This window comes from Glandiceps talaboti, chromosome 22 (genome assembly GCF_964340395.1).
Source record: "Glandiceps talaboti chromosome 22, keGlaTala1.1, whole genome shotgun sequence".
NCBI classification, from domain to species: Eukaryota; Metazoa; Hemichordata; class Enteropneusta; family Spengelidae; genus Glandiceps; species Glandiceps talaboti.
Window position 1 is genome coordinate 10947899 of NC_135570.1, and position 144179 is coordinate 11092077.

The 144179-nt window shown below is 35.9% G+C and overlaps 3 protein-coding genes across 3 annotated transcripts in view; 2 read left to right on the forward strand and 1 right to left on the reverse strand.

Moving 5' to 3' along the window:
- The first annotated feature begins 50581 nt into the window (after nt 1–50581).
- Nucleotides 50582–73500, forward strand: LOC144452527 (NPC intracellular cholesterol transporter 1-like). The gene is made up of 20 exons (XM_078143629.1): nt 50582–50638; nt 57076–58356; nt 59069–59316; nt 60239–60339; nt 61291–61454; nt 62077–62208; nt 62848–63030; nt 63722–63836; nt 64245–64372; nt 64839–64979; nt 65320–65409; nt 67372–67562; nt 68126–68268; nt 68942–69065; nt 69353–69408; nt 69882–70023; nt 71362–71593; nt 72126–72239; nt 72674–72836; nt 73340–73500. Exons 1-20 carry the CDS (start codon nt 50582–50584, stop codon nt 73498–73500), a joined length of 3966 nt encoding a protein of 1321 aa, XP_077999755.1.
- Nucleotides 73501–78523: 5023 nt separating this feature from the next.
- LOC144452528 (tyrosine-protein phosphatase 10D-like) lies at nt 78524–98760 on the reverse strand. Its single transcript, XM_078143630.1, has 23 exons — nt 98721–98760; nt 96422–96529; nt 95577–95834; nt 94573–94845; nt 93749–94027; nt 93015–93287; nt 91414–91689; nt 91011–91141; nt 90719–90832; nt 89953–90187; nt 89247–89466; nt 87030–87100; nt 85905–85992; nt 84394–84957; nt 83534–83615; nt 82865–82955; nt 82290–82366; nt 81598–81732; nt 80836–80958; nt 80310–80458; nt 79611–79752; nt 78937–79042; nt 78524–78531 (listed from the first exon to the last, which is right to left on the reverse strand). The coding sequence occupies exons 1-23, from the start codon at nt 98758–98760 to the stop codon at nt 78524–78526; spliced, it is 3843 nt and encodes a 1280-aa protein (XP_077999756.1).
- An 18085-nt stretch (nt 98761–116845) lies between these two features.
- The window catches only part of LOC144451991 (nuclear factor NF-kappa-B p105 subunit-like), a 29751-nt gene continuing 2417 nt past the window's right edge, over nt 116846–144179 (forward strand). The window contains exons 1-18 of the mRNA XM_078142953.1: nt 116846–116958; nt 125293–125653; nt 128402–128500; nt 128904–129052; nt 129517–129800; nt 132332–132525; nt 133042–133180; nt 135436–135624; nt 136687–137217; nt 137712–137889; nt 139505–139619; nt 139825–140044; nt 140153–140241; nt 140739–141074; nt 141668–141854; nt 142508–142680; nt 143122–143245; nt 143756–144179. The exon at nt 143756–144179 is cut by the window's right edge and continues 2417 nt beyond it. Coding sequence (XP_077999079.1) covers nt 125456–125653; nt 128402–128500; nt 128904–129052; nt 129517–129800; nt 132332–132525; nt 133042–133180; nt 135436–135624; nt 136687–137217; nt 137712–137889; nt 139505–139619; nt 139825–140044; nt 140153–140241; nt 140739–141074; nt 141668–141854; nt 142508–142680; nt 143122–143245; nt 143756–143937 — 3387 coding nt within the window. The 5' untranslated portion in view covers nt 116846–116958; nt 125293–125455 and the 3' untranslated portion in view covers nt 143938–144179. The remainder of the gene's footprint in view (nt 116959–125292; nt 125654–128401; nt 128501–128903; nt 129053–129516; nt 129801–132331; nt 132526–133041; nt 133181–135435; nt 135625–136686; nt 137218–137711; nt 137890–139504; nt 139620–139824; nt 140045–140152; nt 140242–140738; nt 141075–141667; nt 141855–142507; nt 142681–143121; nt 143246–143755) is intronic.

Consider the following 144179-nt stretch of genomic DNA (forward strand, 5'->3'; position numbering starts at 1 on the left):
ATCTCGTCGCTAATGACTGATTATGTAATACATAATCAGAGTTAATGAAGTAGTGACCTTTCTGCTCTTCCATCACCATCCCTGTTGACATTTCTCAAGAGGATTGCGCAACACTAGCATTCCCAGACCTATAACCTCCTGTTGTCTCTCATTTACTATTCTGCTACTCCATTCATTCTGTTCTGGCATCTAGTACGAGCACATCACTTTGCTCCCACCCACCCACCCTCTCCTTTAAAGTTCATTCTGTCAATTTTACTACGGTTTGATTACAATAAAGAAAAGGGGGTTGTTACTACAGTGCATGTGGGTTCCACAGTGGTACCAAACTGTCCTATCACGTCAGGGTCATAAAGACCTTGCCCCTCGGCGGATAGGCGGTCACGACGCCATGTGGGCTTCTGTACGTGAAACATTTATCAGCAAGTATACAGACACCATTTCTTTCTCATATTAGATTGAAAGTTCTTTGCAGCTAAAATGTTGTTGACATACGCATATCATGTCGGAAGGATGACTCCTGTCACTTGAAAAATCAAAAAGTCGGTACAAGTATTCTTGAATGAACAGGAAATATCTCTGGAAGGCTTGAAAGTAATTCAAGAACTCGTTCCCTCTTCAAGTGCCACTTTTAATATTTCTTTGTCGAGGATTCATCAATTTATCTTCTCTAAGTTTGATAAAGACATTGATGGGATTATTTTGAAATCTTTGTATATTACCTTTCTTTAGCTTGGAGGCAAGATTCCTGCTGCTGCATTATCCCTGGAGTAGCAATGGCTGATAACGAACAGTGTGACGTAGAAGTAGTTTGCCTTCTGAAGACACTGTTACCCTCACTGAGCCTCCTAGCAAGACCTCTAGAGACACTCCTACAACTAGTAAACAATCGTCTGAGGTCAGTCTGAAAATAAAGGCGGGTCAATAGCTTCATTTAAATGTGTTTTTTTGGTGACAAGATGATGATAATTGACTCCAAAAGTCAACGTCACGGTCAAAGTCTTAAAAGGAAACTTGTACCCTATTATATAGGGATAGACACTTGAATGAAGTCTCTATGAATTATTATAGTTTTTGATGAGTTATGTAGCAAATATTGATTTTTAACTCCAAATATGGCTGCCATTTGGTCAAATTTGCATATATTGATAAGCAAAGTGACATGCATGTACCACTTAATATGTAACCTATGTGCCGGGCATGAATGAAAGTGTATATTGCATGTCTGAGAATTGATGTATTACGGATGGATGGATGGATGGATGGATGGATGCATGAACAGATGGAGCCCACTGTCAGTAAGACGCCTTTGGCGGGGGGCTACAAACTATTAATTGATGACTTACCATAAATCCGTCCTTGAGGACAGTGTAGATGATCGGATTGAGGAAACTGTTTGCCATAGCCATAGAATGGCATACTATATAGATAATCATAGTTGTCTGTTGATGTTCTTTGTCCACAACAAGATTGAGATTGACAGCTGTCAGTATGCTGAAGATATGAAGTGGCATCCAACAAATCATAAATGCAAGCACAACTGCGATCAACATTTTGATAACCTGCACAGAAAATGATAAAACACGTATGATAGAAAACTACAGTATCAGACAACAAAGAAATTGCATAATACAGCAGTAGGAAAAAAGTTGTACAGAACAAAATTAAGTCAGAAAGGATACAGTTTTTGCCTGCGTCTGTCTCTTGCAGAGCAGAGGATGATTCACATATATTGTAATACAATTGTTGCTTGTGTCTGACTCTTGCAGAGAGTGTACCATTATGCATGTTTTTATTTTGTCTGTCAAAATTATGACAGGGACGTGCACTGTCTTTCACCCTATGCAACAGATATAGACACAAGTAACTTGAATTGTAATACAATGTATATGAATCTTGCTCTGCAAGAGACAGAGTACAAGAAACAATTGTATTGCAATGTATATAAATCACCCTCTGCAAGAGACAGACACATGTAACAATTGTATTACAATGTATATAAATCACCCTCTGCAAGAGACAGATACATGTAACAATTGTATTACAATGTATATAAATCACACTCTGCAAGAGACAGACACATGTAACAATTGTATTACAATGTATATAAATCACACTCTGCAAGAGACAGACACATGTAACAATTGTATTACAATGTATATAAATCACACTCTGCAAGAGACAGACACATGTAACAATTGTATTACAATGTATATAAATCACACTCTGCAAGAGACAGACACATGTAACAATTGTATTACAATGTATATAAATCACACTCTGCAAGAGACAGACACATGTAACAATTGTATTACAATGTATATAAATCACACTCTGCAAGAGACAGACACATGTAACAATTAATTGTATTACAATGTATATAAATCACACTCTGCAAGAGACAGACACATGTAACAATTGTATTACAATGTATATAAATCACCATCTGCAAGAGACAGACACTAGTAACAATTGTATTATAATGTATATGAATCACCATCTGCTCTGCAAGAGACATACATAAGGAACAATTGTATCCATTCTAACTTTTGTTCCTACTCAGCTTATTCTCTGCTGTTATAAGACAAAACTAAAACTGTTCGTGCATACTTTTTGAGTTCACCTACTATCCACGTCAAACAGTTGAAAAAAGCATTATATTCCCTAATTCATGCTGATCATCACTTCAGGATATAAAGATAGTGTCAGCTTCTCTATTCAAGTAATCTGTCTGATAATCATGGGGCTTGTACGCAGCCTTCAGTTTCAGATGAAATCATTCAATATTATATTATATGGTTTCTGATTAATCTCTAGGAGAATGTCAATCAAACTGTATTCCTAGACGATGACACCACCACATTTCATTCTTATCTCCCGTAAGGGGAGGTTATGTTGTTTTGTCTGTCTAGGTGTTCGTGTGTCTGTGTGTCTGTGGACACGATGGTAAACATCCAACGAATATTAACATTTCATTTAATTTTCTAATAATGGGGTACATCATGTATTATAATACATGTAGCTATAGCTCAGAATTTTGCATTCCATCATTGTGTGAAGGACCAAAAATCTATGGTCTTGCCCTTACGGGAGGTATTCAGTTTAATTCTATCACCTTTACTCGAAAAGCATCGTTTCAGATATTTCATGAAAATATTAAAAGTGTGACTGTCTCAGAAGATAATTTGGAAGAGAAGATAATTCCCCAAAAGATAGGACATAGTGAACTGTATTTTTGTTTTTTCCTCTCCTCCTTTTTTCATTTTTTTTTCTGTATTCTCCTTTTGTAGATTTAAAAATCAAATCTAAGACTATAAAATCTAGTTTATGTACATTCATCATTTGAGCGACGTAATATTCTTTGCTCGGAAAATTTCTGGGAAAAAAATGATTCTCAATGAACAATGGGTATCATTTTGATTTCAGAGGTTTTCCATTGTTTTATGTTCCAAATGTGTCTATCATTGATACTCAGTACTAAATTTGCATAATATATCAATGCAAAGTTGAGTTCGTATGTACAGTTACATTTCGAGTCTGTAAGTGTATTAACAAAGCATTTTACATTTTGACCAGAAGCTAATCGAAAACTTCACATAGAAATGCACTGTGTAATTGTGGTACATAGCAGATTGAATTGTGTGCGATAATTGGCAGCATTGATAGCAATCTGATTAAATTCCAATGAGTAGATAGGCTACGGCTCTTATATTTATCTTTACCTCATCGTAATTGTGTCTTTTACATGCGTCTTTTGTCTTACAGGTGTTATGGCGGTAACACCTGTAAGACAAAAGACGCATGTACTTACTGTTCTGTGACTGTTTTAGTGACTACATGATAAAAGAATTTATTGTATTTTCAACTAAATCTTCCTATGCCTCTTTAATTGTGTAGCGTATGGATAAGAATGTAATAAACGTTACCATACTTTTCTTTCTTTTTAAAGTGGGCACATTCTCGAAGTTTACCTGGATGTTGTTTTATGTCAAAAAGAACTGTGCGAGGCAACCATGTCTTTGAAATTCTATATTGTTTTGCTTACGTCATGCTTTAATTTAGGAATGTAATACACGTAATGGTAAATTACGTTACAAGTGATCCGTCATAAATGGCAACATCACACAGTGACATACAGGTGACCTGGGGTTATCACACCGAGGCAGTTATTTTGTCAGCTAACGAGCATTAGCAGAAAACATCGGAATACAGTCACTGCAATCAGCGAAGGTGAAGAAAATTTTCACAGAAAGGCTACATGAAAATTATCATCAATATTTGTCGAAGCATGTTCCAGTGAAGTGCATTATGGAAACTTACCTCTAGGAATTATTTCAAATATCAATCGTTTAAAAATTCATACGATGTACATAACATTGGAAGAGAAAAAATATGTGAAACCTACAACACAGCAATTACATCATGTCATCACTTATTTTAACGCGTGATAAATGTAACGTAAATTACCAGAGTACCTACAGATTTGTTTATTTTGTTTCCTTCGTATTAAGAAGCATGCTATTGATATTTTTTTTTAGACAAAACAATGTAAACTATAAGAACAGTGATGGGAAAGAAACATTGAAAACCTTTATGATCATTACAAGTGCATATATATTTAAAGAATATATGGGAAACAAGTATTGATGGTAACGTAAATTACATTCACTATTCAAAGCAAATGTCCTTTTCCATTATATTATTAGTATTTGTCTGTCAAAACTTGTCTGGAATGCAAGAGTTGATTATACAATAAATAACTCAAAGTATCATGATAAAAATAATGTCTCACGCTGAGTATTTTAATTAAACTAACGAGTATTTCCTCCAGAAACATAAAAAGTAACGTAGATTACAAAATATCAATCGCAAGTTAAGTTTGTGAATCAGCTGCACTATTTTATTTTCAAATGGCAAAAGCTGACATATAACTAGAAGTTAACCAGCCCTCCGAATCAGTTGATCCTGTGGCTCAACCTAATACTGCTGGAAGCTCGTCACATTCACAGAATGTAAAACCACACAGTGCAACTATTGAAAAAGACCACGATATTGGGGACTTGGTGGCAGCTGTATATGATGGTCACTGGTACATTGGGGAGGTAAAAGAGATGGACCCTTTTGACAAAGATGTACATACATGTATTATACTCTTCGATTGGCTTGTGAAATCTGCCAAAAGAGCTTTTGAACTCACGACCTACTCCTGGCAAAGTCATGAAAATACTTTCATTGTTAGTGTTTCTCCAATTTTTCTGTTGAACCTTAGCAAGTGCTTGTCTCATTACTGAGGAAACAAATTCCTGTTATTTTGTATGTCTTAAGACAGTAATGATCAGATTCTGCATTTTCTTTCATTCACTTAAAATAAATAGCTGCTTCAATGAATGTTTATTAGTTTAGAATCCAATCCAAATTGATTACGTTTTCTCCTGAAAATGTACTTCAGTCTATTTAAAGCCACAAAAAATAACGTTTTTTGTAAAATATGTTATATGACATTTTCATTTACCTGACAACTTTACTAAATGTCCTACATAGTGATGTTACAAAGTTTTAATGTGTTCCTTATGACGACATACTTTAAATATTTGAAAAGAGACTTGTTTTAATGTACACTGAGACGCATAGCTTGAAATGTTTTCTGCAAAACCAATGTGTAATTTACGTTAAGTCAATTTAAATTGTCGTTTGATTGCATTATAAATGTACACAACAATGAAAAAAAATCGATTCGGATTTTCGTTTGTTTCCATTACGGTGTGAGGCGTTAGTCCAACAAAATCACAGGTACAAAATTACATGTAATTGTATTACACATCAGTGTACGTCAACATGACTTGGATATTGATAGAAACCTGGATATATTGCCAAATAAGGTTGGATATTGATAGAAACCTGGATATATTGCCAAATAAGGTTGGGTATTGATAGAAACCTGGATATATTGCCAAATAAGGTTGGATATTGATAGAAACCTGGATATATTGCTAAATAAGGGTGGATATTGATAGAAACCTGGATATATTGCCAAATAAGGTTGGATATTGATAGAAACCTGGATATATTGCTAAATAAGGGTGGATATTGATAGAAACCTGGATATATTGCCAAATAAGGTTGGATATTGATAGAAACCTGGATATATTGCCAAATAAGGTTGGATATTGATAGAAACCTGGATATATTTCCAAATAAGGTTTCGATGATGATGTTCAACAAGTAATTTACATCGGTACTTATCGGGCCGACAATTAAATTGCACCATACTTTATCTGTTAACGTTCTTTATCGATGCAGAAAAATAGAGATATAAAAAATAAATGAGAAAACAATATTTTTTTTGTAACTTTTAATTTACGTTACCAAGTTGGTGAGCCAGTGTAATCTACGTTACAAACTGAGATGGTCAAATATTTCTTTCCATATGAATATCTACAAATACCTATTATTATGTCAAAAGCTCCTTTATAAACGCTTACAATATACGAAGTATAGCTGTCATCATAGGTGAATATTTCATAGGACATCAGTTGCAAGTATGGTTTTTTTCTGCAATGACTGAATAATATGTATCGGTTTCTTGTTTGAATGTGTGAATGGGTTCGTAAGTTCAAAATAAAACATTTGTGTTGAGAACCAATTGATCTATATTTCATTGGTAAAACTGTTCTGAAATATAACCATGGTAACGTAAATTACATGGCTAGTTAAATTGCATACTAATACTTAAACGGGTTCCATTCATGTGCTGAAATTTGTCACCATAAAGCAGTCCCATCTCCCCGATAGTCTACTTATAACAGAATACTGGTTTGCCGACATCACCAACTGATCCAAAATAGCACCTCTATTTGTACATGATAACTGAGAATGATCGAGTGACTAACGTGATTGTTTTACTATATCAAAGGTTATTGCAACTCATCTTACTTGAAATCTTTCAAATTACCTTTTTGCCACTGGCAGTGAAACATCCCTTTTCAAACAGAATACATGATGGCAAGAAAAACGTGATGTGAAGAGATGAACATTGAATGGATCATCCCCAAATGAAGTCTACACGTATTTAATCACTACTAATCAGACGGATAAAACCTACAGCCAAAGGAAAAACTGTATGTTTCCGGTAAATGTGATCGTGACTGACTTTAGGCAAAGCTCCGGACTGTAATTATTTCTGATACATTAAAAAAAAGACTACATACTGAGAACTGATCTTATCCTTCATGTATGCCTGTGTACCTTTTCAAGTATAACACCTGTATATATTTCACTATCACACAACATCAGTGTTTCCACAGCCCACTCACACAATTGCACAATGTCAGTGTTTCCACAGCCCACTCACACAATTGCACAATGTGAGAAAAATTAGCATTTGACAGGAATTTTTGTCAATATCAAACTTTCGACGGTCTAAATAAATGGAAACAATTATATAATTTTTAATCGACGTCATAAACGATAGCAATTTAGACAAAATAAAGAAGTGTGTTTCTGATAATTCCACCCACCCTAATTTAAGCTGCCGACCCTAAAACATTTAAAACAAAAAGATGAGAAATTCTTTGTCTTCATGCATGTCTGTTTTCTATCCTCAGTGATGTCTGTATAAACTACTACAGAAGTGGTATTCTGACCATCATTTTGTTTGGTTTTGATTTGAAGCAATATTTTTCAAAAATAAAAAACAATTAAAAAACTTAAGATAAAATAAAATAAAGTAAAATCCCGACCTACCTAATCTATTCTCTCAGGCCATGTTATTGCAAGCACACAATGATTTTTTTTGCCTTATCAGTAGTGACAGGAGAATGAAGCTATGATCCGTTAGCGGAGTGTCATTCTAGCTGTCTTGAGTATCAGATAATCCAAGATAGACAGGTATTCGGTAAGATATTTTATGACGAAGATTATTTACTTATTAATACTTTTACCTGTAGGCAGTTTTTTCATAAAGTAGGAGAGTGGCATACAGTCATAACTTAATAATTTTTTGTCTGTTCGAGTTAAAGCTATGTCTCATCTTTGTTAATATTTTTGTGGCCCTTGCCAGAAAGTTGATTTATCAATGACTAATCATCTATCCCCTGACTCTTGATTTGTACATTTTGATACTTTGTACATTTGTTGACAATTTTACAATATTTTGTATGTTAAATTTTTAAAATGATTTTTGGTATTATAAGCCCTGTGTATACTAGTATAAATGAGTCTAGATGTGTGTTGCAAGGAAAAGTCTATTATATACTGCAGTAACCAGTACACCATAAATGAATCTAGATATGTGTTGCAAGGAAAAGTCTATTATATACTGCAGTAACCAGTACACCATAAATGAGTCTAGATGTGTGTTGCAAGGAAAAGTCTATTATATAGTGCAGTAACCAGTACACCATAAATGAATCTAGATGTGTGTTGCAAGGAAAAGTCTATTATATAGTGCAGTAACCAGTACACCATAAATGAATCTAGATGTGTGTTGCAAGGAAATGTCTATTATATACTGCAGTAACCAGTACACCATAAATGAATCTAGATGTGTGTTGCAAGGAAAAGTCTGTAAATACTGCAGTAACCAGTACACTATGAATGATGAGCAAAGTTGCAGTTTATCCTGAGGCATTCAAAGCAGAAATTGTCTCTTACTATTCACATATTTTTCTAATAATATAAATATCATGTCTTATTGCTCTTAAGGTACATTTATTTAGACAATTTACCTTGATCTTTGACTTCAATCTGAGGCCCTCTTTCGAAGCTAGTGCCCCGTTGCTATGGTTACCAGGTACTCTTCTACGCCAGAGTTTGACAGCGATAGAGTGGTACGTAAAGAACAAGACAATCAAGGGAATGATGTATGCCACTAACAATAAGAAGAAATCGTACATCCACATTGATGTCTTGCTAGACCATCTCTCGTCACACTGTATCGTGTTGGCATCGCTATATGTACGTGTAATCCCAAGTTCAACGCCCCCGATTCCACAAGACACAATCCATATCATGATTATGGCGTTACGTGACCGTGACATGGATATTCTTCTTTTCAAAGGGTATAATACGGCGTAGTAACGTTCTATTCCAATGGCCGTAAGTGTAAAGATACTAACCAGTACAGACACCTACAAATAAAATGGCAAAAGAGATATCACTCAATCTACACATTGTATACTGTAACAATTAAAACATTTGAATAAATGTGATTGCCTAGAAAATGTCTCTATATACACCTGTGGATAGATACCTCACATGTTGTTACAAAAATGTCATTCTGGAGAACAAAAGAGATAATTATATTACTAATGTTGCCATTTCAAGTGGAGATAAATTATTCCTTGCACATGGCGATGAAAGGTAAATTATAGATATAATGTTCATTATTTCTCAGCCCATCACGATTGTAGCCATGACGGATATTTGCCATTAGCGGTTCAAGTGCGACTTTCCCGACTTGGTGAGCCAGCAAGTCGGGTGTCATAAAAATTGTTTGCATCTCTAAAGCTGTTTGCAATGTCACTGATAATGGGTCAGTACAACTGATACGACATTAGCTTTGCCTGATGTGTTATAGCTTTGCCTGATGTGTTATGTAATAGTGCATATAACATTTGTAAATATCACATTTGTAAATATTGCCAACTAACATTATTCAGTGATAAGAAAGATAATAAACCCCACTTTCTTAGTTAATTGCTCAATTCTGTAATGTGGATGTGATGTATGATTTACGCCATTACATGAGATACCGAAACTAAATCTTTTTAAAAAAAAACTGCCATTGGATGTTGTAGCACACCTAATGTGTAAATGGTTCAGAAGTACTTGAAGTAGTATCAGATGGAAACAAGTGTGCACTGTTTATACGAGATTCTGATTTATCATCCATTTCAAACTGGGACAATAAATGAATGTGAAATGATATTGATTAATTCTACAATGTAGTTCAGACAGTGGATTTAAACAATCCTGTCGTCTACAAAGTAAACAATGTCATCAAAAAATATGTCCATTGGTGATAAAAAGCACACGATTTATAGAATTACACTGTTTACAGCAGAAATTTGGGGGTTTGATATCAAATGCAATCTGATTAAAATCAGACGTATACATGTACACGTCGTAATTTCTTTTTGGCTGTTACGTTGACTGTTGTTTGTTCTTTTGTGAGCACTCACTACATACGTGTGACACAATACCATAGGTTTTCCTGAGCCACAAGAGAGTGTCGAGTGAATTCACTTAACCAATGAACACATGTAATACGCCGAAACATACAGGTACTACAGTACTTCAGAGCGCTCTGTTCAAAAAGAGCACAAGCTGAGAGCGCAGACAACAATGTTATCATTACTGTTTGGTAGTTCTCTTTCTTTCAATTTCAAACGTAGTCTTGCTGCTAGACGTTCAGGCTTTCTTCCGATACAATAAGCGAACAAAGTTCGCAGTGAGGGCTTGCCCGAACATCCTCGATAGTGATGTTCGGTCGTGTGTCGTAAATTGTATCGGAAGAACATCCGAGGTCTAGCAGATAGACTATTTCAACGTTGGGTGTTGTATTATAAAGACGGATTCTGGTTGGCTACTCATAAGTAGGAGATTAGGTTCGGAGAAAACCGATGGTATTGTGTCAGATGTAACGAGCACTCACAAAAGAACTTACGTCTCAAAATAAATTTCTCTTACCCAGCCATGTGGTGCCCTATGTGATAGAAAATCACAGCGAACTAGCAGCTTTTCATGCCCAGTCATTTCTCCTGTAAAGCTAAAATACCCCACATCACTACATTTCACCATTTAAAGCCCTAAAGTAATGATTAACATTCAATGAAAGTGGCGAAATTTTTTCAAGATTGGCTAAGTCAGTGGGTAAATGTTTTAATTTGCTAGCAGGATCCCTGTGTATGCATACAAATGTCTGATAACCCAAGGCTATCTATAGTGAAATGGTTTATGCTTTATATGGCTGCACGAGCTATTTTTCAAATTGTCGATAGCACCTTTAAATCTTATAGTTCCTACAGTATGAAATTCGAACCAGTATATAATTGCAATGCGTCTAATTGGAACCTCGTTGAAGCTGGAAGAGAAATGTTACTATGGGTTTCTTTCTTACAAAGCCCCATCTTCTAAATCCTGCAGTCAAAAAGAAAGCATGATTTCAAATATATACAAGTACTATCTTCAACATAAACATGTACTGACTAATCTTTACTAGTACTCCAGCTAGTGTATTGAGTTTATACATAGTAGTATTTCCATCTATGTATCATTGAATTTGAAGTAAAATGTAAAGCACACACACACACACACACACACACACACACACACATTCCCTCATACATACATACATACATACATACATACATACATACATACATACATACATACATACATACATACATACATACATGACATACATACATACATACATACATACATACACACACACACATACCTACATACATGCATGCGTGTACATTCATACATAGTATACATACATACACACACACACACACACACACACACACACACACACACACACACACACACACACACACACACACACACACACACATACATACTTGTACTCCGGTGTGGGCGTTAAATGTCGACTGACAGTTGCAAATGAGTCTATTGACCAATCAGGGAAAAGCATGAAGACCGGTGTAATTGCTGAGTAGCAAATTTATCTAATATCTTTGGCGGGAGTGTACACATACATACATACATACATACATACATACATACATACATACATACACACACACACACACACACACATACATACATACATACATACATACATACACATACACACATGCACTTTTTGTAAGAGTGCATGATGTATGAAATATATGATATTTATCAACTGATCTAATTGCAATTTATCATGTCTACTTATCACAATAGTACATCTCAAGAGTTATCAAAGAGCTCACAGAGTGATATTAATGTACTTGAATATCAATCTCACATGCTCATCCATTCATTCAACATCTACATCGACCAGTGCACCTGCTGTCTAACTGATTAACGTTCACCAATTGAAAATGGATAACTGAGACAAGAAACAGGATAACATATGAAGCAACGTAGTTTATTACAAGTAATTTGGGAACATGAAGGTCTAGACCCTCAGGAGTAATTTGGAAACATGAGGGTCTAGTTATGTAATAAAATGCATTACCGGTACTTCATATGTTTCTACAGACAGTAGCTCACACTTCCTTACAGGAGGTAAAAACAACAAAAGGAAGCCTGCTCTGTATGTGGATGACTTCGTTATGAGTTTTATGGAGTTTTTCTATAGTAAAAGGTCATTTCTGTCTCTCATCGTGTGATTAGATGCCATCAAAATGTATCTTTAAATGTCAGGTTACGTTTCTGTCGTAATCTCATCATTATTACAATTTTAACTTGATATAGTTATATTATCATTATGTTTTAGTTGTGGCTTCATTTTATTTTATGATTTCTGTTATTGAAGTTAGAATACGTAATAACCACAATTATGTTTCATTAGCTTTCTTTGTGTTAAAAGATTTTCCATAATCATTTTTCTTTTTGTCAGAATTCTGTGTATATTGTGTCATTATGTAACAATACTCATCTAGACATATTTCAACTTTCAATTTCTTATTTCATTGACTTTGATTTGCAATGTATCATGCAATCCGTTCATTAATTTTATGGTTTCTTGTTGGTTTATTCATTCATTTCTTGCTTTCAAAGTTTCACTAATTTTACCTAGTATCTACTTTCTAAACCACAACCCAGGTCACTTCTTTATAAGCATACACCATCGTAAGGGGAATGAGTAGCCTGCTAGTCAATGAAACATAGGCTTTCAGTTGAACACTATAGCATATGGCATGATGATATTGCCTACAGCCAACTGTTACAACAGTCATTTTATTTTTACCTTCCATAAGAAAGGTTATGATTTAGGGATGAATACGTCTGTCTGTCTGTCTGTCTGTCTGTCTGTCTGTCTGTCTGTCTGTCTGTGTCATCATTTTCTCAAAAACAGCTAGGTTAAGTTAATTCTCATGAAATTTGGTGCACACATATTTCTTTGGGTAATGGCTACAACTGAGTAGGTTTAGTAAACAATCAATGACTATTAATAATTATTAGCATAATTAATGATTTTTGGTTATCGGGTTATATTTTAAGAACTTCAAATTTTATGCAATTTAGTACACACATTTGTGCTACCAAAGCACATCAGTCCTGAAAATATTTTTGATGTAGCTTTCAGTTTTAATTAGTTATTTGCATATTTGCTTTCAGTTTTAATTATTTATTTGCATATTTATGTTTTTAGTAATTAGACCATCTCTTTCCAAACCATGGAAAAATCTTGGTACAGTACGACCTATGCTAATTTCAATATTGACCCAATGATCTCATTGCACGTTGTCCATTCCATACCATGATAAATCAGACCGCATCTGTGGGCAATCATGCCAGTGAATTTGCAAAGATAAATTCATACAATTGCTTCATTATTTCATTTTCAATCAAAATTGAAAACCTTTGTCGTGGAAATGGGTCATAAGTTATGCAATAATCTCTTGCTGAAGATCTTTGTTCTGGCATAGTACTTTCGAAGTTCAAGATTTTTTACCAAAACATACATTTTTATTCCTCATTTGCATATCACCAATGGGATGTCATGAACAATCCTTTGTGCACACACCCAAATCAAGTTCACATGTTCACCAAATGTCAGGTGAATCTGCCAAGTGGTTTTTGAGTGTAAGTTTTTTTGCTTTTTTTACCAAAATCACACTTTTTTGACCCTAAATGCAGACCTGTGATGCAATCATTTTGGTTTGAACAATTTCCCAACTTGACACCAAAAGTAATGTCCCCACCAAATACCAAGGCAATCAGTCTGGTGGTTTTTGGGTTTCAGTCACCCACAGTGACACACACACACGCACGGACAGACAGACAGACAGACAGACAGACAGACAGACAGACAGACAGACAGACAGACAGACAGACAGACAGACATTATCAGTTCAATTGTGTTAAAAATGTGTAAAAAAAACAAAACTTTCTTATTGTACATACAATAATTAACAAACTCTTCAGCTACTTTCTAGCTTACCATAGTAAGCTTGCTATATTAATTATGCATTATGAATTTATTTCTTTGAATGTCATATCGCATTTATGGATTAACACTAACTGCATAAATTATACACATCAACCTATATACAGTTCAATGACATACATGCTGACACTATGATTGTGTGTTTACACATTTTAAAGTAAACATCTGCAGTTCTTGAGAGACTGCTGATCAACATTTGGCTCCACAAACATTACTGAATTATTAATATTACATGCATAATTCATCAAAGTAAGTTTAGAATTTAATGGTACATTGTAACAAGATTCTTTGTGGAATGCCAGCATTGTTTATTTGAATAACATAGCATGTTAATTAAACAATAACAGAAAGGATGTGTGCATCTATCGTAGTGACCCATTGTGATCAATTAGTCTGCTCAGTGAATTGTAAAGAACTAATTTATATCGGAATATGAACTTTAATAATCATGATAGCATAATGACACGATTAGTGTGCTTATAGAGGGTTCCATAACATGGCACTGTATATAACTTGGTGTTTCAGTTAAGTTGGTGTACATCCCAGATGTACCTAAATGTATAATACTGAAATATAGCATTAAGAGCTGAATAACACAGACTTTGACATTTGTTGAATTCAGTGTTCCAGATTGCAGCGTGACAAATAGGTTAGCAATGGCCGTGTTTTTTTTTTCATATTTACAATGCTTATGCGATATGCTAAATATGGCTGATTTTTGCATCACTTACAATTACATATATGCTGCATCTGGCCATTTTGTGTACGTACTTACAATGATTGTACTACATATTTCCATTGGTAGAAAGGGATGAAGGATTCATTTGGAATTTAATTCCCGAGAGTCATGATTGATAATTTTATTAAGGTTATTTGTGGGATTCTTTCCAACAAATCAAAAACAGCTAGCTTTCCCTAAACTCCCAAATGATGCCATCCTAAATGCTATGCACAAGAGCTCTTGCATTACCATAGGATCTCATAGTTAGATGTACAGTAAGTATCCACAATGACAGCTTCTATTAAAAACATGTCCATCAAGTAGTGTTAATCTATCGAACCAATTAAGTAATTATTTTAGTTGTGTATATGTATATTATTGTAAGATTGTAACTGTGTTTGTGTTACTGTAATTATTTTAGTGTGTATATGTATTTTAATCTGCCTTTCATATTTTGGTGAAGCGAAAGGAAAATTTCTGTAAATGGACAATAAAGTTATATTCAATTCCATTCTATTCTAAGGTCATTGAACGCTTCATACATTTTGTCATGATTACTTAACTTGTCAAAAACTTTTGTCTTCAAGTCTCTTAGTTTGCTTTCTGTCGGGTAATCTATAAATTGCTAGTGAAGAAAGAGTTCCTTGAACACTACCAAGTGTGAATACAAACGTGTATGAAGAGGTTTACATTTAATGTGGTACATTAGTAATAAAGGCTTAGATGGTTGAATAGTCTTCAAAATGCCTGCTTATGATATATTGTGTGTCTGTGGGTGGCATGTGTGTGTGTGTGTGTGTGTGTGTGTGTGTGTGTGTGTTTGCGTTTGTGCCTTGACAGATTTGACTGTATTAAACTTTCGTTGTAAATGTCTGTAACCATGTGACGTCTTTCATAATTCCTCTATCTTCTCATGAAAGTTTTATCTAGAGACATCATTCAAGTGTATTCCCACATTGTTAGATATCCCACGCTTGGCTGTTTTTAAACTTTATATCATTCAAAACTATTCAAGGACTGATGACAACACAGCTTGGGGTCTGAGGCAGGTGCCCCTTTTATTTGTACCTACAGGAAAAGAGATGTCAAACAGACCACCATACTGAAATACCCATGGTTGTAAAGACTGGCAAGTCAATGGATTAAACCTAGGAAACAAGTACTCATACTGGTTGACATTACTAGTAGCTGCCATACAGGTACACAAGCAAATAAGCTAACTGCATATCGTATGCCACCAAGGAGTCAACCCAAATAAAACCCTGTCACCAGCAGAACTACTCATTTATGATATGTACCTTAATAAGAGTTTAAACATTGTGAAACTCCTATGCGCTGTGCCATGGATAATTCAAGATACACTCTATCAACCAGTCACCATGCAAGTGTATGAGTTTGCTAGGTGTATGTGCTTCCTTAGGAGGAAAAATAATTGTTTGGTTCCGGTTACCTATTTTTTCACTGCTGACCATAAACTTTGTTTTACATATTTGAGAAAAAAATAATAAAATTGCAAAAATTGTGTGAAGTATAACAAGAAATAGTGGATGCGGAAACTGACATCAACTTTAAAAAAGACAATATAAAACTGTTCCTCCAATCTGTAATGGCTGTACATCTGATGAGAAGAAACCAATAACACAGAGACCATATGGACACTCACACATGAAAAAAAAGATATATATAAATCTACCTACTTCACCTATTCTAAAATTCCATGTAATCGGAACCAGACAATATATTTTTAAAGGCCTGACAGGGTTACTACAATTCGTACCCTCATTACACCATACAAAATAGTGGACTGAATGTCACAATATATGTTACTGAAAAATACCCATCATCTACAAAATTTGATACAGCAGTAGAACTATGTTGAGCAGTAGTATCAATAACATCACAACTATCATTGACATTATCATTTCTTTGAAAGTTGCTGTCGCCACTAATAGTTTGTGAGCATTTGTCAATATATATTACATGTAATGACGTATATGAAACACTCTTGTTACAACTTACAATGACACTGATATACTTTCCCTGAGATTAGTACTGGACACTGATAATATGATTGCATGGCGACCCTAGTTTTTAAATGTTTCTCATTAGGGGTGGACCATTTGATATCCTAGGGGGGGGGGGGGGCTTGGAAGATTTCGGGAAAAAAAAGATGCCAACTGGAGTTGCTTGAAAAAAAAATCCGGATATGAGTGGGTGATGGGAAAAAAAGATGGACCACTGCTGCTAAAAGAAATATCTTGGTAGGGAAATTATGTACAAGTTCGAGTGTACTGTTCAACCTGCTCGTACCTCTCCAACTAGGACACTTGTCAGATCATGACAAACATTTTCAAACACATGTCAGGGACCAGTCAGTTTCGTTGGCCTGTGGTACATTTCTATTGTACACTAGGTATGACCTCCTAAAGTGCTCTAACACATCAGTGACTTTACTGTACATGCAATATCAATGCCCCTATACCAATGTTACAGGCCCACTTTTATGACATGGAAAACATATCTAAAAAGTTCTATTTACTATAGCTTTTCGAAGCTTGGCAATATTACCTCAGAGTCTATCAATAACCTAAAAATTGCCTAAATAGAAACAAAAAACTGCAGATCTGCCAGGGGGGAAACCCCTGGACTCCCTCACCCCAGAGGCCACTCATTCGTTAAACCAACAATAAGATTCACCAAAATTGGTAAAAAAAACTTCAAAAGCTTCTAGGGGGAGACCCCCCTAGGACCCATAAGAGGTACACATGTTTCAGTCTCAAATCAAAGTTCTTTCCCCCACCTCTTACTGTCAAGATGCTATGAAACTTTATTTAAAAAAAATTTCAACCTTATGAAGTTGCTTTTTACATGTTAGAGCTTTCATGTAAAGCTTGCAAATTATTGTCTGAAAATGTCTGTGAATAGCCTGAAAATTGGCTTTAAGAGTAAAAATCCTCCAGAGCTTCTAGGGGAGACCCCCTAGAACACTCCCAACCTCCCCAGTCACACACACACACACACTCACACAAGAGGTGGACATATCCCAGTCTCAAAGCTCTTCTCTCTACAGCTTACTGTCAGATGCTATGAAACTTTATTCACAGGGGTCAGTGACTTTTGGTCGGCCCAATGGAAAAAAACACTGAGGCCATGCGACCTGAGTAGTAGCGTTATATGAAAACGCTGAGATTTACCAGATTTCGGTTGATCTGACTTGAAGAAGTCTGGTTTATACTGCCTTTGTTGTTCCTGTAATTCTTGCTGTAGTTGACGATCAGCTGACATTTTGTCTGCGGACTGAACGGGACTGTTACTAAGGTAACGATGTGGGAGAAACCCTTGGCGTGGCCTCTTCACTGTTCAGCTGATCACTGAATTGGGCAATACCATCCCGTATTTGGCGATACGAAAATTCTTCGTCACTCCGCTGTTCCAGCTGTTCTCTAAGGGCTTGGAATGCGTTGGTAGGTTCTTCAGAATATGACTGGGGTGCGGTGGGGGGGGGGGGGGGTCTGCCAGATCCAGCTACTTTTGGCGCCGGTCTTTCCTCAAGTCGTAGAACTAGAAGCCATGACTGGCAACATCAACTCCAAAAAAATACGGCGTGGTCGACTTAGGTAGATATACTAAATGCTGTACTCGTTAGAGTTTGCGAAAAACCAACCCTTGTGGATTCAAATTTCAGCTGTCGGAGTTCAATTCACCCACTTGAAGTGTTCTGTACATGTATACATGCTGAGTAATAGGTTGAAAGCAGAGTTAAAAGTTTGAAACTGAAAGTGGACTCATTAGCTTGCGTAATTAGACCCTTAGAGAGCACCATTTATGAGGAGTGCTCCGTGCCTCAAAGGCACGCATTTTTTGAGACCATGTCTAATACAAGTAATCCTTTTAAACCCATATCCAGTGTAATGGAACAAATATGAATTATGAATATTTAATAATGCTTACCTATTAGTCAGTTGAAACGTGTCAATGCAACACTGAATACGTTAGAACCATGGCGTGTCGGCTTACTGTTTTTTGTTATAGATTGTTTTTAACATAGGAAGGAGGCTTATCTTTTCATTTTTTAAATTTTTTTTTACATATTTATACCTCGAGTGACTGTTATATTTTATTCCCGTTCACCACAACCTCCTCACCCGCCGCCATCTCAATCCCATCATCAATAAGATCTAACTTTTGATCGATAAATGACAACATTTTACAGTCTTGAACTTGTTGTGTTGAACTTGTTATCCATAATAGTCGATGTCCAATTTATAACAGGATTTTATTGTGGATTATGTAAGTGACTTAATATTTAACATTAGCATGGCCATTTAGTATATAATTGCTTAAGTATTTAGTATATAATTACTTAAGTATAACATTATATATATATATATATATATATATATATATATATATATATATATATATATATATATATATATATATATATATATATATATATGTTGAGGGTAGAAGAAAATCAAGTCGGGTTTTTCGTCTCTACAAGCCTGTTTCGTGAGTAAATCACTCGTCAGGAGATGTTGACGTACATCAACATCTCCTGACGAGTGATTTACTCACGAAACAGGCTTGTAGAGACGAAAAACCCGACTTGATTTTCTTCTACCCTCAACATATACTCCGCTCTGCGTGCAGACGTATCGAGCACTGTGCTACGGATAAATCTTACCACTGACTTCATATATATATATATATATATATATATATATATATATATATATATATATATATATATATATATATATAATTTAACCCAACGGTCTTGTTACGTAATGTGCCAGTCAAACTCTAAGCGAGCGCACATACCTTATCAAACTGATCTAGTCATCTGATGACCGCAGAAGTGAGAAACTGAGGTATATATGCCTTAAGTCCTCCTAATTTTAAGTACATTAATACAATATTTCATTGAGCACTGTTCTCTTCAGCCAGACGCCTTCATTTTTATTATTACATTTATACACACACATATATATATATATATATATATATATATATATATATATATATATATATATATATATATATATATATATATATATATATATATTCATATAAGCATACGTGTCTCACTGGATGAGGGAACAGCGCTAGATGCAATATTACTAGCAGAGCATTATCCAAAGAACAAGGTTGTTATAAGTCGTTACTCGAAGTTGTACGCTTCCTCAGCGATCATCAGGGGACGATCATCAGGCGATGATCGCTGAGGAAGCGTGAAACTCCTAGTAACGACTTATAACGTCCCAAGTCTTTGTATTATATATATATATATATATATATATATATATATATATATATATATATATATATATATATATATATATATATATCAATGTACACATGGGGAATATTGTAGAACCAACGGCTACATGATAAAGATCGATTATGGTGGTTATGTGCACTTATGTGCGACTCAAACCTATGATATTATTCTTATATAAAATGCTGATTATCGCAATTTTCATATAAATTCATAAATTGATTCCCGATAGAAACATTGGCGATGTATTGTAATAAAAACACTTATTTGTAATAAAATAAACATGTGCTGAGCTACAGAAACATCACAAAATAGTCGTAAGTATTGCTTTTTATTTTAAATCATTCAATATATAAATTTTTTTTTTTCTATTTTCTTTATCTCTATCAGTGGTCTTTAAAATTGGAAAACGTCCGGAGAACGTCAACGATTCCATTAGGTGACTTGGCACTATCCTCTCAAGATAAACTTCTAACATGAAACATGATCTTTTTATCTATCACCCTTCAAAAATGGTTGCCGACAGAGGGTTTGATTTTTATGTTCATATTTGATAAACCATGAACCCACAATTTCTCCAATTGACGTTCTGTGATATATTTACACTTTAAAGAGTTCTACTTACATGCTGTGTGAAGAAAACCAGTGGGCACATGACTTTTCCAAAAACCCATTCTCGTTGAAGAACATATGAAGATGTAAACGGCATGCAAAACGTAGCCATTGTAATGTCAGCCACAGCTAGGTTAAGAAGAAACTTGTTCATGTCCGACATGGTGCTAACTTGCTTTCCACAAGACAAAATGACAACGACTAACATATTTCCGAAGAGCGCTAAAAACGTTGTTATGGTATACACTGCAATAGCAATGGCTTCCACAAGGAACGATAGTTTGGGAACTTCATCTAAATCACTCGTCGAGACAGAACAATTGATTTCGAAAGAATATGCATAATCACTCTTATCAGTTGTGTCCTGGTACAAAGACTCTAAAGACATCGACCCCGAATTTGGGTTGAGCAGTTCAAGAAGTTCAGGTGGACATACTGAACAAAAAATACATTGCTCGTACCAACTCGACGGAATCCGTATATAGCTGTCGTTTTCCGACATTCTCAAATAGGTTTAACGAAAGGCCAGTTGTTTGCTACAAGTGGTTGACAGCAATTAAGTTCTACTGCAATCAGAGAAGAAACCTCATATATCTTGATTGCAGTGTTCTACTCTCCACCACAACGACGGTGAATCTCTCTGTCTCTGGATCTGTGCATTCTGTATGTGTGCCTTCGTAGATTAAACGCCTTATGGATTTCACCAATTCACTATCATAAAATTAACATATTATTACTTCCTAACCAATATCGTTCTAAAGTGCCATTTTCAAAATTTCATTAGCTGGCCAGGATGATATATCCAAGCAATGAACAAGCGTGTATCCTGTCAAATGTATTGATCATAATTAGATGTTATTCCCCAATATTTTTCTTTATTCAGTCAAGGAAAATACGAGAAACCTAAGGGGCATTTGTCACTTCACGTCGCACTGCAGTCTAGCTAATTTCATAATATCCGGCGCTGTGGAAGCTCTGTCGTCGTCAATGGTATTTAGTTATCCATACAGCCACGATACATAATTTTGACAAAGAAAATCGATCTTAACAGTTCACAAATGTATGGCAATTTCTGAGATATATTTGTTGAAAGCAAAGTGATTGCAGACGATAGGTTTTTTTCCGTAGTTTATATTTGAAAGCACTTGGACGAAAATTGCATAGAAGCCTGTAACATATTTTGATTAAAGAACGCCTAGTTTATAAAGCCTATCCACCTGTGGTGAATACCAGTTTTTACAATATGTGGTCAGAAACCCTATACGTTCAAAAAGAAGAAATTTGATATTTGATATTTTATGTGACTATCTTTTCGACAGTTTCTTTTTATAATATAACAGTAGTGTTTTCTGGCTAAATGAACTCATTACAGTTATACCTGCACTGATGTAATTTATTAATAATCGTGGGAAAAAAACCATGATGACTTGTATTTCATATAACACCTGTCAGAATTTGACGAGTGTTATCGTGACGTACAAAGTGCGAATACAATATATCTTGTTCGACCGCGTTCAATTTGAGTAGAAAGTAGTATGCTAATATTTCATTCCTGAAAAACATGTGACAATAGACGTTTCGATCTATTATGGGTTATCCTCAATGTAAGTGATATGTTTCATAGAATAAGAGGAACCAAACGGAGCCAAACAACCAGTATATAGAATAGATCGAAAACGCGGTGTTATACTAGGTGGAGAATAATGTACTAAAAATATTGTTAAACTTGGCTTGTATACACAGTAAGGTTTACATTAACGTACTTGATTGACCAATGTGTCATGAAGATCCAAGTAACATATCCATTTTGATTTTAAAGGAAAGGTTAATATAAAGTATCATAACACGAATCTCATATGATCTCATCGCCATTTTAAACTGAAAAAAGGGCAATTCAATCACAACAGGTTAGGTAGACAGGTGCGATTTAATCATATTTATGGAGCTCTGACAATGTACTTGTCAAGATTGTCAAATTGTCAAGAAATTCAAGATCTAACAGACTGAAATGTATTTGCAAGACTTGTTTTGTATGGATTGGTGCTACCAAAAAGGTTAACGTTATCAGATTGCGACAATGTCTTGAATGTGGCTTGTCAAGGATGCATGAAGTAAAGTTCATATTATTAACACGTTTCAATTCAAGACACTTATAGTTATACCTTATACAGTTAGTCAGGAATTGAAACATTGGTGTTCAGTCATAAAGAACTTTTTATTCACCACACCACACCACATCACATCACATCACATCTCGTCATCTTTGTAACCTCATTTTACCAAGTCAGTGGTCAGTCTCCGGTAGGTATTTACAGTTCCTGAGGATCTCATGATTATTATCATATGCATCATATAACTTGTATACCCCGCATTCCATCGTTTTCAATGGAGAAAATCGTGATAACCTAGCTGTTCCGTATATTACGGGTACTGACCGAAACAAACCCAGAACTATTTCCTATATTGGCTGAAATCAGCCTGAAACTATTTTGATAGAATAAAAAAACACAGTTTTGTTTACGCCAACTTTATTCCTGAGAAAGATATTTTTGTGGAAATTTCGTGTCCATTAATGAGCGACCCTAAATGCTCGTATTGTATCCATACACTGCATGACTAGACTTAGCAATCCAAGACTCTTGTGCGCCTTCAATTGGTATTAAAAATGCAACAGAAGCTTTAGGCGATTACTTATTATTCCGTTTATGGTCGCCACTGTTGAGGAGTTTCAATCTAACTCTGAGGTAACCCAATGAAACATGAATTGTGCCGAAAGCCTGCACCGATACCGATGATGAATCTCTCATGGAATGTATCATATTACACGCATCGTTCTACTCTGACTCCATACGTTCTGTAGACACCAAGTAGCTCAAAGAATTTCATTTACATTCACATTTGATAATTTTCCGCTTTGAAAATTAGTACATAAATCTAGTTATATTTTATTTTAATTATTACATGCGAAGTATATTTTCAATCTATTTTTCGACTTGTGTAATAGAACGCACGCCGAATTCTCGCAAACCAGAGCTGTTATTTTTTCCCCGCGACACTGCGTCTTGGACGGTGCCGTAAAAGAGGGTGTGGTTTACGAGGATGTCGTGCTGTATCTTGGGTCGTAATAAGTGTTGAAGGTATGATTATACGTAGTCTGGATGGCAACTGTGAGTGAAGGTATAAATCGTAACGATACTGTATAGGAAGTAGACTAGAGTATACATATCATTTGATATTATTCATTTCAGTTTGTTTATTATCAAAATATTAAACACGTCCATTTCATTGGGATTCGAACATTTAATTAATATGATTTTTATAAAAAAAAAAACCATCTATGTTGATGAGTGAGGAGCTTATTCACAAGCTTCCGTACAAGAAGAGTACCATCATACGATGATGTATTCCGATGTATCAGACGAGTTCTCACCGCTCTACGTAATTCAAGCTGTGCTAGCTACGAGGTTTTTCTATCTAAATTTTATTTTTTTACATTACTTATCAATAGGTGTATCGTCTCATCTGATCCCCGCTTCGGGGGTCGAAGGCAATGACTTCAAGAACATACATTTCGTGTTTGGTCTATGCTTCAACAAATTCGACGAAGCGTATCAAGTGGTAGTTGAGATAAGTCCCCTGGAGGGCAGATTTATTGGGTATGTTGTGGAGAAGAGAAATAACAGACACCAAATACCTAAGTATTTGTATGGTGATGCCGATGTACCCAACCAATCAACACATACCTTTTACTCAGATTCAGGACAAGTTTCAATTGATCGACAGCTCTAATATGCTCAATTGCTAACAGGCAAACAAGTCGTTGATTGCCTACTGACCAGAGTATCTCTTTATTGTGACATCAATCTGGAAAGACACCTGTGACTAAAGGGGTACAGTCTGTAACGTTAAGGACTCTCGTGGTTACCTTTTTGAAATATATCTCTCACGAGTGAGTGAGTGAGTGGGTGGGTGGGTGGGTGAGTGAGTCCATGGGTGGGTGGGTGAGTGAGTGAGTGAGTGAGTGAGTGAGTGAGTGAGTGAGTGAGTGAGTGAGTGAGTGAGTGAGTGAGTGAGTGAGTGAGTGGGTGGGTGGGTGGGTGGGTGGGTGGGTGAGTGAGTGAGTGGGTGGGTGGGTGGGTGAGTGAGTCCATGGGTGGGTGGGTGAGTGAGTGAGTGAGTGAGTGAGTGAGTGAGTGAGTGAGTGAGTGAGTGAGTGAGTGAGTGAGTGAGTGAGTGAGTGAGTGGATGGGTGGATGAGTCCATGGGTGAGTGAGTAGTGAGTGAGTGAGTGAGTGAGTGAGTGAGTGAGTGAGTGTGAGTGAGTTGTTGTTGTTGTTGTTCCTTTATTCCTCCTCAAAAAAGAGAAGAGTTACACAACAATAAAGCAAAAAACTATCAAATCAGATCAAAGAGGAAAAGTATAAATAATTACAGAAAACTAATTGCAATATTCATGTTTCAAATAAACACTGTTATCTTCACATATTCATTACTCTGTAATATGTAAAGATAACGTAGTGTAAAATCTGAACACGGTCGTCAGGAACTAGACTAGTTTAGGTGGGTAAGTGAGTTAATACATAAATACATACATACATACATACATACATACATACATACATACATACATACATACATACATACATACATACATACATACATACGAACATATACATTTTACATAAGAACAATTTGTGTACATCGAGCAATTCGAACAAAACCATAGTTACTTGCCAAGGCACTAATACATTAGCCTTATTTATTTCACAGTTTGTTGCAATGTACACTTGAATGTACCCGACACATAACAGTATTTATGGAATAAGTCAAGTTCTATCACAGTTACAGCAACTACTTTACTATGGAGAAAGACCCCCTAGGACAGGTTATATTATCTGACGATCTCCAATTTCCGTCCATATACCCCGGTACTACCGAAAGCTTCCTTTATACTGCGGTTCATGTTTCAGTCAGTCTACGATGTGGTTAACAACGTATCTTCCCAAATGTCTCATCAGTAGAGACACGTTAGAGACACAGTGGTATGTTTATCCCATAGACACCATGTCATCTCGAATGTTCAAGATAATAACAAGTACTTATGATGCTCATATCTGCTATCAGGCTTTCTACAGTGGATAGGACGTCGAGTAACTACTATCAAATATACAGCCATATAGTTGAAACGTGTATGTATCATGCACATAAAATGTAAGAATTTGAGGGAGTGTGTCTTCTAGGAAGACTTGTCAAGCTGGCTTTATACATTTTTGCGACGTAATTTATTGTGTAGATAAAAACACACTATGTATTATAGGTACTATTTATCATCACGTGATATTTGCATATCTCAAATCTGTCATTTAGGAGTAACAGATCATGTAATAAATAATAACGTCTCAAAATATAGTAATTACAAAATAAAAATACATTTTACTAGTCAAGATAAATATGATTATCAATAGCTAACGGGAAAGGGGGAATGGAAATAGTTGTATTACAACTAACCTAGTCTAACCCCTATAAATACATTTGACAATTGACAATAACTATTATCTGGACATGTCCAATATAATATAATGAATCTGGAATCTCAAAACTTACAAATACATACAATGCACACAGCAGGAAAAATAAATAAGTAAATACGTCCAATATAAACTACAAACTTAACCAACTGTAGATATTTTTAAATCTCGTTTGAACTCTGACCTGCAGTGGATGTTCCTTGATATTCAGTGCTATTCTATTCCATATTTTCGAACTTGCGTAATTTATGGTAATTTATGTGTTTGGCTCTTGGAATACGTAAACATTAATTATAATTATTCCGTGTACTTTGCCTTGTTGAGTAGGAATGACTGATTTTAGTAAAATAATTGTGAAAAATCTTTGGACAAAGATCACTAACTGTAGCTTATGTTGCTGATACACGATGACGTAATTTATTATACCTTTTACTAAAATGTAAAGGAAATCGCAATTTTCTGTTATCAAGTGTTCTGACCAATGCGATTGCAGTTGTTACAATTCGGGTGCGCCCTCTCTGCAACAGTTTCACTGTATTGTGTTCAATCTGCGTCAGTGTGACGTCACTTCGGTCTTTCGGTCGAGTGACGCGCGCGTGTGTGTGTGTGTGTGTGTGTGTGTCTGTCTGTCTATTTGTCTGTCTGCATGTATGTCAGCATATGTGTGTCTATCTGTCAGTGTGTGTCTGGCTGTGCCTGTGTCTGTGGCCGTGGCTGGGGGGGGGGGGCAGACGACAGCAAGCAGTTGAGCCATATACTGTCAGTGCTTTCTATTTTCATCTTTTTAATATCAGGATCAAACAGACTAAATACTAGCCAAGTATTTCCACTACTAACACAGTAAATAATTACAAACGAAGCTTATATGTTATCCAAACAATTTCAGAAAGGTTATGTTTACATTATTTTAACTTTTCATATTAATCAAAGACTGCATATGCTTTGCGATTTATCTTCCTACGTATACCCGAAAATAGCATAATATTAATGGGCCAAAATGTTTACTTTCCCCAACAATACTGACAGATAGCATTTGGCTTTTAAAAAAAAGACCGGACTGAAGTGGAAAAAAAACACTTACTAGTGGGGGCGGCTTTAAACACATATCACTTTCTCTGACAGCAGAGTTTTAAGTGTTACTATATCACTATAGAGACGAACTTCGAAATTTGTGAAACATATAATACACAACTTTACTACTTTTGAGTCTCATACAGATGTATTAGATACAATCTAAAATATTTGAAAAATCGTTTATGGCACCAGGGTTCTCAGGAATTACTGTGTTGAGCTATATGGCATGAAGGTATTGAAAAGTCAGTTCATTTCAGTTGCAGTGGCATTTAGTACTACAGGATCCATGGTTTAATTATTTAAATAGAGCACTTCCCAATCCAGCTGTGTGATATCATACAAACAAAACACTAATAATTTGAGCACAGATTGCCTTTTTTGTTTCAAATTACCATACTTCAAAATTATGTATTATCACTAAAAATAAGTGACAAGCATTGAAGTAGAAATCGTTGTGGGCAGAATTACTCGGCGATATCACACCTATGTTGCCACTTATGATAGGCATTGTACCGTAAACTGTTCAAACACTTTTGGAAAATTCTTATAGGAAGCCATATTCCAGCCCAGACCTTTACAATGAGATGAACTATACCTTTGACAGTAAGACAAAAAGAAATTCAAGCTGTTGCTTAGCAACGAATCCATCTCGAAACCCCGCAATTCCGTTAAAAGGCTACAGGCTTCGAGAGAATCACTTCATACACTAGTTGAGTTAAATATCGTGCGCTTTATCCGATATAAACAGTACGACTTGTATTCATGTTCAATGTACTTCAGTTTATGGCTGGTATGTTTATTGTCTTGTGATGAATCTATAATTTCCACTTTAGCAGGTAAAAGTATTTCTGACAATGTGTCTATTTCAAGTGTAGTGACTGGCGTCTAGACTGTTATGGCTAGACACGCTATGTACATGTATATTGTTGTGATGTAGATTGCCTGGATTCTCCACCACATCAAATAGTGAAGTATAGTCAAATGTCTTGAAGCACCTTGTAGACCGAATATTGAGCATAACAATGTGACATTATTTCAGTAGATAGAACTGAAAACACGACAGTTTCATGCAAGATTTTGAAGCTTTACGAAATATTGCAATTCATATTTCGGCGAATATCCTAATCTATTGCGTGTTTATTTTCAGGAATGGAGCACTACGTGTTTTGTGTCTAGTGTACGATATATGGATAATGCTGAGTATTACCTCAGGGATTGAAAACCTTCCATTTTATTTCATTTCCTCGCTGTTAATCTAGATTTAATCCGTTCTCTTACATTTCATCAATCTACATTTCCTGTTGGGATTGTTGTTTTTATGGACAATTTTACTAGATTATCAAATAACCTTCGGATAATTTTAATTCAACCAAACTGTCAAGCCAGTGTCCGTTGTTCTATTATTGTTAGCGAGATGATTGCTTACATTTAGACTGTACACATATATATAAATGTCGAGGGTGACGAAAAAGACCTGTCAAATTGAGAGATTTTGTTACCTTGCAATATGTGTTGTGAAGACTTGACGGTTGCTTACGTAATTATATCAAATGTTTCACTTATAAGCTTATTTGTCAGTATACTATATGACGTATTAAATTCTGCAAGAGATGTCGTTCCTAAAATCCAACTTTTAAAGGGGCATAAAAAAAGACTTTGACGCAATCTACTACGTAGAATAGACCATAGATTCTTATCTAAACTCTCTGTGAAGGGTAACTGTAGCTTTATGTCTGGTCACCATACTATTTTCATCCCACAAAGTGAAACTCCCTTACTTCGCCAGTAGAAAGTGTCATTTATGGGCGTGCGGGTGGCACGCGCCGTGATTGACCTTTGACCTTATTATGATGTCACAGTATAGCTCGTCTCTTATTTTGTGCTACTTTGGCAAGTTACATCGCAATCGTACAAACATCTAAGTAGAATAATGAAGACTTTAACATGTCACACGCATTCATTGCATAGAGTGAAAGATTGCATATAGAGTGAACCATATCAACTTTGATATGGTTGAAAGATTTCAATTCTGACATAACACTCTTTCAACTAATTCTTCTTGAATTTTACTAGGAACTGTAAACCAAGCTATAGCTCACTTCCGGTTACTGGACAAGAATGTTTAGTACATCATCTCTATGATCACATGCACTTCTTTAGTTCATCTTTGGCAGAATGCGGACAATGTTTCATCAAACATATTTAATGCAACTTATTTCTACGCCATCCTTTAGTTTATATAATTCATTCATTTTCACATCTTCAAACAATTGCAATGTAGATTATTAGTAACCTCGATTAAAAAGTCAAATGAACATTTTTCGATTGAACGATACGTCAGCATCGTTTTTATAGGCCGACATTTGATGTGGTGATATTTTAGAGTATATACCCTTTATACATAAATAAAAGTCATTGACTGTGAAACACCGCAAAATTTCAACTATTTTCATTTATGTTACACATTTCTAACATAAGGGAACATATCATACATGGAAACTTCATATTAATGAATTTCTGTACTGCCACCCACAGACACAGAGGATAGTCTGGTATTGTAAGTTGACATCGGTAAAGATTCGGTTGTGTAGTCATTTTGTTTACTGACGTATCCTACAACCATATCAATGATGCATTTTTTTCACCTGTTGACTACGCTTGTAATACCCTGAGTGCTAAAGCAGTTTCTTCTATGGTGTCACAAATTGCATGGTCTAGGTGGGACCGGAAATATCCCGGCCGAAAACTCTCGAAGTAAATCCGACAAGAACCGACTGAAAAAAAATATTTTTTAAAAGTGTTTGCAGACGCTTTTTGAGTTTTAAAACCAGAATACATTTCACTAACATGTCCTCTAGCAAAATAGCAATAGTAATTGTGAGTATTTGGAATCACTGGTAACGTTGTCTAAAAATAAAGTTACAGTACTTTGATCATTTGAGACAAAGATATCAAGTAAATACAATATTTACTGTCCCACAGAATTCATCGGTGAAACGATCGGGTTGTCTCCTAATAAATAAATCGGGGATGGGGGTGGGGGGAGTGTTGCACGGTGACAGTCGTTGACGTTTTTCTCCGATATAGGCATATAACTATGTGCGCAGTTGCTGTATGCATGGATGTATTAGGAGAGACCATGCATACTCTATGCGGCCACTAATAGAGTACTGGGAAAGTGTTTTTGTAACGTACGTTGGAATAATTACCATAATTACAAAATATTGTACATACAATAACAAACATTTTAAAACATTTTTTTTTAATTTTTGGCAATTTATTGAGTTACAAACATGGACATGAGTTATATTGTTTCATATATCTTTTTCAAGTAAGAAAACATATTGATGTTGTTTTATGAATAAAAAATCCCATATAAATACCCACTTGTCATCCATATATGGAGTGTTATCACATGGTTATTATGTTCGTAATTTCTGGTGCGTATGACTTTGTCAGTAATATTGATATTGTGGCAGGTGGCGCATAGAGACTTCCATCCATTCTATATATCTGTGACACTTTCTCTCCTGGTGATATTTAACAGCGTATGTTTTCATAAATTTGTCAAAATCTAAAATGGATTATTATTAATACGTCTTCGCAAACATCTCAATTAACCCTACCTGCAACACTTGATACAATCGGTTAGTCTAGTTCAAACTTAATTTCAAGACTGCCATCACAATCATGCGATGACGTCGTCGTTTTAGATGTGATGGTATTGCGTTGCAGATGCTCAGGATTTCTGGTACCAAAACTGAGAGGATTTCGCATTGCATTCAGTACAGTGCTTGATGTCGACATAGAATGTTTTCTAGGATAAGACAGAATAGAAAGTTCAACAGCATTGCATTCTGATTTTCTTGTCATTCTTCTCATGAGTAGTCGAAGAATTCGACATCGACTGAACAATCGATATAAGTCATCCTAGAAGGAAGGAAAAGGCAAATGTTTAAGGTTTAAATATATGAACGTTTTCATGACATCATCAAGTTGTATAACCAGAAATTATTTCAGAACTGCACAAGAGAGTACGAAATATATGTCTCCCAAAATCATGCGCCATCCCCAACAACAACAACAACAACAACAACAACAACAACAACAACAACAACAACAACAACAACAACAACAACAACATTATTATTATTATTACTATTATTATTATTATAACTATTATTATTATCATCATCAACAACTCAGTTTATATATATAATTACTCTACAGTCATTAATTAATTAATCTATTCATTAATTGCATGACCGCAACATTATTTCACTATTATTATATATGGTTTTCAATTAAGGTTACCCGACACAGCACTTCCAATACCAGAAACAGTTGGTGTTATCTAAGACAAGGCCCACACTAGTGAGGTGTTATTCATAACAACGTCTTCACTAAATAAACCATGTCTTTGAGTGTTACATTGTAACACTCCATCTGTATTAAATACAATTATCATTCATATATGTTACCCATTTTTTCAGTGATGCTTCCACTAAGCGCCATAGTCAAAAGAACATGATTGATGACAGATTCAATGATAGTGCCAGAGGAGGCTGGAAGGGGTCTCACGTGACACCCATGTGACCGTTTCGCGATAGAGCATACGCTGATGACCTCGGTGAGTACCTCATTCTTTTATCCGTTTTATTCCCATTTGCGTCATTAGTCTTTCGTTCAGACGATCACTATTTTTTAAAATGACCATTACAAGTGTCATGCAACATGGAAATCGTGTTTTCAGTATGTTTAGTGTATCTAAAACGAACACAAACTTTGGTACTCGACAAGTCAATGTTATCGATATCTACATTTCCGAGGTTTTCACCTCGGTCGTTTTAACACAAAATCATGTTTCTATGTATGCTTTTGTCACTTTTCTATTAATTACCGTCATGAATTTCATGGTTCTGCAGGGATCTTCCCAATACCCCAATTTATAATGTGCGTAAATTGTCACTACTTTTTGTTGAATTTCGATGTTTTCAAGATGGCGACCAATTGTGCGTGCATATAACACGCAAAGTGGCTTGGCCATGACGGCTGTCCTACACTTGCTGGCCGGACGTGTTTATTGACACTCTCGTGTCGTGCATTGATCGTTACACGTAACACTAATCCAATTGTCAGCATTTCCTCTTGTATCCTTAAAATTTTGTCCTTTTCACTCTTATCAAGACATTTTTCTGTTTATTTTCAGATTCGTCGCTATCGTTAGTCGATTTGCTGTGCCAAATCTGGACTTTCTTCTGTTCTTCATGTTACATTTTGTCTCGTATTAAACCATCTCTGTGTTGCCTTCTATAAATGTGTCTTGCTTGTGAGAAAAAGACCTGAATGTAATTTAACGTAAACCCCTTTCCTATGATAGCTAAAGAAATAATTTAGCTTACATCTTACAAACTAATTGTTAAAAAAATTGATGTACAACAACGTCATGTATTACAAATTTGTATGATAAACAATTGAGACCTCCAAGGCCTATTTTATGTCAAAGCTTTAATATGTTCAGAAAGCACTCGTATTACGGATCCACATAGTGAATATTTTCCTCTTCACATGGCTTTCATGCCAGTCACTCAAAATATCAAATCTCGCCATTCCAGCTCAAAATTACATACTAGTATATTACATCTACCTTGCTAGTTATATAATATTTCGCAATGCTTATATGATCAAAAATACTCATCATACGTTACCACAATTTGCGTAGCCTGAGCACATTTTGCTACATGTATGTTGCCAGACGAGCAAAACCATGTCGGATTAAAATATGCGAAACTGAGAGACTCGCCCAATGTGTGGCAATATAACATTATAATACAAAGGCCGAAGTCTTGTTGTAGTTTTATTTATTTATTTATTTATTTTTTTTTTTGAGCAAATGTTTGTATTTTGGAAGGTAGACATCTAACGTTTTAGTCAGCTAGACTGAATAAAGTTGAGGAGCTGTACTTGGGACACTGCACTCAAAAATACGACCTGCTTACCCAAGTTGCCTTCATTCTGGTGTCACTATTACACACGATTGCAGGGTGGTATCGAATTTGCAAGTTACATGTTACTTGAAAATATCTCAAACATGTGCGAAATCATATACCCTTTCGTGTAGGGTCAATGATGAAATTGGGTGTGCACGGTGATTTAAATTACAGTAGTAGTTGTACTATAGTAGTTGAGCAAGTTGTGAGAAACTCGCCTGTTTGCATTGTCACGTCACATCACTTGTCAATGGAGGTCACCTTCGATTCCGGGGCGGATCACCCACTTTCTACCGCAAATCTTGAGTAGACCTTGTCTATTTCTAACTATAGCCATTTAAAAGTACACAAGAATCCATCTCTTTTGCAAAATTTTGTAAATTTTGGGCGAAAATACAAACGGGCGAAAAACCGGACCGAAATTTACGACCTCGGCGGGGTCAAGTATTCTTCACGAAAAATCACAGTATTCCTATCAATAATTCCAAAATCGATTCTACTAGCACGGAGGGAGAAATATCAGTCGAAATGTTCGCTTTTATAGTATCCAATATGATGAATTATTGTGAAAGTTACGGCGAGTTGATGCCCCAAACTACGCGTATAGTACGGCTGGTGACCACTGAGCCAGCCACCATTGTAAACGTACGTTCACAAGTGTACACAATGGAGGCTCACTGCGTAATGAGCTTTCGCAGTTATTTTTACCCATCATGCTCTGCACCCCTTCCAGCCTCCTCTGGATAGTGCGTAGACTATAGTTTAGACAAGACTATGATCAAAAGAACATGATTGAGGACAGATTCAATGATTGTGCATAGACTATAGTTTAGACAAGGCTATCGGTTGTAAGTTATGATATAACCAGCAATGATTTGCAAACAACAACACAAAAAAGTAACATGTTTCTCCCTATACCCATCCAATACCAAAATAAAATTCACCTGCCAGTGGTTAAATTGCCAAACTCGAACAGTATCTTACTAAAACTAGACGCTACATTTTCTCGGATTATCCTAGCGCAACACAATCGTCACTTGCCAAGCAAGTATCCCGGATGTAATACGAAACCATGGCAATGGTGTTTAATGAGACATGTAATATGGGTTATTTTGTACATTTTCAAATTATTATAATTGGAAAAGCACATACCCTGAACCCATCATTCAGAAGTATGTAGATCAAAGGATTTAGGAATCCATTGGACATAGCTAACCAGTGGCAACAAAAGTAAATAATGAGAGTGTTCTTGAAATATATAGGATTTTTGACGAACTTTAAATCAATAACGGTGACGAGGTTGAATACTTGTAGAGGTAGCCACGACAGGGCAAAGGTCAAAACAATTACAATTAGCAATTTGATGACCTGAAAGAAAATAGAGAAACATGTGATATCAGATTACAGAAAGTTTGATATAATGGACAAATATTACAATACATCACCAAGAATTTAATACTCATGCAACCTTTGAGCCACTAAAATATGATATTCAATATTGGGCATATTGCTCAATGGGGTGTAGCAGTTACCTAAGGGAGAGAAAATCAATTGATAAGTAACACTCATGTGCGTATGTACCAGTTTGACCTGTATTGCAATGCAGTATTCTAAGGAATACTTTATGTAAAAAAAAAATTGATTTTGACAGGAAACTGTTGTTCCAATGTCAGGTAGAGTCTTGACTATCTGAAGGTCGTTTAAGATAACATGGGATAGACACTTGAATCAAGTCTCCATGTATAGTTTCCGGTGTATCTTTACGACAAATATGGCTGACCGTGAGTGAAACTAGGTGATGTGAATATATCTCCTATAGTATGTCATCTTTGTGTTAGGTTTGATTAGGCGGTACAGTGTTGTTTTTTTTACATCTCACAAAAACGTTTTGTTTTTTTTTGCTAGAAAATTACACAAACAAAATACAGAGTTGACAGCACACATGCACATGAAATATTACATTTTATCTCATTATGAATACAAATAAACAGTGTCACCTATATGACCCAATCTTCTTGGTTAATGTTGATTTGACAAGTGAGATACAGTGACAATGTATCATTTTTCATGCTTGCGGTCTAACTTGTAACACGAAACGCTGTGTGATACGTTAACAGCTCTGTGCTGCCTAATTGAAACTCTATATTAGTATGTCATCCGTAGTCATCCTCTTTCCTAGTTCTATGGTTTAATAGTTTTTGAGTTGTGTCTTTCAGTCAAAAATGTACATGTGCGCGCCTAACACTGAAAGACCTAACTAATTTGTAAAAGACTGGAACGAAGTTTATATAACATTGTCTGTAAACAACGAATGAAAGGCCATATGGAGGAAGTTGACAACAGACTGTGGCACAGTCATCTTGCCATTTTCTAAGTTGATAAGGAGTAATGTGGACCTGCATCAAAGTACACTCCTGTAGCGATCACATTATCCAAACATATCTCAATTACCAAAGTATAGGTCAAGTCGGAGGCTACACTACTATCCAAAACCTAAATCAAATGTTACATGTTTAATGTCCACTTTTGTTTTCAATTTGTATGAGAAGTTGAAATAAATGGTGATGGCATAGTTGGGATAGTCATGTTATATATATATATATATATATATATATATATATATATATATATATATATATATATATATATATATATATATATATATATATATATATATATATATATATATATATATATATATTAGATTAGATTAGATCGGATCAGATCAGATTACTTCAAAACAACTAAAGTGATGCGATTTTTTTATTCTCAACAAACCTGTTGTCTTCACTGAAGTATGGAGCTTTTTTGGTCCCCTCCCCCCTCCCGGATCTGCGCTCTGCATGATCTGCGCGATACAGACTGCATGGGATGGACAAACATGAAAAAAAGATGGACGCGTCGCGAGGGTATTTAAGTGATATGATGCGCGCACTGACCAGAAGAAAAAAATCTTTTTTTTGGCCTTTAGTTGATATGAATACTGAAATCAACCGGCATCCTTGGAGGTCACTGTGCCCAATTTGTATCAAATGACAAAAGATTCGCAATGAATAACGTCATTAGCGAAATAGGCTCTTTCTCAAATCATCATGCACAATCATCTGATTGTCTGTATTCAAAAAACAGGATAGGTTAAATTAGGCCGTGTTTGCATTCTTAGTTTGCAAATGTTACTGCTTACCTTCACTTTAGAGCGCAACACAAACATTTCTCGTGATTGTCGCCTAGCACCAATAAGGCTTCGTTTCCACAGTGTGTAAGCAACCCTGTGGTAACTAAATACCAAGATAACCAAAGGTATGAAATAGGTAACTAAGAATAGCAGTGAACCGTAGATGAGGTCAGTTGTTGGATTGGGCCACCGCTCGTCACATGACACAATCACATTTCCCTTGCTGTCTTGCTTTTCAACCGTCTTCACAACAATTAACTCTACTACAGATATTGCTACCCCAAATGCCCAAATGAAAAACAAGGAAGTCTTTTGTGGGATTCTTCTATTCAGTGATGACACCACAGTAAGATAACGATCAATACCAATTATTACCAGTGTATACGTGGCAACAGTTACAGTAACCTGTGAAGTAACAAACAAATGTTTGTTTATTATGTTATTAATAAACTTCATAAATGATCCCATTTACTGCGACTTAATTTGAAATTTTAAGGAAATGAATAGGGTTATAATGCAATCTATACCGACAGACAGACAGACAGACAGACAAACACACACACACACACAAATGTATATATATATATATATATATATATATATATATATATATATATATATATATATATATATATATATATATATATATATATATATATATATATATATGTATATATATATAGTTTTGTACACACACACACACACACACACACACATCCCTGCATGCAATTGCTCTTAGACCTGCTGTATAACTTTTTTGGAAGGTTTAATATCAAGTGACACCATTCAAGTGTCTGCCCTATTGTTTATAGAATAAGCTTTTATTTTAACAGTAAATAGTAAGCCTTCACCTTGACCTTCATCTTCAAGGTCAAATAGTAAATTGCTCTATAACTTTGAGGTTTTGTACCTAGAGAGACAGTTTAAGTGCGTACACTGACATTGTCAGAGGTAAGCTTTCTATTCAGTCAGTGGATTTTGATCTTGACCGTCATCTTCAAGGTCAACTTGTAATTTGCGCAATAACTTATGAAATTTTATTCAGTTGTCTACACCAATAGTATCAGAGGTAGGCTTTCTGAAGAGACACTAACCCATGACCTTGACCTTCATTATCAAAGTCATTTAGCAACTTTTGCTTATATAGATACAATTTAAGAGTATCCCCACTTTTACAGATGAGCATTTTGTTTAACAACTGACCTTTGGTTTTGCCCATCGATCTTTAGATTCAGATAGTAATTTGCTAAACAAACTTGAAGGTTTTCACACGTAGACAATATATCTGTGCATTTAGTCAGACTGACATTGCCGCATCACATATGTACTATGCTGAGTTTCATTTTTGTCCGTGGAAAGTTTTGATCAATGAACATTATGAGTAGACTTTGCTATAAATGATGTTATGAACCTGTCAGCGAATTATAGGGCTATCTTTTGGACACCAATTAACGACCATTAATGTTGGTGGCTGTGAATTGTGTAGAAGACTTGCATATAAAGGTATATCCTGATATTTCTTGTATTTTCATCCAAGTTGAAATTTAAACATAACCTACGCATTTAGATAAATGGATTGTCATTGCATTTTCATCTACGCATAGTCATTCTTGTAAACCAGAGCTGTTGCAAGTATTTCTTCCGCGACACTGCGATTGGCAATGCCGTAAAAGAGGCTGTGGACCGTGCCGTAAAAGAGACTGTGGTTTACGACGATGTGCATAGTGGGACTTTTAATAGTAATTTTAGGTTTATCTGAGACATTTACTTCCGACATATGGTTTCTTAACTTGGAGCATTAGAAGACATTTCGAGTTCTGGCGTCACGCATCAGATGTGTGTAACTATGGTTACAGAGTTTGGGCACAAGTACAGTAGGTACGAGTCTTCGAATATAAAGGATACTGCTGATGAAAAATTTCATTTCCGATGCTCCATTAGTTTCACACAAACCAATGAGTAAGACAGACAGGGTAGCAAGACAATAAGATTTGCCAATACTGAAGGCATCCAATGCCTGTTATTCTTTTCTAAGTTACAGAAAAAAGCGAACTTTTTTAGTGACTGCGAAATGTCGAGTGATTGCGAAACATGTATCCCATCACTGTTTAAATACAAACACGTCATTAAAAATATATGTCCTTAGGCAAGAAGGTTGCCATGGTTATATTGTATCATATCATCTGTCGCCTGCAATATATCTGTCTGTCTAAATGTACGACAATTCACTTATATGTTTTAGTTCTGACAATGCGAGCAACTTCCAACTAAACATTCAGTTTAGATCAGGTTCAGTGTTTGTTGTTACACAGAGTGCTATTGAGTGGACTAAAAGGAATGACCCTGCACTTGTGAAGGCACAAAAAAAACATGACTCCCCAAACACCCAAAAATGTAAGATCAATCCTCCTTTCCATTCTCCTAGCATTTTACATCCAGTCTCCAAACTACCTGCTTCGTACCTGTCTGTCTGTCTGTGGACACGATGTCTAAAAACACTGCATCGATTCTAATGAAGCTGGCTACACATCTTCCATATGGTAATGACAAGAACTGATTAGATTTTGGTAAACATCATCCAATGAGTCATTTGCATAGTTAATGGGTGTTAGTAATTAGGCTGTAGCTTAAGAAAGCACACTTCAATTTCGATATGATTTGGTACATATGTTAACCATAACAAAGCGCATATGTCCTATAAAGTTTGTTGATGTAGCTTATAGTTTTGATGAGTAATTTGTATATGGTTAGTAATTAAATTATATTTATAATTTAGTGTTTCTTTGTCTGGTTCTTTGTTTGTTTTAATACCGTACGGTAATACAGTAATCAATGAAAATAGTATTGTCACAGAAATAGTTTGTGGACATACGTAAATCTAGGATTTTCATTGAATATGGGATCTAGCCTAATTAGTTTTTTTTTTAATGAACCAGACTGCAAAAGGTTAAATGAGAGTATTCTTCAGTTAAAGATACTCTCTGTAGGCCCTGATAGATAGCTTTGGAAACATTGTTAATTTGGTTTAACGTAGGCATATACATCTCAGAGGAGTCATTGTACAGACTGTACTATGTGTAACCTTTAAAATGTCAATGCTAATGGGCATTTGGGATTCGTGATTTCATAGAGTCAATTTTCGTCTACTTTACTGTTTAATGTCCGTGGTATACGACACGTGATACTGTCTTAGTGTTATTAAGTGGTTACATTCAACTGTGCCTGTGAAAAAGCATGGATTTCCTAAATTCAACCCTTATTATCTGCATTCAAAGTTAGTGGTTGAATGTACTGTGTCTTCCTGTTTGTGGTTTTTTTTAAATCTCGAACTGTTCACAGTGAATGAAAGATTGCCAAATTTACACACAGAAAGCAAGATATAAGCAATCCTTACCTGCTGTATAAAGAGGACGGCTGGACATACAAATTTACCAAAACTCCAAGTTCCATTCATTGCATAATTGGCAGTGAATGGTATACAAAAGAGGGCCATACCAATATCTGATATTGCCAAGTTCACTAAAAATTTGTTCAACTCTGACCTCACTCTGGCTCCTAAAGAAAGTACACATATTGCTACAATGTTGCCTAGCAGTGTTAACAGTATTGTAATGCTGTAAAGGAAATACAAGGCAATTTTTCCACTTAGTGGGACCAACTCTTTCATTGACAAATCTTCGTATGGTAGGCACAGTGATAAGAGATCTTCCAATTCCTCAAAGTCGCTGGCACTCTCTGTATAGTTGTCGTCTTCGCTAGAGAAGCTAGGGAAAATAACTGTGCAATTAGGCTGGCACAAGCAACGGTATACTTCGTCAATATCCTCTGACCATTCACTCATGACTGCAGTCTCCCTGTTGCTCGTTTGGAGGCAGCGGTTTATAATAACTCAATGTGTGGAAGGCACTGTTGTTGGCAGAGTAGATACTACACCGATTTCCGATGATCGTGCAATTATTTAGGACGAAGACATTTGCTACTATAAAAATATGGTTGGTAGCTGCTATCAAACTGAAATTTCCACGTGTGTCTTGACTCAAATTATGTAGTTAATCATTCAAAAAAATGAGTGGTTTTGTAGAATGCCCAACTGAATATCCAGAGATAAATCACAAGTACTCACGAATCCTGCCAATGACTATCGAACCGTAGACGTAATTACTTTGCTATACATGGACGACGACACATGATCAATCTAAGGCATGGCTGCCTTAAAGCACCTATAACATTGTCATCAGGTGGGCATGACACGAAAATTTGGTCTCTTTGCTATTTTTTTTACCCCCCCCCCCCCTCTCCCCCCTTAAGGTCCAGATCAACGTTGAGAAATTGTCGTTGGCCGTGTAAGGTTCATGTTAAAATTACATTAGTGTAAGGTTCAGGTGATCTTTTAAAAAAATGACTTTATGTATGTAAGGTTTATGACTGTGCATCGTAAGAATTGTCTCCGCGTCAGGTTGATGTTCGCCTTAAGAGCAGACTTTTAGCCTAGGCCCTGTGCGGTCCACATCAACCTAAGATGTGATCTTTATGTTTATATGTGTACGGTTATGATCCACCAAGTTAACCAATTTGAATATAATCATTGATGCATATAGTAAATTGCACATACATCATTAAAGCCATTCTCTTTGAGTTGATTAATTAACAAAGTGTATGTCGTGTATGTTTACCTTAGGTACAATAGAGTGTGTAAGAATTATGGCGTGTCAAAACTGTACTGGTCTGAAACAACATATCATAATAATCTAGTAAGGTGCAAGATCGATAGTTTAACGTACGATAACAAAACTGAATGCTTTTAATTTGGGGTGAAAGGGTTTAACTATTTTAGTTCTTATCCTACAAAATCAATTTTACTTTTAATGGAGCCTATTTTGTACCTGTAAATTGTAATATTTCTAAACAAAATATCAAATCAAGAAATGGAAGATTTTCCGCTCTAATAAATGCATGACAATGGAGGGACCCTCCACTATCCATGATGGCGCTAAAATACACCAAAAGAGCTATTTTTCCTAATTACATATTGGTTTTCATAGCAATGCATGCTACTACTGATTTGAAATTGATTGTGCTGTCTGGAAAAATGATAAATTTTGGCGAATTTAGTTACGGGGGGGGGGAGAGGGGATTCCTGAGGCCTAAGTAAAAGAATTTTTTTTAAATACTACTTTGAACTATTGACTTCATCCCTATTCTTGTCACATTAACCTTGTTTGTTGTTAGTTAACGGTCACACCAAGTGTCTAGCAAACGAAATATTGGGATAAATAATTTTGGTAAAATGTTCAAGTTGATGCTATTGCCATTTATGTGACTTGAAGTAATTATTTTAAAACATACACTAGTTGTAACTGAGTGTTATATTTGCGATCAGACAACCAACAATGTATTCACTGAAAATGGTTGAAATGTCAATAAATAGACTGCGCACATCTTGATTTAGAGATCGACTTTATCCACTAGTAGTACAATAATCGGTTGAAATCCTGATTCCATTGCATAGCTGAGTTTTGGGTGAGGACCCAAAATCAACTGAATTGGATTTATTGTTATTTAGTAGCATATTATGTTTAAATTTAAAAAAAGATGATTCCATACTGGTAAGAGTGCACGATATTACAAGTACATTGTTGTAACTCGTTATATCTTATAGAAGAGTTTACTTTGATAACGCCACCGAACGGACGAATACCATTCATCGTTGCAAATGAACCCCAGTCTATTGGTAGATATCATCATGGCTAGATGTACGTAGTGATGTATTATAAGACAACAAACCTGGGTAACTGTGAGAGGCGCCAAATTTGAAATTTGTTATAACTGAAGTATCAGTAAAGAAGTGTACAATTGCGGCACATCTTTGATCTGACCCTACTAAATTATGTACAAAGACACAGACCCACTTTGGTAATGTATCAATATGTTGCAGTTGGATTGAGATGACGTTCATTATGCTAGATGACTTTGACCGCGTAACACCCTCACAGAGCTCATAGAGCAACTAGCTAAGAAACTGCCATTTAAAGGAGTATTATGTACAGCGTTTTATCTCCTAGTTTAAATGTTGAACTAGGGTTATTATGAATCTGATAATGATAATATGAGGTAAGAATTATAATACAAGTCAGTTAAGAGAGAATATGCATAATTACATATTTATACATAAATGGGAAAGGGATCGAAAAATAGTTGTCTACCAACTAATCTAGTCCTATCCCGATATACAGGAATATACAGGAAAGGAATCTGTATTTTCGTGAAATTAGTAGCATTTTGGGGACTGTTAATATAAATGTTGGCTTGATACACATTGGAAGTGTCGAGATACTGACCTAGGATTGAAAATTAGCCTCTTTAGGCCAAAAAGACAAAATGTTTCTGGTCAGGACATTTTCTCTAAAGTGGTGCGACAAAGCGATTTCTTTTTAAATTCTCTGTCACTCAGCATTTACTATTTATGGCAGTTACTGTTCTTTTCATTTAGTACTTTCGAGAAAGTGTATGTGCTTGTTCATGATTGACTCTGCAGTTGTCTTCACTGAAGTAGGAGGGGGGGGGGGTTATTTTTGTGTTTCCCCTCGGATCTGCAGACTGCATGGGCTAGACAAACACGAAAACAAAGACCGACGCGAGGGTATTTATTAAAATGATGCGCGCGCTGACCAGAAACAATTTTTAGGGGGGGGGGGGCTTACTAGCTCGTAGGCTTTGTGTGTAAGATGCCTGGAGACGCTGTGAGTAATACAATATTGAGAATTCCTGGACTCTAACGAGTCCACGATTATGTTGCTAAAGCCTTTGGAAGTCGTGGGTTTAATCTCCACTGTCGATTCCTAGAACTAGGTGATGAATATATGTGACCGACAGCAAGACAAACCATATCGTATCACTTCCATAACTTAATGATCTGCATGTTTGCATCCCTACTCAATATATATATATATATGCTGGTGTGTTTGATGTGTCAGTAATTCTGTGCATGTACAAAGAAGTCGAAGAACGTGATATCAATCAATGAGCCCTCGAACATAGGTCATGTGAATGACAACGGATGTTTTGTAGACAGTGTTGGCGGAGGTAGTGGTGACCTTTCCATAAACCAGATTTAAACCGAATGCCTTTCGTATAAGATGTTCGATTCATGATCACAAATAATCAAATTGCTAATGTTATTTGCTTGATTAAAGTGGCCATATGGATGAGGATTGGGTATTTATTTTCGATTTTTAATTTATAAAACAATTTTATCATGGTTTTCTACTTGAAAAATCAATGTGAAGCGACAAAGACCAAGTCTGTGTTTGTTACTCGATACCTTGCAAAAAACTGAAAAATGTGTAAAATGTTTGTTATTGTACGTACAATAACAACGATTTTACACATTTATTAATCTTTTGCAATTTATTGAGTTACAAACATGGACTTGGCATATGTTGTTTCACATTGATTTTTCAAGTAGGAGGCCATGATGAAATTATTTTGTAAATTAAAAATCAAATATAAATACCCCAATCCTCATCCATATGGCCACTTTAAGTCGTTGCCCATGCGACAGGTGTGAACTTAAACGTGGTTTTATGAATTTAATGATACTACACACGGAATATATAAGCGAAAAAGTACGCGTCGACGTTGAACCTTTTTTGATATTGTATACCGACGTACCGTACGCGTGAAAACGTGTTCTTGAAAATGTCCCGAAGGCAAAGACGTCTATTAGGTATTAGTTAACGAAATGGTTCAGAAATATCAGATAGTCGTTCTAATGTGGTATTAAATGATATCTGATACTTTCACGATGTATATTCTTTATACCCGTATCGTGACTTCTTCGTACATGTATATTTTCATATATAGGGCAGGGATAATAATATCGCTTAGAGCATGAGTTACTCATATCACAACTGCAGACTTAGTTGATAATTGGAATCAAATCCAGTAGTTGTAAATGTCGTACTGTAACACCACGCATTTCCAAACCAGTAATTTAGGAGACATGAAAATCGGTGTCAGTCTTTGATCCACATGTATGCATGGGTGTGATGTCTACCATTTTCATTAGTTTAGGAGACATGAAAATAGGTGTCAGTCTTTTATCCACATGTATGCATGGATGTGATGTCTACCATTTTCATTAGTTTAGGAGACATGAAAATCGGTGTCAGTCTTTGTTCCACATGTATGCATGGGTGTGATGTCTACCATTTTCATTAGTTTAGGAGACATGAAAATCGGTATCAGTCTTTGTTCCACATGTATGCATGGGTGTGATGTTTACCATTTTCATTAGTTTAGGAAACATCAAAATCGGTGTCAGTCTTTGATCCCCATGTATGCATGGGTGTGATGTCTACCATTTTCATTAGTTTAGGAAACATCAAAATCGGTGTCAGTCTTTGATCCACATGTATGCATGGATGTGATGTCTACTATTGTTAGTCCTGCTGCAAGTGGGACAATGTTTTTCATCAGTAACCAAAGATATAACATTCACTAAAATGTGGTCAATTACTTATCAGTAAAAGATGATGTACATGTGCTGATTAGTGGTGAATATTATCTGTAGGTTGTGAAGTGACAAGTTCAAAGCTTGGTTTTTGATTTGCCATATTAAAACCCAATAATGTGATGAAAGTGGCTATATGTATCTTTATATATCTCTATTTCCATCGTTGTGTGTCGTTTGTTTTGTTCCAGGTGATCGCGAAGTTCACCATATCAGATTGCTTAAAACTGTACTACTTGTAACTAGAGTATCATTTTTCGATAAGACAACCACAATATATTCATTGAAAACTGTGAAAATATCATTTAGACATTGCACATATGAATCAGGGGTCTATATTATCCACATATTAAAGCAGTACAGAAATGTGGTTGAAATCGTGATCGCCGTTGAGGGCGCTCATTTTGTTCACAGACTCAAAAATCAGTTTTCATCAAAAATAAGTTTACCCACAAGTGATACAATACTGTTCACAGTGTATACTATTACAAGCACGTTATCATGCCTAACAGAACATTTTCAAAACCCGTTTCAGTTGCAGCTAGTGCAGCTTTCAACTTTTTGAGATCCGTCATAAAACCTTAAATAGCATTTCTTACATAGACCTGACGAGTTCAGTACTTTTAAGTGTAATTTCTTAGATTAGGTAATACATTCCACATTTTTCCTTAAATCAAATTGTATTGTTATTTCCTATAAAATCTACAAAATCACAAAGGTGGCCAGACATCCCTACAACGTAAACTGAGTATATGACAGAACCTCATAACGCACCATATATGGAGTGCAAGTGTGGCTTACTCCATGTATATGCACGAGTCGAGTGTTGCAATGTTGTAGTGTTCTATTCTCTGTGGCCATACTTTCAAAAGCACGAGCGATTGATGCTGGACGGTGAAGATATTATTACATGATCGATAAAAAAGATTGAAATAAAAAAATAATAATACTCATTACTTTTGCACTTCAAGAACGCACCCTACTTGTTGACATGACATGTACCAGCTCATTGCCATCTCATACTGCATACGTACGTATACTCGTGTGCTATAATTTCTAAATGTATACAAGTAACTTAATGTTCGATTCATGATCACAAATAATCAAATTGCTAATGTTATTTGCTTGATTAAAGTATCCATATGGATGAGGATTGGGTATTTATTTTTGATTTTTAATTTATAAAACAATTTTATCATGATGGCTTTCTACTTGAAAAATCAATGTGAAACGACAACGACCAAGTCTGTGTTTGTTACTCGATACTTTACAAAAAACTGAAAAATGTGTAAAATGTTTGTTATTGTTTGTACAATAACAACGATTTTACACATTTATTAATCTTTTGCAATTTATTGAGTTACAAACAAGGACTTGGCATATGTTGTTTCACATTGATTTTTCAAGTAGGAGGCCATGATGAAATTATTTTGTAAATTAAAAATCAAATATAAATACCCCAATTCTCATCCATATGGCCACTTTAATTCGTTGCCCATGCGACAGGTGTGAACTTAAACGTGGTTTTATGAATTTAATGATACTACACACGGAATATATAAGCGAAAAAGTACGCGTCGTTAAACCCTTTTCTGATACTGTATTCCGTACATGTGAAAACGTGTTCTTGAAAATGTCCCGAAGGCAAAGACGTCTATTAGGTATTAGTTAACGAAATGGTTCAGAAATATCAGATAGTCGTTCTAATGTGGTATTAAATGATATCTGATACTTTCACGATGTATATTCTTTATACCCGCATCGTGACTTCCTCGTACATGTAAGTTTTCATATATAGGGCAGAGATAATAATATCGCTTAGAGCATGAGCGAAAGTACAATTCAACCAGCCGAAACAGCTCGTAATATTGGTGTAACTTTCGATTCTCATCACACGTTAAAAAAGCACAAAGTCATATCCACAACATGTCAATCAATCTACCATTATCTCAGGAAAATTGGCTATATCCGTCCCCACCTCTCCAAATCTACTTGTCAGAAACTCGTCCAGGCATTAATATCAAGCAAATTTGACAATGGTAATGCCCTACTCTATGGCTTACCCAACGATCATATCAAACCACTCCAACATGTTCAAAACGCTGCAGCAAAAATCATCATGCGAGCCAGGAAATATGATCATGTAACACCACTCCTAAAGGAACTACACTGGCTACCAGTTTAGGACAGAATAAAGTTCGAACTTTTGCTCATGACATACAAGTCCCTCAATGGACTCGCTCCAAGATACTTATCAGACCTTCTTCACTGGAAAACAGCTACGAGAACACTGCGATCAACAAATAAACATCTCCTATATGTACCTAAGTACACGCACAAGTTACTCATATCACAACTGCAGACTTAGTTGATAATTGGAATCAAATCCAGTAGTTGTAAATGTCTTGCTGTAACACCACGCATTTTCAAACCAGTAATTTAGGAGACATGAAAATAGGTGTCAGTCTTTGATCCCCATGTATGCATGGATGTGATGTCTACCATTGTCAGTCCTGCTGCAAGTGGGACAATGTTTTTCATCAGTAACCAAAGATATAACATTCACTCAAATGTGGTCAATTACTTATCAGTAAAAGATGATGTACATGTGCTGATTAGTGGTGAATATTATCTGTAGGTTGTGAAGTGACAAGTTCAAAGCTTGGTTTTGGATTTGCCATATTAAAACCCAATAATATGATGAAAGTGGCTATATGTATCTTTATATATCTCTATTTTCATCGTTTTGTGTCGTTTGTTTTGTTCCAGGTGATCGCGAAGTTCACCATATCAGATTGCTTAAAACTGTACTACTTGTAACTAGAGTATCATTTTTCGATAAGACAACCACAATATATTCATTGAAAACTGTGAAAATATCAATATTTAGACATTGCACATATGAATCAGGGGTCTATATTATCCACATACGCAGTACAGAAATGTGGTTGAAATCGTGATCGCCGTTGAGGGCGCTCATTTTGTTCACAGACTCAAAAATCAATTTCATCAAAAATAAGTTTACCCAGAAGTGATACAATATTGTTCAGTGTATAATATTACAAGCACGTTATTATGCCTAACAGAACATTTTCAAAACCCGTTTCACTTGCAGCTAGTGCAGCTTTCAACTTTTTGAGATCCGTCATAAAACCTCATTTCTTACATAGACCTGACAAGTTCAGTACTTTTAAGTGTAATTTCTTAGATTAGGTAATAAATTCCACATTTTTCCTTAAATCAAATTGTTTGTATTGTTATTTCCTATAAAATCTACAAAATCACAAAGGTGGCCAGAAATCCCTACAACGTAAACTGAGTATATGACAGAACCCCATAAGTACATGTTATTTGCCAAATACCGTTCCATATCTTGTTGCAAGAGGTAAGTTTCCGGTAATAACGGAGAGCCGGAGGCGAGCCGTTATACCGGAAAAATTACCTCGAGCAGCAAGATGTGGAACCGTATTTGGCAAATAAGATACTTATACGTCACCTGCGACTACGAAATTCAATTTTTGAATGTCTAAAAATGCTGTTTCATTTTAAAACAAAATCACTTCCACGTTATACTGTTGAGCGTAGTATCACGTACTTCTCTAATGACTGCAGTGCGGTTGTTTACATCTCAGCCTTAACTTTATCATCCAATCAGAGTGCGCCTTTGCTCAGTAGTATGACGTAATGTTTAGTATTTGCATATCACTCAAAGATATATTCAAACTTATAACCTTCAGCTGAAAAATGAGTGCGTCTTTGTTTTGCGTACTGTATTCTGTAAACTGCACCCTCTGTGGTGGTAATTTTCATATCCTTCATAAATTTAGGAATTCATGTTTACGATCGCGTGGCGTTCGCCGTCACTGGACTTTCGCCGTTGTGTGTGGAATTTTTGACTATTTCCCTGTGACATGAAAAGTATAGTTCAAAGACTTGTAAATGTTAATTAAATGGAAATCTCGTCGTCATTGGAAATTCTGGGTGAAGTTATAAATCTACTAAAGATGAAAATGTACGTACATTGTAGTCGCCTGGCCACATCACCGGATATGACGTAAAATTAATGCAATATGCATGCATTGGTGTTTTATACAGGTATATATTACCTAGCTCTGGATGTATATGCTACGAGGTTCGACACGTCTTCGTCGCATATACATCGAGAGCTATATGCTACCTTGCTATTCACAAAGACGACCTTTATTACCGGGATGCAAACCCCACCTGAATCTCTTTAGTAGTCAATAAATTGTTCGAATGAAATTTTTTGTATTTATCTACTTTTGTTCTAAAACGTACCTTACTATAATTCCCATACTACCCTTTTCATGTTCTAACGGTGTATCAGTTTGACATTACCTCAAAATCACAATCGCGATATCAGTTTCTTTTACTATAATAGTATCGTCTTGCTTTTTCGAATTTCATAAGAGTGACACTGGAATGAATGGTTTACTATGACGATGACTGTGTATATATGTATGCATGCATGCATGCATGTATGTATGTATGTATGCATGCATGCATGCATGCATGCATGCATGTATGTATGTATGTATGTATGTATGTATGTATGTATGTATGTATGTATGTATGTATGTATGTATGTATGTATGTATGTATGTGTGTATGTGTGTGTGTATGTATGTGCGTACGTACGTACGTACGTACGTACGTATGTATGTATATGTATGTATGTATGTATGTGTGTGTGTGCATTTGTGTGTTGCTTGTTTTCTCGTGTTTATTGTTTATTTATTTATTTGTTTGTTTGTTTGTTTGTTTGTTTGTTTGTTTGTTTGTTTGTTTGTTTGTTCGTTCTATTTTTGCTTGAATAAGCTTAGGCTAACAGCGAATTTTACCGAATAAAATTGGAATCTGTAACATTAAGTTCCTATTCAAACATTGATTTAAACTTAAAAAATAACTACGTCATATACATGATGGATCAAATAAAACTTGACTCCTGTCTATAAACAACTGTGTACCCTTTCAAAATAGACAAACGCGTGATTCTGACCCATAATTTCAATAACAAACAAGCAAATCAAAGAAGCAGTACATTTACGTTACTATGACAACAAAACTATATAAAAAATAGTTGGGTTTTCGGAATATAGCAACAGTGATTGTTTGCATTTATTGTTCGACAGATGATCAACCTATGGTAGAGGTCGATCGCAAATCACACCATCTTGTCTCAGGTGACAACAGCCTATCACGTGATATGTTTAGTTTAATAATTACTGCATTTTGATAAGATACTCATATATTGGTCAGAATGGATGCCCCATTTCTAGGTTAATAAGTGAAATATGTAATATATTGCAGTATTGGTTGATGGATCGTCTGTTATGATTGGTTGAGGGACTATCATGTCAGAAGGCATCAGTGTCTTCATCGTTATCTCTGTTCTACCTTTGCCCCCCTTCGCTGGACTCATCCCTGTCCGTGACGGTTGCATGATTGTTCCTGTCGTCCATGTAATAGAGATTTGACGACAGAAATTTTATAGTTTAAGATATTTCATCAATATATCCTAACCCCACAGACCAAAATGGCTAGGTATTGGTTGTTTGTTGTGGCGGTGCTCTGTTGTTTTACCAACCTACAGGTGAGTGTGTATTTCGTTCAAACTGACAGGGTGTCGGTGAATGCGTCACAACATGTAATCTAGGACACGCCGTAGCAACATGATAGGTGAGGTTGTCGTTGTTGTATTTTAACTTCCCACAACAGATGCAAAGAATGGGAATAAGATGAAGACAGAATTTTTACAACTAAATTGTTCAGATTGAAACTCTTGCTACGTCAAGTCAGATAATTTGTTTGTGTAAATACTTCATTTATTTATTTTACGTGACGTTGCTGTAAGCTTAATAGACGTTAAACATCTGTATATGATGATCTTTTGGGGGCACGTCACCAAACGTATGTTCGGAAGTAGTACAGCAATATACAGACCAGGCTTAGGTGCAAATTGAGAAATGTCGTCGTTGTTGAACAAATATAAAAAATAACTTATGATGAAATTTTGGTAATTGTCGAAGAAATATGATCGTTAATATTTCACAGAACCATACAAATACAAAGTGTAGATGTACATGTCACAGCTTGGCCACACACACACACACACACACACACACACACACACACACACACACACACACACACACACACACACACACATATATATATACATATACATGTATATAAATGGCGGAAAGAGGTTAAAAAAACTTGTACACTAAAGTACGTAGAAGAATATTGATGCTGGATTCCATTGGATATAATTACAGATAAAGTTACTAACAAACCAGAGTGACTATAGAGTTTCATTTAGCCAACACAGTGTTTATGTCTCACATACATAAAACAAAATACAGACACTTTATAGCGTGTTAGTATATACAAGGATACATTTTATCTTACTGTGAACACAAATCAACATCACTGTCAGATGAAACAAGGAAGATTCGAACTCAGAATTGTTTATTTGTATTCACAATGAGATAAAATGTAACATTTCATGAGCGTGTGCGCTTTCAGTGCCTTTATTTTGTTTGTGTAATTTGTAGCAAAATAAACTGGTGTTTAGATGTTCAAAAACCCACAAACATCGTGCGTACGCCCAGTTGAAACTCTATAGTCTTTCTGGTTTGGTAGTATTTAAAAAAAATCTACTTTCAAGCGACTATGTAGTTTTCGTCCGAACTGATGACGTCACAGTGGTTCGGATGAAAACTCCGTTGACACTTCAAATTAGATTCCCAAAAGATAATTGAGTGATGACGGCATTGTATTCTTCACATCAATAAAGGGAACTGTTATGATATTTAAACGCCGAGACAATAGATGACCTTAACTCAACTTTGTTGTTGTTATCAATTTGAAACCTTGTGTAGAATGATGTAAACATACTTATATAATAATTGCGATTAGAGAGACGGCAGATTAGAACCCAAACTGTGTGTGGACCAGATGAACGATAACAGTAACAATGACAAAGTAATGACCAATAATACTCCTAAGCACATATATTTAACTGTCACTAACTGTTATAAAAAATATTGAAATAGTACATGAGTAAAAAGTGAATCTCAAACTGGTATGAACGGTATCTAAAAATTCCCAAGTTTTAGAAAATTGCTGATTCACGACCACTACTTTTACGATAGTATAGCAACATGAAGTACTGAGTACACAGTAAATATATGTCCCAATACTGCATGTTATTGATGTCGTATCGATTTATATTTTAATGTGTTTCAGAAATAATAGTTTGAACACGTTTTTATATGAAACCAAACGTTTATCAACGTGAAAAATTCCAATGCTTCTTTCTCACATTTTGATTACTCATCATTGTCTCTGCAACTAGATCACTCATAAGGACCAAAGTCCATGTCCATAGCCTGGCGATATTATTAAATTTCTTTTGCAAGTAACAAATTAATATATATATATATATATATATATATATATATATATATATATATATATATATATATATATATATATATATATATATATATATATATATATATATATATATATACATATATATATATATATATATAATGGTGGAAAATTAGTCTGTTCAAAAGTCTCCCTGTCGCCCACTCCCTCCCTCTCTCCCTCCCCTTCCTAAAATACATATTTATATTTGTTTAGCTATTTGTTGTTTTTTCGGTTATAATCACACTTATATCAAGATTACTTCGATGTTTTGTTGTTGAAGGTATCCCCAGAAAGCCGTTTAGAATGGTTTATTTAAAATTTGTACACGGCGGTTATGAACCATCGCCTTGAAACGATGGTGATTTCTGAAAATGCTAAGAAATACATGTACAAGATTTGATGTATGAGGTACGAAATGATGGCCTTGTCATACATTCACAACATGATACTAGTAAGGTCAAACATTTAGTTCTGTAGTAATGTTGACATGTATTTCGTGTGCTTTCGTTATCTCTGACAATGATAACTATTGTCTATTCACAAGCTGGGTTTACGTTTACGCGTGACTGGGCGTAGTTTAGGATGCATACTTATAAGGTATTCCCGGTATCGTACATACTGATGTACATTTAGTTACCACTTGCAATTAACTGAACTCAAACTCAATCCTGGTATTAAGATTATAAAGTTAACGATCCGATGACATAATTTGTTCTGTCACACCAGCCAATAAATTGAAGCAATGTTAGTAAGATTTCTGTCGAGCCAGGGACATTCTGATTCAAGTTATTAAATTGCTTCTACTTTATTTTCTTATTTTCTTAATTTATCACATTTATTTGACAAACCGTAATATTCACGTTGTGATTGTGTTTGCACCATAACTTTTGAAAATCAATTGAAAAGAGATACATCCGGCTAGCTTTAAATAAATGTTAATTAGATCAACGCATATCTCACGCCATGTATGTACTGTGACATCATCCGATGTACTATAACCTTAGATCTTTGATCCGGTCTTTGGTACATTCAACAACTGACCCTGACACTTGAACAGCGCCGCCAATGAAACTAATCGCGCACTGGAGATATAACTTTTATATGAGACGCAGATCAAATTGAAATCCACAGACTTGATATTTTAGACAATGTTTGAGGTTTTGACATGTTTTTACAAATTATATAGACTTTTACTTTAGAGTTTCCCAAATGTGTACATTAAAAACGTATTAATTTTAACAGGGGATTGTTTTGCTAGCTTTACATACGGTGGGCAGGATGACATGTGTCAGACGCTTATCTCAAATTTATTGAGTCGTTTTTGTGGTTTGTGGTTGTACTTTAGTGTTATAGTCGTTATTACGATAACCACAAACCACAAAATAGCTCAATAAATAGAGACAGTCTGAAAAAAAAACTAGTTCAACAAAAAATTGTAGTTTAGCAACAATTTGCGCAATCGGTCAGTGGACTGATGACGTCATTTAGGGTGTTGTGCAATGCAAACATTGACACCGTCACCAATTGAATGATTCGTACAATCTGAATAAAAAGACAATCATGTCTCTAAGTCCGAGGTCAGTCTCATTCAACCATCCAAAGTCCACGCAATGTACTTTATCGAGTATACACGTCCACCAGTTGTTCTATCGTGTATTAGTCTGTACAAATAGTCAAAATGGACGAGCTCCTTCAAACGGACAGGTCATGTATGTTAACATCGCTATGTTACTGTATTTGTCTCAACATTAGTAATTTGAGTGTGTGCGGTTGCTCACTAAAATGCAAATAGATAAATCAAGTAAATATCACGTACACTGACTATACGCGGAGACACGGGCATTACGATATATCATTTGAAACCACACTATCGTGGGAATGAAAGAATTTGCGCCGGTTTGACGCGGCACTTCGGGCATCTAAAATGTCCCCAAGAAGGAGGCGTATACAATTCAGGCGATAAAAGTGATTCAGCTAATAACATATGATATGATAAGATCAGATCAGATCAGATCAGATATAGCTTTATTGCAACCATCTAGAAAATTGACAGTTTTATTTGGGTATATTAAGTGTAATATAATAAAGATATGTTCATAAGTTAAATTGATTGAAAAGGATGCACCACTGAGAGCCAATATGGCATAGAACCCCGAGTTTAGAGATGAACATTTCTACACAGGGTTCAAATTACCAATGACGATGTACTCGTGACCACTTCAAACCAGTTCTAGATGTCAATAATAGAAAATTAGCTAGGGTCTTGCAACAATATGTTTGGCATCAACAAACTAGAGTAACATATATCTATATATGAAACAAAAACAACATAGTTGAAAACAAACGATAAATATTAATGTTTAGTCCATCATCAATGAACAGTTATGGCCAACTCTACTATTGCACCGTGACGTCGCGTTATGACGCGTGGTCACATGATAAGATGTTCATTTTAGATTTAGAGCAATTATGATGGACGTTGAAGAAACAGAAGTTTTCATCTGTAAATATTGGTAACCTCAACAATTTTATGTGAGTACTTCTCGTACTCACCTCATCACTCCCCCCACCCCCATCCCCATGTAATCCTCGTGCATATAGTGATATGAGTAATATAATCCCAGTGAATAATTTGGAAACCTTCAAGTTGCCATCACAGCGTACTAATTCAGGGTGAGAACTGTGGGAGGAGGGGGAAGGAGGAGAGAAAAGATTCAGGTGGCTCGCATGTAAAATTCACAGACGATGAGATATCAAATCCACCAATCACTACGTTGACTAATAAAGCAAACTTTAATCTGATCGATAGTGATAACGGTTATCTGAATCACGACGACTGATAATTGACCACCTCATCTGTTGTGATAAGGAAGATAACCCATACATTTGACCTCATTTGACCTAAAACCAAAGCTCATAGATCATCCGCAATGACGTCACATCGCGATAACGAAGATTGATACACAATAGTGCTAGTGACTAGAATTAGCATATTCGTTATCACGTTGTTGGTGTTTATACGATCGAATCACAAAATGAAATAACAAAGCTTACTTATAGAGGTACGCAGTCGAAAGAGAATCGTCTCCCCCCCCCCGTTTCTCAGGTGTCATTCAAAAGTTCAAGTTCTGAGTTCAAGCGTACTTATATGCAAATTATGATGACATCATAAGATGACGTCATTAATTAGATTATTAATATATTGAACTTTTCTTCACTGTAAAACGCCCTATCTTACACTGTAAGACCACAGGGAGTTCAGGCTCAGTTAGATTTGTTTACAAATACAAACAAACAAGTAATCAAACAAGCAAAAAACAAATAAATAAATAAATAAATAAATAATAAATAAACAACAATACAAACAAACAAACCGATAAATGAGTAGATAAAAATGAATAAACAACAACAACAACAAACAAACAAACAAACAAACAAACAAACAAATAAATAAATACTGACAACCCCCATGAAATAGCTACCATCGGAGATCTCCATTGGTGACTATTTGGGGGTAGTACTTGTTTGTTTGTTTGTTGGTTTGTTTGTTTGTTGTTGTGTATTCATTTATATATCTACTCATTTATCGGTTTATTTGTTTGTTTATTTGTTTGTATTTTGTTTGTTTGTTTGTTTGCTTGTTTATTTGTATTTGTACAACTAACTGAGCCTGAGCTCCCTGTGTTAAGACATGTAGTGTGGTGGCATCCCCTACATCGGTCAGTACCATCGTCGGACAGAGCGGTTTGACGCAGTGAATCTTACACACTATATTATATATGTGAAACAAAATTATGTTCTTGTTTTTTGATATCCACTTCTTAAAAATTATGACTTGTATTAATATTAAACAAAATCAGGGTTTCTTTTCAGAAGATTACATCACATGGATGGGGATTTTGTAGAAGTGTGATGAATTCGAAGTTGGAAAAGCTGGAAATTAAAAACATATTGGAAAAGTTCACTTAGTACATTTATGTAAATAACACCGGTGGACCAGGTCAACCCAATGGGAATGTAGACCCATTTCTATTTCGCTTCCAAAGGGTTAAAATTAATGGCAGTGTTTCCACATAGAGTCTGTGGTAATTTTGTTTGGGAACCTAGGTAAAATGACATGGGAACCACCTGTAGATATTACTTACTTACCGCCCTAAGCAAAAAGACTCGAGAACTGATACCTGCACATAACATTTTTCAAGGTTTCAAGGCTGGCGTGTACTTTTGAAACAGTACTGTAACTTGATTAGAAGCATGTAAGATCTTCCAAAACACTTCAGATTTGTAGCAATTGCCGATAATTGTTATTACAAGAATGTACTTTAATAGCACAAAATGATCTTTTTAATACTGGGAACTCGAAGACTTTAAGTCTAAATTTGAATAATCTAAGTGTCTTTGTGAGCTATTCATAAAGATAAGGGGTGCATATCTTTCTAAATATTTTTTTTCAACGGTGTCACCTTTATACATTTTTGTCTTGTTTGGAATGCTGAGCATTTGATAGGGTGACCCGAACTACGGGACACCCTGTTTGAAACCTCAGATGAAGTTTTCACACACCTCATGTAATATTTTTTTTCTCCACAGGTAACGGCTTCATATCCTTACATTCACTCTGAAGGGTACTGCATGTGGTATAGTGAGTGTGGTATTAGTCCAGAAACAAACAAAACAGTTCCTTGTCATTATAATGGTCCTGCGATACGTCTTGAAGAACCCCTTGGTTTGGGCATATTGGCCGAGCTGTGTCCCCAATACTATGAAGAGGGGAATTCGTATACATGCTGCGACACTTTACAGCTGCAAACATTACAAGTATCTACGGCTTTTATACAGACAGCATTTGCCCGTTGTCCAGCATGTTTGGAAAACTTCATGCAATTGTATTGTGAGTCAACATGTAGTCCTGACACAAGCTTGTTCATTAATAACTCACGTACTTATTACGACGTCGAGACCAACTTAACTATGCTTTTGGAAAGCGATTACTTCATTTCTAAAAGAAATGGGTATGGTTCATATTACTCGTGTAATGAAGTGTTGTTTCCGTCGACCAACTCCCCCGTCATTGGGTTAATGTGTGGTGGATACACGGCAGAGGAGTGTACACCAGAAGCATGGCTGGATTATATGGGCAGTCCAAGTAATGGTATCACGCCATTTCGATTACGTTATGTTATGGTTGAAAATGGTACAGAGATTGGGCATGGTGTTGAACCAATGGATAAGCCCATCATACCCTGCAATGATTCGCCCTCGAACACTACTTACGCATGCAGCTGTCAAGACTGTACCATAGCATGCGGAGCTGCGCTCGATCGGCCAGCTGAAGAGGAGCCCTGGGAAATCGGTGGTATAGATGGCGTTCTGTTCGTTATGATCATGGTTTTCTGTTGTTTCGTGGTTGTATACATAGGCCTACTCATCTTCTACTACACAATGGTTAAGGATAAGAACAGGAGTGGTGATGAAAACAAGAAACTGGTAGTGACCGAGGATGACGTGAACTGTGTTGAAAATGCTGGTTACGTGATGCATAAAAACATGAGTGAAATCTTTCGACGATGGGGTGTTTTCGTCACTACCAACCCAATAAAAGTGATAGTGATCGCTCTCATAGCCGTCACCATCTGTGCATGTGGGAACGCGTTTATAATCATAACTGTGGATCCAATCGATCTGTGGGTATCCGACGATAGTCGTTGTCTAGCAGAGAAGAATTACTATGACGAGCATTTTCAACCATTCTGGCGTGTATCTCAAGTCATTATCACTGCACCTAATCACAACAGTTCGGTCTATGCAACCTGGCCAAACGGTGTACACGAGAACTTTGGACCAGTATTAGACAACGAATTTTTACACCAGGTAAAGATTGTACATACGTCTATTAACTGGTACACTACACAACAAATATATATATATATATATATATATATATATATATATATATATATATATATATATATATATATATATATATATATATATATATATATATATATATATATATATATATATATATATATATATAGTTTTGGTAGTACTGGAACTCTTTCTTGGGTTGTAACTGTCGTTACACCCAAGAAAGAGTTCCAGTACTACCAAAACTATTACGCTCTGCCACTGCGGTATAGAGCACTGTCTTATAGCAGATTGATACTCACCGAGTTATATATATATATATATATATATATATATATATATATATATATATATATATATATATATATATATATATATATATATATATATATATATATATATATACATACATACATACATACATACATACATACATACATACATACATACATACATACATACATACATACATACATACATACATACATACATACATACATACATACGACAGACAGACGGACAGACAGACAGACAGACAGACAGACAGACACAGAGAAGACAACAGACAGACTGACAGACAGAATACACAGACAGACAGACAGACAGACAGACAGACAGACAGACAGACAGACAGACAGACAGACAGACAGACAGACGGACGGACGCTTACAAAAATATCTTCCCAATATAACAAGATTGGCCTTGTTTTTGCCAGGTACTTGATCTACAAGAATACCTGAATTACATGCCAGTGTGGTATGAACCAGACCAAGAATTCTTCACCCTAGAAGACATATGTTACATGGCTATGGAGCCTGAAATTCTGAAGTGTGTGATACAGAGCCCACTGCAGTATTATCAAAATGATCACGCCAAACTTGATCGAGTGGTTTACGTAGACGAAATGGGCAACACACTGGATTACCCAGCTGACTATAGAGACCATTTCCAATACTGTGTCAAGTAAGCTGAAAATCTTTATAAAAATAATAACAATGTTGATTTTTTTTTAAACACAGCACTTTCCCACTCTGTGCTCATAGCAATTATTACATGGCATGGACCTATAGTGACACAGCGACCTCGTATATTTCAGTTCCCGAATCCCTAGCGCGGCGATCAGCCCATTGCAGTCTTTGTTTTATCGCATAGGATTAAAGCATTCACGTTGCACCCTCTATCCTACCAGGTTCTCAATTTTACAGCTGCAAAATCGTGGTTTTTAGTCATTCAGAAAACAGCCGGCAGCGTATTGTTATTTTCAGATGTAATGAAATCGACATTTTTCGTAAGTTTGGACTGTTAAAGCAAGATAATAAATTTGAAACTACCACAACACTTACTTTTTTTATAACTTTAAAAAAAAGTTAATCAACCGACCGATCCATCATTTTTAGGGTGTTACAATGAGAAACATGGAATTAGGTACGGGCGCCCAAAGGGGAGAGGTGTTGTACATAGTTCATTCTTGTTTTTAAGTTCTAAATTAACATGTGACAAGCCTCGGTGTTGTGATTGGTCAAAATACCTGCAGATATTTGATGACGTCACGAAAGGCTCATCCTAGTTTCTAGTATCACCTAGTTCAAGAAATTCCGTAATAAAGAATCTCAGAAACTCTTTTATTCCAGTGTTTCAAGAACAGCAATCATAAAAGTGGAATTTTTAACTTTCTTAACCATATCATATACCGTGGTATAAACGAAAGGAAATGTCTTCAACTTTTCATCTTATTACATCACCAGTAAATAAGAGACACGACCAGTTTTATCTTGTGCACGCCTGACGTCACGATAACCGAGACAAAGAATGGTGTGACGACAAATCCATATTTCATAGAGATTCAGTAAATAAGCTAAGCTTGTCTTTTATATCATTTGTCTAGATCCCCAAATACGGTTCAGTGTACTACACCGTATGCAGATTCGTGTATGGGTGAATACTCGGGTCCAAACTACGCCTACACGTGTCTTGGCGGCTTTGAAGGTAACTCTTTGAACAGTCTACTTTGGTGTTATGAGTTGTACTTGATAGGAATGCTATAAATGATTATTGTGCATACAGAAAACGCTTTACCTTGGTGTTAAGGGTTGTACTTGATATGGATGCTATAAATTATTGTGGTACATACAGAAAATGCTTTACTTTGGTGTTATGGGTTGTAGTTGATATGGATGCTATAAATGATTGTGGTACATACAGAAAATGCTTTACTTTGGTGTTATGGGTTGCACGTAGTGTCACTACTGTTATCAAAACATTACAGTTTTACTGCAAGTTCTACAATAACTAACAACACACTAATGGGTGTATACAATGTACAGCTCTGCGGATGGTTCGCTGTAATTGGGTAGAAAGATGTGTTTAAAATGACACCTGTTGCCTACTTTGTTAATAATCGTTATCAGAAATTACAGTTACATGTGCTATCCAATTACATGTCTTTTTTATCATTCCGATGGTTTCACATAAGCCCAGTCATCTGTTGGTGCTATTATACTAAGTAACAGTCATCAACATCGTTGCCACCAAAGCAACGCTTGCATTGTCGTCACCATCATCGTCACTGTCGCAACTGCCACCACCACCACCACCACCACCACCACCACCACCACCACCACCACCACCACCACCACCACCACCACCACCACCGGCATCGGCACCGGCACCACCTTCGTCATTTCAATTGTCACATTATTATCACCACCAGCATTAACGTTATCATTGTTGTCAATTCCTTCTATCACCACGACCATCATAACCACAATTTATAACATTACCCCCAACGCCATGAATGACAACAACCATACATCTCTATGCTAATAAATACACAATCGTACAAGAATATGAATCTAAAAGATGGACGCCTTCAGGTGAACAAGAAATCCTGTGAGGATGTTTCGTTTACTACAAAAAAAAATTGTGTTTCTTTCACAGATTCTCTCTACAACAATGCAACCGCAATTTTGGTGACATTTTTGAACGATAATTACGTTGACAATGACGAAATCATAGACAAAGTGAAGGTTTGGGAAGCGGCTTTCCTAGATGTTGTAATGGCATGGAATAACACTAACATGTCGATGTCTTACTACGCTGAGGTAGGTTCATCATCACAACTTTCAACTTTACATTGTAACTTCAACAAATTTATATAGTTTTACATTTGGGTTTATAGCATTTTATACAGTCTGGATTCAGTTATATAGGTAAGGTGTCGAATTATGGATTCCTCCGATACCAGGCAACTGGTTCTGTAGGTGACTCTTTTCTGTGCAGTCATAATTCTGCATCTGCTAAAAAGTGGTGCAGATTTTGGAATTTGTTTGCGAATCATCCGTAATCATTTGCAATGACGTGCAATATTGCAAGCGTTACCCTAGACAGTGCAGTCAATATTAATGTGTGGTTGAATGAAGAATTTGTAAAATGTGTACGAGTTTCAGCGAATTTCTACGCATAGTTGAACACCACTTTCATTAATGATGGTATTGTCAGCAGACATGTCTACATTATTTTGTTCTTATGTTTAGTGGCAGATTAGTAATACACACAGTGATGATTAAGAGTGGACCTACTATACTGCCTTAGGGAACACCAATGTGTACGTCTGTGTCCGTGTCTGTGTCTGTGTCTGTGTCTGTGTCTGTGTCTGTGTCTGTGTCTGTGTCCGTGTCTGTGTATAAAATTAATGTAGATATTGATTGCAAACTTCTTTTGCAGCGTTCAATTGAGGATGAGCTAATTCGTGCGAGTCAGGCCGATATCATGACTATCGTATTGAGTTATGTCTTCATTTTCTGCTACATCACTATAGCTCTGGGAGAAATCTATAGATGTGACAAACGGCTACTTGTGAGTATAGTATCGAATTCGAGAGACATATGCATTATATATATATATATATATATATATATATATATATATATATATATATATATATATATATATATATATATATTGATACTCGGTGAGTATCAATCTGCTAAGACAGTGCTCTATACCGCAGTGGCAGAGTAGTACTGGAACTCTTTCAACCAAGAAAGAGTTCCAGTACTACCAAAACTATATATATATATATATATATATATATATATATATATATATATATATATATATATATATATATATATATATATATATATATATATATATATATATATAACTCGGTGAGTATCAATCTGCTAAGACAGTGCTCTATACCGCAGGATATGATAATAAACAGTAAAGTGTTTCTGACCAAGACGTTTCGCTCAGGCTTTGCAGAGCTGCCTCAATAGACCCAATCCATCATACTAATTATCGCTTATGTCCAGTGACGTCGACAAGGAAGTGGTTGGCTGAGTTGAAATGGTTTGGTGTTGGATCATTTTTGAGTCTGTGTGGTATATAGCCGTCCTATATGAATTTATCGCAATGGCTGTCAACTGACATACATTAAGTAACTATTTGTTTATAAATAGTATGAATTTGTTCTCTATTTCCTTGTCATAGATTGACTCCAAGGTAACACTTGGTTTGGGTGGTATCCTCCTCATCCTCTGTTCTGTCTTTGCCTCCATGGGTATCTATGGTTACTTAGGTGTGGAGACGACGTTGATCATTATTGAGGTAGTTCCATTCTTGTTACTGGCGGTGGGAGCTGATATGATGTTCATCTTCGTGCTAGATTATCAGGTAGGTCTAGAATTGCAGGACCCAGTCATACACCGCCAAGAAAGAAGCAACTTTAGGGGGTAAAGTTGTCGATTTTGGCTCGTATGAGTCCTCTATATCAAAAGTTAAATCTATGCTGCTAACCTCGCGTGATGGGGGCCACGTGATGAAGCACGAGAATTCCAATGATTGGAAAGCATACGGGCTATACTTCATTTTCAATACGTACAAAAGATTCAGATATGTTCATGCCAATATTTTTCTAGCCAATCACAGTGAGCCTTCGTCAGGGCTTCAGTCATACAGGAGTAGAGGGACAACACTAACGAAACACAGATACACGGGGGGGGGGGGGGGGGGTTGAGGACCATTGCAATTTAATGTAATGTCAGTTGTTCTATTCCTTGTAAACTATGTGTTGGCAGTTTTCATCGACCCTGCCCAAACTTAAAATAATGTGATAACGTGTTCAATAATTTCAAGTATAAATAGTATACAGAACATAAATTGTATCTGGTAAACAACAACAACAACAACAACAACAACAACAACAACAACAACAACAACGACGACGACGACGACGACAACGACGACGACGACGACGACGACGACGACGACGACAACAACGATAAGGTTATTTATTAACTCCCGCATAAAATGAATAAACTTGTGGAGATTTATTCGAGATTCATCCTTTACTTCCCTCACACAGCGCTGTGAGCGTTTAGAAGGCGAAAGTCGTGAAGAACATATTGGTCGTGTGCTTGGAAATGTCGGCCCCAGTATGATACTGTGCAGTTTATCTGAATCAGTGGCATTCTTCTTAGGTAAGAACTTTAGTTCAGAATTAATTATTATTTCAATTGGAAGTGCATACCAATATGATGCCGCAAAAACTTAACCTAGAAAACAGAACAGGAGGTCATGATCACTGAATGGTTACTGTTGTCTCAGTGTAGAACAGGGGGTAGTGATCATTGAATATTACAGAGGTCTGCTTGGAATTAAACTCTCTACAGATTGTCGGTTCGAATTCGATATCATCCCCGCTGCACTGGCCGAGTTTGTCAGTGTAATGTGTAGTTACGACGCGATTTTCAGAGCGAGAGCGAGGGAAAACGTCTTATAAAAACTAACAATGTTGTTATTGATATTATTGTTTTTTTTTTTATAAGAACAAAATGATGTGAGATAAACGGTCTAATAGTAATAATCTCCATTCATTATCGTTAAAGGTGCCCTAACAACGATGCCTGCTGTAAGGACGTTCGCCCTCTACGCCGGTCTCGCTGTTCTGTTTGATTTCATGTTATTGATATCAGCATTTGTTGGTCTCATGGTATTGGATATAAGACGACAGGAAGTAAGCTTTTCAAAACATAGTTGGATTGATTATGAACGTACAGGGAAAAAATGATTTGTAGACTGTTTTGCAGTCACTATTTCGAGTTACCCACACTCTTGCCGTTGAGGGCTCCATATATAGGTGGGTGGAGCCCTCAACGGCATTAGTCTGGGTAACCGAGACTACTCGCTAAATGGTTTTTGGACTTATACCAACGAGTTTTACTGTGGTTCGGCATCTGTATTGTATTTGTATTCAATATTAGTACATTATTTTAACAGTACAAGTAATTTATTTTCTTTTTTCTCAAATTTTCCAAATGAATTATTCTGTACACACACGCACATTGTAATCTAGTCTTCTTTGCCTACAGTTGAAAATATAAATCAAGTCAATTTTTTTGTATATGTAATGCCTAATGGGCTATTCGTTTAGCTTTGACTAAAACTGTTTTGTTTTGGTTGCTATCTTTCTAACCACACAGGGTGGGCGATTTGATATCTGTTGCTGCATTCCACCAAAAACGAAATCCAACGAACAACCTGAGCATAAAGAACTACTGCAAGGCTTTATGAAGAAATACTATGCACCATTTCTTGTTAATAAATGGGTCCGTGCATGCATGGTATGTTTTAATGTGTTCATTCTAACCAAACATGGACATGTATTAGTCGGGGTATTAGTTAACGTTTACAATGACAATGACAGAGAGCTGAGGAGAAAGAGACAAACAGGCACAGATACAGAGACAGACACATGCATAGTACATAGATAGACAGACAGACAGACAAACACACACACATACATACATACATACATACATACATACATACATACATACATACATACATACATACATATACAGACAGACAGACAGACAAATGCACACAAACAAAACGTACACACAACACACACATACATGTCTTCCATATAGTTTTTAATGCATGTTTTGTTTTTCTTCCTAGATGATTCTCTTTGTTGGATTTTTCTGTTGTTGTATGGTGTGGATGAGTAATATTCAGATTGGTCTCGATGCATCCCTATCCATGCCTAGGGTAAGACTTTTAACTGTGTATTCCATCATGGTTTATGAGTTTAACTGTGTATCTCATCATGGTATATGAGTTTAACTGTGTATCCCATCATGGTATACGAGTTTAACTCTGTATCTCATCATGGTATATGAGTTTAACTCTGTATTCCATCATGGTGTATGAGTTTAACTATGTATCGCATCACGGTATATGAGTTTAACTATGTATCTCATCATGGTATATGAGTTTAACTCTGTATTCCATCATGGTGTATGAGTTTAACTATGTATCGCATCATGGTATATGAGTTTAACTATGTATCTCATCATGGTATATGAGTTTAACTCTGTATCTCATCATGGTATATGAGTTTAACTCTGTATTCCATCATGGTGTATGAGTTTAACTATGTATCGCATCATGGTATATGAGTTTAACTATGTATCTCATCATGGTATATGAGTTTAACTCTGTATCTCATCATGGTATATGAGTTTAACTGTGTATCTCATCATGGTGTATGAGTTTAACTCTGTATCCCATCATGGTATATGAATCATGTCAGCGAAAAAAAAAGTGGTCTGGCTTACAAGAATTGGACAACTGGTACAAAGAACTTCAGAAAGCCTACTGATATGTGAAATTAATTGAATATACAAGCCACATTTGTACTCATTTATTTCACACTGACAATACAATATACAGCAATGATAGACAGTTCCAGATTGAGATATCTATTCAGATTAAATAGTTCAATTGATTGATGCCAACTGCCACTAATGCTCGGCTATAAAGATGCATGAACATGAACTAAAACTGTGGCATTCACAGGGAACCTTGCACATCCTAGCGCTAGGAAGAAGAGCACAGCTATGTACCAGCTGTGTGCCTCACAGTCCTGTTACAGGGTATATTTTTTCAAAGCGTGGTTGTGAAAAATATGCCTGTTGTATGGATGTGGAATACCGCCTCTGTGCCATGACTGTTATACACAACCCAGTACCATAGCTGTGTACTACATACCTAGCACACAGTTATGCACATATATGTAACAGCTATGGTGTCAGTAATAATACCCTGTAACAACCCTTTTGTTCATATCTGACTAGCATTGCTCACATAGCTGGTACATGGCTATGGGAAATACCTATGTTACAGCTATGCTAACATAGCTGGTACATGGCTGTGGGAAAAAGCTCTTGTACATGGATATTGTAAAAAGCTATGCAGCATTGCTATTTTTCACATCCATGTTACATTGATGTGGGCATACCAGTTACACATGTCAAATCTAGGTATGTTACACCTAGTGTGTTGGTCAGAGCTGTTACAGGGATACTGTGCACATAGCTGGTACAGTTCCCTGTGGCTCCACTGAGCTGGTACAGCTATGTGCACAAGCCTGTCTTGGGTATGTGACTGTTACAGGGGTATGTAAGGTTCCCTGTGTTGATATAAGCTGTCAGCAAACATTGATGTAATCATACATTATATTGTTATTATATATGATGAGCTGACCATAGCGGCAGCTGTTTAGCCTGCGGTCAGAAAAAGATGTAAGGTTATACACCCACAGTAGGGAAGCCTTCCTGATAGCTTAGCGTTAATTAGCTTTACTATTACAATACAACATATGGAAAGTATGGTAGAGTAAATACATACACAAAATGTCACATTACATACAGCATATTTTGTGGAAAGCATGGTATAGTAAGTTAACATAGACAAAATGCCACAATGCAGCACTCATAATTTATCTGCTGAAAAGATCTGTTTTGATTTACATGTGTCAGAAAGGATTGTCTTTTCTCCAGCATGTGTTTGTTAGACTTCCATGATTGAGTCTACATTATGGAGACTTCCAGTGTTTATATCCATACAACAAAAATACTTCTATCACCCACTTGAGTAATCTACCTTGTTGAACAATTACAATTTTAGTTTGGGTATAGCTTTAACAATAATTTTTACATCTTTCCACAGGATTCCTATGTGTTAGACTTCTTCACTGATTTAGGTTCATACCTCAGTGTTGGTTCCCCAGTCTATTTCGTTGTAGTACATGGCTATAATTATTCTCATATCTCTGGACAAAACAAAATATGTGGTAGTGCTGGCTGTAATCAAGATTCACTTACACAACAAATTTACTTCGCTGCACAAGATCCTGACTTGTAAGTCTTAATAATGTGGTTAAGTGGCAAATATATCTGCCCCCTCTATGTTTCTGTCAGTCTTTTTCAGTGCATTTCTCCCATTCCTTAGTCTCTTTGTCTTGCTCTTTCTCCCCATCTCTATATTTCTTTCTAAGTTTGCTTGTTTATGTGTGTTGTATGTATGTATGTATGTATGTATGTATGTATGTATGTATGTATGTATGGATGCATGGATGGATGGATGGATGGATGGATGGATGTATGTATGTATGTATGTATGTATGTATGTATGTATGTATGTATGTATGTATGTATGTATGTATGTATGTATGTATGTATGTATGTATGTATGTATGTATGTATGTATGTATGTATGTATGGATGCATGGATGGATGGATGGATGGATGGATGTATGTATGTATGTATATATGTATGTATGTATGTATGTATGTATGTATGTATGTATGTATGTATATTTGTGTGTGTGCATGTGTGTATAGATAGACATACGACATATATCTTGATGTATATAAACCCCCTATATAACACATATGAACATTTTTTGTTTACTATCTTGCAGTACAACCATTACTCTTCCGGCTATGTCATGGATTGATGACTACTTTGATTGGATAACTCCAAGTATATCCCCAGTTAGACCATGTTGTCGAGAATTTGTAAGGGGCCCAGATGTAGGCGAGTTCTGCCCCGCTGATTATGAACGTAAGTAATAATTTTAACTGTCAATGTGTTTTTCATTGAAATGGGATTACATGATAACATTGATTGCCCAAAGTTTGAAACTAAGGCTTTACAATGACAATTTAAACTAAAAATCACAACCTGATTGGTCCAAAATCTTAATTTATACATTTCTATTTCATGTTGCCTTAAATGTCCTTGATCCCCAAAATACAAACCTAACAGGATTAGATTTAATATCACAGGCTCAAGTAATATTTTCTGCCTCATTTCTACAGAAAGTTTATGTGACAGCAATGATGCAGCCAGTCTTTCTATTACATTGCTATCTTTCTTTCAATTCATGTACTGTTTATACACTGTTAATTATTTATCTCCATCAAAGCCAATTAGAATAGTTGTCATAGTGAGTGTCAGATTGACACCGGCACATGGGTTGTTCAAACTTGCCTATTCAGAAACAAATAGGTATGGCGAGGCTTGACTAAAAGATTTACAATTCTGTCATTCTAACCATTTGACTAGTAGATTTACAATTCTGTCATTCTAACCACTGAACTGTCATGACGCCTTGTTTTAAGTATACACAGTTTGTACACATGCATCCAACCAAGCTTACATCACTTTATGGCACTAAATTGTTTCACTTATGTGGCCAACTAATTTTCAAGGTAATATATTTTATGTCCAATAGCATTTATTAATTGTGAGCCCTGTTTACCGACTGAAGACCGAGGGAAACGACCGACGGTGCTTCAGTTTGAAGAATATCTACCGTGGTTCCTCGAGGATAACCCGAATTTATACTGTTCAAAGGGGTAAGATTTATTCTTTTTCTACCATTTGTACTAATGATTACTGATTCTGATATTTTCCACAAAGAAAACACAAGGAAATGTTCTCAAATGGTTTGCGAAATGTCTCCATATTTTTTCTCAAGATGAGTTGCTCGTTCTTAATTATCACAAAATCATTTTAAGACAAACCATGTTCAACTAGTTATCAAATTAAACTGCAAGCTCTCAGACCAGTAGGCCTAAAAACCTCACTCACCAAAAGATTGCATTGTCATCAGTATCATTTGATAATTTGTTTTTCTCTTCAGCGGCAAAGCTGCGTATGGTCCCCTTGTGGAGTTGTATGACAATGGTACATATGCAGGTAAGCCTAAGTTAAAAATTACATTGTCAGTGGTGGTGATGGTGTTGGTGGTATTGGTGGTGTTAGTGGTATTGGTGATGTTGGTGGTATTGGTGGTGATGGTGGTGTTGTTGTTGTTGTTGTTGTTGGTGGTATTGGTGGTGATGGTGGTGGGGGTGCTGGTGCTGATGGTGGTGGTGGTGTTGCTGGTTGTGGTGATGATGATGAATATGATGCTGCTGCTGGTGGTGATGGCAGTGGGGGTGCTGGTGCTGTGGTGGTGCTGCTGGTGTTGTTGTTGCTGGTGCTGCTGATGATGATATTGATGATGATTATGGTGGTGTTGGTGGCGGTGGGGAGGATGTTGACAACGGCAATGATGATGGTGATAATGGTGGCAATGGCTATGGCTTTCATGACTTATCATACGTACTGTATAATTGACAATGTCACAAGATAATTCTCGGTTTATTTGTTTTTCATTTCCTCTTCAGCTACGGCCTTCATGACTTATCACACTGTATTGACAACATCACAAGCTATTACAGACGGACTTCTGAAAGCTCGGCACATTGCTGATAACATAACAACCTCTCTAAACGCAGATGGGGGAGACTTCTACGTTTTCCCATACAGGTAACTTATCGATAGTCTGACAAAAGTAATACTTTCATATTACAACAAATTACCTATTAGTTATACAAAATATTACAACTTCAAAGTATTTGCACAACAGAGACGACATTAGTATGTCTACAATAAAAGTACGTGTTGTCGGATGCAGTTACATAACTTTATGGGTTTTGAAAGTTTTTTTTGTTTCGTGTTGAAATATTTTTACATTATTGCCATGATGATTAATAAAACCTTCGGCATCATGTCCAGCAACTTGTAGAATTCACACCAGGAATTTCAAGACATTATAAAAATGCATTATTGCATGGTTTATGGTTATAATCTCCATTTCAGCTATTTATAACTATTAAGGCCTCTTTATGTATGGATACATAATCACCCAATGTCCGGTTTACTCGGATTTTCTTCTTGAAATAGTTATAGGGTGTATTATCATGTTAGTGCATTTTACATGTTGATTAATATGCTGAAAATGTGGTACTGGTTCCATACTGTGCCTTAGTCTGTAAACACACCTTTTTGAAACTACTTAATATCAAAAAGAGGAACACCACTCCAGGAAATAAAAGTATTTTCATAAACTTTGGGTTCTGGAGAGTCATTTCATAATTTCAAAAGAGTCACATAAGTTTTGTGCGATTGACGAGAAACACTATGAAAGTTGAACATCTTTGTTTCACTTCTAATCGTTCACTGATATACTGTTGCATCATGGGTCTTAGCAGACATGAATATTCATTAGATACAAACTCAATATTCTTGACTCCTAAGAGCTTACATACTTCCATCAGATAAATAGTTATGAATATTCAGTGTGCATGTAATAAATATTCATGTCTGCTAAGACCCATGATGCAATGGTGTGTCACTGAAAGAACAATAGATGTGAACAATGGTTTCAATTTGGTGTTTTTTGGCGACTAGAGGAAATTTTGGTGATGTGAAATCATGAAATGTCTGTCCAGAACCCAACGAAAATACATCTACTTCCTGGCGTGGCATTCAGCTTTAATATTCATTGGGCGTCCTAGACACATCTCTGAATGAAGTCATTTTTTGTTGACAAACAAGATGTGTTGTTTCAGCGTCCCTATAGTTTAACTAAGACATGTACACTAGCTAGATCTTGGAAGAGTGGAACCCATAGGCATGAGTGTTAATCAAATTACTTGCTTTTGAAAATGTCATGGCGATTTTGGAAACAAATTTGAATATTTACATTGACTTCTTGCTCACTTCAAGTAGAAGCACTAGTTTAATGTTCATAGCATAGAGTCTGACAATTTTTGCATTCAACAGAATTTGCCATCTAACTGTTTTTTCTTCGCCACTTTTCAGTTTGACGTATGTCTACTATGAGCAGTATCTAACCATGGTTGATGACACTGTGTACCAATTAACAATTGCACTTATAGCCATATTCGTTGTAAGCTTTCTACTCCTTGGGTTTGATATTTTATCAACGATATGCATTGTGCTGACAATAACAATGATTGTGATTGATACTATGGGATGTATGTATCTTTGGAATATTGATCTAAATGCTGTCTCGTTGGTAAACCTTGTGATGGTAAGTAATTATTGTAAATATGGTAAGTAACATCTGTAAGTATGATAAGTAACATACTATGGGATGTATGTATCTTTGGAATATTGTTGTTGGTAAACCATTTGATGTTGAAAACTAGGTAAGATAAAATGTCGTCAGTCTAAAAAGAGCTGACATTTCTGGAGTAACCCTTCACTCATTTTCTACTGGTTATTGAAAACTGGTGGCTAGATATTTGGATGGTATAAGCCAACTATTGTGCCATTCTACTTGCACAAGAATCACTGAACAAATATTTGACCATCGTATGTCTACTGACCCTTCTAATGGTTGAACTATTTATACATGCGGATGTACACTCATCAACAAAGGCAACTTTATATTTGCAAGACAAGAATCCAATGTTATCAAATAAGCTGAGATATAGTTTATGTTATTTGCACCATGTCGTTGGGGAGCAACCCCCGACAGCTTTATGTCATGCAAGCAACAGGTGTCTGTAAAAATCAGGGATTTGATATTATTTCTCTCTGTCTTCCTTTTTTCCATATAGGCCGTTGGTATGTCTGTTGAGTTCATCTCTCATATTACCCGTTACTTTGCACAATGTACATCGACATCCAGAGTCGCTAGGGCGGAAAAATCTGTTGCGAATGTTGGAAGTTCGGTGAGTTGTCAAAGCTTTGTACATCTACTAGTCTCATTAAGTGTCATTACGTGAAAGTCATTTAAAAAGTTTTAGCCAAAAATCTTTCTCTTGGCTCACATATGTTTGGGAGGTTTAAACTGCAAGATACGGTCATTGGTGAGGCTCATGGAGTGACTAGGTCATAGGAGCGCCCTCTACGAAGAGATCTTACAGTCTAAGAAGGGGGCTCAATAATGATCTTTAATTTAAAAGCTCTCAGACTGGTTTGTCAGTGTTCTCTATAGAATTTGAAATGTTCCCAAACAATTTCACAAATCCCTCAAATATTAAAATAAGTTTGCATCGAACTGTGAATTTCATGTTTTCACGATACATTAACAAATAATGACACTCTCACTATGCCTGTACATAATCAAGACATATTCAATTTTATTTTATACATTTTGTTCTAGATTCTTAGTGGTGTAGCTTTCACCAACCTGGCGGGTATAATACCATTGGCCTTTGCTAAATCCCAGCTGTTTGAGATCTTTTATTTCCGTATGTTTCTTCTGATTACCCTCATTGGCTGTGCTCATGGTCTTATGTTCCAACCTATACTACTTATCTATCTGGGTAAGTTTACAATCTGACCATGTTTCCTTCATTACAATATCTTACAAAGACTTGCTAAGTCTCCGGGTTTTTTGGTTATGTTTATTTGGAGAAAATATATCTTTTTTAAATACAGCTGTGATCTTTTAAGTGAAATGATAACTTGAGCGAGTGAGTGAGTGAGTGAGTGCATGAGTGAGTGAGTAAATGACTGAGTGAGTGAGTGGGTGGGTGGGTGAGTGACCGAGTGTGTGAGTGAGTAATTACAAAACAGTTGGGTGAACGCATAGAGCCCTGAGACTTGTATCAGTGAAGGGGTTTCGCCATGCTATATTATGGATGCAATGAGATCACACCACACTGAAGACCTTATATATATATGATGTATTCACAACAAAGGTGGAACTACATTGGAGAATTAAAGTTGTATTGGTGTACAAGGTAATCATTTCATACCAATACTTTGTTTGTTACAAAAGTAGATTCATAATGACACTAAATATGGTTGTTTTTTATATTTGTAGGTCCATCTGTTAATAAAGCCAAATTACTACAAGAACAACAAGAAATTCAAAGTGAGGACAGCGAGAGTGCCTATGAAAATATGGGGATGGATACAGATGAAGCGGTCAAGGGTCATGCGTTATCGTCAATGGACGGACATGGTGGAACAAACAAAATTTAATATTGAATAATTCTGTGTAAAATTTGGACAACTACTTGGGCTGTAACTTTTGGTATTTGAAAGAAAATTGACAGTCGGCAATGAATACCAAAATATTCCAGATTATAATTGTAGATCAATCACGCTGTAATAACCTGGCAATATGCCAACTATTGTCTTTTCAGGGACGGACGTGATGACTTCGATATGAACCTTCTAGATGCAATATTGTATAAATGTGGTATAATCTTATTAGTCTGTAAGGTACGCCGTGACGAGGTGCCCTCACACATCAGTCAACACGACATATCTTACAGTCTATATATCAGATAGAGAAATAGTGTGATACACAGTACAAATCAACTGTGGTGATCTCATAAACCCTAAATACCAACACTTGGTTGTCTGGATCTAAATCACCTCAGCTGATTCTTGTTTTAACAGGCAACTGGATTAATTTTTATGGCAATAATGTAAATGGGTATATAGTCACTAATAAAGTCACATGAAAAAAAAAGTAGTTTCCGATAACCTGACAGACCCTAAACATTTTTTTTTTCAAGCAAAAAAGATAAAATGGTAACAATTTACTTCTAATTCTGTGTACATCTTCATACCTTTCCTTCATCTGTTGTCACTTTTTAAAATAATTATATTCCAGAGAGAAACAGGTCTACTATAACAGTACAGTCTGCATAATTGTCTTCATCCTAATTCTTTGACAACTCATCAAACTCTCACAGAAGTATGTATGTATGTGACTGATGAGTATCTTATCTTGGGGTACACACATGTAGGGTCTATGGTCGAAGTAATTTTAAAAAATCTAAAAGTATTATAAAATAAAATAAAATTCTGACCTACCTTGCCAATTTTCTGGTCATGTTATTGGAAACAAACATTTTTTTTTATATTTGGCGTAAACAGTGTTGATAAATCTCTACTTGATCTTACTATAGTATTGTGAAAAGTGTTTCACTGATGTTTAGTGAGTTAATATTGTATACCTCCAACAATGCCGGATGAGGGAGAATGTTAAAAGTGGCCATACAGATGAGGATTGGGGTATTTATTTTGGATTTTTAATTGATAAAACAATTTTATTATGGCTACCTACTTGGAAAATCAATGTGAAACAACATATTTTAGACCAAGTCTGTGTTTGCTCCTCAATACATTGCAAAAAGCTAAAAAATGTGTACGAACAATAACAAACATTTTACACATTTATCAGCATTTTGCAATACATTGAGTTACAAATACAGACTTGGCATAAGTGTTTTCACATTGACTTTTCAAGTAAAAAGCCATGATAAAAGTGTTTTATATTATAAATTCAAAATCCAAAATAAATTCACAATCTTCATCCATATGGCCACTATAAGTGAATTGCTGGAATGAGGTACATCAGGTCGTTTTTTCCTATAAAAATAATGTTAGTATTTCGTATTGAGTGTTTGTTTTCAGATGTCTTATTTTTAAAATCAACAAATGAATTATATTTACAAGATTAAATTTTTCATATATTGTCTTGTGATTTACATTGTCTTTTGATGTTGTTCAGTTTGGAATTTGTTAGTATGGCAGTACTGATCACTAACCTCGGCAGTTCTGCTACAGACACTTGTGAAATCCAGTCGTTGGTGGCGTCCTAGGACTACCATACAGCGCCACCAACGACAGTGAATTACAGTCTTATCAGAAATTTTTCCTGAATTATTCAGGAGATTGTTGGTGGTGAAGGAGACTTCAAATCTTCAAATGCTTCTTAATTTTAAAGTTTAAGTTTTTGCATGTTATACATTTTCCAAGAATTCTTGGTCAAACGAAATCCGTCTTCCCATGTGTATCAATAGCTTCACTCAATTAAATTTAAAATATGAAAAGAATTATTTACATAAAAGTAAACCATTTTCTGAAATATACAAACTGATCGATCTATTTACACATTTGTAAAAATTGACTAAAAAAGTAAGTATCCAGTTGGCAGCTATAAAAACTAAATACAGTTGTTAAAATGTGTTTTGCTGTATTTCTTTTTATCAATTATGAAACTTTGTTTGTAATGATTGAGGCAGACCAGTACTGTCTTATTTACAAGTCAATGTTTGCCGAAATACCAATCTTACCTCTTTAGTTTGGAACCTGGGATCATATACCATTGATCAATAAGTGATCGACATCAGCATTCACCTATCAATGTATTAACTAGCCGAACCATATATACATGAGCCTTCTTTATTGGTCAAAAAGTGATTGATGTCATCATTTAACTGTCTATGTACAAATCAGAAGCTTATATACACTTGCACGTTTGTGATTTACGTATACACTTGTTTACAGACTTCACAAATAAATGGAGTGAAATTTCAAAATTTGACACAGGTCTATCCTATGATAAATAATTTAATAGTTATTGATAATATGCATACACCTTTAGAGTGCTCTTATAGCATCCTGGCAACACATGCCCACACGCATGCATGCACGCACGCACACACACACGCATGCATGCACATGCACACACACATGTATATGATGTAAAGTGATGCAATTCAAAATGTGGTCTTGAAATTACTACAAGAAGTACAATGCCGAGAGCATCCCGACATGAACTTGAATGAACATTCATGGCATATTAGTGCATTGCTTTTTACATTTTGTATGACTAACACGCAATATTTTACAATTACAAAAATGTACGTACATGATAATTCAATAGCTCCATCAGTTTCAATATCAACGTTGTATGTAAAAGATGTGATTCATTCGTTGCTTTCATATCTTGAATTGTTCAGTGAATGACTCGAGGGACTCAGAAATTAAATTTCAAGGTATTTTAAGAGATGCTTCATAAATATTACATCCTTTCCGTCAATAAAGTTAATACCTTTTACTAATTCAAACGTTTTATGCAGCTCTCAGTGATTGTCTAATACATTTTCACAGATATTGAGGAGAATTTGAGAGATAATGGAGGTACTTCCCTTATACCTCCATGCTCCAACAAAAACACCTACAATGCACAACCACAGACAAGCAAGACACTTGTCTGTGCAACAACCCGTTACTGTTCACTGGCTCTGTTTGATACAACCACACAAAAACCAACAACTAATTTCATTTTACACTTCCAGATAGAAATATTGAATGACTACAATTTCTTGCGATATTTTCATGACTACACAGACATCAACATTTTGCCACCCGTGTGATGTACCTAGTTACGTTACAATTGAATGGGGTTATTTCCTAAATAGACAAAATATTAGACCCAATCATGGCCATGCAGACATCAAAAATGTTGTCATCCGCGTGATGTATCTAGTTACGTTACGATTGAATGGGGTTATTTCATAATAGACAAAATGGTAACTTCAAACGGGTTGTATCTGCATGCGATATGCATCTAAAGTGTATCTGTTTTTGCAAAAGTATCATGAGGGTATTTTTAAGTTAATCAAAGTTTTTCAGGTAATAACTTCACAATTCCAAAACGCTATAGTTCATGTAAGTTTTGCATGTCACAGAAAAACTGTAATATCTATAACACTGGTATTATGGCATTATGCAGATAGTAAAGTCAGTTTGCTGTGTAGAGCTAACTTTACTTTGGTACAGATGCTCTTACCGCTCGCGTGCTGTAAGAAACTTGTCTGTGGTGTAACAAAAAACTAGAATCTGATGACATGGTGATTTGTAGTGTCAATAACATGTATAACCACGTATATTACACATTTTTATTGGGAACATCAATTTAGTAAATGTAATAAAAAAATACTGTTTTTCTTAGCGTAATCTTAATAGCCAAATACAATTGTGCTACAGCGCCATTGGCACTATTTTTAAGTATCTTTTCTATTCATGTCTTACCTATCTCCTTGAGTAAAGCTAAATAGCTGTACAGCTACTTTACAATATTATGTTAATTAGTATTCATTTATGGTAATTTTCTTTGAATATTCAAATTTTATGGTAATCATTTGAGGATATTCATGTGCCTTGTCACATGCACTGTATACAAAAATAGATTCTCCACTTCTTTGTACAGCTGGTCCTGTTAAAACAAAGAAAGCATTAATGTGATAAACTGTACCAAGATAAATGAATTTTTTAAATAAAAAATTTAGCTAATGACATTATTCATGTTACAAAGTCACAATAGAGCAACACAAGGTGAGTTTATATTGTTTGCTTTAATACTTGGGTGAAAATATTTGCATAAAACTGTCATTAAAATTAAACTTATCTATTACAATAGTGGAGTTATTCTCTCTCTCTCTCTCTCTCTCTCTCTCTCTCTCAAGCTCTCTCTCAAACTCTCTCTCTCTTTCTCTCTCTCTCTCTCTCTCTCTCTCTCTCTCTCTCTCTCTCTCTCTCTCTCTCGCTAGCTCTCTCTCAAGCTCTGATTGGGGCTCAAATGATTACATAACTGACTACAGAAATGTAAATAGTATCTCCCATTCTCTTTCTTGAGTTGTGAAACATTAGCAAAAAAACTGGCAGTGACATACCTGGTCCTGTACACTACACTGGGTTTATATTACACATTCTATGGCCTGATGGTGTATAACACTCTATACACTGAATTTGCTGTAATTGGATGAAATAAGATGAAGACTGATGAAATGAAAAACAATAATAATTACGCTCACATTTCTACAACTTATTTCCTCTCTCAATGCTTAGCACCATCTTTGCATAGAAGTAAATTTGTTCAAGTTACATACAAACATCACAAGCACTATAGTCTCTCAGCTGCCATGTATCAGACAGTGAATCTTCACTTGTTGGTAATGCCAATCAACTTGTAGTGGGATATTATATATCAATACAATGCAAAACAAGTTGTGTTCAAACAGAAAATTATGGAATTTACACCCTGGTTACAAAAGTTGTTCTCTATATCACAATAATGTATGTCTATATCACTGGTTCTACTGAGCTCAAAATATAAATAAATACTTCCAGACGTTATCATTATTTCCCCCCCCCCCCCAATTTTCCATGTATCATTGTTAATATCATTCTTCAATATATTTCTTCACTCAGCTGGAAAATACAAGTAACATAAGGGACCTTATCAATACTTGTCTTCGACTCTCAAAGTGATTTGGGCCCCTTAAGTCACTTGCATTTTCTAAGCTGAACACAGAAAAATACTGGGGAATACTATCCATCTATGGGCCGAAATTCTCAGTATTTGCAATACTATTTTACCTCATCCTAGAGGGTCAAAATAGAACATTACAAGAAGATCAACTTATTCCCACACGCATCTAAAGTAATGCATGTGAAGCACATGGAGTGGAAGTTATGATGTTGACCAAGGAATCGATTTTTCAATATTTTTATGATGTGCCCAGGCAGTAATATTCTATTTCAGGTACCAAGAATTGTGTTGCGTCTATTGTAAAGAATCTATTTCAACATCACAAGTTTTCTATTTACACTTACTTTCTTTGGCGGTTTGGGAGCTGGACGGCGTTAGCAACCAATTGCTATCACTTACATTGCCTTGCAATACATCCAGTACAGCTTTATGTATGAACACATACTGTGCCTGTTAACACAAGTATGAAGGAATTAACAGTTATCGATAGATTCTGAGAATAAAAACATTTACACTGTCCTTTCCATTTCATTATTTTATCAAACCTTAAAACATCAGACATACAATTAAGGTATGAACATTCATTGACAAATGATTATATAAAAACAGAAGTTACTTAAAGGGGAACACCACTCCAGGAAATAAAGGCATTTCCATGGTTCTGGAGAGACATTTTAAGATTTGACATCACCTACAATTATGTCCGATTTCAGAGAAATATCATGCCGATCTTGTGCCTTAATATAGGTTATCTTTGCTGTTTGCCACATTGCATCATGGGAGTCAGCAGAAATTTATTCATGGCTGAATGATGAATAATAAGGACTCCTAAGTGCTTATTCCCTTCAGTGTAAAACATCTCTCATGAATAATCATTGTTCAGTCATGAATAATCATTGTTCAATCATGAATCATCATTGTTCAATCATGAATCATCATTGTTCAATCATGAATAATCATTGTTCAATCATGAATAATCATTGTTCAATCATGAATACTCATTGAAAAGTTATCATACCTCTGTCTGCACCATAAAGCATCTCTTTTGCCTCAAGTTGGCAACCAAACGAAATATATCCACAAATTCATTTTCTTTCCTGGCTAGTTGCTGTAGGAGGAAGTCCAGACATATATATGTACCTGATCTACCAACACCAGCACTGAAAAACAAAAAGTACATAATTTTTCAAATTCTGTTTATGATCGGTGTGGTCTAATTTGAGACTTGCCGGTGTAGACTGGGTCCTATGCTACAATAACCTTGCCAGTAACTACACAAGCTCAAAAAAAATTTTGTTTCCGGGGGGAAATTCATATACATCCCATAACACTGAAGAAGTAAAGCATTTTCTGTATGTACTACAATCGTTTATAGCATCCATATCAAGTGTAAAAGTATAAGTTTCATTTGCTAATTGACCACATTAGAAAAGCCACAAATTGCTCGGCTTGTAAATAAACCAAATGAAACAGTATACTTTTACACTTGATATAAATGCTATAAATGAGTGTAGCACATAGAGAAAGTGCTTTACTTCAGTGTTACTCCTTGTATTAGCAAATGAAACAGTATACTTTTACACTTGATATGAATGCTATAAATGAGTGTAGCACACAGAGAAAGTGCTTTACTTCAGTGTTACTCCTTGTATTAGCAAATGAAACAGTATACTTTTACACTTGATATGAATGCTATAAATGAGTGTAGCACATCTACCTGCAGTGTGTAACAGTTGGGCCTCCATTTCTAGGGATCTGTCCACGGACTGTACGCACAAATCTCAACAATGCATCAGCTGATTCAGGTACTCCATGATCTGGCCAGGAAGTGAATTGAAAGTGACGCACAGCACGAACTTCATGGTTCTGAAATTAGAAAACAATTTTGCCTGTATATCATATCCCAGAAATAATCAATAGAAAGTAGCGTGAATGTAGGACGATTTTAGCACAATCCTGTAACAATATTCAAGACTTCATTTAACCCATCAAATATGAAGCAAAACAGCAAATTTAAAATCGCATAATTATTGAAACCCAGCTGGCATAATTTTTTACTTTTCAGAGTAAGCGTCACATTGTAATTCCAGGTTTTTGACCTGTTCTGTTTCACATATCACACAATTGAAGATTTGTAGTGTTATATTGTAAACCGAAATGATATTTTCTGACCTTTGACATCCTATAAAGTAAAGTTGCCATGACAACTATGTAAGTGTAGTCAGAAATTCCATCAAATTTACCTGTTCTAGTGTTAAGTCGTGTACAATCCATTCTGGTAAGATTGACTCTGACGTCATGGTTACCGTGATATTACCGTATTCAGTAGGTTCAGAATCGTATGGCCAGTAATGATCACATTTTATCTACAGACAGAAAATTATATGTTAATACAAAGCCAACTTAACTTTTAAAGTAATATTATGCATTTGTAACTTAAAGTTGTGAGGAAAAAGTCACTGTGCCACTATACCACAAAATTACCTGAAAGCGTTTGTCTGTAACGACAAAGTTGCAGTTATTTCACAGACACGACACAATTTGACAAGTCTTGTCTGTAATGACCATCGTTGTTCTACCTAACAACAACTTTTGTCTACATCACTGGTTGTGCGATACTCAAAATATGTTCCAAATCGCCATTATTTTTCCCCAATTTTTTCATAAATTATGCTTGAGAAGGTATGATTATATTATTCCCCAATATTTTTCTTCAGTCAGCCGGAAAATACTTTGTGACCTAATGGTTGTCACTACTTGTCTAGCGACTCGTAGTGACAAAGGCCCCTCGGCCACTTGTATTTTCCTTGACTGAACAAAGAAAAATATTGGGAATAATATTAGTAGTACTTGGTAATTACGTTGTCCTATAAAAATAGTGGACATCAGCATTATGACACAATAAAGTACGATACAAAAACTCAAATACAGAAAACTATATTTAATCTGAGTGTATTCCTTCTAATGTCATATAGTGTCTGATGAATGTTATAGGTATGACTTACTCTTCCTCGTTCAACTAACTCAGTAACCATGACGATAGTTGGTACATTTTGTTCCCAAACCATTCTCCAGAAGTCCTCCCCAGTATTTGGCAATGGTCCTTGAGTAGCAATGTACTCTCGAGGTGAGTTGTAGCCCTGCAAAATTGGGTAAGGTCTGACCAATCAATGTGGACATTGCCAAATATGGTAAGGTGTGGCCAAATAAGGTAAGGGCATTACCATATCAAGTATGGCATAACTAAATAAGATATGAATAATCAATATATGGAAATGTACAGTATTACCAAATAAAGAAAGATATGACCAAATATGGCAATTGATACCATATAAGGTAAAGAGTAACCAAACATTAAAGATATGACCAACAAAGGTGGAATGTGATTACTTCAGCTAACCTTTCTCATATAAAGACATTATTTATCAACAAAGTGTGATTTCAGTGACTACTATATGTATTTTTTACATGTTCGAATACAGAATGGGCACACATAATATATTCGACATTATTTTGACATAATATGACTTGCAAAAATTAGTGCAGGGGTGTCTGGCATTTTCATTGGTGAAAACATCAATTTTAAAATCAGCCTATAACACCTACTAAATTAAGTGGTCATTTTTTTGACCCTGTTATGGATATATTACTTGGATAGATTAGTGATAAAAATGGCAAATAAAGTAAATAAACGTACAGCAAGATAGTTGGCATTGATGTAGTCACTACCCAATGCATCATCTAATTCCTCCAGCTTGACTCGAGTGTGTTCATCTGTCAGAAATATAAAATTTACACATTCGATAAGATATAAGAAAATTATGGATATTAGAGCCATAAAGCTTCATCTTGGTTATGCAGCTTTATCTATACTTACACCAGTATTGAATTACAAGTGTTCACATGCAGTCACACATGCACACACACACACACACACACACACACACACACACACAGACACACACACACATACATACATACATACATACATACATACATACACACATACATACATACACACATACATACATACATACATACATACATACATACATACATACATACATACATACATACATACATACAAGTACAATGTATGTGCGTATGTACGATAACATACATACATACATACATACATACATACATACATACATACATACATACATACACACACACACACACACACATACATACATACATACATACATACATACATACATACATACATACATACATACATACATACATAAGACATGCCATTTGGGTACTTACATGGCAAGATGTTTGTGTATCTATTCTTTGGTCTATTCTCAGCCAGTTCAGCTGTACGAGTAGAGAAGTTGGTGCCTATTGGACGCAAATCCTGAGGAGCCAATCAGAATTAGTGCTTAATTTGAAAGCCAGCCAATCAGAGACACACATATATAAGGGGTAGAGACACATGTACCTGGGAATTTGACATTCATAGCTAGTTTCTGCACTTGCATCACAACAAAACTTTTTTTTTGAGGTCATACCCTGGAAACATTTTTTTCTGTCTTGGGGTGGTTAGCAAAATATTTTTTATCACTTTTGGCCTGTGACACTTTTTTTCTCCAATATATATATAACACAGTATCTATATTAAACAATATAACTATACTGTCAGTCGTCTGATGATCGCAACAGCGTGAAACATAGTGTAACAGCTCCTGTGTATCTTCCTTGATACTGTGTTATTTATACCGCTCTACATAGGTATGTATCAAGCACTGTTTACTCCTGCATAGACATTTTACATTATAATATATAATACAGACACACGTACACACAAATGAAAACTGGATGGTGTCAACAAAATTCAACTCAGAGGGTTTCTAAAAGACTTGACTAGCTTTTGCCATGTGAACAGATCATCATCAGATCAGTAAAAACTGTTATATTTTAATTGACACAACTTACATCATATTCTTCCTGAAATTTGTATCCTGAATCTGCTGCCATCTGTGCATAATGTTCTGCAAAATTAGTGATTCTTACAGGTCTGAAACATTAAAGAAACAAGGCACATCATTGGACAATACTTGGTGGTAAAAGCAAGTCATTGGTCAATTTGTAGGTATGACCCAATCATCTTACATGTTCTTTGTTCATTTTTTTTTGTAATTTCATTCATGATATTAAGCCTAAAATAATTGTTTGGTTCCAGTTACCTGACCCCATCTAGTTTTTCATGCTGACCTTAAACTTTTTTTTTTACGTATTTGAGAAAAAAATATTAAAAATGCAAAAATTGCTGTACTTCTGATGAGAATTAACCAGAGACCATATGGAAAACAACGGAAAACATAACTACCTAAACTAGACACTCACATATGAAAAAAAAAATCAAATAAAAAATCTACCTACCCCACCTATTCTAAAATTGAGCGTAATCAGAACCACACAATTTGTTTTGTTAGGCCTAAGACAGAATTACTAGTATACAGAAATGTAATGTTCAGTATTTAAATTTGTAATTTGTAATTAAAATTATGGATCAAATACTTAATGTAAATCAAAGTAGCATCATTGTGTGCTTACATTGGACTATACACTGTGAGATACATCGTGTTGTGCTCCGGCGCCCTCACTGGCCTCCTCTCTGAGAGGGGTTGACCGATGTGTGAGGGCGCCATGTCATGGCATACTTTACAGACTAACTGGACTACACATAGAGGTTTACAACAACAGATTGAAGTTTATAAGTTTGCAAATCAAACATACGACCTCCATAAATTGGCATAAAATTTCTAAAAAGTTCACAATGTCTGGAGATGTACCTGGCTAAGGCTGTTACTTTAGGCTGATGGAGTACGTTGTTGGTAGTTTTCACTGTCCGTACTGTCTGTACATGAGGAGTGTTTTGCTGAATAATAATGGGTTGTGATGACAACGACGTCACTGCTTCTGCAGGTATGACTCTTCTGGTCTCTTGCAGTGTGTAGTTAGGGTGTATATCAACATTTCGGATGAGTGTATTGGTGTTATCATTTCGGATGAGTATATTGGCATCATTTCGGATGACTGTATCGGCATCATTTTGGACGAGTGTGTCAGCATCATTTCGTATCAGTATGTTGGCATCATTTCGGATGTATCTGTCTGAACCATTTTGTATGAGTGTGTCGGCATCGTTTTGGACATATGTGTCTGTACCATTTCGGACGAGTGTGTCAGTATCACTCTGGATGTGTGTGTCCATAACATTACTCACGTATCTATTGGAATCATCACGGACATACTCAATGGTATCGTTGCGGACATGCACAGGGTTATTAAGACCAATCACTTGACCTGCTGCATAATTCTTGTAAACATTTTGTTTAAATTTATCTTCATGACAGCTGTTGAAAAGACAAAAAAAATGATTACTAGCATAAATATCTCGCTACACTTTGTATTTGCCTAAAGAACAAGAAATGAGAAAACTGGAAGTACAAGTATGGAGGTTCCAGTGCCTGCGAAGTATGGTAAATTTTAAAAGGAGGGTGGAAACGGAATGAAACACCGGATGATGTACATGAAGTTGCCTCAGCTTCTTGTACACCAATGAAGAAGTGGAGAACATCATGAAGACGACCCCCCCCCCCCCCCATGACTTTATCTACTTTCAACATCTGAAGTACATTGCCCACATATGCCGATCTGAAAACACCACCACTACAAAGAAACTGTTATTTGCAAAGCCAAGTAATCAGTACTAAAGAGACCCTTGGCTAAAAGTTGCTGATCTGCTGGGAGTGTCAATCGACTACTAGGTGAAACGGTTGACGCAGTCAAGAGTTAGTAGTTCACTGAGTTGGTCTGGTAAGCCTGTCTCCATGATGAATCTGTTACCACACACAATTGCACTGTGTTGAATAAGTTACTATACGTTACTTATAGAAACAGTACTACCTAGAATCTGTTACCAGACACAATTGCACACTCCCTTCTGTGTTTTGTATAGTTATAAAGTGAGATCCAGAATCTGTTGCCAACTGTTATCTATATTTACAGCAAAATTGTCTGTTATCAGATGTTATTTCTGAATCAGTACTTAAAATTGCTATTCAGATGTTATCTATATTAATAGCACTGTCCAGAATTCATTACACAGTAACAGTTTACTTTGTAACACGGGTGTAACAGTTTACTTTGTCACACAGACGTAACACCTCTGTTCAGCAAATATAGCCAGTAAAGAATCCTATCTGACAATTATAAACCCACCTGACATTCAATGGTGTACTTTTCATGTTTTCAGTACGTGGCAAGTTGTTATGAGTCTAATATCAACTCTAAAACTTACCATCTACAGATCACTATTAGACATACCACAATTATACCCAGGGCAACAATACCAATCACTGCATAACCAAACCACCACGGATCATATCCTGTTGATATAGTAAACAAAGTTATATGTTAGATTCCCTGATTGGTGGGCTACTTGCTTAAGAACTGCCTTGCGGATTGATAATCCAATCAAGACAGTGGTTTCATGTGTAACTTTGGTTTGATGATTACTACCTTCTGTACTATTCAAAAGAAAATTATTTTATGATGTATGTTTGTTTAAAGGGGAGCAGGATGAGTTTATACGTGTTTAGTAATAGTTTGTATTGCCTATTCAAAAGGTACTCACAGTATTGTACTTACTGAAGCATACTTAACCACCACTTGAAATTGACTGAACTCAAACCTGGTATCAACATATAACTTATAGATGACATATTATATTATACCAGTATATTGATGAGGCAAATTGTGAGATCTGATTGGTCTAGACATCGAACTAGCGTGTCTAAAATGAGCAATAATGCACAGTTGGCACGCGTTCAAATTTTGATGTTCACTATTCATCTAGAACGTTGTAGTCTGTGCAGGGGTGGGGGTGCAAATGAAACCAGAAAATGTTGCGTCTTATCTTGTTTCCGATATTTTCAATATACTGGTATAATATAATAGCGATAAACCACCCCCTGGGAATGGTATACCACTCGGTTTTGACCAGTGAACTCAATATATGCACTCGCTATCGCTCGTGCATATATTTCGTTCACTGGTCAAAACCTCTTGGTATACCATCCCCATGGGTTGGTTTATTGCTTAAATTTATCATACATATCAAAAAATGTTCAGGAAACCCTAACTATGCAATCAACTGTTCTAAAAATGCCAGAAGACAACTGTAATGTTATAGAAGACACGCAGTGACATTAACATTATACAAGAATAGTTAATCAAAGTATTTTCACTTGAGTAAAAAGCCAATAACATAAACTCAGCTTGTGCCACTTTAAATATTGTAATTTTCATCGCACTCTAGTTTACAGTGTAGCGCCCTCTATGGTAAAAGAATAGATGTACAGAACATATAATTGACAAATCACGGCCTCCAATATCTATGAATAAAATAGTACTCAGTACTTACTAGTACTCATTGGAGAACTCCACACTGTATCATTATATTTGTTATCAGATACATAGGCTCTTATTTTGACACTGCAAACAAAAAAACAAGAATTCATTGTTGTTATAATATACTAGTCTAGAGTCTATACATTGCTTTCAATCTCTTTCAACATAGGGAAATCTTTTTGTTTTAGAACTATAAGTGTTGATTTTTTAAATTACCGTAAGAGTTGTATTTACAACCCATAACACCAAAGTAAAGTGTTTTCTAGATGTACCTCAATCGTTTATAGCATCCATATCAAGTACAACCCATAACACTAAAGTAAAGTGTTTTCTAGATGTACCACAATCATTTATAGCATTCATATCAAGTACAACCCATAACACCAAAGTAAAGCATTTTCTGTATGTACCACTCATTCATAGCATTCATGTCAAGTGTAAAAGTATACTGTTTCATTTGCTAATTGACCACATTAGAAAGGCCACATGCTAGACTTGTAAATAAACCAATTGAAATAGTATAATTTTACACTTTATATGAATGCTATAAACGAGTGTAGCACATACAGAAAGTGCTTTACTTCAGTGTTACTCATTGTAATATGAATGCTATAAACGAGTGTAGCACATACAGAAAGTGCTTTACTTCAGTGTTACTCATTGTAATATGAATGCTATAAATGAGTGTAGCACATACAGAAAGTGCTTTACTTCAGTGCTACTCATTGTAATATGAATGCTATAAATGAGTGTAGCACATACAGAAAGTGCTTTACTTCAGTGTTACTCATTGTAATATGAATGCTATAAACGAGTGTAGCACATACAGAAAGTGCTTTACTTCAGTGTTACTCATTGTAATATGAATGCTATAAACGAGTGTAGCACATACAGAAAGTGCTTTACTTCAGTGTTACTCATTGTAATATGAATGCTATAAACGAGTGTAGCACATACAGAAAGTGCTTTACTTCAGTGTTACTCATTGTAATATGAATGCTATAAACGAGTGTAGCACATACAGAAAGTGCTTTACTTCAGTGTTACTCATTGTAATATGAATGCTATAAATGAGTGTAGCACATACAGAAAGTGCTTTACTTCAGTGTTACTCATTGTAATATGAATGCTATAAATGAGTGTAGCACATACAGAAAGTGCTTTACTTCAGTGTTACTCATTGTAATATGAATGCTATAAATGAGTGTAGCACATACAGAAAGTGCTTTACTTCAGTGTTACTCATTGTAATATGAATGCTATAAATGAGTGTAGCACATACAGAAAGTGCTTTACTTCAGTGTTACTCATTGTAATATGAATGCTATAAATGAGTGTAGCACATACAGAAAGTGCTTTACTTCAGTGTTACTCATTGTAATATGAATGCTATAAATGAGTGTAGCACATACAGAAAGTGCTTTACTTCAGTGTTACTCATTGTAATATGAATGCTATAAATGAGTGTAGCACATACAGAAAGTGCTTTACTTCAGTGTTACTCATTGTAATATGAATGCTATAAATGAGTGTAGCACATACAGAAAGTGCTTTACTTCAGTGTTACTCATTGTAATATGAATGCTATAAATGAGTGTAGCACATACAGAAAGTGCTTTACTTCAGTGTTACTCATTGTAATATGAATGCTATAAATGAGTGTAGCACATACAGAAAGTGCTTTACTTCAGTGTTACTCATTGTAATATGAATGCTATAAATGAGTGTAGCACATACAGAAAGTGCTTTACTTCAGTGTTACTCATTGTAATATGAATGCTATAAATGAGTGTAGCACATACAGAAAGTGCTTTACTTCAGTGTTACTCATTGTAATATGAATGCTATAAATGAGTGTAGCACATACAGAAAGTGCTTTACTTCAGTGCTACTCGTTGTAAATCCATTTCATGCAATTGACATTACAGAGTCAAAATAAAACATTACACATGGACTTGATGATTTTAGTGGCTGCAATTGTTTATTTTCTAACTGATAATCAACATATCAACTTGATTACTTCTACATCCCCACTGTGCATGGCACCTATGTAATTGTTTCTTTTGCATTAGCAGTTTTCTGAGGGTGTGTAATAAATGTCATGTTTAATACATGAATGAAACACCATGCCTACATCAGATTAGCTGTATTTACTTTCCCTGTTTGTAACAAATTTCACTGGTAAATACTTGCCTGTCACAAGTTTTATCAACTATACTGGTATACTTACACATATCTAGTGAGTGCTTTCAATGGACCATTACAGTATGCAGTCCTATCATCTCTACACTCTTCATCTCCTATCACATACTCCACAGAACTGACTTTTTCACGTCCACCAACAACTTCAAAGTAGTTGACAGCTTCACTTGTCTGGTATGTTGATACAGGGTATGAAGCCTTCACAGAATTGTAATTTGGGACAAAGGCACCAACTTCACGTGGTAGAGCTAAAATTTACAATTTACAATTGATCAATTATTTCACTTGGTGAAGATGAAGGGGAACACCACTCCAGGAAATAAAATCATTTTTGTAAACTTCGGGTTGTAGAGTCATTTTATGATTTGACATCACTTATATTACGAGCGATCGCCGAGAAATACGAAGACAAATTTTTTGGCAGTCTATTGCTTAGTAGTAGCCCTTATTAGCAGATGCGCATAGTCTCATGGGCTAGCCTTATAAATACGGAATGAGTTAACATTGTGGCATATACATGAGTATGGAACACATGATGTACATTAAATATTAATGATTATAAATATGAATATTTAAAATTTACATTTTATTTTTCATCTCACCTGGTAAAGTTAAACTACACATTTTTTTATATCTTATCTGGTAAATTTGAAATTTACATTTTATATTTCATCTCATCTGGTAAAGTAAAAATTTACACTACACCAGAAAAGAATGAACATGTTGGAACTCACCATCAGCTTGAGCTACAAAGATAGCATAAGATGTAATGACACCATGTTGGTCATCAAATAGACGATCTGACAGAGAAATAGTGATGGTCCAATGTGTAGCTCTAACATACAACTCATGTTTCAGATCTCTAGATGTTAATGCTTGTGCTTGGGGTGCTGTTACTGGTAGTGTTACTGCAGACGGTTCTGATATTACTCCTACTGCACTTTCACCAATACCATTTCTTGCTTTGATCTGAGGTTTTGCAAGAAAAAGGTGTTGAAATGACGTGTCATGTTTCAGCTACCAATAGTGCACCAATTTCAGAAAGGAGCATGTGACATAAATTTTAGCATAAAATCATAGCACATTTGGGTTGGGAAAGTGAGCATTCAAATGGTATATGAAGCACCCAAACAAAATGGGTCTAAAACAACTCTGTGAGTTTCTAAAGTTGCATTATCCTATGTAAAATATGTAGAAGTAGTTGAATTCAGTTGTTAAACTGCCAAATTGAAATGGACACAAGCTGCAAATAAAGAAATATTGTCACACATTGTGTTCATACACAGTTGAATTTTCTGCTAAGAAGATAGCTATTGACAACCAATCACAATCCTTGTCCAATGATGTCACAGTGATATCTTAACCAATCATAATCTTAGCAAGTAACATGTGATGCCTTGACACCCAATCACAATCTTTGCACAATTTGATAACCAATCACAACCTTTGCATGTATCACATGACATCCTTCCAACCAATCACAATCAAATAGTTACTTACAGTAAAGGTATAGGTATATCCAGGTCTGAAGACACCAAGGCTTTCATCAGTATAGCTAGTCTGACCAGTATTAGCAATGACTTCAACTCTAGTAGGGCCATCCTGTGGACTACCCTGTTAAAATAGTACACATTTTACATTACTAGTCCATGGCAGTACGCTCCTGATGATGTTGATGAGCTGTCAGCAAAAAATTGGGATTTGCTTAAAAGAATTTTTTTGACTCTGTGAGTAAAAATGTTATTACTAAATATACATTTTTTTAATTTGATCATAAAGAAAACTAACTTACCCATCTAGTGCCAGTGAATGTTATAATATAAGTGTCAATTATACCATTTGGTCTGAGTGGTTTCAGGAAAGAGGCATAAATCTTCCTCGGAGCGTCTAACTTGATGGAAAAGTCACGTACTGAACTCGGTACTGAAAAGAAAATATGTACACTTTAGATTGTAGTTGATGATAGAGCACTGCTGCTTTGCTTGATGCCTGATCAATAGGAAAACATCACTGACTTACGCTTCTACAGAAAACCAAGGGACAAAGCTCTTAAGAAACGGTACTATGATGTGACGATACCCCCAATATCAGTGAGGGCGCTGTATTCTCAATTTCCTGTTTGCAGTCTATTGACATTTGCTACCAAAAATTTGACAAAAAAAAAGTTTTGTTATCCAAATACATTGTATACTTACAGTCTCCAAAAGTTCGTTGTTGATACTGTGATAGCTCACTTCTTTGGGAACCAATAATGGTTCTAACAGTTAGTGTATAGGTAACAAATGAATCAAGTCCAGTTAGCATGTATGTAGTACTAGTAGTTGTAAAAGTGACTTCCTCTGCACTGTCATCATCACTAGATTGGTATCCTACTTCATAAGTTACACCCGACTCTTGTGCTGCTTCCCAAGTCATAATAATGGTAGATCTTGTAACATCATCAACAGTTATCCTGCCCGGTTGGTTGGGTACTATTAAAATCAAATGATCAAATACAATTTAATGCAAGTTTACAGTCAAAGTGAAACATTTTAATTTTATCTAGTCTGTTTATAAAGACTACTGACCAATAGACTGTATACTCTGACCATAAACAAAAACAGAGTACAGGATATGCTTTCCCCCTAAGAAACAGAGTTGTGGTGTATGCTGTATCTCCCAAATAAAAAGCAGTGCTGTGAATTCACTAAGCTATGAAATAAGAATGATTACTGGTGACTGGAAGGTCAACAAATTAGTACATGTGATGGTAGTGGAGGTTCCATTTAAAGTATTCTGTAAGATTCAGACATTCGTGCCACGCTATCAGTCAGTACTGGTTAAGAAGCCTGATAGGGCTGAACAAGATGATGTATCTTACAGTCTATATTTAAAAGTTACATGTAGTAAATTAACAGCACTGCCACTCACTGTAACTTGTATACACTGTATATAACACATTCAACTTACACGTAGTAACAGCACTGCCAGTAACTGTAACTTGTATACACTGTATATAACACATTCAACTTACAGGTAGTAACAGCACTGCCACTCACTGTAACTTGTATACACTGTATATAACACATTCAACTTACACGTAGTAACAGCACTGCCAGTAACTGTAACTTGTATACACTGTATATAACACATTCAACTTACAGGTAGTAACAGCACCACCTGCACTCACTGTAACTTGTATACACTGTATATAACACATTCAACTTACACATAGTAACAGCACTGCCTGCACTCACTGTAACTTGTATACACTGTATATAACACATTCAACTTACACATAGTAACAGCACTGCCTGCACTCACTGTAACTTGTATACACTGTATATAACACATTCAACTTACACATAGTAACAGCACTGCCACTCACTGTAACTTGTATACACTGTATATAACACATTCAACTTACACGTAGTAACAGCACTACCTGCACTCACTGTAACTTGTATACACTGTATATAACACATTCAACTTACACATAGTAACAGCACTGCCTGCACTCACTGTAACTTGTATACACTGTATATAACACATTCAACTTACACATAGTAACAGCACTGCCACTCACTGTAACTTGTATACACTGTATATAACACATTCAACTTACACGTAGTAACAGCACTGCCACTCACTGTAACTTGTATACACTGTATATAACACATTCAACTTACACATAGTAACAGCACTGCCACTCACTGTAACTTGTATACACTGTATATAACACATTCAACTTACACATAGTAACAGCACTGCCACTCACTGTAACTTGTATACACTGTATATAACACATTCAACTTACACGTAGTAACAGCACTGCCAGTAACTGGTATACTTTGTAAATTCCCACTGACTGCAATGATTGTAAAAGTATAAGTCTGACCACTGGTAAGTCCACTTATCAATTTAGCTGTTTCCTGTGGTAATGCAAGGACTGGTTGTTGTTGAGTGGTGGTTGGTGTGTAGGTGATCCTGTACTCAGTAACATCACCAGTAGATGGTGACCATGTAACAACAACTGATGTATCACTAATAGTATTAGGTGGGACATTGACTGACTGTGGTGGAGTTGGTACTGGAATAGAAAATGGAAAATTTGGACATTTTTTTAAAATTTGGACATTTTTAAAACCAATTTCTAAAGGTTTTGACAGTCAGAACTACAAGGGTACTTTTATTGCTGACAAAACAGACAAATTTTTGGTATCATTTTAAACAAAAGCTAAGACAAGGTTAACACACACAGACACAGACACACACACAGACAGACAGACACAGACACAGACACACACAGACAGACAGACAGACAGATCGACAGACAGACAGAGACAGCCAGACAGACAGACAGACAGACAGACAGACAGACACATACACATACACATACACACACACACACACACACACACACACACACACACACACACACACACACACACAAATAATAATGTCAGCAAACAATAAGCTTATTACCAATCAAATAAGATTTGAAAAAATGGACTTTGAGGGCACTGTTTCAATGTCAAACAACATACATACCCAGTCTTTGTATTGCTGTATCAGGAGCACTATCAACAAGAGTACTTCCAACAGTTACAACTGCTTTGATTCCTATTGTATACTCTCTCCCTGGGGTGAGCTGTGTCAGAGTATAGCTTGTTTGTATCTGGTCTATATCAAACTCTCTAGTTCCATCGTCACGCTGTGGAGTTATGGTGACCACATACTTAGCAATACTAACACCGCTAGGTCGTAACCATAGCAACTGAACTGTGGTTGTATCGTAGCTGGTTATACTCAGGGTTGGTGATGGTGGTTCTAGTATGGATGGTGAGCAAAAAAGAGAAATACAAAATTTTTTTAATGTGATTATGATGAAAAACAATGGACCTGAAACCTGAATATTCTCGGGCTCCACAACTCTTACTCTAAAGTGACACAACACTGAGTTTATAACCTTTTCACTTAGGTGAAAATACTTATTAAACAAAACCACATTCCAGTATAATATTTTTAAAATGTCAATGCATGTCTTCAATAACATTACAATTGTGTTCTGGCATTGTTAGAACTTTTGATGACATAGTAGGGATTTCCTGAACATTTTTTGATATGTATAATAAATTACATCATCGGATCTTTTATAAGTTATATCTTAATACCAGGTTTGAGTTCAGTCAATTGATAGTAGTGGTTAAGTATACATCAGTAAGTAACAATGCCAGAAGACAATGATAATGTTGTAGTACACATGCATCGAAATAAACATTACACTGGATGTGGTTTTATCACTTGCATAAAAAAGTTCATAAACTCAGATTGCGTCCTTTTAAAATACATAACCGCATATATTTCCTCCTTACTTGTGAATTTCTGTATTTGTCTTTCCACACTTGAATCTTGGCCTGCTAAAGCTCTGATCTCCATGGTGTACTCCGTTGCTGGTGTCAGTCCAGTTAATGTAAATGATGTTTCAGTATTGGTCACTGAGGTGGGTGAGTTGATGTTACCGTTTTCAGGGCTGTATGTGATTTCATATAAATCAACCACACCAACAGAATGAGACCACGACATGTGTATCTCATTTGCTGTGATATCTACATCGTTAATGATGATAGGACCTGGTGCTGCCGGTTCTGTCGGAAAAAAAAACTTTGAATCACTGTTCACTATATCCTTTAAGAAATGATCGCACAATGTCACACAAGCTCAACAAGCATAAACTTCATTCATTTAGGGAGGGTTGAGTGGGTCTAGCATCAATGCAATTGCTGAACTTCATTTTCGCACTTTTAACCAAGTTTTGAAAACTTTCACGCCTTCGATGATAAAAGTTTCTCTATTTACTACTGAGATGTTGATATTAATGTGAAATACAGTGCTGAGTTTATGATAGTATTTTGATGTGTTTACAATCATCTCAGTAAACAGGTTCATAAGGTTGGAACTTCATGTTTACCATTATTTTTACATTGCATCAATCAACGCGCGATTGTCCCTAAAGCTGCACTAGATGTAACTGTAGTATTGGTATCTATGTGATTGTATCAAACAGAGCCTGTGAACACAAACATGAAATGGGCCGTATTTTGTTTATCACCTGTATCAAATAGATGGCTAATCTAACCTTCCAAAGGCCTTTAGTTGGGCTTCATCACCTTATTTAGCCCTTCAGAAGACAATCATAAGCAATCAGACAGCTACTAAGCCATCAGACTGAGAGCCCTTGAAGGTTTAACTGGCGCCGAAAGCTTTGACTGAATTAAACCAACAGTGTGTTTTAAGAAGAAAATTAAGTGTAGCACATTGCATTATGTAGATCCTTCTATTACTTTTAGCATTCAAACAAACCAAGAATAATGCTTACTTGTTCTTTGAGTAATGGCATCTAAGCCGTCATTGGTCAGAACTCCACCAATGGCTGTCTGCACTGTAATGACATATTCTTTACCAGGTGTTAAATCAGTGAATGCCTGCAATTCTTTGGTGATAATAACAGGTGAGCTAGGGAGTCCCTCCTCTGGTACAAGTGTGACATGATAGTTGGTGAAGTCACCACACGGCCTAGTCCAGTGTAAACGAATACCTTCTTCTGTATAACTCTCAACTGTTATTTCAAGATTAACTGCAAAAAAAGGCAAACAAAAAATTCACAAATTTTCACAAAATGACGAACATCATTTAAAATCTGATTTGTAAGAGAATGATACAACCTGGTAAATATATATCACATGCAGACAAAAAGTCTGTATTTTTAATTCAACATGTCAATTTTCTTTCCATTACTCCAGTAATTTGGCAAACGAATTTACGATCGTAAGTGCATTTATTATGTATACGTTATTGACCAATCAGAGCTCTCTCTCTGAAGTCATGTTTTGCAGTTTGTGAAATTAATGCCAGTCTGCTGGTCTGAGACCAACAGATTTCCATAAAGGACCGATACAGTTTTGCAAATTTACAGTAACTTGTCGGTCTTGATGACTGATTGAAATTTGAAGTTAATGAATAAACATTTATTCAATCATGGATATACTAGTATCCAAATTTTACCAACACAAATCTGACCTTGTGGAATGTTTTACGCTTACTTACTTACTTGTTTGTAAGTCAAATTCAGCGGTATGAGTCAGAGCATTACTGATATCAAGTTTACAGTGACACAGCATACAATAATTTACTATATGTTAGAACACATGTAATGGGCTTTACCTGTGATGCCAGGGGGACACACACATGAATATCCATTAGCTTCACTTTGGCATACAAATGGTGATGTACATGGATTATTAGCACACTCATCAACTTGACTGTTGACCCCTGGGGTAGAAGAACAGAGAAAGAATTACTACAATATTATCTTGACTGCTTGAACTACCTTACAACAACTATAATTATTGCATTATACTATTTACAACAATAAAATTATCAACAAAGGTATACAACTGGAAATAGTTATTTTCATATTAAGTAACTGATTTTATCAGTTTGATATTTCATTTAAGTTATTTGCAAATATAGAAATGGATTTCTTTCATAATCATTATGATAATATTCATACCTACATGAACCACGTTTTAGGAGCATTTATGTATGGCTACATGTGTATGTATGTATGTATGTATGTATGTATGTATGTATGTATGTATGTATGTATGTATGTATGTATGTATGTGTGTATGTGTGTGTGTGTATGTGTGTATGTGTGTATGTATGTATGTATGTATGTATGTGTGTATGTGTGTATGTGTGTATGTGTGTATGTGTGTATGTGTGTATGTGTGTATGTGTGTATGTATGTATGTATGTATGTATGTATGTATGTATGTATGTACCGGTATGTATGTATGTATGTATGTGTGTGTGTGTGTGTGTGTATGTATGTATGTATGTATGTATGTATGTATGTATGTATGTATGTATGTATGTATGTATGTATGTATGTATGTATGTATGTATGTATGGATGGATGTATGTGTGTGTATGTATGTATGTGTGTGTGTGTGTGCACATGCGTACTGTGTGTGTGTGTGCGTGCATGGGTGTGTACTGTATGTGTGCGTGTGTATGTATGTATATGTATGTGTGTGTATGTATGTATGTATTGTATGTGTGTATGTAAGTATGTATGTATGTATGTATGTATGGGTGTATTGTATTGTATTGTATTGTATTGTATTGTATTGTATTGTATTGTATTGTATTGTATTGTATTGTATTGTATTGTATGCATGTATGCATGTATGTATGTATAATAATAATTTATTCCCACGTACAAAAAAAAATGTGATACAGAACAGAACTAAATATCCTTATGTATATACATAAACGTGTTATTCGGGAAAAGGGTGTGGAAGTAGTTGTTACACAACTAATCGAGTCCTCCCGATTAGTTGGTTCATGTAGGTATGAATATTATCATAATGTACTTAGTATGTATGTATGTATGTATGTATGTATGTATGTATGTATGTATGTATGTATGTATGGTATTGTATGTATGTAGGTATGTAAGTATGTTGACCTTTGGTCAGTACCTTGACTTGACCTGCACTGATGTGACCTTAGTAAGTCTATAACCTTGACCGCCAACATCCAAACTAAAAATAAACTGTAATTCTTTTCTAAGTAAACATGATAAGTGGCCATAACTGTTTTAGATGGGCTTTAAGAAAAGCCCAGTTTAGATTTGGATAAACTTTTAGTGTGAAACATAGTTGTCTGGTAAATAGCTAGAGGGATTGAAACATTGGCATTTAAAAAACAGTAGAATGAAATAGAACTTAGGAATAGAATGAGATAGAACTCGGAAAAAGAAGGAGATAGAACTCATGATTCTGTCTACCTGTATGGACCTAAAAACACAGGCAGCACAGAATATGGACGATGTCTGGTGGACTATGATAGCTTTAACCTACTTACAGCACAAAAAAACACTGGTAATTCAATTTATAAACCCTGTAAAATGACAGGAAATTTAAAAAGATTTTACCTACTTACTGCCCTTCACAAAACACTGAATGTAGATCTGAATAGAATATCTGTGCAACTCAGGCAGTTTTTACCTACTTGTGACCCTACTGCCAAATATAATCAAACTTATTTTCAGGGGTGTTTTGTAAAGGGCATTGTGCTCGCTTATACCTAGTGGAATTGAATAGGAGGTAATATAGTACAACTTCTTTCATCAAGAGAAATTACACAATGGTATACAAGTGAATGAAAGGAATAAAAGGAAGTTGGTTGACACCCATCAACAACAATGAACTTTATACAAATGTAAACAAATCACTCCCCTTACACTACAGTGCATTGACTGAATTATATATCGCATGATCGAGTAGTTGAACACCAAAATATTACATTTAGCTGATATTGAGATGTAGCATTTATATGTAAATAAGATTACATTGTCACATAGAAAAACAGAGACGACATAGAAAAACAGATCCAAAGAACAAAGTCAAGTAAAAATTGACATCAATACGTGAAGTATTTTAGATAATCTTACCTGACATGAATATAATCAGGGCAAGAGATAAACAAACCATGGTTGTCAGAAGTTGGTTCTTCTATGAATATATGACTTCTGACATGTACAAAACTTCTTCTGATGAGTCAGTTTAAACTGATTACAGAAACATTGTACTTCCGTTCAGTAAAGATTGCGATACCCTTGGGTATTTTCTCAACTCATTTGACAGACTTTCTGGTTCTCCTGTACCACTGGCTGTATACTGAAATACTGCATACACAGTGATTGAGTTGTGCCTACATACAAAAACCCCTCCCTCCATTGTCCAGATATGGGTTCAGTAAGCCATTATGGTTCTTTATGTAGAAGTTTGGGTGGAGTAAAATACAATCCAACTTTTCCATTATGAAGTGCATAATTGAACTTATGGTTGTCAAGACATCAATTCATTGGTCAGTTTGATCATTGACACTCTCATTATAAATCTTGGGTGTCTTAAAGTGGCCATATGGATAAGGATTGTGTATTTACTTTGGATTTTTAATTTAAAAAACAATGTTATCATGGCTTCCTACTTGAGAAAGCAATGTGAAACAACATAGACCAAGTCCATAAATTGTGTTATGTCAACACATAGAGCTTTTCATTTTTTTAGTTTGAGACAAGAGTTGGTATACAAAGATAGGACAAACTAACTTCTGCTTTAACAAAAAGAATACTGTAATAATGAAAACAAAGTGAGTGGAAAGTTCATTATCAATGTAAAACTTTTATTTTCAAATAAATTTTGAACAATGAAAACCCAATACAAACTGAAAACATTTTAAACAGAAAATACAATAATCTATGTTTGAATTGTATTTCATCATTCACTTTTTTGGGAATAAAAAGGTAATTTCTGAGTCACAATGAATAGAGAGAAATTATTGTTCCTTTTGCATGTTGAGGGCGCTCTTGTAGGGATAGGAACAAGGGTCAATGGCAGTGGTCTAAGCGCTGTAATCAAGGAGTGATCATCAACTTTTTGTTTCATGCATTTATATATTTTTATTTTAAGGCAAGTTGCAAAGACAAGACTGTTCATTTTAGACATGTTGATTTTTTTCAGCTTATTTCTCCACTTGGGTTGCAACGTGCACAATACTAGATAAATACAGAGCCATGAAGCCATTTGTCCAAAGTGTTATTTTTGCCCAAGGAGAATTTGTTTTGTTTTGTTTCTGGGAGTTGGAGGCTGGTTATTTAATAGTGAGCAATGCTTCCTTGATATAATAGACCACTTTTCAGTGGATTATTGTCTGTGATGGCAGTATAACCAAGCAAAATAAATAATTAAATAAATAAATACAATGTTGGTGGCATGTGTTTGTGTGTGAAGCCAATGAGAGTAAACAGAATACTCTACCATTGTATTTTACACTTTAGGTTTAATACACAAATATCAAATACTCTCTGTGAACCTCCATACCATATTTTGTCATGTGATATTGGCTTATCCAATGTCTTCCAGTTCACTATCTTATAACTTTCCATGTATGTTGGTGTTTGAACTCCATAAGTGTAAATAGAACTGCAATACTGGCAAGCAGACAACCAGTAAGTTCAAGCCCTGTACCCTCACATTGTATTTTATCAGAACACTTTAGGCTTTGTACACAAATATCAAATACTCTTCTCATGTGCAGTGTTTTTGCTAGGGCTAGTAAGCACGGTAACAGGAAGGGGCAAATCTGGTACAACTGACAGTTTCCCCATACACTATAGCATGATTTTGGTTGGGAACGCCAGTAAAATGACATGGGAACTCAGATAGATTTTACCTTCACAAAAACACTGCATGTACATGTATATCTCTATATCATATTTTGTCATGTGATATTGGGTGAGTGTCTTCCAGCATACAATTTTTCCACAGCTATCTGTGTACTTGTTTCAGCACACTAGTTTTCTACAGCTATCTGTGTAGAGTTGTTTCAGCACACCAGTTTTATACAGCTATCTATAGTTGTTTCAACACACCAGTTTTCTACAGCTATCTGTGTACAGTTGTTTCAGCACACTAGTTTTCCACAGCTATCTGTGTAGAGTTGTTTCAGCACACTAGTTTTCTACAGCTATCTGTGTAGAGTTGTATCGGCACACTAGTTTTCCACAGCTATCTGTGTAGAGTTGTTTCAGCACACTAGTTTTCCACAGCTATCTGTGTAGAGTTGTTTCAGCACACTAGTTTTCCACAGCTATCTGTGTAGAGTTGTTTCAGCACACTAGTTTTCCACAGCTATCTGTGTAGAGTTGTTTCAGCACACTAGTTTTCTACAGCTATCTGTGTAGAGTTGTTTCAGCACACTAGTTTTCCACAGCTATCTGTGTAGAGTTGTTTCAGCACACTAGTTTTCTACAGCTATCTGTGTAGAGTTGTTTCAGCATACCAGTTTTCTACAGCTATCTGTGTAGAGCTGTTTCAGCACACTAGTTTTCTACAGCTATCTGTGTACTTGTTTCAGCACACCAGTTTTCTACAGCTATCTGTGTAGACTTACTTCTTTTATATTTGTGCTATAAAACTTGCATAATAGACCTGTTGCCAGTTCCAAGATGCATTGTGCATTTCTCCATACAATGCCATTTATTAAGTACTCTCTGAGGGGTTTGCACGTGCTACTAAGGGGGATGGTTGTCACCTGACCGTATCCTGGATTCATCCATAAAATCCCTCTCTTTCAATGATGGTGTTTAGTCTTTGTTATATAAATTCACTCATAATCAAAGAGGTCAACATGTCTTTCCATCATTTCCTGATGAAAATGTTATTTCAAATGTAATAAAGAAAAAACAAGACAAAATGTAACAACATAAAAGCAGTCCTCTCACACAATGCATCTTGGAACAGGAAAATCAACTATAGTAAATACTTCTCATCTCACCAAGTATGGGGCACCCTTCTTTTTTAATTTGCTAATTTTGTTATATACATGGAACTTAATATTAGTCCATGACCTGCCCTTTAAAACAGGATATTCATCTTTACAAGCATCACATCTGGCTTTTCCAGGTAGTTTTAATAGTTTCAATTCTTGTTTAAAATATTGTGTAACAGCAGCGTCCTCCACATCACTCCATTTGTTTCTTGGTAAGGCTGCAAATAAGAAAGTGACATAAGATCTAAATGTATCCAGGTATTCTTATAAAACTGTGAAAGCTTGGAAAAGCAGTATTTCACATGATCACTTGTCATGTCAGGTTTGATAGAAAACAAATATTGCATGTCTGAGAAATGACGTATTATGGACAGATGGACGGACAGACAGAACATATTGTGATAGTCCCAGACATCAGGACAATTGCCCCCCCCCCAAAAAAAAAAAAAACCAACCCCCCCCCCCCCCCAAAAAAAAAAAAAAAAAACACACAAAAAAACCCAAAAAAAACCCAACCAACTAATTGCAAGAGACTGTCTTGACAACTACATGTTTTGTACCACCTAGATGAATGTCAACCTCACTTTGTCGTATGCATGAAAAGTATATTCTTTGTGTATATTATATTATAGTAATAATAATATCTATGTTGCTCTCTATTACAATAAATTAAGTTCCATATCCGGGGGCAGTTGTCCTACGGGGGTAGTGGTCTGGGGCATTTTTCTGGGGACCAGTTGTCCAACAGGGGCAACTGTCCTAGGGACAGTTGCCCAGAGGGCAATTGTCCTAAAACCGAAATTGCATTCTGGGGCAAATATATTCAATTCACATATCAATATGTGGGGTCAATTTTTTTTAATGTGTCATCTAAAAGCCTCCAAATACAAACAGTAAGCTTAATCAGTGTAAATTATTAAGATCCTTCTCTGTAGTATTTTTGTGAAGGATTGCCTCCATGAATGTATATGTAAGATTACGGATCATTGTAACACCACAAAAAAAGACAGAGAGCTATTTTATGTTCTATTCAATCCATAACACAGTAATCACATAATAAGTACAATCATTTACCTGCTGTAGATTTTAAAGCAGGTTTTTTACATCCATCAGTTTTCTGTCCCTTTTTCTTAGGATCTGGCAAGACAACAACCAATAGTATCATTACATTGCTTTTAACATCAATCTGTATTTATTTTTGGTAGTGTAATAATGACATCATTGTGTTTGACAGAAAGTGAACAAGTAATATCATAACTAAATAAAGCCCATAAGCTCATGCAAGGTAGATTCATTTGTGACCGACTGCCTCATGATGATATTGTAGATAGCGCCCTCAGCATGGAGAATGCGCATAGTATATAGAACGCGCCTGCGTAGTCATTGCGTCACAATGCATCCTTGGGTAAAACCACCAGAAAAACATTGCATAGTATATAGGACGCGCATGCATACTAGTCATTGAGCTACTACGCAGCTGCTTTGCGGTTGAGTGTGAGCTAATATTAAGTATTAAGTACCAGGAGGATCCACTATGTGACCAGCACAGCACTAGAAACATGAAATCAACATCACAGTACCAGGGGGACCCACTATGTGACCAGCACAACACTAGAAACATGATATCAACATCATAGTACCAACTATATGATTATTAATCATTTAAATCAGAAGGCATGTAGAATATGAAAACAAATATTTACCTTTTATGGTAGCAGTCTTAGCTCCAGATTGTTCACAATCCTGTTTTGGGTCTGCTTGACTGTCTGACTGATTGACTGCCTGTCTGACTGACTGCTTGACTGCTTGACCTGGATCTGGATCTGGATAAAAAATTGGCACTGCCTCCTTAGACTAACTGAGTGAGTGAGTGGGTGAGTGAGTGAATGAGTGAGTGAGTGAGTGAGTGAGTGAGTGAGTGAGTGAGTGAGTGAGTGAGTGAGTGAGTGAGTGAGTGAGTGAGTGAGTGAGTGAGTGGGTGGGTGGGTGGGTGGGTGGGTGGGTGAGTGAGTGAGTGGGTGGGTGGGTGGGTGGGTGGGTGGGTGAGTGAGTGAGTGAGTGAGTGAGTGAGTGAGTGAGTGAGTGAGTGACTGAGTGAGTGAGTGACTGACTGCTTGACTGACTAACTGCTTGACTGGGTGACTGATTGCTTGACTGATCAACTGCTGGACTGACTGACTGCTTGACTTGACTGCTTGACTGATCAACTGACTGACTGACTTACTGCTTGACTGATCGACTGCTTGACTGATCGATCGACTGACTGACTGACTGACTGACTGACTGCTTGACTGACTGACTGATTGCTTGACTGCTTGACTGATCGACAGCTTGACTCATCGATCGACTGACTGACTGACTGACTGACTGACTGATTGCTTGACTGATCAACTGATCGACTGCTTGACTGACTGTTTGACTAACTGACTGACTGCCTGACTGACTGACGAACTGATCGACTGCTTGACTGATTAACTGATCGACTGACTGACTAACTGACTAACTGATTGACTGCTTGACTGGCTGACTGCATGACTGACACCATATATTTCAAATGTTATGTATGAATTACATTTCTATTGAAAACAGAGCATAAAAAAATTCATTGCAGATAAGAATTGACTTACATGATTGACATTTTATAAAATATTATTTCACAAACCCTGATCATTATATACTAATTAAAATGACAAGACATATGACTGGTAGGTGATCATAACATTCAGAAAACCAGATGTAAACTGAATTCCTCTCGTAAGGATACACTAGTCTTCGTTTTGTTAAAGAGTGTGTACCTTAGTTTGTATTTAAGCAATACAGATCTAAATATAACCAAGTGCCGTTGAGGGCAGCCTTCCGAGTTTACTCAAATTAATATAGTGTAATTATATTAATTCATATTGTCTTAACACTTTAAAGTACATCAACAATTTTATAGGACAAATGTATTTTCTTATGTTTGATGAATACACTAATTTTTATTGAAATTGAAGTATGCAGTCTTAAGATATTGCTTTAATTAGTTGATTTCATTAATATGCAAATTTATCTAATTAAACATTAACCGATCTGGCTAAAAACCTAATCAGGTCTAGCCATTACCCTAGGATTATATATTCCAAATTTCATTACAATTGAGTCAGCCAATTTTTACAAAATGATGACACAGACACACACACGAACAGACAGACAGACAGACAGACACACAGACAGACATTCTCCTTTTAATACATCCCGTACCCTTACAGGAGGTAATTGGATTCAAAAGTGAAAAATGTACATCGTTTAGCCTACAGTGTAACACATATTATTTTGTCTGTACCTTCTTGATTGTAACAAGCACCATTACTGCATAAACCTACCTTTCGATACACCATCATTTCTACTGTTTTCACCACGTCTTGTATCATCATCATCATCGTCATTTCTACCGTTTTCACCACGTCTTGTATCATCATCATCATCATCGTTGGACACTTTTTCATTCTCTGTCCTATTATCTGCATATTCTTCCTCCCCCTCCTCCTCATTATTATTATCATGCACTTCCTCCTCCTCCTCCTCCTCATTATTATCATGCACTGCCTCCGCCTCTTCCTCCTCCTCATCACTTAATTCTGAAGAAAAATACAATTACCATGAATCTTAAGAATGAAATATCAATTCCATCATTCTAAAATGTGGTCCATTGTCCTTCACCGAAAAATTATACCGATAATTGAGATACCCGGTACCATGAAAATGATAAACCCTGAAACAAAATGTCGCCTGGCTTGAAAAAAATTCCACTAACATTGCTACAGTTTTCTTGTCTTGCTAGACAAAAATCTCTTTGATGTTGTAAAATTTCTCGTTGGCACGACAAAAATCTAAGTCATATTTCCACATGTTATCGTCTTGCACGACAAGAACTGAACTCTGAACAGTTGACGAAACGCCGATGGTAACATTTTTGTTGAGCCAGGTGACATTTTGTTTCAGCATTTATGATTTTCATTGTATTTATATAATTTCATATGGATACTAACCGTAAGAATTAACTTCAACTTGGTCCAAAGACTTCCCTTTAAACTGGTCAATATTTCCTTTCTCAATGGCCATAAGGATGCGGCTAACCTTTGCTACATGCAATGTGCGGTTTGGTACCCTGAAGTGTCTTTGTTGAAATTGGATATAATGTTGTAGGAAGTCTGCGATTATATCTTGTTCATCCTCTCTCAAATTTAACACTTGTGATATGGTTACAATTTGTTTACGTAACAGGGTTGAAGTGATATCCTCAGGGGCAGTCAAGCCAGCCATATTTGCTATCTTGCGCAGAGCACTCGAACCACGTATAGGCTTGTCCGAGTCCTTCAGGCAGGCGAACACATACCTATTTATCTTGCTTACACCAGATTCTTCTCTGCTTGACATAAGTGTATCAATTTGATCTGTCACATCATTGGTTACTATCACAGGAACATTACTTCCTGTCTTCTCTTTAATCTCTACGATGTTCATCTTCTGGCATAATTGTTTTTCAAATTCTGACAGAGACGAGTCGATGACACCACGTTCATTGCCTCCACGAAGCTTATTATGATATTCTTCTACTGTCATTCTCTCTATCTTCCCACTTCTTTGCCTGTTGAGTAGTAGAAGCTGTGCAAGTGTGACTCTGCACAATGCAACCCATGACTTGTCACATGGATTTACCTTTAACTCTTCCCTTGAGTTACTTGCAACGATTTTCATGTACATATGTAACTTTGCAAGATCCTCTACAAGTGGGACCAACTTTGGTTTATTTCTCATATGGTCAGTAGAACACTTCGCTTTTGACAACTTCCTCTCGCAAAGGTGAAGAAACTTTTCAGCTCTCATTTCAAGGTCTTTACATTCGTCCCTAATGGCATTTCCTTTGCAAATCATGGCACATTTTGCAAGACTGATACCTAACTTGGTGGCCAGGGAGGGGATCTTGCATGATTTATTACTAGCATCATATCCAGTCAACTTCCGCACACATGCAATGACCATGTCAAATTTCTGAGGATGGGTGCATTCTGTTAAAGTAATGTCATCTTGTTTGCTGATTTCTCTCATACTGATAACAAATCTAGCCAATTCTCGCATCTTTTGGCTCACATGCAGATATTTATTGTCACTTACAACTTTTTTATTGACACCTCTATGTTTGGTGTACATGTTTGAACCATACTGTACAATTACTTCATCATTTCTTGCAACACTTGTAATTTTGTCCTGTATCATCTTTGGAAACACATTTTCAGCTAACTCCTGCATTGCATCTCTACACACTGGTAGCAGAAGTGTAGACCTCACCTGTGGTCTCTTTAATGATGTCACATTATTTGGTGTGACACCTCCCACAGGTTTCAAGTCACAACATTTCTGGTGCTTCCATAAATCACCTTTAATAAAGTACGCAAAACAATACTCACACGGTACATAGTCTTCTGCTTTTGTTTGAAATGTTGGTCTTTTATACGGTATGATACAACCTTCCCCTTTTTCCAGAACCCTGAGGTTATGCGCATGGTTACCTTTGTTTGTAAGTTTCCTCCATACAAGTTTCCTATCTTTGCCACCTAGAGGTAAATTCATTGCACGAACTACTTCAGGTTCTTCACTGTGAACATGTTGCAAATGGCGTGGTAATTTTGAGTATGGTTTGTGGCAATAAACACAGTAATAGTCCCTATCCCAATTCCTTTTTGTTCCTACATTGTGTGTGGTTTGAACTCTGATACCTTTAGCTGGTGAGCAAGAAGAGGGGTTACAATGACTGGTACGTTTAACTTCACAATGATCTGACGACTTATCAAGCCTATTCTTTCCAATGGTCTTCTTTTTTTTCTGACCCATTCTACCACAATTTAGTTTGCTTACACGACAGCTGACAGACCTTGCCTTCTCTACTTGTTTATGCTCAGTTATCTTTGAACTTCCAGGCACTGGAGTATTTGTGGATTCTTCTGCTTTACAATCAATTTCTTCATCAGAATTTTCTGAGGGCAGATCTACATCGTCATCACTGGCAGAGTCATCAGACCTTACTGCTTTGTTATGCAATACATGTATGGGTTCTCCATTTCTAGGATGGTTATCGTTCTCAACAAACTCCATGGGCTCAAAAACTTCTTCAGTATCATCTTTACTTTCTCCTTTTGAAGGTATGATAATTCCACCCCTTCTTTTAGCACTGCTTTGTGACTGACTGACTTTACTTCTTTCACTATTTCTTTGTCTCTTCCTGGATGTAACCATACTTTTCAATTTGGACTCACGTAATGGATTCCTTCTTGCACCAACTGTATGATGTTCCTGTGCCCTTTCACTAATCAAATCACCAGTAGGTAGACTCAACCCTTGGTTGGTTAATAACTTCTGGTTATCGTTACCTTCTTGCTCAGAGTCAGAATTTGAGCCTGACATATATTCATCTCCACCTCCATCTGAAATTACACCATCATTTCTACTGTTTTCACCACGTCTTGTATCATCATCATCATCATCATCATCATCATCATCATCATCATCAACATCATCATCATCATCATCATCATCATCATCATCATCATCATTTCTAATGTTTTCACCACGTCTTGTATCATTTCTACCGTTTTCACCACGTCTTGTATCATCATCATCATCATCATCATCATCATCATCATTTCTACTGTTTTCACGTCTTGTATCATCATTTGTATTGTTTTCACCACGTCTTGTATCATCATTTCTACCGTTTTCACCAAGTCTTGTATCATCATCATTTGTATTGTTTTCACCATGTCTTGTATCATCATCATCATCATCATCATCATCATCATCATCATCATCATCATCGTTGGTGTGCACTTTTTCATTCTCTGTCTCCTTGTTCCTATCATCTCCATATTCTTCCTCCTCCTCCTCCTCCCCCTCCTCCTCCTCCTCCTCATTATTATCATGCACTGCCTCCGCCTCTTCCTCCTCATCATCACTTAATTCTGAAAGAAAATACAATTACCATGAATTTTAAGAATGAAATATCAATTCCATCATTCTACAAGTCACTGAGAATGACATAGTCCCTGCTATGATTGGGTTTTAAGGAACTGGCAGTTTATGTTGTCATTTTCTTGATATCACTACTCTGATCACACAACAACACTTGTGAACCTAAATCAAACAGACTTTGATATGTTGTGTCTGCTCGTTGGACATGGAACATGCCTACAACAATAAAGGATGGGTCGGATATGGGGAATCGTATCACGACGAAAATGGATATGCACATGTATGTCATAGAACACTGTGCTAATACTAATTTTGAATGAGATCTGTTCAAGTATGTCTGAGTTATGGCTTTGGACAGGGAAAATTCACAAACAAAATGGCTGCTCGGCAGCCATATTGGATCATATCATGAAACAAATTGACGTGCATATGTATGCCATTGTATGTTGCCCCTGTACCAAGTTTGAAAAAAAATTGGTCCAGGTATCTCCAAGAAACAGCTCTGGACAGACGGACGGAACCCAATCCATAAGGCCCCGTCCTGGGCTTCGTCCGGCAGGGGCGGTCCATTGTCCTTTACCAAATAATTATACCAAAAAAATGTAACTGCTATTAAATTTTACCTCCCAAGGGAAAAAATACAAGAGTGAAAACTACATTTTGTGTAGCCACCAATTTCTTAGAATGGTACTATAATAATTGTGTTTTGGTCTAAAATTTGATCATCTAAAACACCTGTAATGGTCTAAAATGGGGTATTGGGTTTGGTCACAATTGGTCTAAAATGGGGTCTGGTGTTGGCAGTATTATGACACACCCCTTCAAGAGCGGTACTTTTGTTTCAGACAATACTCAGACACATGATTGAAACATAGATGTATTACCGATAAATATAATTGAGTTACAATGAAAATTATAAACCCTGAAACAAAATGTCGTCTGGCTTGAAAAAATATCTCACTAACATTGCTACAGTTTTCTTGTCTGGCACGACAAAAATCTCCACATGTTATCATCTTGCATGACACGAACTGAACTACAATTGTTACATTTTAGTCAATTGACTGTCTCAAAAATATCAAAGAATGTGCCAACCTTAAGTTTACCAGGGATGTATAAATTTAGCGATGATCTCCTAAGATAATAGTAGCCCATGCAAAGAAAGTGTAACAATATTAGTAAAGATGTTTGTCACGCCAGACAACTGACGAAACGCCCATGGTAAGATTTTTGTTTCATATGGATACTAACCGTAAGAATTAACTTCAACTTGGTCCAAAGACTTCTCTTTAAACTGGTCAATATTTCCTTTCTCAATGGCCATAAGGATGCGGCTAACTTTTGCTACAATCAATGTGTGGTTTGGTACCCTGAAGTGTCTTTGTTTAAATCGGATATAATGTTGTAGGAAGTCTGCGATTATGTCTTGTTCATCCTCTCTCAGGTTTAACACTTGTGATATGGTTACAATTTGTTTACGTAACAGGGTTGAAGTGATATCCTCAGGGGCAGTCAAGCCAGCCATATTTGCTATCTTGCGCAGAGCACTCGAACCACGTATAGGCTTGTCCGAATCCTTCAGGCAGGCGAACACATACCTATTTATCTTGTTTACACCAGATTCTTCTCTGCTTGACATAAGTGTATCAATTTGATCCGTCACATCATTGGTTACTATCACAGGAACATTACTTCCTGTCTTCTCTTTAATCTCTACGACGTTCATCTTCTGGCATAATTGTTTTTCAAATTCTGACAGAGACGAGTCGATGACACCACGTTCATTGCCTCCACGAAGCTTATTATGATATTCTTCTACTGTCATTCTCTCTATCTTCTCACTTCTTTGCCTGTTGAGTAGTAGAAGCTGTGCAAGTGTGACTCTGCACAATGCAATCCATGACTTGTCACATGGATTTACCTTTAACTCTTCCCTTGAGTTTCTTGCAACGATTTTCATGTACATATGTAACTTTGCAAGATCCTCTACAAGTGGGACCAACTTTGGTTTATTTCTCATATGGTCAGTAGAACACTTCGCTTCTGACAACTTCATTGCGCAAAGGTGAAGAAACGTTTCAGCCCTCATTTCAAGGTCTTTACGGTCGTCCCTAATGGCATTTCCTTTGCAAATCATGGCACATTTTGCAAGACTGATACCTAACTTGGTGGCCAGGGAGGGGATCTTGCATGATTTATTACTAGCATCATATCCAGTCAACTTCCGCACACATGCACCGACCATGTCAAATTTCTGAGGATGGATGCATTCTGTTAAAGTAATGTCATCTTGTTTGCTGATTTCTCTCATACTGATTACAAATCTAGCCAACTCTCGCATCTTTTGGCTCACATACAGATATTTATTGTCACTTACAACTTTTTTATTGACACCTCTATGTTTGGTGTATTTGTTTGAACCATACTGTACAATTACCACATCATTTCTTGCAACACTTGTAATTTTGTCCTGTATCATCTTTGGAAACACATTTTTAGCTAACTCCTGCATTGCATCTCTACACACTGGTAGCAGTAGTGTAGACCTCACCTGTGCTCTCTTTAATGATGTCACATTATTTGGTGTGACACCTCCCACAGGCTTCATGTCACAACATTTCTGGTGCTTCCATAAATCACCTCTAATAAAGTACGCCAAACAATACTCGCACGGTACATAGTCTTCTGCTTTTGTTTCACATGTTGGTCTTTTATATGGTATGATACAACCTTCCCCTTTTTCCAGAACCCTGAGGTTATGTGCATGGTTACCTTTGTTTGCAAGTTTCCTCCATACAAGTTTCCTATCTTTGCCACCTAGAGGTAAATTCATTGCACGAACTACTTCTGGTTCTTCACTGTGAACATGTTGCAAATGGCGTGGTAATTTTGAGTATGGTTTCTGGCAATAAACACAGTAATAGTACCTATCCCAATTCCTTTTTGTTCCTACATTGTGTGTGGTTTGAACTCTGATACCTTTAGCTGGTGAGCAAGAAGAGGGGTTACGATTACTGGTACGTTTAACTTCACGACGGTCTGACAACTTATCAAGCCTATTCTTTCCAATGGTCTTCTTTTTTTTCTGACCCATTCTACCACAATTTAGTTTGCTTACACGACAGCTGACAGACCTTGCCTTCTCTACTTGTTTATGCTCAATTATCTTTGAACTTACACGCACTGGAGTATTTGTGGATTCTTCTGCTTTACAATCAATTTCTTCATCAGAATTTTCTGAGGCTAGATCTACATCGTCATCACTGGCAGAGTCATCAGATCTTACTGCTTTGTTATGCAATACATGTATGGGTTCTCCATTTCTAGGATGGTTATCGTTCTCAACAAACTCCATGGGCTCAAAAACTTCTTCAGTATCATCTTTACTTTCTCCTTTTGAAGGTATGATAATTCCACCCCTTCTTTTAGCACTGCTTTGTAGCTGACTGACTTCACTTCTTTCACTATTTCTTTGTCTCTTCCTGGATGTAACCATACTTTTCAATTTGGACTCACGTAATGGATTCCTTCTTGCATCAACTGTATGATGTTCCTGTGCCCTTTCACTAATCAAATCACCAGTAGGTAGACTCAACTCTTGGTTGGTAAATAACTTCTGGTTATCGTTACCTTCTTGCTCAGAGTCAGAATTTGAGCCTGACATACATTCATCTCTACCTCCATCTGAAATTCTGGAAATAAAGTTGACAACATGGGTGAGTCACACTCTCATTATCAGAACCACAATAATTACAATCTCTGCTGTCAAAACTATCAACACAAGCCATTTTGTCTTTATTATACAACTAAGCAATTAAAAAAAAATGGGTTTTTTTAAAGAAAAAGTAACTAACTTGTAATATCATACACACTGAACAGTACTGAATCATCAGTGAATGAATGTATTTCCTTTGTAACTCTATACATACTAAATCAAGTCAAATTGATTTTTGGGTCCACACCCAAAAATCAGCACCCTCAATGGCAATTATAATTAATTTACACCTGTTACTGCAATGCTTATCATTATGATCAACCACTCATTATCAAGTCTAAAGTACAATGTCTATTCATTACAACATAAACATTGAGGGATCGCTGAACAACCATGTGTATCATACATGTACATATTTTATGTTTCCCAAGAACAATATAGATAGATAAGAAACAGGCTTCCCACAGACCACTCAATAAAAATATAAACAACATCATCCAACCCCGTATACTGATACACAGACAAACACACATAGTCCTTGGAATAAACAAGCTATTGAAAGTCCTCGCATTGCAGGCTCAGATTTTGACACATACAAGTGTATTTATTCAAAGTTATGATTGATATGTGTGTGCACATACAGTGCTTGCTTGTCGGCAGGAATGTGGTGTTGTTTATATTTATATTGTGTGGTCTGTGGGAAACCTGTTTCTTATCTATCTAAATTGTTCTGAGGAACATAAAATGTGTATGATACACACAGTTGTTTGGCGATCCCTTGATGTTTTAGCTGTAGTATTTTACCACTTTTCAGTGAATAGATTGTGGTTGTCTGATTGAAAAACAATACTGCAGTTACAAATGAGCGCAGTTTTCACATGGCAACACAATCAAAACCAAGCTTTCGATCAAGATTTAAACTTATCACTACATTACCTACGGATATTATTGACCACTATTAAACAGATACAGTGTCTTTTAAACAAGTAACAAACTAATTTTTAGTGAACATATCTTTTAGTTTGGTTGCTTGATATACGTGTTCACCTGACTGTTTGTAATCACTTAGTCATGTTATTATGTCACCATAAAGAACATGGTTGTGTTTTGTAAAAAAAATGTTTTCAAATAAAAATGAAAAAAGCCCAGAGACTTGAACTAGTCGACTGTTTCACCTGTTAATAATAATATTTATTTCTTATATAGCGCATTACATAATTGCATAAAAATCTCAATGCGCTTCACATGATAAAAATGCGCATTATATGATTGGAGAATAAAAAAATAAACTATAAAAACGGTTAAATAAAACTGACACATTGGTCAACCATGAATAAAATACTTTCATTGAGCTGCCATGCTGGAGAAATATGCTTTTCGATAGAGGTGTGTTTTAACAGTTCAGGTCGGTAACACTAGCAAACACAATTTGACAAAGCCTGTCAACCTGAACAGACGAAAACGTTACTCATACAGCAAGTACAAGTACATGTAATTAGAAACTTGGTTGTCATACAAGAACTAACCTACACATACAACCTGTCTATACATGTGTATTATTATTTACACGTATCTTTGCATTTTTCTCCAAATTACCACTTCTGCATGAAAATGACTTTCCTTTTCGTAACATTCTTACTTCCCATTTCACTATGTTTGTTTAGGTTTTGAGTAGTTGTACAGTTTATGTTATTTTTAAAGCTGAACTGACTGCAACTTGAACGTTTTTTTTTAAACTTTTAAATCATAGAATGATTTCCTCATCATATTGTATGCCATGCATTGTATTGAATCACCTGTTGCTGGGCTGTCGGTAAACATATTTGTGTATAGCAGTACATTTAGTATGGTGCAATAGATCAATCATAATGATTTTTGGGTCCGCACTCAAAAACAGCGACCAAATGAATCAACTGAATACTATACTACTTACAGATAACATAGACTCCGAATTGACATGCACAATGTCTAATTATTGGTATTTTATCGATTTTTAGTGAATATATTGTTGGTTGTCTGATTGATAAAATAATACCCAAGTTACAGCTAGTGTAGTTTTTACTTACTTTTCCAAATTTACTTCGTTCAATTGCCCAATAGCATCTATTTGCAGGTTGGCTTGAAATATTCCTGTTGGAAAGGGTTCACTGCAGAAATTTTCTGTCAAACCAGCACTTAGTTTACTTTTGTTCTCATATTCTATGCACTGATCATGTTGGTGTGTATGTCGGTTTTCATTACTTTCTATATCCTTTAAGATAGAATTAATCACTTCATCATCTGTAGTTGTATTTTGTGTTGAAGCAGTGACTTCAAAGTTCGTTGGACATCCGTCACTTTTTGTTACACATTCACTGGGACAGAAGTCTTCTGTGCTCAGTATTTGGTGATTATCAGTTGCGTGGTTGCTTGTTTCATGTGCTTGTCTGGTTATCTCCTTCCCTGAGTCTTCTTGATGTGGGTTATTATTGATTTTAGTGCATATGTTGCTAACATCACAATCACTTGGATTTGTCATAAAATCAAGGAGCAGATCATAGTTGGGTATTTCATGTCCGTTTAAAGTCTCACTGTTACAGGGCTGTGGAGGTAACCTGTCTTGTTCAAGTTGATCAGTGTCATAAGAATTGCTTTTGTGTTCTTGTCTGACTACCTCCTTCTCTAGGACTTGGAAATCGTCATCAATAGTTTCTGACTTCACAAATCTATCTTGTCCATTTTTCACTACTTCAAAGTCTTTTTGGCGCTGATTATCTGTGGTTTCTGCTTGGATGCATCTGTTGGTAAATGCACAAGGAAAGAAAGTGTAAGAGTTTACTCCTTTTTTAAATCAAAAGGGAATGCAACTCCAGAAAAAAAAATTCACACATGGGTTTGAGTGAAGGTTGAATAGAATAGGGTTGTGGAATGAGAAATCTGCTGACCTCAATATGATCTCCAATTACTAGTAGACTGACGAGTGAAATAAAGTTTAACCCATCATGTAATCTCATTTGAAACTCACATAACAAATGCAGCTGATTTCAACATGTCAAATTTGGCACTTCCTATCACCTACATGTTTTTTGTATGAGTATGATATGAGCGATAATTGTAGAGTTTTATTTTTGACTTTGAGTGGGGTTGTTGTTTTGCTTTTTGTTCGCCGTTTTCGTTCAAAACAAATGTTTGTTTTGAGTTTAAACACCAGAACTTGTACAACTCCTAGCGTACCTTTATGTTAACATAGAGTTACATGTACATGTAAAGTTGCCATTATCAGACATATATCAGTTGTAATTGCGATTTTGTCAGTCAATACAACCATGGATGTATTATTAGAGGACAGTAACTTGAGTAAGTCAACAGTAAAACAAATTATCATTGACAGTCCAGCAACAGGGCGAATATAGTGGCAACAATTCTACTATTCCGACCAGTGGCAAGTGCCAAAAAATGCTGTCCAGCGGCCTAGCGGCTGAGCAAAGCGAGGCAAAAAGACTGCTCTAGGCATGGATGTATTAGTATTAGTACATCCATGCACTAGTGCAGCTTGTTAACATGTTATAATGTTATATGATATTATGCTGGGCGAATATGAGCCAAAATGCCAATAGCCCTAGTATTTTCAGATACAGACAGACAGACAGACAGACAGACAGACAGACAGACAGTCAGACACAGACATACAGTCTTACAGACAGACAGACAGACAGAGACAGACAGACAGACAGACAGACAGACAGACAGACAGACAGACAGACAGACAGAACAATAACACCAAACCCGTCTAACTGGAGGTACAAATGACTTACTTCGTCGAAAAAGATGTAGACTGCTGCTGTACATCATTATGAATGAAGTGTTCTGTCTGCCCCTCGATTTTGACTTGTCCCTCGAAACTGTGGTCATGACATTGTTGTTGTTGACAATTTGGGAAACATTCCCCACAATATTGTCTGTGGACGTTCAGCAAATGTTCTGCAAACACACCATTCGACACTTTGGAATGGCAAACAGATTTTATGCTATGCCAAATATCGTATGCAATATCCAGATAAACAGTTCTTTTCTCATCGTTCATGGGGGACGCCATGTTGTGATTAGTCTCGGTTATTCAGACTCTTGCCGTTGAGGGCTCCACCCCCACAAACTTTTCCTGTGATCAAACTAATATTTATTTTAGTATACATATGTATCAGATAAGATAAGGGGTAATTAGTGTAATCAAATCAAATCAAATTAGTAGTCTCACAATATTACAGTATTTCGGTGTTGGAATTTGACAATATATCGCCCACTCAAGTTGAATTAACTGTTGTCGTTCTCACGAGCTCTCTCCGGGTCCGGACTGTTCAGTTTCCCCATGTCGTCATCATAAATGACGTTTGGAATTACCATAATTATACACCAATGAAAGGATACACATGAATCACGTGGGGCAGTCTGGCCAGTCATGTAAAATACTAAACTGGAAATCCCCGCCCCTTTTGGAAATCCCCGTTCTAAAAATAGACCAAGTTCGGAGAATATTTCCTCCATGATGTAGCCTCCTGATATATCGCGATCTGTACTGTTTCGTTGCTTCGACCTAAGAATTTAGCTTGTATTGACGCTGGAAATACAGCAAAAAGAAAGTAACGGCGTATGCAGAGAGGTGAGTACACGTACACAAGATATTGACTAGAATTCATACCCATTGACTACATCTTGCAGCATCAACTTACAACAGCTAGCTCACACGAACCGTGCCGCTGCCGAGCCTGGCTGGTCAAGCCACGATTTGTTCTGATACAAACAGTAATAAAACATGTAAAATGGCGACTTACGTTTACGCTCATCTTTTCTTTAACAGTCAAGACATTATAGCGAGATATTTACTGTATCAGTCACGTAAACAAAAATCGTCAGCTAAAGGTGTCAATTTCGTTACATAAAGCTACAAATTGTTGGTCTGCCAGCAAGCTGTCTAAATGACTCCGTACTCGGAACGTCCATGATGTACTTTGTTTTTTTAAGTTCAACTCTAAAAATAGGGAAGACGTAGTGTATAAAATACACCCAGCCGACTCATATATAATGCTAATACATACAAGTTGGTATTAAAGACTCTACGAATTCACATGAATGAGTTGATGGTCAATTTCCCTTCTCTGTCCGTCAACCCAGGTTTATAGAACTTTGTGTATATACATATACATTGTACATTTGAAAACAGTTATGCCATAACTTATGGGGAGTTAATGTGGTTGGTCACGGAATCCTCGGTTCATAGTTCACATTGGTACACTGTCTTAGTTTTAGTATCATAAATCTATCCGGTATCTCCATTAAATCCTATTGTAACATTATTTGTACATGGTAACTCAGCTTTTAAGCGTCATTTGAACCAAGTGGTTGTTGTAGTATCATGATTATGCAGATAAACACACCAACATATACAGTTAAAACAAATATTACTAAAGTGATTTCATGAAGATTTAGATTTTAGTGTGCTCTGAAGATTTCTCATTTTGTGTCATTATTGCCACTGCTGCTTGTTGTTGTCCTCATCCTCTTCGTCGTCGTTGTCGTCGCCGCCGTCGTCGTCATGGTGATGATGATGATGATGATGATGATGATGATGATGATGATGATCATCATCATCATCATCATCATCTTTTAAGGAAGTATTTATTCATGTTCAAACCCTGTTACAATTAAAAGCTAAAAAAATACATACAAGGGTAGAAGGGTGAAGGCTAGACTCTCTCACCAATCCTTGGGAGCATCGCTATCAGTACATATGTATTAGCTGTTTTGTATGTACCAATATCTACCAAATAATTGTTCTAGAATATCCTTGTACTGTGTGTCCTCATTGACTACATAGGGCTAATCATTTATTGACATGTTACTGCGACTCTGTTATTGAATGCCAGGGCATTGCAGTAACACGTCAACAAATGATTAGCCCTATGTAGTCAATGAGGGCCCACAGTACAATTATGTAGTAGATATCAGTACATACAAAACAGCTCTTTTGGTGATGTGATGCTCCGAAGGCACACAAGTGAACGTATAGGATACTCAACGGTGCAATGAAAATTGTCATCATCATCATCTCTAGATCAACAATAACAAGTATCATGAAAAATGACAAAATTATAAAAAATGACTATTTTAATTTCTAGAAAGTATGAAAGAATAGTGTGAACAGCAGAGTTTGTGCTTGTAAAAACTACTCCATCTCCACACTACTTGAGTACACTAGGCACTGTTAACATTGCATTTTTCACAAGTATGTCAAATTCAGTTATCTCAACTTATACCCAAACTTGCTATTTACCATTCCAAAGTAACTACATTGTACTGTCCTATTGATTCTTGGAACCATGAACGATATATTTTAATCACCCAAAGAGGGGACTAAATTACAATAGACTTGTGCATCCATCTGGCGGGGCATCTCTCTCAGTCTCTGTACATCATGTCCATAATATGTGATTTCTCAGAGATTTTTTTCAAACCTGGCACAAAGCTGACTTGTCATATGGAATAATATGCACGTCACTTTGTTTTGCGACATATGCAAATTTGTCAGAATGGTGGCCATATTTGTAGTTACAAATCAATGTTTACAGCATAACTCAAACACTGTAATACATAGAGACTCCATTCAATTCAAGTGCTTTCTTTTTAAACATTGAACTTTGACCTTGAGCGTGACCTTCAGGGTAAATTATCAATATCCAGTCATTTCATGCCTATCAGTGTCACAGAAACTTTGTCTTATGTACATGTATTTGTTGACAATTTCTTTTACATGTAAATCATGTGACATGTTGACAGGCAATGTAGAAGAAGAAAATGTACACATAATTTATTTTTAGTGCACATATCACTTTTACTGAATGCCAGCCATATTTGGAGTAACAAATCAATATATTATTGCTGCCTGACTTAAAAACTTCAATACATAGAAAGTGCATTGAACTTCAAGTAGTCAGGTGAAAGTTAAACAGGTTATACACTACAGTACAGTAAACTCATATCAATATACACCTAGGGCTCAAAATTCACTTTTTCAGTTGATAGTCACTTTGACTACCGCTTTTCAAAACTGGTAGTCTGCACGGAAGATTTGGTAGTCATTTTTTTTCAGCATTTAATAATTTGTTCATAAACACAACATCATCATTTCAGAGATATTGCTGGTACAAATGTAATAGCATGGCTTCTAAGTTAGTTGGTTTACCATATTTCTACTTGAAAACCTGGACATTTTTGTCAAATATAAAGTTTCAATTAGTTCACAGGTGAAAGAAAACATGAAGTGGAGTCATGATGGGCATATGGGTAGAGTGGCTGGCTTGGACCTGCAGGTTGCAGATTTGAGCCCCATTGCTGCCATTTGTTTCTGAGTGGCTAAGTCCTTAGGCAAGATTTGAACCACGATTGTGCCTAAGTCAACCCAGCTGTATAATTGGGGACCTGTAGGATAGAGGTTGCAATGTGAATGCTTTAATCCTAAGTGCTTTAATAAAGGCTTCAATGAATTGTATGCTCCCCAGGGAGTTGAGGAATTGTAATGGGCTGTTGTGTCAATATAGACCTGAGCCGGAGGTACTAATTGTAAAGCACTTTTGAGCACAGAGTGAGAAAGCGCTATATAAAAACTAACATTATTATTATGAAAATGTGTAGTCATTTGACACAACCAATGTATATTATTAGGATATTCATGACTCAGTGAGGTATGTAAATCTCGCTGAAAAACTTTCCAAAAAAGTTTTTGTCGTAGGGAAAATACATTATCAAATTGACAATGTTTACAATATTTTCCAAGTTTTTGCCATGAAACAAATAATGATATTCATTTGTGTATAGTCTCTACACACAAATCATCTCATATTTGACCAATAGGAAGTATTACACATTTCTTTTAAGTTTTAAAATATGCTGGTATCAGGTGACAGAGTGGCACAAAAAGCCGGCTTTGGTAGTCGGCAACTCTTGTGAATTCTGAACATGTTAAAATATTGCAGTAATATTCCAGTAATACAACAATTGACAATTAGTTGAGGGCTTTTCAACTTAAAATACTGATAATGTGTGCGCATTCTGTCAGGGATACTTGGATAGCATGATTGATTTGGTCGGTTATAGATGGTCAAAAGTGGTGGCATGGCGCTTTAAACGTAATCTAAACGTTTATATTTCTGTTATATGTAATTAAATTAGTAAAATAATATACTTGCATATGAAGCTAAGAGTTGAAATATAATTTTAGAGTATCTGTGCAGGTTTTATGGCGTCTATCAGGAGATGTCCACCCAATATCAAAAATGAATATACCTAGAGTTGATCCGAGAAATGTACCTTCTGTGATAAAAAGGAAGAAATTTTAATTCATTTATTTTGTGATTGTGAATTTGTTATGGAGTTTTGGGATGGATTTTATGTGTTATGGGAAGGAAAGCAGAACTTATTAATATTCCAAATCCAAGACAAATCATCCTGGGTGATAAACAACTATCATTATTGTTGAATTTTGTTATTCTTGTTGCTAAGTGTTATATTTATATATCAAAGTTTAGAAAACAGAAACCAGATTTGATGGCATACAAAAAATACTTATAAAATATTCAGACTGTAGAGTTTTATATTGTGGTTAGAAAAAGTAAATTAAACGGACATATTAAGAAATGGGGACAGCTTTTGAAATTGATAACTCAAGAAAAGTTTCCAAATTCAAAATGTGAAATTTCCACTCATGACAAGAGTTGTAGTTTTGAAATAAGCCAATAAAAACATTAAAAGTCTATAAACAATTTCAATCATATTTGTAAAATGTCTTAGTCCTCAATAATTCAATCATTATTTGGAAAAATAATTCTCTGTTAAAACTTCCATCTTCCATAAACCTGGGTTTGGGTCATCCTCATGTTCATTTTGACATACACACAAAAAGTCAGCCACTGTAATACCCACATCTCTGTGAATCATCAAACTCTAAAATTGAAGTTTGGTAAGATAAAAGATAAGTTTGGTTTGATAAAAAGAAACTTTAAAACTACCCATTATTCTTATGTGATGGGTATAATTGTTATCATAATTAATAATGAAAGTTAAAAAAAAACAAAAAACTTTTACATTTTCAAATGGAATGAAAACTGCCCGTAGATCAAAGGTATGCATGCCCTCCCTGGTGTGAAACTGACAGAGATAGGATAACCGGATGAGTCTCTAAATACTGAGTTGACTTGGGAAAAAATTCCAGGTTGTATCTTTTTTTTGGAAATACCAATATACTTAGGGTACGCAGGTTACCACCCATCCACCAGTTTAGGGTGTGGGTGAGTTAACGCAAGTGAGTATGGTATATGAATATTAACATACACAAAATTGGTTTATGCAACATACACCTTAAAATTGGTTTATGCAACATATTTCCATAAGACTTAGTATTTTTGCTGGTGTATATATTGTATATGTAGCCCATGGAAGATTCGATCAAAGCTTATTTGTATTTATGAGTCTTTGCCTTTTGCAATTCTGTATTAAGATCATCATTTGAAAGTAAATGATATGTTACAATGTAAATTTTATAACCAATGCACTGTATGCTATCTTACCCACAATTCTCTCTGATTGGTATGCTTGGAGGTTCCTTATTTTATAACTTTTTCAATAATCCATACTTTTCAACATTTTAAACATAGTAATTAAGTTTAATTAATATGTAGCAAAAGAACGCTTATGAATCAAAAACAAAGTTTTAAATTTTGTATAAAAATGAACTAACAACTAAATTAAGCATGTTCTGTGAATAAAACACTTTTCATTGTCAAAGTGTCAATAACTTGGGTAGTCAGTATGTATGATGAGTTTTAGTATGTAAATTTCTTTTGTCATACCTATTCAAATAAATCTATATCTTTGGCAAAGTCATAACAGGTGCATATATTTTCCTTAGTTTCGTCGCAAATATTTTGCATGTCTTTCAAGAAAATCTGCTGACAAATTCCCAAAATTGCTACTCCTTCTACAATAAATCACTGATACCAGAACCAATGAAAATGGGTATTCAGAAACTCATCAGTGGCAATTCTACGCTTGCCAAATGGAAAAAAATGTTTTGACAAAACCCTATACACTGGTGAGATTTGTCTGACTTCAAGGAGATGATGTCCATCAACACTACAAATCAGAGAGAGTTGTGGGTAAAATGTTGTACAGTGCAATGCATAGGTGGTCTCCTATGGCATGTACAGTAGAGATGAGTCACTCATTGTGAATCATTCTATTCTACAGAATTACTCCCACTTTTGTTTTTGTTTAAGATTTTATGAATCCTCATCAGTCGGAGTATTTTCCCTCAAATATATGGTCAGAGGTCAGAGGTCAACAAGATTATGAGAACTGATCCCAGTCCTCGACAGCTGATTATGAAAATATGATCATTGATTTTGATAGTTGAGTGCTATCCTTCATTAAATCTTCAGATCCTAAAGATGATTCAGTACCACATTGGCATCTAGACGATGACTTTGACTGAATTTATTTATTTGTTTATTTATTTATTTATTTATTAAAAGAGGGTAGCCCAGTTGGCCGAGGCCAATCTTCCCTCGGGCCCTTAAATGTAGCAGCTAGTACATAGGAGAGATTGTTACAGATACAGATATATATCAGTGTCGCTTTCACTCTTTTGATATTCCGAACCAAATATGGTTTTCTAAACAGAAGTTCTTTATAGTCAGCTATGAAGGTCAATGCTCTGAATTGTCCTATTGTCATGCAAATCACATTAAAGTATTGTTTCCAAGCACATTGCATTATGGGATTGGGTATCCCCAATGTGTCAGATTTGTTTCTAAAAATAGAAATAAATTAGGTGATGTCATCCCAGTGTCTACATATATCTAAGTGATCATAAAAAGATTTTGTCATGCTTTTAGTGTTTTAGATCAGCTTTTCAAGGTAAGAATTAAGGATCACAATTTGTATGTAAACGTTAAACATGTCCTGTCAGAGAGAAATGTGTATTGTTCTGAGTTGATACAGTGTCATTGCTTTTAATAGACATTTCTGACACAGAATGTATATGTTTATCTTGTGAAGTGAAACTGAAAAAAAAATCTCTTTGAATCACTTCAATATAATATGCATGTATGTATGTATATTTCATTATGTTTAGTTTTGTCTACCTGTTCAATATACAGAATCAACAAATTTAGTCTGTTTTTAAAAAATCCTGTAAAAGGTCCATATTTGAATCCGAGTCACTCACATTAGTTACCTTATCAGTGGAGCCATTTCTGATACATATAAATATTTTATCTTTTAAAGGAAAACTTGAGAGAAAAAATCTCTTTGAAACACGTGTATGAATCACTTCAATATAGTCCTGTATGTACAATGTATGTATGTTTCATGTATGTGTAGTTTTGTCTACCTGGTCAATATTATGTGAACAACAACAACTTAGTCTGTTTTGAAAGGTGAATTTTATAAAAATATTAAACATTTAGAAAAAAATAATGTCTTTAGTTGGAGCATTTTTATGATGAACTAAATTGTATACCACAATAAAACAAGTGTCATAATATATCTTTGAAAATTCATTTAGGTTAGTAAGGTTTATGTGGAAAAGGTGAAAAGACATTACACTTAAATTGCGATAATTGACATTTTTCTTTTAAATTTAAAGCTTCCCCTCATTAATTCTGCCATAATAAAACAGGAATCTCTCCATGAAAATGAATTTGGGATTACGACAACAGATACATGACTGTCAACATGCTTCCAGCCCCCCCCCCCCCCACATAATAGCTATAATACCCTCACCTCCTCTTACTCCAGCAGCCAACGGTGTTGTGAACACATGCCATTTGTATCCAGCCTGTTTGCATCAGGTGATGAGGTCAACAAAATATTGTCTGTAACGTAGTACTAATTGAGTCTCAAAGCCGCGATGTTTGATCATACACATGCATATATATGTATATAATTGGACAAGTATTAATTTCAAAGGGCTCCGTAGCTCAGAACGTAGCACATTTGTTTCTATTCATAAGAAATATATTACAACTCGTAACTCTCAAGTGAAACAATTACAGGATTTGCCACAATCATTTATAGCATCCGTGATATCAAATATTATACATTGTACATGTTACATTGTATTGAATTTAACGTTTGTCCCAAACACAATTTCAGTAAAATTTTCAAAGTTGGGTTTTGAACAAAAGTGAAATCCAATACTATGGTTTAGTAGCACAGATGGATTTCCATTTGAACATTGTATTTGTACTGTTTGAATTTCTTTGCTCACCAGCCCAGTATGTGGTAGTCCCAATATAGCTACATTTAGTATAGTGTGAATAGAGATACCATAACCATGGTCTACTTCTCACTGAGACCTAGCAAGGTGATCCACCTGCTGTTCCTCGACAGAAAACACTGTCTACAAATTAAATATTAGAAAGGCCACATACAGTGAACTAGGTGCATAATTGAAGAAATTGAAATCATATACTTTCATACTTGATATTAATTCTATACGAGCATGAGAAATACAGAAATTGCTTTATTTCAGTGTTTTAAACTTAAGTGGTCATATGGATGTGGATTGGGTATTTATTTTGGATTTTTTTAATTTACAAAACAATTTTATCATGGCTGCCTACTTGAAAAATCCACGTGTAACAACATTGGCAAAGTGTTTGTACCTCAATACATAGAAAATGTGTACAAAGTTTATTATTGTATGCGCAATAACGAACATTTTACACACTTTTATTAATCTTTTGCAATTTATTGAGTTACAAACAAGTACTTGGCATAATGTTGTTTCACATTGATTTTTCAAGTAGGAAGCCATGATAAAATTGTTTTATAAATTGAAAATCCAAAATAAATACCCAATCCTCATCCATATGACCACTTTAAGGGTTTTATTAATATTTAATTCACTTGATTTATAAATGTTTTGATGTCGTTTCAGGGCTTTGTTTCTTAAATCAGTACTGTAATTCAACATATATTATCAAACCATCAATCCTTGGACCAGTAAACAAAGCTCTAAAGGTCAGAGGTTGTGACCTAGCAACTCTAGTATCACCTAGAGTGGGTTTTGTGTTTGTTGAGTTATACATGTGGAGTACAGAATGAACCAAACAGACAACAAGGGACCGATTGAGATTCCAGCACATCTGGTTGAAGACATGCTTGCTAACGGTTCCATCGTGGAAGTGCCGGATATCCAAATGTTGGAATCGATGACACAGGATGGCAATGATTCAAATCAGTACAACAACCAGAGAACTGATGCACCACATCTCCAAATTTTAATCCAACCCAAAGCGGTAAGACCATTGGAAAATATCACATAGATTCTTTACATGCTACCCCCTCCCAACATACAGACACATCACACACACACACACACACACACACACACACACACACACACACACACACACACACACACACACACACACACACACACACACATCACATCATACCACACACACACACACACACACACACACACACATACATACATACATACATACATACATACATACATACATACATACATACATACATACATACATACATACATACATACATACAATGTATGTATCCACACATGTAACCCTGCACTCATACACATATATTTCTCAGTGTCTGTCAAGTTTGTTAACATTAGTAGGTCAAATCTATCCGTGAGTTCCTCATTAATTAGTACACTGCCTTCAAATGTTACATGTTTAATGAATTATAATGTGAATATGAAATTCTGCAAGTTTTATGTAATTTCCTCTTTCTGTTACCATGGTTTCTAAGCCTAATTGGCACAACACATAGTGTATCCTGTAATGTATCGTAGACCTACAAAAAATTCAACAATAGAATACTTTGTGTTGATTATATCTCCTTTGTGTCCTAGATGAAACAGGAACTGTAGACATTTATGAAATATGGCAGTTGATATGTAAATGAATTTCTTTGCTGAATTAAGAAAGTCAACATGATATAAATATGCATATATTATGTGTAAAGTATCAGTGTACTAAATATACATACACACATGGGTGGTGGTGGTGGTGGTGGTGGTGGTGGTGGTGTGTGTGTGGGGGGGGGGGTTTAAACTTAATTCACCAATTACCTTTTTACCTATATTCAACCAAAAATGTATACCCCACTTCACATAAATCAGTTTGTCTATGCATAATTATGAATGAAATTAGCATATATTTCAAGTCTTATGAGGATTTGGAGAATCATTTTGTCACCCTCTCACCAAGCATTATGTAATGAAGATTCGGCCAGAAAGCTGGCGTAAACTCTTACTGGGTTTTTCCCCCATGAGCTATGACATCAGTAGCACCACTATGTGATTAGAAACCAAGGAGGAGGTTGGAAACGTAGTATGTAAACACGATTACTATGTTATGAACATCACAGTGTCTAATTTTAGATAAGAATACGTAGCTATTAGGGAAATACTAGGCGTGAGGCTAGACTAGTCAAAATCCCCAGTGCACATGATTTGACTCTGTAGGCTAGAATGAACTGTACAATGTACATTATAATGTATCTAAACTCATGTAGTAATATATAATCAAGAAAACTGTTTTACTAATATACTTATAACATTAACCTATTTCAAAGTGTTCTTAATATCGTTATTACACTTACCGTACGTACCCAAATAGAATTGTCAATTTTCTAAAAGTATGTGGTTGTCATAAAGCTGTATCTTATCCTATCTTATAAAGTAAAAATTGTACCGAACTGAAAGTATACACCCATTATTTGTTGAAACATGTTGTATTAGATATTATTGAAAATTAACTAATCTGGATGGCTTCCAGTTCTACTCAATGGCAAGACAGGAGTGCATGTGTGCATCTCTGTTCCTTGTTTTGTCAAGTCACTATGTCAAAGGTCAAAAAGCAGGAAATAGTCACGAGTTGAACAAAAAAAAATAGCGTGGTGTATAGAATTGTGAGAATGGAATGTGACCTAAATAACCATAAAGATAAAGTTATCTACCAAACTATCACAAATCATTTAGCAGAAATCTGTATGATAATATTAAAGTTGATACAACTTTGTCATAAATGTTCTAATTGATCTATATCTGTATAATGTAATTATAAATGTGTTTGAATATACTAAATTATTTCATTTTTTGTCAACACATGAAACATTTCTGGGATACTGGTAAGGTTCGATAAATTATACTTTAGAAAGTACAGCAACAAAATAAAGTTGAAAAAAAAAGATGAATAAAAAGGTGAACTAAATAGTTCAAAAACAACTATATACTGGGATTTTAAGATTTCTGAAATTGCAGAAGTGAACACGGCTGTATACAGAGGAAGGTACAATCAACAGAATTTCACATAACCATGCCTCGTTGAGATCAAGGATTATATTATCTTTAGAACTGTGAGGTGTATAAAAACTAAGCTGCTCTAGTTTTAAAACCGGAATGATTTATCCCATGTTTTCATTATGCATGTCTATATATACCCACATGGATATAATCCTAAATTAATCCTGAATAATTTAACAGCTCAAGCAGAAAGTGACTATATAAGCTCCATAAAGACAAGAGAGATAAAACATAGACTTTTGAATTAGATTACCGAGAGTACATTGTAACTGTAATGTTTACCATACCCTGTTGAAATGAGTTGAATACAGGTTTGTATACTGTGTGTATATGTAAATGTTACTTGCATGTCCTGGGAGTGCTCACACAACTGTGCTATACTAAACATTAGATGTTTTTTCTACATTCGTTGCCATTTTATTATTCATAGATAGTACAGTTAGGTTGAAATCATGATCACAGGGAGGGGAACTGATTTTTGGGTGCGGACCTAGAAATCAATTGGTTTGGAAATATTGTACCATATGTGTACAGGTATGACAAATATGTTTACCTATAGGTGATTCAATACTGTTCAGGATGTATAATTACTAGAAAGACATCATATGTCACATAACAGTTTCAAAAATGTTCCAGTTGCAAGCTAGTGCAGCTTTAATTTACGTGTAAGTTTAGCATTAATTGAATATTATGTTTTCATTGACAGCGAGGATTCCGTTTCCGTTATGGCTGTGAGGGCGGATCTCACGGTGGTTTACCTGGAGCTGACAGTGAAAAGGGAAGAAGGACCTTTCCATCAGTACAGGTAAATGTAATACAATGTACAGACTCAAATAGAATGTAAAATATCAAATTGAACAGACAGACTGAGAGACTATTCTTGTATTGGCATATGAAAGAGCACCAGGTAAATTTTCAAAAAGTTGAGAATATATTGTATGTGATTCCAAGAATAGTTGTTTTTGTAACGATAAATTGAAATAAATGTAACTGTTTGAACCATTATGGAGGGAGATTGAATAATTACATTGTGTGATCAAGGTCTTTAGTAGATGAATCAAAACATTGCATTCGCTTGTTTGTAGTTTTGTTATTTGTTGATACTTGCTGTATTTGATCATAAATTGTTGCTCGATAAATTATTGCTATTTGTCCTCATTTGCATAAAAAATGTGTTTTAAAGCTTTTATTTATATATTTTCTTTCAGATTTGTAATTACCATGGAAATGCTCGTTTAGTAGTCAGTTTGGTGACAAATGATGATATCCCAAAACCTCATGCCCACAGTCTGGTTGGTAGACAGTGTCAGAATGGAATGTGTACGGTACAAGTTGGACCTAAAGATATGACAGCAAGGTAGGTTAGTCTGGTCGGTGGGCAGTGTCAGAATGGAATGTGTATGGTACAAGTTGGACAAGACTCCCTGGGCCATAGACTTTTCATGCAAAAGACTCCCTAGGCCATGGACTTTTTTCTACTACAGAGTTGGATCTTACCTACTCTACAAATATCAACTTCAACTTGAAAGGAATAATAAAACATACAATCAATCCTATTTTTTCCCTTATCCACACATTACATATATATTGTCAAATGAATATTAATTTACCCGGATATGAGGTGAAGAGGTGAAAATTAGGTTATGCAAATGAGTCACGAAACTTGTCTGCATATATGCAGACGTGGCCTGGGAACCTGGAAGGGACTGTCTGCATACATATATGCATGTTGTTGCACGGGTTAATACAAATGTCTAACATACAACAAGTCCAAATTTTTTATCAATTTTGAGACTGATTGTATATCATTTCATTCTGTAGTTTTCCTAGTCTTGGAATCAGACACGTCACAAAGAAAATGGTACCACAGGTTGTCAAACAGAGAATTCTAGAATCAGATCGACTCTTCCGTGAGTTGATTCCTGGTAACCATGGTGACAGAGCACAAATGACAGAAGATGAGGCAGAAAAAGCAGCCAAAGAACAAGCACAAGAGATGGATTTAACTGTCGTCAGACTCTGTTTTCAGGCCTATCTACAAGATCAAGATGGGCAGTATGCAAGGGCTTTAGATCCTGTCATATCGGATCCTGTATTTGATAGCAGTAAGTATTGTTTACAACTTGTAACAATCAAGTCAAACATCTGCATGATTTGCCACTATTCTTTATAGCATCCATATCAAGTGTAAAAGTATAGATTTCAAAGTTGAATAAGAACCAATTTGAAGGTTATATTTTATCACCCAAAGTCATAATAGTTGATAGCAGTAATCAATACAAGTGTACTAAAGGTAGAAATAAGTCTGACTGGACTTTTCCTTTAAGTTGATAGCAGTAATCAATACAAGTTTACTAAAGGCAGAAATAAGTCTGACTGGACTTGTCCTTTAAGTTGATAGCAGTAATCAATACAAGTGTACTAAAGGTAGAAATAAGTCTAACTGGACTTTTCCTTTAAGTTGATAGCAATAATCAATACAAGTGTACTAAAGGTAGAAATGAGTCTGACTGGACTTTTCCTTTAAGTTGATAGCAGTAATCAATACAAGTGTACTAAAGGCAGAAATAAGTCTAACTGGACTTTTCCTTTAAGTTGATAGCAGTAATCAGTACATGTGTACTAAAGGCAGAAATAAGTCTGACTGGACTTTTCCTTTAAGTTGATAGCAGTAATCAGTACATGTGTACTAAAGGCAGAAATAAGTCTGACTGGACTTTTCCTTTAAGTTGATAGCAATAATCAATACAAGTATACTAAAGGTAGAAATGAGTCTGACTGGACTTTTCCTTTAAGTTGATAGCAGTAATCAATACAAGTATACTAAAGGTAGAAATAAGTCTAACTGGACTTTTCCTTTAAGTTGATAGCAATAATCAATACAAGTGTACTAAAGGCAGAAATAAGTCTGACTGGACTTTTCCTTTAAGTTGATAGCAATAATCAATACAAGTGTACTGAAGGCAGAAATAAGTCTGACTGGACTTGTCCTTTAAGTTGATAGCAGTAATCAATACAAGTGTACTAAAGGTAGAAATAAGTCTAACTGGACTTTTCCTTTAAGTTGATAGCAGTAATCAATACAAGTGTACTAAAGGTAGAAATAAGTCTAACTGGACTTTTCCTTTAAGTTGATAGCAATAATCAATACAAGTGTACTAAAGGTAGAAATAAGTCTGACTGGACTTGTCCTTTAAGTTGATAGCAGTAATCAATACAAGTGTACTAAAGGCAGAAATAAGTCTGACTGGACTTGTCCTTTAAGTTGATAGCAGTAATCAATACAAGTTTACTAAAGGCAGAAATAAGTCTAACTGGACTTTTCCTTTAAGTTGATAGCAGTAATCAATACAAGTGTACTAAAGGCAGAAATAAGTCTAACTGGACTTTTCCTTTAAGTTGATAGCAGTAATCAATACAAGTGTACTAAAGGCAGAAATAAGTCTAACTGGACTTTTCCTTTAAGTTGATAGCAGTAATCAATACAAGTGTACTAAAGGCAGAAATAAGTCTAACTGGACTTTTCCTTTAAGTTGATAGCAATAATCAATACAAGTGTACTAAAGGCAGAAATAAGTCTGACTGGACTTGTCCTTTAAGTTGATAGCAGTAATCAATACAAGTGTACTAAAGATAGAAATAAGTCTGACTGGACTTGTCCTTTAAGTTGATAGCAATAATCAATACAAGTGTACTAAAGGCAGAAATAAGTCTGACTGGACTTGTCCTTTAAGTTGATAGCAGTAATCAATACAAGTGTACTAAAGGTAGAAATAAGTCTGACTGGACTTGTCCTTTAAGTTGATAGCAGTAATCAATACAAGTGTACTAAAGATAGAAATAAGTCTGACTGGACTTGTCCTTTAAGTTGATAGCAATAATCAATACAAGTGTACTAAAGGCAGAAATAAGTCTGACTGGACTTGTCCTTTAAGTTGATAGCAGTAATCAATACAAGTGTACTAAAGATAGAAATAAGTCTGACTGGACTTGTCCTTTAAGTTGATAGCAATAATCAATACAAGTGTACTAAAGGCAGAAATAAGTCTGACTGGACTTGTCCTTTAAGTTGATAGCAGTAATCAATACAAGTGTACTAAAGGTAGAAATAAGTCTGACTGGACTTGTCCTTTAAGTTGATAGCAGTAATCAATACAAGTGTACTAAAGGTAGAAATAAGTCTGACTGGACTTTTCCTTTAAGTTGATAGCAGTAAGTGTACAAAAGGCAGAAATAAGTCTAACTGGACTTGTCCTTTAAGTTGATAGCAGTAATCAGTACAAGTGTACTAAAGGTATTAATAAGTCTAACTGGACTTTTTTTTAAGTTGATAGCAGTAATCAATACAAGTGTACTAAAGGTATTAATAAGTCTGACTGGACTTTTCCCTTAATGAATTACCTAGTATCTGTCTATATACAAGTCTTTGAAAGGAAACCACCATCCATTTGTAGATGTATTAAAACTGTGAAGGAAATTTGTGAAGCAGTCCTCACTGAATAGTAGTGGGATTCTAATTCCAAATCCAATTCAAATTCAAATATAAAGCCAAATCTTAATCAGAATCAATCGAATACAAATTCAAATATAATGCCAAATCTGAATCAGAATCTCTTCAAATATTTGACATTTACAGAAGCCCCCAATGCATCCCAGTTAAAGATCTGTCGGATGGATAGATCAGCTGGTAGTTGTACCGGAGGAGATGAAGTCTATCTTCTTTGTGATAAAGTCCAGAAAGATGACATTTTGGTCAGATTTTTTGAAGAACGTGATGGAGAGAGGTGGGAAGCATATGGAGACTTTGGTCCAACTGATGTGCACCGACAGGTAAGATTGTGTTTTGAAATCTGGACTGATTAGTCTGTAATGGACATGTGGCTGGTTATAGGGGATTCTAATGATGATGATGGTAATGATGGATGACAACAATGACGATGACTGTGATGATGATGATGATGATGGTGGTGGTGGTGGTTGTGATGGTGTTGGGGGTGATGGTGGTGGTGGTGGTGGTGATGATGACAATAACAACGATGGTAACAATGATGATGTTGATGGTGATGGTTGTGATGATGACAATGACGAGGATTGTAACAACAACAATGATGATGACAACGGTGGCAGCAATGACTATGGTGGTTGTGATGGTGATGATGATAATGGTAGTGGTTGTGATGACTATGATGGCAACTTAGAGGATAGTGGCTAACGCAAGGATAGTCATGATGTTCATAATTCAATATTTTTATAATTATCTAACATCTCTGTAGTACTAAAATATCAATAGTATTCAGTATTTTCAAGAGAGATTTATTACTTAACATTGTTTTTCTATGTTTTCAGTATGCCATAGTATTCAAGACACCAAAGTACCGAACCATTGCTATTGATAGACCAATAAGTGTGATGGTACAGTTGAAGAGAAGATCTGACAATGAAGTCAGTGAACCCAAACCATTCACTTATCACCCACAACAATTTGGTAAGTGAGCCAATTTGAAAGTATTCCCTTATTAGCCATACAGTTTGGTAATTGAGCCAAACCATTCACTTATCACCCATGACTCTTGGTATTATAATAAATAAAGTGAGTCAATCTATTTACTTATCGCCCACAACAATTTGGTAAGTGAGTCAAACCATTCATTTATTACTGTAAAAAGAGAGTGGTTGTTATCAACCAGCTAAGAGGGCAACCATACTTACTTATGTGTATCTCATAACAACTGACTATGTGTTTCTTCAATCTTACAAAATAATTTTACATATTGAATTAATTGTATGCCCTTGCTGGATTAGAAGAAAATCACAGTGTCACTGGTTGTACAATGGCGACCCCCACAAGCGGCCTATCTAAGCAAAAATTATGGGAAATTTGGGAATTTATAGTAGCATCACTGATAGCTTATCACACAGCCTTCAAACTTTCTAGGTGTACAAACTATGCAAGATGATTCAGTGTATGGAAAGATCCATATTGGGTTTTATTAGTCCCCAATGTGCACAGCCCAGAGGGGGCTATAGGAACAATCCATGTCCGTCTGTTTGTCCATCGTATCCATGCATTCGTCAAGCTACAGCCATATCTCTGAGGAGCGTCATCGAAATCAAAAGCATCGTAATTACGCGTCGTTACGAGTAAAGACTAGTAACTACTAGTAGCTACGATGTACTACGAGAAACGGGAGATAATGAGGTGTTCAGGTTCATGAATAACTGACAATAGATAATAAGTTTACATTTCTTTGTTTCCCTTAACGATGTCGTCTTTACGCGTAGATACACGTAATTTTTTATCGCCAACACACAATAGATAGTGATTCTCACCTTCCATGTTTCCAATGATGACATCGTCTTCTATCGTAGTTGATCGTAGTTTGTCATAATTTTCGATCGTCAAAAAAAACCACGTACTCAGCCAGTAATGTGCTGATGAAACTAGCACTGCACATGTTTTTATGAGTGCAAGTTCATGGGCGATATTCATTAAAAAAAACAATAAGATATGCACGAAATCAAAGTTTCAATATTCAGTACAAACTAACAGTACAACTTACAAGCTCACGCTTGGCGGCCATGGTAGGGCCAAGAAATGCTGTTGAATTTCCGGGTTGTGGAAGTGCAGTTTTGACTTTTATATCATCGAATAACGGGATTTGTTTTATATATTCTAAAACAACAACTAATTTTTTTATGTTTCTCAGTACAGTAACATTCCTAAATGATGGGGTTGAGTTGAGAAATCGCAATGTTCGGCAACACGTGGCGTGATGCATGATGTCGGTAGATATATAAACATAGAGACGCAAGTGATGAACGTATTCAGTTATTCGTAGCCCGAAATTTTGTTATATAAATGACGTTTTCCTCAAAATTTTGAAGAAACAAAACGTTTTTAGGTGACTTCTAAATCAATCAAATCAAACGATATATTAATGCGAGACAAGCTTTAGTTTTAAATTTGTTTTTGTGGACAATGTTCGATTTCGACTCACGAATCCTGCGACTAGAATCTAACACGATCAATGCACCGTTCAGCAGCCAGACGAAAATGGTCGACATGTTTGTTGACCGGCCGAGAAATGCATAAGGAACTTGTGAGGCGGTCCGAATAAATAGATGTAAAATCCGACGTTTCGAATAAAAATTCTTCTTCAAGGTATTTTTAGGCAAGACATATTAGGTAAACATCTGAATATATCTGAAACACTTAGTTGACTTACTAGCCGACTGTACGAATGCCATAGAACTTAGAAGGCATCGAATGAATAACATTGAAAAAAGTAAGCGTGAAACTGATTTGCGCACAGGAAAGAAAATCTTTTTGTTTCGTTATTTTTTTCACGATGAAGACTACGCGTAAATGGTCGTAGTTTGGGCTCATGAATAACGGACAATAGGTGTTTACTTTTTATTGTCTACAACCTAAAGTACATGAATATGCGTTGAGACTTATGAATATTCACCGTAGTACATCGTAACTACTAGTAGTTACTAGTCTTTACTCGTAGCGACGCGTAATTACGATGCTTTTGATTTCGATGTCGTCCCTGATACCCATGACTCCATTTCAACCAAACTTGGCACAAATGTCAAACACTATAGGGGACATATATTGCACATCATTTATTTGTGTAGACTTCCAGTGTTTACACTTGTCTTGATTACAGTGTGACTACCAGGTATATCAACATATCACATCAGTAGTCACGTTGTGTTTATTTATCAAATATGCAGATAAAGAAGAAGTTGGGAGGAAGAGAAAGAAGACTGTACCATTCTTTGGAGACCATCTTGGTGGGGGAGGTGGATCTGGATTTGGAGGGGCTGGTGGATACTCTGGATTTGGTGGTTCAAGTGGTGGAGGCCCTGGAAATTACCAGTTCAGTAGCAGTGGATTTCCTGGATTTGGAGGAGGCTCTCAAGGTAGGATCAAATATGGAAATGAGTCAAGTATAAGAAAAATGCTAGGGTTAACTATCTCCAGATTTGTGTTTCAAAGCTTTCATCTTAAAAATTCCTCGTATGTTGTATGTATGGGTATATAGGTAAGTTCTAATACTAGGCTCTAGCCTCTAAAATCAGATCATTGTCATCCATATAATGCGTTGAATGCAAGTTGATGTGTCTGAAATGGTTAGTAGAGAGTCAAATTTGTATGGCAATTCCTCCAAAAGTTTATCTAGTCGACACTAAAAACACAATACACTTGGTGCTGAAACCACAGACTGTTCCAAGTATTAACACTTCGATGCACTATAGCTTAGTATGTTTGTTAAAAATTACACCAACATATAATGTGTAAACCTGGTGAAGTCTGCCAGAATATCAAATATCTTCAGATTAGATTACAAGTGTTTAGCAGCTCAACACAACCAGGACTTTCTGTATTGTCAGCAACACTATGACAGAACTCCATGATGTGTGCGAGTGCAAGTGTAGCATACTCAGAGTATTTGCATGAATGCTTGCAGTGTTCTCTGCACCTGTACTTCACAAGCATATAAGTGAGTGAAAGTGCAGCAGCAAACACCCGTGAGTACCCACACTGGAACTCATGTGGCATGGGTTTCTGTTATTAGTACATGTTTATATGAAAAGATCATGAAAATCACAATCACACAATTTTGTGTGTAGCGAATGATTGCATCCTCATTTGCATATCATTTGCATGCAGGTATGCAGTAATATGTTTTCGGTATTGCACTGTAGTGAAAAAACTACTAGTACATGTATGCGCACGCACCAGTGCAGTTAATCTCTGGTACATATGCAATAATGAGTGGTATGAACCAGCACACAAAACATGTATTGTTACAATATGCTTTCTGTTAAGTCTAACTATGACATGCAAATTATTTTTAATTATAATGACCTATAATTGACAAATGAATATTAAATGCCTATGAATATCAATGGATGTCCAGCACTCCTTTGAAGCTGGGAAGAACCCTGTTCATCTGAATCACTTTCTTGTTCATTCTGTAGGCATGCAACATGGAGGAATGGGTGGCCAGATAGGTATGTCAATGAGTGGACCTAGTGGAAGCCAGATAGATAAACAACTAGGTGGTCAGATGGGTGGTCAAATGGGTGGTCAAATGGGACTGCCAATGGGTAGACAGGTGGGTGGTCAAATACCAGCACAGACATGGCAAAGTGGTTACCAGCCACAACGTGACCCACCACCAGGAACACTAATACAACGGTCAGCCCATGGTGGGATTCGCACGTTACCAAGACAACCAGTGATTGTAAAACGAGAACAACGCATACAGGACTACTCTGATGATATTTGTATGGACTATGCTGGTGATGATGACCTTGTCACTGATGCTGCACCATTCACTGATGAAGATATTATTGTTGAACGCTTTGCAAGAACTAAACTTGCAGACAATATTGTCACTACACAGAAAACAGGCACAGTACAGATTGAAAGATACACGGAAACAAAACTCAAACAAGTTATACCAGAGAAAACATCAACACTGACAGAGTCTGAAAAGTCTACGACAGGTAAGTTGTTATTAGTACTGTAGGACTGATGTTTGATACTTTGTTGTTATGGGTTGTAGTTGATATAAATGCATAAACGATTGTGGTACATACAGAAAAAGCTTTAGTTTGTTGTTATGGGTTGTACTTGATATGGATGCTATAAATGATTGTGATACATACAGAAAATGCTTTACTTTGTTGTTATGGGTTGTACTTGATATGGATGCTATAAATGATTGTGATACATACAGAAAACGCTTTACTTTGGTGTTAAGGGTTGTACTTGATATGAATGCTATAAAATGATTGTGATACATACAGAAAATGCTTTACTTTGGTGTTATGGGTTGTACTTGATATGGATGCTATAAATGATTATGGTACATACAGAAAATGCTTTACTTTGGTGTTATGGGTTGTACTTGATATGGATGCTATAAATGATTGTGATACATACAGAAAATGCTTTACTTAGGTGTTATGGGTTGTAAGTTATTGTCTTGTTGTTCCAGACTGCCAAGTGCAGACTGATCCCTTGCCATCACCATCAGCTCAACTGAATGCCTCAGTGATGGAGTTAGCTGAAAGGACAACTGCAGCACTACAAGACTTTGCAGTCACAGGAGATGTTAAGATTTTACTGGCTGTACAAAGACATCTAACAGCTGTACAGGATGAAAATGGTGATACGTAAGTATTCTTAGATTGGTTGGTATTATACATACTGTGTATTGAGGATTACAAACAGGGCAATGGGAAAATATATAAGCAAAGCAAATGTCCTAGCAAAGCATAGACAAGGTTGGTGTAGGTGGGAGGTGAATACCAAATCTAAACCAATGTCTGTAGATAGGCTAGGTATAGGAAGGTGAATACTAAACCAATGTCTGTAGACAGGCTAGGTGTAGGAAAGTGAATACCAAATCTAAGCCAATGTCTGTAGACAGGCTAGGTGTAGGAAAGTGAATACCAAATCTAAACCAATGTCTGTAGACAGGCTAGGTGTAGGAAAGTGAATACCAAATCTAAGCCAATGTCTGTAGACAGGCTAGGTGTAGGAAAGTGAATACCAAATCTAAACCAATGTCTGTAGACAGGCTAGGTGTAGGAAAGTGAATACCAAATCTAAACCAATGTCTGTAGACAGGCTAGGTGTAGGAAGGTGAATACCAAATCTAAACCAATGTCTGTAGACAGGCTAGGTATAGGAAGGTGAATACCAAATCTAATCTGTAGACAGGCTAGGGGTAGGAAGGTGAATATTAAATCTAAACCAATGTCTGTAGACAGGCTAGGTGTAGGAAAGTGAATACCAAATCTAAGCCAATGTCTGTAGACAGGCTAGGTATAGGAAGGTGAATACCAAATCTAAACCAATGTCAGTAGACAGGTTAGGTGTAGGAAAGTGAATACCAAATCTAAACCAATGTATGTAGACAGGCTAGGTGTAGGAAGGTGAATACCAAATCTAAACCAATGTCTGTAGATAGGTTAGGTATAGGAAGGTGAATACCAAATCTAAACCAATGTCAGTAGACAGGCTAGGTATAGGAAGGTGAATACCAAATCTAAACCATTGTCTGTAGATAGGTTAGGTGTAGGAAAGTGAATACCAAATCTAAACCAATGTCTGTAGACAGGTTAGGTGTAGGAAAGTGAATACCAAATCTAAACCAATGTCTGTAGACAGGCTAGGTGTAGGAAAGTGAATACCAAATCTAAGGCAATGTCTGTAGACAGGCTAGGTGTAGGAAAGTGAATACCAAATCTAAGGCAATGTCTGTAGACAGGCTAGGTATAGGAAGGTGAATACCAAATCTAATCTGTAGACAGGCTTGGTGTAGGAAAGTGAATACCAAATCTAAGCCAATGTCAGTAGACAGGCTAGGTGTAGGAAAGTGAATACCAAATCTAAGCCAATGTCAGTAGACAGGCTAGGTGTAGGAAAGTGAATACCAAATCTAAACCAATGTTTGTAGATAGGCTAGGTGTAGGAAGGTGAATACCAAATCTAAACCAATGTTTGTAGACAGGCTAGGTGTAGGAAAGTGAATACCAACATTTGGCCAATGTCTGTAGACAGGCTAGGGGTAGGAAAGTGAATATTAAATCTAAACCAATGTCTGGGTAGACATGGGTACTTTTAAACCAATATTTACTATCATTATTCATTCATTGTTAGAATTTATGAGTAGCAATACTTTTAGGAAACCATTTTGTTCATAGTACACATAAAATACCGTGATATCTAGCTATAATACCAAGTAGAACTTTTAAAATTAATGTATCAATTGTTATTTTTCAGTGCTCTACATTTGGCAATCATACACAGCAGAATGCAAGTTGTTCACAGTTTACTGAGTGTGATAATCAGTATACCAGAACAAAACATTGTCAACCAATACAATAATCTCAGACAAGTAAGTGTCATCCTCATCATTGACCTCTGACCCATAAAATAGTATTACAAGGACAGCAGATACACTGCTTCCCACACAGAGACTTCAAATAGTAATACAAGGACAGCAGATGAATTGCTCCGCACACAGAGACTCATTCTATACTTATGTGTAGTAATTTGCCATCTAAAAGTGTTATTATTACTCTCTCTCTCTCTGTACACAGACTCCTTTGCATTTGGCTGTCATCACTGGCCAACCTCAAGCAGTAGAATTGTTACTACGATGTGGTGCTGACGTGGAACTTTTGGATCGTCATGGCAACACAGCAGCTCATATTGCTGCCAACTTGGGGAGTGTGGAATGCTTGAATGTGTTGCTACGGCAACAGAGACATTTGAAGGATGGAAAGAGATTTCCTGAACTGGACACAATGAACTATGAAGGTTTGTATTTTATTTTATCTGAGTTTATTTTGAATGACTTTCTGCAATACAATGTGTCTGTGTTGTTACAAAATTATGAGATGACATAATTTCTCTTGTACTTTTCAGGTTTCACACCTGTCCATTTGGCAGTTAGAACTGGTAGTTTAAATTGTCTGAGAGCAATGGTTGCTGTAGGAGGACATGTTAATGAACAGGTAAGGTTCAAATTAATGTCATAATTATATAATCAATTGATCTGTTGTCTGCTGAAACACCACACAGCCAATCAGTTGATCTGTTGTTTGCTGCAACATCATGCAGCCAATCAAATGATCTGTTGTCTGCTGAAACACCACACAGCCAATCAGTTGATCTGTTGTTTGCTGCAACATCATACAGCCAATCAAATGGTCTGTTGTCTGCTGAAACACCATGCAACTAATCAATTGATCTGCTGTTTGCTGAAACACCACACAGCCAAGCAGTTGATCTGTTGTTTGCTGTAACATCATCCAGCAAATCAGAAAGGAAACAACAGGGCTGGATATGGGCAACCAGATAAACAAAGAAAGAAACTGTACAGTTGTGCTACAATGCCATTGGCACCATTTTTAGTATTTTGGTTCTTTTAACTTTTTCATTTTATAAGGTTTGGCTATTTTAGTGATGGTTTCAGTGGAGTTGTTCTGACCAATGACATTGTGTGTTACAGGATGGAAAGAGTGGTCATACAGCTTTACATCATGCTGTTGAAACTGAGAACTTGGCTATCATTGGTTACTTGATCCTAGAAGCCCAAGCTGATCTACATGCACCAAACTTTGCTGGTGACACACCACTTCACATTGCCAGTGGGCGTGGTTTACGTAGCGTTGCCGCTCTGCTTGTAGCAGCTGGCGCTGACTGTATGGTTGAAAACTATGAACCGGTAGAAGATGAGTTTGATGATGTTGAAGGTGATGAATATGATGAGAAAGACAAGGATACTGTTATAGAAGATGAAGTAATGACAGGACAGACACCACTAGATCTAGCTACTGATGATCAGGTAAAGGTTTCTAAAAACAAATAGACAGACTTTGCTATCCATTAGAAACAATTCCAAATGGGAGAAGAAAATGAATGGAATAAATGAAACAGATATAATTAGTAATGTATGCATAATGATAGAATTACAACTGCCGACATCAGACCATGGACGAATAGACATAGACTGACTGACACATACATACACACACACACAGACATGACACACAGACACACAGACACACAGACACAGACACACACACACACACATCACATAGACACTAACAGGTCACATAAATGACATACTACCCCCACACACAGACTGACACACTTACAAATACACAACACACAGACACACGTCACTTACAGTCTGACACATTACCCCCCCACACACACAGACTGACAAACACATACAAATACACAACACACATACACACACAAGTTACACATAGTGACATGCTACCCCCCCCCACACACACACACACACTGACACACATACAAATACACAACACATAGACACACAAGTCACATATACAGATACACACACATAATACCTTCAACTTGTCATAAGTTATGTTATAAAATTTAAAACAATATTTTGTGTTTCTTTTTTAGATGGTAAATATATTGAAGGGTGAGCCATATTGCCCTTCATTACAAACACATGCTGCCTGTCCTGCCTCTCCGGTATCAGTGTCAGGGAAAGAGAAATTTGGTTCTCGTTTCTCTAGTGACCTTGGTTACCACTCAGTACTGCAGTCATCTGATGCTAGTTTTTCATCATATGGCAGCTTCAAGTCTGGTAGGTCATCAACTCTACTCTATAGTTTTTGTTGCAGCCTATGATCATTTTGCCAGGATTCTTTTAAGAAATTATGACATGTAAATTGTTGTTACCAATGTTCTCAAACCATAGAAAGAAATGTTAACTATTATTGTGTATGTATTAGAGATTACATGACATTCACAAACCATTAGCGGTCCAAGTGCAACAAACCCGCGGGCTTGCCTGGCGAAAACGAGTGTCATAAAAGTTGTTTGCATCTCTAAAGCTGTTTGTAGCGTTACTTATTATAGCCTAATAAATTGATAACAACTGATATAAGACGGAGATAAGGTTTGCCTCAATTGCAGACCATGCAGACGGCCGAATAGAGGTTTTACAGCTGTTTACTTGTGTTATGTAAGAGCCCATCATCACATGTGTAAATATTGGTACTCTTTGATAACAAGTCCACTTGCTTGGCTAATGGCTTGTCCCAGTAATGACATGCACATACTAGTGGTATTTGCATATACCTGAATAATAGAACCCCATGCCACATGGGTGCCAGTGTGTGTACTCACATATTTACACTCGGATATTACTGTCTACACTATACAATAAAATTCTGGCGACTTGAGGAATATGAACAGATTTATCTAACACCAAGTTGATAATTTGTTATCTTTCAGGCAACATCAATAAACTTGGTGCCAATGTTTATCAGAGACTTGCAGCATGTTTGGATCCAGAGTCTGCGTATAAAGACTGGATATCTGTGGCTGATAAATTAGGACTTGGTAGTATGGTTAATGTATTCAAACTGACAAACAGTCCCACCAAGACTGTATTGGACAACTATGATGTAAGTTTACACGTTGTAGAGGGAGTGTTTGCAAATACTAGTAATATATCAGGTGGTATGGAGGATAATGGCCCAAGTACCAGCTTTACCAAGTGGCAGGGGGATAATACACAACGCCAGTTATATCAAGCTTTCGGGAGGGGGATATTATACGATACCAGTTATGATAGGTGATGGGGAGGGTAATACAAAATACTGATTATGCCAAGTGTTCCTGAAGGGTATTTTGCATGATGCCAGATATACCAGGTGGTGGAGGATATACATGTAAATTACCTGTGATACCAGATGGTGGATTAATCATTGTGATAACTGTATTTAAATATCTGAATTTAATTTGGATTAAGTGTATATTATTATTATTATGATTATTATTGTCATATTTTTACTATTATCATAAAAAAAAACATTTTTGCAAAAGTATTGTTGTTTTCTTGATAGGCTATTGGTGGCACTATTGAACAACTTCAGAAAGTTCTCAAAACACTGAAAAGAGAAGATGCACTGAAGATATTAGAAGAAGCTGGGTTTACTTTGCAAACATCAGTTATACTAGAAGAAGCAGGTAAGGAAACAGACATAAGTACTCATCCTTGAACAAATGATTCATTAGATGATTTTGAAAGATTGGTCTACGGAAGACCACTAGCCAATAAAATCAGTATGCTTTCAATATTTTTAGTTTCTTACGTTAAGTCAACCATATTTGATATTACAACACATTGTTTTCATATGGCTGCCAGTGATTGGCTTAGAACATGTCACATGGTATGTACTAGTGACCTCATTTTCAATACAGAGGGCAACATTTGTTTTCTATTTTTCCTAGGGAACTATTACAGTAGCACAGGAGTCCTATTGCCTTGCCTTATTTGGGCACTAGTAGACGTCGTATTACCACAAAGGCTGTTCTGTAGCAACTATTTCAGCTTTGGGAAATATTACCTATATAACAGTCCTTCGGGTAATATACATCTACTAGTGCCCTCATAGCCAGGCAATAAGTGTATACTATTTCCTTCAAAGTGAACACCCAATACTTACACAATTTTTTATTGTTCATTTTTACTTTTAGCCACAGAAAAGCCTCCCTCAAAGGGAATGGTGACAGACTCATTTGAAAGTGGACTTGGTTCCATGGCACAGGTTTCTATGGCATCCACAACAACAAGTACTGCTGCTGGTATGACAGTGTTGCCTAGCAACACAGACTCACACAGACAGACAGGTGTCAATCAAACTGCAGATGTTCATTAATTAATCATGCCATATGTCAGATTTATTGTCTTAATATTTGTTCATATTTAAATGATGAGATGTCAGATTTTGTATACCATGGAACATTCTACTATATTGTGTAAAAACAAAATGTATTAAAGGGGCAAAGTCTGTAAATGGATGGTTTTGTGGGGTTATGTTTTAATTCAAATTGAAGGTTACCTATGTTATTCTACCTATTGAACCATAATTTGCCATGTCCAGCAACGTCAGAACTTTCA

Excerpts from the sequence above, each read along its gene's own strand:
- LOC144452527 (XM_078143629.1), top strand. The coding sequence starts at position 50,582 with ATGGCTAGGTATTGGTTGTTTGTTGTGGCGGTGCTCTGTTGTTTTACC. Across the intron at positions 70,024-71,361 it reads TTCTACGTTTTCCCATACAG|TTTGACGTATGTCTACTATG; the intron begins GTAACTTATCGA and ends GCCACTTTTCAG. Across the intron at positions 72,240-72,673 it reads TTGCGAATGTTGGAAGTTCG|ATTCTTAGTGGTGTAGCTTT; the intron begins GTGAGTTGTCAA and ends ATTTTGTTCTAG.
- LOC144452528 (XM_078143630.1), bottom strand. The coding sequence starts at position 98,760 with ATGGTTTGTTTATCTCTTGCCCTGATTATATTCATGTCAG. Across the intron at positions 84,958-85,904 it reads CTAATAGTGATCTGTAGATG|CTGTCATGAAGATAAATTTA; the intron begins GTAAGTTTTAGA and ends TCTTTTCAACAG. Across the intron at positions 81,733-82,289 it reads TCAATGCCAACTATCTTGCT|GGCTACAACTCACCTCGAGA; the intron begins GTACGTTTATTT and ends CCAATTTTGCAG.